General features: G+C 42.4%; 1 protein-coding gene and 1 pseudogene across 1 annotated transcript; one reads left to right on the plus strand and one right to left on the minus strand.

The window, feature by feature from the left end:
• Positions 1–5,725: 5,725 nt before the first annotated feature.
• Positions 5,726–116,242, minus strand: FOXO1 (forkhead box O1). The gene is made up of 3 exons (XM_522749.9): positions 115,184–116,242; positions 9,441–10,792; positions 5,726–8,966 (listed from the first exon to the last, which is right to left on the minus strand). The coding sequence occupies exons 1-2, from the start codon at positions 115,811–115,813 to the stop codon at positions 9,455–9,457; spliced, it is 1,968 nt and encodes a 655-aa protein (XP_522749.3). The 5' UTR covers positions 115,814–116,242; the 3' UTR covers positions 5,726–8,966; positions 9,441–9,454.
• On the plus strand, positions 68,289–70,951 carry LOC100614734 (E3 ubiquitin-protein ligase RNF6-like; annotated as a pseudogene).
• Positions 116,243–144,179: the final 27,937 nt, after the last annotated feature.

Genomic DNA, 144,179 nt, shown 5'->3' on the forward strand with positions numbered 1-144,179 from the left:
AAGGCAAAGGTTGGTTGGGAAGGACCTTGCATGCTGTCTGAGTACCTTCAGGCTGCTATAATAAAATACCATAATCCAGGTGGCTTAGAAACCACAGAAATTTATTTCCCTGTTTTAGAGGCTGGGAAATCCAAGACCAAGGCCTCTCCCTTTCCTGGTTCACAGATGGCACTTTCTAGGAAGAGGTACCTAGAGCTAGGTACCTCTTTTGGGTTTCTTTTGTGAGGGCACTAATCCTATTCATGAGGGCTCCACTCTCATGACCGAATTACCTCCCAAAGGCCCCACCTCCTAACCCCATCACCACAGGGGTCAGGATTTCAACATTTGCAACATTTAAATGGGGCGGTGGAGGTACACAAACATTCAGATGGTAGTATGTGTCATAGATTCAAGTTTATGCTGAGACACCAGGCTAACATTCCTTCAGAAGAATAACCCTCCAGCCTGTGAAAGATTCTTCCAGGGGGCCTCTGAGTCCTCTCACCCACTGGGTGCTCTTGGTATGTCCATTGTGAGATGAGGGTTCCAGGGAGTAATTAAAAAGCAGTCATTTGTTAATAGGGTGAACATATAATTAATCACCCAAACCTGAACACTTTGAGTAACAAGAGGAACTTAACCATAACTGTGCTGGGACAACATCTTTACCTAAGCAAATCAGAACATTTGATTGCTCTCATTTTGTGAGCCCTTTCTATATGCCAAGCACTACCATAGGGGGTTAACTCAGGTTATTTAATTTCCACAGTAACCCCAGTATGCAGGTATAATTCCTCCCATCAAAAATGAGTCTAAAAAGCAGAACTGGCATCCTTTGCATTCCTTTTCCAGTTCCAGAATCTTCCTCTTGTACCCTCATGTTAAAAGCTGTATCCATGCTTACAGCATCAGCCTAACCTTCTGTGTGCCCTTCCCAGTCACTGACATCTAGCAGCTACTGGCTCTGCATTTCTCCCCCAAATTAAAGGCACTGGCACTTAAATGTGACTCCTCTCCGCCCCAAGTCCCTTGGTTAGCTCTGAAATCTAATTTGCATGCTACATTCAATCTTGAGGCCCTATCATCCCCTAACCTCTTCTACTCTAGGGCCCTGGACTTCACAGCTTCTCAGACACCTGCTGCCATGACCTCACCCCAGACCCTCCCTCAACCTCCTATTCTATCTTTCCCTTACTCCCATTCTGCCTGTTACTGTCACCAAAATCATTAGTCCTTTAATGCCTTCATACACCCAGTTGGTGATGTGTTGGCCAATGTTTAACAACCTGCTCTGTGGGGAAATAACGTCTGCCTGTATTTACGTACATAAATTAAGAATTTACTGATATAAAAGATGAGTAACAATTTACAAATAATAAAACATACAATACTCTCTACTGTAAATTATATTAGGTCAATTGATTCTCACAGAATTCTTTCATTGATTTTTATGGTCAACTTTTATCCGTAGCCAACATATGGTGGCGATCCAACCAGGACTTGACAAATGGACTTGCATCCCAATCCATTTTTTTTCTCAGATTAGGGGACTTTCTCAATCAACTGATGTGATTTAACTGTTAAACCATTTCTCACTCTCACCCAAATTATATTAGTGAAGCTGAAACTCTGCTTAGCGTCAGCACAGCAGCAATGTAACAGTGAAACAGCACAAGAGCTAACATAACTAACTCCATTTTGGTTTAAGTGGCCCTTACCCATTTCTGCACATAGGCAAGGATAATTTTAGAGTACTATTAATATGCAAAAACAGCAATCATGTAGTTTTAAAAACTAACTCTGGGATTAAAGGAGAAGTATGTAAACAACTATGTTTTTGTTAAAGATTTATAGGAGCGTTGTGACCTGACCAAGGACAAAGAAGTTCCTTGAACGCTTGCTGGCACCCAGATGTCGGTGGTTATCTGTTACCTCTTGATCTCAATCCCCTCCCCTTCCTTCTGCCCTTAACATAAAAAGAGCCTAAAATTTGTACTGTCTGAAGATGGTACTTTAGAAGGCTAGTTCCCCATCTTCTCGGTTTGCTGGCTTTCCAATTAATCCTGCTTTTCCTCCCACCAACACTTGTCTCTTGAATCTGGCTTTCAAGCAGTGAGCAGACACACCTGGGGTCAGTTATGGTAGCACACCATTACACAGCATCCTCACCATGCAACACAGTCGCTGCCAACAACCTCGATGGTGGACAAGACTAACATGAATACAATAATTACAAAGTGAAGAGTTTTGAGGACTTACTATCTTTGTTTTTAAATATAATAGTTTATCTGACTTGTTGATAATGAAGGTATTTAAAATTGGCTCACAAAACTTCTGCAAGTTTAACCATTCATTTTTGTGGACCAGGTGACTGGGCTGCAACACACACTACTGTGGCCCCATCGACCTCAGGCTTTTCCTCTCCTCTCCTCTCTCCCTATCTTACAGATGGAGTCCCACAGAGTCTATTCTAGACTGAGATGAGGTCAAGGTCAAGAAAGCTTAAATGTCTGTAAATTTCCTTAGTACGGGTCCATGTTGGGGAACTTCTTGGGGAATAAATATCAATACTAGTTTTTATTGGGCAGATATAGGTTTACAGTTTTACTACTGATAATACTTTAGAGTTGCTGAAGAAAAACAGGCCTACTCACTCTTGGAAATGGCCCTGTAAACTGTCTACACTCTCCTGCTTAAGAAACGAAACACAGCAAATATGAAAGCAGAAAAACACTGGCGGCCGGGCACGGAGGCTCATGCCTGTAATCCCAGCACTTTGGGAGGCCAAGGCAGGCAGATCACTTGGGAGGCCAAGGCAGGCAGGAGTTTGAGACCATCCTGGCCAACATGGTGAAACACCATCACTACTAAAAATACAAAAATTAGCCAGACGTGGTGGTGCATGCCTGTAGTCCCAGCTACTCGGGAGGCTGGAGCATGACAATCAACCAAACCATGGAGGTGGAGGTTGCAGTGAGTGGAGATTGCACCACTGCATTCCAGCCCGGGCGACAGAGTGAGACTTTGTCTCAAACAAAACAAAACAAACAAAAAACAGAAAAACATTGGGGATGAACCAAATAGTTCTCTCACTTATCCTGCAGGGAGATGCTGTCAGAAGCCCCACTACGGAAACATCCCAAGGCCTACTATTACCTAAGGTGACACCACTCAGCTGTGCAGGCTTTCTCCCTGACACAGGAAACCATTCGCAGACATTACCTCATCGCTCTAATCTCCTATCAAACCTGTGAGGCAGGTAACAGAAGGTATCCTCAATTTACCTGTGGGGAAATTGCTGCCCAAGCATCAGAGCTTCCCACTCTGCAAACACTGCAAGTGTCCCTGACACCAGCACAGACTAAGAAGTGGGCATCTCTGGCTTATTCTGGGACCAAGTGCTAAACTGCAAATGGACCTCCTCTCTATCCCAATTCATCAGGGGAGAAAAATTTGGTTTAAAATGTGAGCCTTATTCTAAGCAGCTGTCTCATCTAAGGTCATCCGACTTGGGCAGCAATTTTAGTACAAGCCAAGTATGTTTGCAGAAACTCTAGCAACTATAAGAACACAGCAGGGCTCCTATGCTGCCATCTGCAATACGTTTTTGTAGGAATTCTTTCTCAAAGTTGCTTGTTTGGGGATTTAAGCTCACAGATGTTAATATGTAAAGGACAAATAACAAGCGACCTTCTTCCTGAAGGATGTAAATCTCTACTTTCCACCAGTGGCTTCCAAGAAAACAAGAGTCACTTTGGGGAGATATGGCGTAAGTAAGGTACTAAAGGCAAGAAATTTCCTTCAGCCTTGGAGTTCGTGGAAATATGGGGGCCAGGGCCTAGGGGTGGAAAAGTGTCCTGCCACCAGTCAAGGAAGAAAAGCTGGCCCCAACTGTTTTACTCTGCTTCTTCTAACAGGTGAATGCCTTCTCAGTACAGAGTTCCCTCCTCTCACAGCCACATCACCAAAGCCAAGCACTTGAACAGAAAGCCCCCTCTCCCCGTTGGCTTCAAAAGCTCTCTAGCTTTCGGATGCCCCCACGACACTCCATAGCTTCCTCCCAAGGCCTACGGCTCCACTTCACGTCTGGTTTCCTGATGTACTACCCACCACCACCCAGGACTACTTGTTCTTCTCCTTTATCCCTGCATATAGTTACCTCCCTTTCCAGTCCACTGGAAATTCCATTTTTTTCTAGTTACTTAAACTAAAAAACACCCCAGAGTCTATGATTTGAAAAGTGGACTTGTACCCCAATCCGCTTTTTCCCAATAATTTTCTCAATAAATGTAACGGGTGTAATTTAAGTGTTAAACTATTTCTCACCAAAGCAACTTTTATACCAAAACAACAAACTGTAATAAGGAAACCTACCAGGAATATACCTTCATACACCTGGGCCCAGAATGAGCACCACTAGATGATACAAGGTTTGATGTGTACGTGATGATGTCTGCTTCAGAGACTGCCACTTTTAAACATGGTATATCCAGCGGAACAGCCCTCCACCTACCTTACCTAACCCACCAACCAGTGTAGTGTCATTGGTATAGGTCACCTGAAACATGGAGAAACAATAGCCAAGGCAAAGGTCTTCCAGTGTGGCCGATTCACAGATCAAGAAACAAGCCTAGGTACACATCCTGATTCTACTATCAGCTCTGGTCACATCAAGGGCCTAGATAACTGTCCAAGAAGGAAGCCTGTCCGGCTACAAAGTCTAACACTGAGCTCCTCCTATGAGGTCTCCCAGGGAAACCTTCCTGCTATATGTTGCTTATCAATTAATGTAAAACTTGGAAACTGGCCTCAAGTAATGACATTGGATGTGCAGTTTTGTATATATGTGCAGAGTTATGAAAGGCTAGCTGGTTAGAGTTCCAGGGTATAAGCAAGGGGTTTTTCCTCATTTGGACTACATCTACAGTTTTCACACTGAACTGTGCATGAGCCCCAGGGGATGGGGGTAGATACTTTCATCTCTTCTATACACTGGGCTTCTGGCTATCACGTCTTTTAAAGAAAGGGTTTCCACTTCCAAAAGTGGGTAAATTTTAAAATACTCTGAAAGTGGGATGGACCCTCAGTGTCTACACAGATAAACAGAATAATCTTTTTCCTTGCTTCTCCAGCTCCTTTACTTGTCTGGTCAGAAAGTCAGAAGTTAGGAGAAAGTGGGCTTCACAATGATTTTAAAATGCATCTTAACCATCTTAATCTAATCCTGGCTCATTCCTCAGACATCTTCTGAAAAGAGCAAACATAAACTTCCCACCTACAGCCACTTAAAGGAGGGCTGATCCTCCCCCTTCAGCAAGGTGTGCAGTAGTGACTGGAGGAGGACTTATGACCTTAGCCATGGGGTTCTGCCACTCCATCCACCGCATCTGCTCTGTGACCTCCTAGCCAGACCCTCCTAACTTGCCCTCAAGGTGTTTTTATCTTTAGCAGAGTCTGTTCTAACATAAGACTTAATATGCCTAGTAATTACTGAACCGGATGTACTTTCAGACATTCCAAAGATGAAGTATTCCAGGATTGTTATCAAGGATTGTACTTGTTCCCCATCTCAGGGGACTATGGTTTGGTCCCAGAGGGGCTGTTCCCCTTTTCCTCCAAAGGAAATACCAGATTTGAACCAATGACAACATTGTGGCTGACAAGACTTAAGTATTTAATAGCTTCACAAAAAAATTCCTAATAAAGAGCTTATTCTGCATAATTAGAAAAGAAAGACACCAAGCCATTTAAACATAATTTATGTACATTTATGGCTTTATACAATTATAGCAAAGATTGTTCTTGTGTCTGTAAGTACATCAACATCATCAGGCACTTCTCAGAGTATCGGAACAAGAACGTGGAATCTGCACTGTTACTAAACTCGGGTAGCGAAATGCAGGAGGCATGACTACGTCCTGATGGGACTTACATGGCCACCCCTGGCCACACTGCCAGGCTGTGCCCACCTCAAGGAGAGGCCAACTGTAATGCCAGGCTGGTCTGTTCGCATAAACCACAATACATTTTTTTAAATGAATGATTATTCCCAAACTAAAACCAGAAAAGAAACTTCTCTTTTAAAATTAGTTATAAATTAAGAACTCTTAGGAGCTTGAATGTAAGAATTTTAAGTTGGGGCTGGGGTTATTGGTAGCATATATCCAGCAGTTGAACAAGTCCAATTTGTATATCGTTGGAGAATGATTTCCATTTTAAGCGTCCTTATCCTCTTCTTGGGATGTTCCATTGATTTACTGCTCACTGGGATACATGTGCTCATTTAGACTTTGTCAGTTTGTCAAAGCAGAACTTTCCAAGTAATACATCTATTACCTAAATATATTCCATACGTCTATATTACGGAAACAATACATCTTTATATTTAAAATATCTGAATAGCTCTATAATACAATATGCTTTTAATAACAGTACAAACCAGAGAAAATAAATCAAACAAGGCTGCATAGGTGATATCATTTGCACATTTCACAAAGCAATCATGTACAATAACTGATATATACTCATTACTCCAGAAAGTCAGTATTCTTACAGGAAAAAAACTACCAGAGGCCACATAATGTTTGCTTTCCAGACAGACCAGATGCCTTTCCCTGGACTTCACTGTTCTCAGAGAGCTACCAAGGATTCATGACAGGATTTCAACACACAATGGGGGCTTGGGGGAGGTATAATTACCCAGACTCAGGAGGAAGATACATTTTCCTAAGAGCTACTCTATGAAGTAGTCAGATTTTAACAGTGATTTTGGCTGTAGTTGCCTCTTTAATGAACAAATGGGGGCTCTGAGGTTCCTTGTATTATGATGCAGTAATGGCATGGGAGGAAAGTGACAGTACGTAGTAATAGAAATGAGTACACAAGTACTTTGGCACCAAGTTCAGTTACATACCCGGGAGGCTGTGCTTAGAGGAACTTGGGTTTCTAAAACCAGCTATGTCTTGGACTGCCCCAAAATGAGGATGATAGAGTGGTGGCTGTTCAATGAATCTTCAAAAAAATGATCATCACAGTGGGAAGCTTACAATAGAGCTGGCTTACTGTAGGAAATCTTATCAGGAACACTTGTGTTCTTGTTAAACATTTAGGAAATACACCAAGCCAATGAAGATGCAATTAACATACAAGACAAAGCAAGTGTGATGTGGGCTATATACAGAAAAATTAGATCCTTCTCAAGAACACAAGAGGAACAGTGCTGTGCACCTGTTCTCTTCATTGTGATGACTTTGGGCTTTCCACATGACTTGAAAATACTGATGGACTAAATAGGACACAAAGCCAATTAATTTGGTCTGTCAGTTACAGGTAATTGGAAAGTAATAAAACATAATGATAGGAATTACAGTTTAGGTTGCTACAGGCTAAAGAAATTTTCAAATTCTTAAGCCAAGGCTTTTAACATAATCTCAATGCACAACTTACAGCTGGTTTTCAAATAAATCTCCCCAATTTTTAAGTAAGTTCTATTCCATTTGCTACCCATCTGAACTTATGAACACAAATTCTACAAACCACTCAAGTCCCATTTTTAAATTCCCTCCTTCCACTTAAACTTCCACAGTGTGCTAAGTAATCTAATCTGCAGGGCAGAAGGGAGAATGGGATGAAGTATGAGTGTTGACATAATTCCTCAAGGCAGAACTACAAAACCAACCTCCACCTGGACTGAAACAAGAGCAAAGAATTATGAGGGGAAACTTTTGCTAAAGCTCAACTCAAAATGGTGAAGTGGATCAAAATCCCTCATTTGACAAAGGACCATTGCTTTAGATGCAGATCTCCCTTTTCTGATCTACAAACATTATGAGGCCTCCCAGGACTACAGAGGTCTCTAGAGAAGACTTGATGCTATGCAGTACGCATAGTTCAGTAGAAGCAGATGAAATTTCTTTAAAATACGCAAAGTGTCCATAACTATACATCACTTTCCTGCCCAAACAGGGCCTGAAACGTTGAATATGCAAGTACTAATTACAATGATTTAAGATTAGTCAGAAACATCACTAAGTAGCATCCCAAAGTGTACAAACCAGTTAAGCATGTATAAAATTAGTACTAATCCAGTTAGAATACAAAATGAAAATTATGAATGCTGCCCCAAATACCTGTGGTTCCACAAAATTTACAAGCCGACTATGTAACAAAGTAGACTCTAGTTTTAAGAAAACATTATTACAGTTCAATATCTATTCCAAAAATGTTCTTAAGTCCCAACAATAACATCAAAAATCATTTATCTGGAAATTAGAACCATTTAAATGTTTGTACAAATTTGCAAATAACAAAATAAACAAAAAAAAAATAGAAAAGACCTGTACAAAGCTGGCATTTAATCTTTTTTTTCCAAAAGTTTAACAAGTCCATTAATTTAGCAGATTGATAACAGACTACTTGGTTCTCATGTGAATTCTGTGGCAACGTGAACAGGTCCAAGGCTGTTCAATGGAGATGCAGAATGGAGATTCAGTTCTTTGTGATCTGTCAGTTCCGCAGAAAACAGGTAGTACAAACAAAAGTTTAACTTATCAAGACATGAGACCCATCACAGTATTACAAAAAGAGTATAAACTTTCCTTGGACCAATTGGATATTTAGAAAAACCAAAAACACACACAAATACAATCTGTATCTACTGCTTATATACAAAACTTGAAAGCACACCAGGATCTGAAAATCTTTTCTGCAATTATATGGTGTAGTGAGTTTGGCACTTCATTGTAATGAAATTTCCAATGGCACAGTCCTTATCTACAGCAGCACATAACCTGCACACATTGGGCAAACATCCTGTACAGGAAAAATGTCTTTGCTGCCAAGTCTGACGAAAGGAAAAAAGGAGGGTTTCTTTTTTTGTTTTTTTTTTTAACCAAGAAAACTAAAAGGGAGTTGGTGAAAGACATCTTTGGACTGCTTCTCTCAGTTCCTGCTGTCAGACAATCTGAAGTACTTTTAAGTGTAACCTAGGAAAAAACACATACATACGCACACACACATACACACACAATGAAAATATAGCCAAATTAAAATCAATTCAACTTAACATGTTAAGAGTGACAGACATACTTAGGGGCAAAAAGCTAGAGCTTTCTCAAACAGCTCTAAAATCATTCAATGGGGAAAATTCTACTTTACAAAAAACCCTTCAGCATTTGATTTATATCAAATGTATTCATTTATTGAAGAGCTACTAAAAAGATGCAGCCATCGAACTGTCAAAAAGAAATCTTTAAAGCAGTTAAAGGAAGCCTCCTTCTGTGTAAGCTCAGAAGGAAAACTGTAAGCTGCAAAAAGGACAGAGAATGAATGATAAAAGATCCCTCTCTGCAAGGGGCAGTCAGTTGACATCAAAGATGTGCTAACCATGGCAAGTTACTGTGTTCCTCGCTTTTAAGTTCTATTTTTCAAAAGGTCTTTTGATATTGGGGTGAACTTACCTGCTCACTAACCCTCAGCCTGACACCCAGCTATGTGTCGTTGTCTTGACACTGTGCGGGAAGCTTTGGTTGGGCAACACATTGTCAAAGTTAAAATCCAATGTATCTCCATCCATGAGGTCATTCCGAATGATGGATTCCATGTCACAGTCTAAGCGCTCAATGAACATGCCATCCAAGTCACTTGGGAGCTTCTCCTGGTGGAGAAGGCCCATTCTGCCATAGCCATTGCAGCTGCTCACGGAGGAGTAGCCCCCCAGGGCACTCATCTGCATGGGGTGGGGCAGAGGCACTTGTACAGGTGTCTTCACTTGGGTCAGGCGGTTCATACCCGAGGTGTGGGGCATGGTGCTTACCGTGTGGGGCAGGGGACGCCCGTTAACTGCAGATGTCTGCTGAGCATGTCCAGGGTGGGTATGGGAGCTGGGATTCATCATTTTGTTATGAGATGCCTGGCTGCCATAGGTTGACATGACCGAATTAGGGCCCATCATGACATTCTGGCCCAGAACCCGGCTGTTGGGCTGGGCTACCCCAGGATCAACTGGTGTCATAATGTCATTATGGGGAGGAGAGTCAGAAGTCAGCAACTCCTTCAAGAGTCCAGGCGCACAGTTATACTGACTCATACCTCCATAACTCGACTTATTGTCCTGAAGTGTTTGTATAGGCATCTGGGGCAAAGGGCTCATGCTGGATTGGCCATATGTATATTTTTGGTAGTTTGGGCTGGGTGAATTCAAACTGGTGTTTGGTGGCGCAAACGAGTAGCACGGCGTCTGCTGCATCATGGTGCCAGGTGAGGACTGGGTCGAAACAGTTAATGATGTTGGTGATGAGAGAAGGTTGAGATTATCCAAAAGATTTTCCATGTTTTCGGGATTGCTTATCTCAGACAGACTGGGTAAAGTAGAGGCCATCTTTGCGGCAGATGGCGGGTACACCATAGAATGCACATCCCCTTCTCCAAGATCATCCTGTTCGGTCATAATGGGTGAGAGTCTCCCACTAATAGTACTAGCATTTGAGCTAGTTCGAGGGCGAAATGTACTCCAGTTATCAAAGTCATCATTGCTGTGAGAGCCAGGGCTTGCAGGCCATTTGGAAAACTGTGATCCAGGGCTGTCCCCAGCACCCTCCTGGCCAGACTGGAGAGATGCTTTCTTCTTGGCAGCTCGGCTTCGGCTCTTAGCAAATTTACTGTTGTTGTCCATGGATGCAGCTCTTCTCCTAGGAGATTTCCCGCTCTTGCCACCCTCTGGATTGAGCATCCACCAAGAACTTTTTCCAGTTCCTTCATTCTGCACACGAATGAACTTGCTGTGTAGGGACAGATTATGACGAATTGAATTCTGTAAGGCAAAACATCTTATTAGAAGTACAATACTTCTCTGCTTGCAAAACTTCCTATTCTACATGTATTACATGGAAAACAAGTAAAAAATCTTAAGTGTGTGCGCTACAGATTTCCATCTGAACAGTCCTAATGGCTCTGAAGCCACTACAAAAGATCTCAAATAGCACAGGAATAAATAGTATCTTATCTTAAAAACAGTATCTGTGGCTGGGTGCCGTGGCTCACGCCTGTAATCCTAGCACTTTGCGAGGCCCAGGCAAGCGGATCATGAGATCAGGAGATCAAGAGCATCCTGGCTAACACAGTGAAACCCCATCTCTACTAAAAATACAAAAAATTAGCCAGGCGTGGTGGTGCAAACCTGTAGTCCCAGCTACTCAGGAGGCTGGGGCAGGAGAATGGCGTGAACCTGGGAGGCGGAGCTTGCAGTGAGGCGAGATCGTGCCACTGTACTCCAGCCTGGGAGACAGAGTGAGACTCGATCTCAAAAAAAAAAAAAAAAAAAAAAAAAAAAAAAAAATTCTATATCTTAATTTAATGAAGGGACAAAATTTAATAAAAAGTATTGTAAATACCTTCTTTTATACAGCTACATTTTATGGAAAAATCAAAGGAATTGGTTTTAATAACCGCTTAAATTTTGCTTAGCTACAATAGTACTCTGTATCAAAGTGCTATGAAAAACCCCTTCCATTCTACTATCCTTAAAACTACTGCCAATTCTCTTCAGTTTGAACCTGTGCCATTTACATAAAGAAGTTTTATATTACTGGGCCCACATACTTACAGAAACAAAAAAGACAAAAGAATATAGAATATATAGAATAAAGAATATAGGCCAGGCATGGTGGTTCACACCTATAATCCCAGCACTGTAGGAGGCCAAGGCAGGCAGATCACCTGAGGTCAGGAGTTCAAGACCAGCCTAGCCAACATGGTGAAACCCCATCTCTACTAAAAATACAAAAATTAGTCGGGTGTGGTGGCAGGCGCCAGTAATCCCAGCTACTTGGCAGGCTGAGGCAGGAGAAGGAGACTGCGGTGAGCTGAGATCACTCCAGCCTGGGCGACAAGAGTTAAACACTCTGTCGCCAAAAAAAAAAAAAAAAAGAATATAGAAATATAGAGCTGATCAAGAATTAAAGGCCCCCAAATTAATAAGACTTGGATTCATTCACACCTTTAAAGCCCATTAAGCAAATACAAGTGAATGTAAGGAAAACAGAGTCATTGCTTTTGTATTTGAGAAAGCTGACCTGCCAAAAGAAATTTTTTTTTAATTCAAGTAGTGCCCCTACCCTCCAGTTCTACCAATGACCAGTAGTATGAGCAGGATGCACCAACTAACTCCATGACACACCTCCACGTAGCCAGGGGCTACACTGTCCAAACAGACAACCTGGGATGGGAAGAAATGACAGAGAACGCAAAGAGCTCTAACACTCAAGCTACCGCAGCTTCATAACTAATCATGCCATGTTTATCATCCCTAGGCCAACTAGGGAAGAAAAACCAACAATTTTTCTTTTGAGTACTTCCTGGGTGGCTCTGCTACTTACTTACCTAGGTGACCTTGGGAAGCTGCCTAGCCCCTAATGTGTCTTAAGTTTCCTCACCTGTAAAGCAGGGATAAATTACAGAGCCTTATCAGGGTTGTTACATGTACTAAATGAGATACATAAAAATGCTCAGCGGTGCCTGGCATGTAAGCAGTCACCATGAAGGGAATATTAGATCCCAACTTAGAATAGTGGTATCCTGCGCCCCAAAGTCCTGCTTCTCTATTCCTATTCAGTGTGGTATGTATAGGAGCTTAGAAGTAGTACAGATACAAACCCACAACTGCAAATATATGGTGAAAGGGGCCAGAGGTGGTCTCTCCAAGTTTCAGCAGAAACACCAGAGCCAGGCTGCAGATGAGAAAGCCATGGTTTGATTCACCTCCTCTACAACACATGGTAAGATGGCGTTCAGGGGAGTCCGTGGGACACGTGGAAAAGGAGACGAGGGAAACGCTGTGAGCTCCCCAGGAGGAAGGGCCTTGTCTTATAGCTTCTGGCCCCCAGCACAGTACAGGGCACACAGCCACTACACCTTGTTCATTCAGCAGCCTCTTTCCTCAGAGGTCTGCTCCCAAGGAGTGGGATTCTGGGTGCCCTAAGACCCTGGAATGTGCACAGTCTCCCAGCTTTCTTGGCCTCCTCTGCCAACTGGATGCAAGGCTCAGCTGACCATGCCCCCTGCATCTCTGCGGCCCCTCTTCTCAACCACAAAAAGGCTCTGGCTGGATTTGTGGTCACCCAGGGGTGCAGCCACAGCGCCCACATCCTCATGCCATTGACACGGGACGCCCGGGCCCGAGTGCCAACCACTGCGCCTGAGCAGAGCCTCTGCACAGCAGGATGAGGCCTGGCTCCAACACAAACTGGGAGAGAAGTCTTCTCTCATTAAAAGGTGGTAGAAGAGAGAAAATGGAGGGGTCTCACTTTCTAAAGGGAGATGCAAAAGTCAGGGTAAGGCCCAGCAGTCAGGGCTGAGAAATCCACATTTCAAAACGCCCTCTGACTCTCTGTACTGCATTCCGCCTAAAGATTTCAACACAGCAGCTACGTGACAAGCCCTCCTGCCAGAGCATACAGTGAAGTGTGAGAGCGGGGAAGACACCACCGGAGCCCCAGATTCCCGGCTGGAGCGGAGCAGGTGTGTGGTGATGGCAGTGACTGTCTCCTGTTCCCAAGAATCCCCACCTTCCTCCACACCCAAGATCTACCCTCACCTCGAGACACGCTGTGAGGAGGGCCAGGGGCTTAGAGTCGGTACAAGAATCCCTAAAAGAGGCCAGGGAGTACATTTCCCTCCCATCCTATTGCATTCCCCTAAGATCCCCAAATTCCTATGGGAAGGCGCCACACAAACACATGTATGCTCACAGAGCCACAGCCTTGTCTGCTGTACCCACCAACCCCAGCCGAACCGAGTTCTTAATTCCTCCTTAAGATCAGCAGGCCCGCACTTGGGGTAGCACTGGAATGCAGCCCTGCAGTCTGACCCTGACATTTTCTATACACTGGAAGTCCAGGCATTTGCACAATATTCCATCATGACAGTTTTGTTCTTTGAACACAATAGACACACAGATAAGCTCCGATGAAATCTCTGGAGGAGAGGAAGCTTGACTCCTGTCCCTGTCACATTTAGTTAATGATAAAGGGGGAAGAAAGATCTTCCCAGATAGAAGCTTCCTGGTTGTTGCATTGACTTGGGGAGAGGGGGTGAAGCTCTCTAACATTCATGATAAGCCTGTCAGATCACTGGCAAGCCCAGCTGGGGGTCATTTTTAAAAAGACTGCAGGAGACATAATAAGGAAATCTTTAAAACATTCAAGAAGCGTTCACTAACTCAGGTGGGACATATACTAATTTAGACTTTAAAAAAAAAAAAAAAGCCACAGCAGTCTCCTACTTATCAAAACATCATATTACATATTTTTCTAAGAGGACATTTCAGGTCGCTCTTTGAGTAACAGAGCTGTCTCCTAACTTTGCCAACAATTAAAATTTTTTCCGAACAGGAAAAGGTTTGCTGTGCAGGACTTGTTACATAAATTCCTGTTTTTCACACAGCCAGCGGGACATTAAAGAAGCTACGGTTTCTAGGGGGTGGGGTTTGAAAAGGTAAATTTTGTAAAAATGTGTTGCTATTAACGACGTTGTGTCTGCACTCCCCTACTGGCCACAGGAGAGGCTGGATGGAAGAGCAGTTCACCAGAAGGACTTCGCAGCAGAGCCGCGTGGGGCTGCTGGGCTCTGAAATATTATGCCCTTGAACTCTCAACAAATATTACCTGAGGACAGAGGCAGGATGTCAGGACAGAGGTTCATGCCCTGTCAATCACTTGCCCAAATCCAGCGTTTCTACATGACGGCACTAGAGAAACACAAGCCAGCCAATCTCCTCTCCACTAGCTTGTTTCTCTGCAGCCCCACTCACAAGCCTCTGCACACACCCCATCTGCCATCTGCATGCCTGGCCACCCCAAGCAGTGCAGCATGTGCTTCCTGGGAAGCCTGACCCAATGAGCTCCACAGATGGGGGAGTCGGGGAACCCCGACATGGTATACTTGCTTGTTCAACCTGCTCTGCTGGCTGTTCTATGTTCAGATTCTGAGTTCCTTAAAGAGCAAATGGGCTAAAGCTTGTCTTTAATTTCTAATATCATAGCCTCAATAACTGTTTGTTGCTTGACCCCCAAAAAAATTACAAGGAAGATATGGTGTCTTACACACTACACATCTTTTAACCATCCATTTGAGTACCAGTTCATGTCAACTAACATTTACTGGAAACTATTTTGTGGAAGGAGTAGTGAAAGACATGAAGGAATGAGACACAGAACATGCCCTCCAGAAGCTTCTGATCTACCTGGGGAGAAAATAAGTACACGTAAAGAGCCACTTAATAGGACGACACAACCCACAGACTGTCCAGGAACACGGACCTTTTCTCTCCAAAGGCTGCCACCCTGCCCTCCATGCCCCCAGCTTCTGTCTCAGCCCAACTGTCCCCTCCAGAAGCATTTCTTGATGACCTCATCCCATCCTGCAGCTCTAACATGGGACCTTACTTACTCACCCCTCTTTATGATTCCACTATGTCTGATCCCTGGGGCGGTGGGGGGGCATGCCTGACTTCCCACTACACTGTGAGCTGCTCAAGTGAGCACAGGGACCTTTGTCTGTCTTCTTGTACACTGTATCCTCACAGCACCAACACCATATGGGCACTCAAGTATCTGTTGAACAGATTAGTATTTCCTACATTTACAAAGTTGGTGCAAAGATTAAATGAGATAGTATGCGTGGAAAGGCTTACCTTAATCTCTATTAGCTAATGTTACTGTTATCACTACTGGCATAATAGCATCCATAAAATAACATATGTCTGTGTTTTACAGACCTATGTATGACAGCCTCACCTTAGTATCTGAATCAGTTCTGAGGCAATATCTAGTGTCAAGAGAAAAATGAACTGTTTTTCCCAAACCAGTCAATCTTTCCAGTAATTAACATACAAAAAAGCCTCATGTTAAGTGAGAGCAGTGCAGCATGTGGTTATAAAGAAATAAGACTAATGTTTATGACATACATAAACAGAGACCCCTGAGGACACATGCCCTCCCCAGGATGCTCCCAGACCCACTGTCTAAGGCAATCATCAGCCACTGAAATGCAGGATGAAATCTTTACAACTTTCATTGACTTTAATTTTTTTTTTTTTTTAAAAGACAGAGTCTCACTCTGTTGCCCAGGCTGGAGTGCAGTGGCTTGATCTTGGCTCACTGCAACCTCTGCCTCCCAGGTTCAAGCGATTCTCCTGCCTCAGCCTCCTGAGTAGCTGGGATTACAGGCACCTGTCACCACGCCTGGCTAATTATTTGTATTTTTAGTACAGGCGGGGTTTCACCATGTTGGCCAGGCTGGTCTCGAACTCCTGACCTTGTGATCTGCCTGCCTCAGTCTCCACAAAGCGCTGGGATTACAGGCGTGAGCCACCGCGCCTGGCCTACTTTAAATTTTTTATCTCATTCTTTTAAAATTCTTATTTGTGAATGTATTATATAATTACACAATATATTTAAAGTGTATAAACAAATACATGTTTTATCAAAAAGGGTATGTGATTTTTTTAATAAAAACCATTTACAGACCACTAGTCAGTCTATCACGGTAGCCTTCTAGGAGCCTGAAGGCCCAATAAAGATGATCAAGTGAACAGAACTAGCTCTAAATCAAGTCTAGGTTGACTTTGCCCCCATCCCTCAAGACTGGGTTGAAAAAAGAGACCTGGTCCCACCCTCTGCTTGCAGCTCTCTGCCTCCTAAGAGCTGAGCCTGGCTGCCTTCCCAGCCACTTCTCTTCACCCTGGCCTGGACTCTCACATCCCCAACTCCTGTCTTCCAACCTGAGCTGCCACTTGACATGCATCTAGCCTGTCCCTCAGCCTATATGAAGACCACCACCTGTCAGCCAGGGGTCTCCACACCACTGCTACATTCTACATTTCTTTCTGCTTGGCAGTTCTATGATTACCCTGGTCTTTATATTTAACCAAAAATAATGCAAAACCTCAACTTAAGGCTGAATACACCTTGCTCATGAAACCCTTAGATGGCCTTCATACCCCGTGTTTTATATTTTTATATTTATTTCATAGTTTATTATATAAACTATGTATTTTATAGTTTACTGCTGTCAATACATCTCATTCCATCCTTGCAACAGCCCTATAAGGCAGGTATTACTGGCTTCACTTTAGAAATGGAAAAGGAAAAATTAAGACTCAGGAAATGATCTGTCCAGTTAGGGTTCAAAGCAAAGCTCTGTGATTCTACCTGCAACCCCACTGCTGGCTGAAAAAACTATCCCCTTGCCTTCACCACTGTTAAGAAGAATCAAAGGAACATACTTAAGGCTGAGGTTACTTGTGTGCACCTTGAGGGAGCAGAAATAATTCTGCTTACTAGTTTACAAAGCTCATTTTCTGCCTTAACAGGTGATAAATTTACACAATGTGGGCGGGCGTGGTGGCTCACACCTGTAATCCTGGCACTTTGGGAGGCTGAGGAGGGCAGATCACAAGATCAGGAGTTCGAGACCAGCCTGGGCAATATGGTGAAACCCCATCTCTACTAAAGATACAAAAATTAGCTGGGCATGGTGGTGGGCACCTGTAGTCCCAGGTACTCGGGAGACTGAGGCAGGAGAATCACTTGAACCTGGGAGGCAGAGGTTGCAGTGAGCCGAGATCGCGCCACTGCACTCTAGCCTGGGCAACAGAGCGAGACTCCGTCTTAAAAAAAAAAAAATTTACACAATGTGATTTGCTCTTATTCTAGTGGGTTCTTCTTTATGGCAGGAATCCATAGCAGCTGAAGCGTGCATTTCAGATGTGAGCATCATCCTAGGGAAAACCTGTGGGGACTCACAGGGAAAGCGGAAAGGTCCCCAGAGACCCCCAGCTACCTGGAACTGCCCACCACCCTGCGTGAAGGTGTGAGCAACAGCCACCAAATCCAACAAAAAGAACTTCACACTCAGAAACTGGAACATATGATTAAATGAACTCATTGTCCCAGAAATTCTAGAAATTCTTTCAAAATGCTAGGCAAACTAGATTTTTCCAAAGCATTTAATCTAATTTCTGTGAACTTTCTCAATGTGTGCGATTGTTATGCAGGCTCCCGGCATGGCCTTTATTCCCTCCTCCTCCTTCCTCTCTTTTACACCAGCTCTTCCTGCACTTCCACAAGTGAAAACAAACTGAAGTAGGAAAATCTATTCAACAGAGTTCCCATTAAGAGTTACTAATAAAACAACAACTTTTAAAAATAATCCATTTTGTTTGCAAACAGAAGGAAAACATGACCTTTTGCCAACCCTTTTTTTACAAGAGTTGTCAGTAGACACACGTTAGCAATAGACAGTATGTAGATCAATGTTAGAAAGTGTTTAACACAAGATCTGCTGAGAATAGCTAATCTACACGCTTACACCCTAGATCCTTCCATAAGGCTGGTTCATTTCCCAGAATCGTTTCCTTCTTGCCTGAATATCCTCAAAGACCACTATACCCCCCACTGCTACCTCCACTGTGCAGAGGTCTTAAAGCATCTCCACTGATCCCAGGGCTGTGGACAGAGACTGGTGGCCTGGTAAAACCGGAAGGTACTTCGAAGGTCATCTGGTCTAACACTCTTGTTTTATGTTAGGGAAGCAAAGTTCAGAGAGATTACAACGCAGATGGGAAACTTATGGGTGTTCATTTACAAAAAATTGAACCACATGGAGCTTTAGTACTGGAAGAAATGTAAAACAAGTACCAAGAACATGCAATATTCCTCCCTTAGCCAAGCCAATCCTTACCTATGGTCTCAAACCGCTATAGACACAAATTTAGTTACACAGCTTTATCTCTAACTCTAGTCAGTCATTCCAAAGGAAGGAAAAATGTGACTATCCACTGCAAAAGGAATGTAGGAGATTATGCTTGCATGTCAAATAGTACTAAAAAGACAAATGGAAGAACTCATAGGTGTCAGGAGAAGCTTCATGGACTTGCGAAGTACACTGTGAGGCAGAACCAGAGGTGCCGGCTCTGGAGGCAGAGTTACTGCTGGGCCCTTCTGAGTAGGTCCTGGATCTCATCACTAAGCCTGTTTTCACATCTGTAAAACAGTTACATGTACGGATGGCATGATATACATGATATACATGAAGTTGCCTGGTGCATCACCTGACACAATGACAATAAACACTGGCTATTTTGTTTTAGGAAGTGAAAGAATACATAAACAACAATTTTTTAAGCCATTATGAATGGTTGTAACTTCATTAAAAGTCACTCATCACAAACTTCCTGTTTAAAGGCAACCAGCCTTCCTCAGGCTTATTTCCAATGTCCTCACAACTGAGCTGCAATCCTTCATTTACAGAAAAATTGTGTTTTCTCCCTGTTAAGAAAATTTTAAATGAAAGAATTTGAGCATTTAACTAGCATATTCTGTCGGTTTTTGAGGTGACCTATGTCAGAACACGTGTGTCCAGGATGTTGTTCAAGTTAAGGGAGATACAGCAGTCGTCTGATAATAGATTAATTTTTAATTTTAAACAATTTTTTAAATAGATTGGGTTTTGCTATGCTGCCCATGCTGGTCTCCAACTCCTGGCCTCAACTGATCCTCCCACCTCAGCCTCCCAAAGCGCTGGGATTACAGGCCTGCACCACTGCACCTGGACTGATGACAAATTATATCCAGGATGGTGATTATTAGAATGATGTTCTTTCTCATCTCTTCACAAACACTAGTCACCCATGACTATTTACTTTATGGAAAACAAACTCTAAAAGAGCCCCTAGGCCAGGCGCAGTGGCTCATGCCTGTAATCACAGCACTTTGGGAGGCCGAGGCAGGCAGATCACGAGGGTGAAGAGATGGAGACCATCCTGGCCAACATGGTGAAACCCCGCCTCTACTAAAAATACAAAAATTGGCCAGGTGTGGTGGCACGTGCCTGTAATCCCAGCTACTTGGGAGGCTGAGGCAAGAAAATTGCTTGAACTCGGGAGGCGGAGGTTGCAGTAAGCCAAGATCGCGCCACTGCACTCCAGCCCGGCAACAGAGCAAGACTCTGTCTCCAAAAATAAAATAAAATAAAGACCCCTAAGAGGTCAGGAGGTCAAGGAGTATAAGAATGTACTACAGGACAAAAGAGGTGCGTTACAAGTAAATGGGACTATGGTATTGAGGAACAAAGAAGGAAGAAGGGGGCCGCCACTAGCCCACAAGACCGGGGGCAGAAAGCTTTACAACGGAGGATGTTCTCTGGTTTGTCTGATCTTTATTAGCCAAAGGTCTAAATATTTCAGAGTAACATTTCAGCCAATAACCTCATACATTTAGGATTGAAGAAAACCCCTTCAGGGACAGAACAGAAAATGTACTTAATGATATTACACCACACCAAAGCTTTTGCATTTCAGAAGGTAGTAATTAAAAAGCAGCACTACAAAATTTCACTGTGTCCCACATGAGAACCCTGTATTAAAGGAATCTACAGTTTTGTGAAAGGAAGGGCAAAGCCCTTTAATTTTCAGGAAGTGAAATGGAAGTCTCCTGTACCATTCAATACTATGGGCTCTATGCACTATCAGAAACAAACTACCCCAGAAAGACAAATCCCAAAACAATCCAGGTGAGGCAGAAACGAGCAATCCCCTTAGACACCAGCTCCAGATCACAAGGCATTCATCTTAATCACTTTCCTTCTATAACCCCTCTGTATCAGGTGCTAATGTGGACCCCTGTTTAAGCAAAGCCTGGAAAACAGAAACTATCTCATACTGTCATACGCTTGGGTTTAATGATACCACACAACCCAAACAAGGCCAGCTCTCAAATGAATGTCATCAACCCTAGCTAATAAGGTCCCTGTGGTGGATATCCAGAGACTAAATTTCATCTAGCTAAAATTCTTCTAAATGCCTTGTTTGAAGAGATCTGTAGGCGGATGGGGAACATCACACACCGGGGCCTGTCATGGGGTGGGGGGAAGGGGGAGGGATAGCATTAGGAGATATACCTAATGTAAATGACGAGTAAATGGGTGCAGCACACTAACATGGCACATGTATACCTATGTAACAAACCTGCACATTGTGCACATGTACCCTAGAACTTGAAGTACAATAAAAAAATAAATAAAAAAAGAGATCTGTAGGCTACCAAGGATTTCAAAGTGGAGCTTGTTTCCCCTAGGATTGATTTAGTTTTGATGCAGCCTGCAGTTACCCCTGGGGACCCTTTAACCCACTCACCAGCTCCTCCCCAGGGAGGCACAGAGGCCAGGTACTGCCAAATCCACAGCAGACAGCCACAACTCCCCCATCTTGCCCATCAGTGACCTAAAGGGGCCTTCCTGAAACTTCGACTGAATTAACTACTGGAATACCCATGCTTTTTGCTGCTTCCGCCTAATGGCTGTCTCAGATGCAAAAGGCCCCACCATAGGAGAGTATTAAGAGGAAACTCATTTGACGCTGAAGTAATTCTGCTGTTCCTAATGAAAATCTTTGTCTGTTTTATAGGCCATACAATTTTTCTAATCTGCAGTGGTCCTATAAACGCACAGCATTATAACGCAATTAACTACCTTATCTATTTGGCTACCAGAAGACTAAGGCACAACAAAGTTAAAACCAAAAACAGAGAACGCATTAGGATCTACTCTCTTCTGATGAAGAATTTAAATTAGGCATAAAATAAAGCATAGCCATACCAATACTTTGATCCATTTTAAAGCTTTCTAAAATTTTAAAGGACTAAAGTGAATTTTAAAGTATTTTGTCAGCGTTACATTGATGAGCCTGTTAATCCTGTTCATGCTAGGTAAATGTATATTCAAGGTATGTTCCCGAATTGTTTACAGAAGCCAGTGAAAAACTTTATGGATATAAATTCAGAAGCAAGAACACTGAAACTTTGACAGATTAAAATCCCTAGGACAATATCCCACCCATAGCATGTACTATGTAGAACTGTTTTTATCCTAAATATGTTTGCTATCTGGAAAATCTAGGGAAGAATTTATCTATTGGATACATAGTCTGTTTACTAAGAATTCTTAGTAAACAGAGTACAAAGTCTAGATTTATGTGTTTTTTCGCATAGTCTGTTTACTAAGAATCCTTAGTAAACAGAGTACCAAGTCTAGATTTATGTGTTTTTTCTCCTATTTTGGGACCTAGATATGATAATCCAGATTACAAAAACAACAGCAAACTGCAATAAAGTGTAACACTCTGAATTATACTACCTGCAATGTTGGGTTTTCCTGTAGGGTTTACGTAGAATCTTGACACCAGCTTGCCCATTACTCTTTCTAGGAAGCCTAATGCAACAACGACTCGAGACTGCCAAATATATATGTTTGTTTATATACCACCCAAATATTATTCAAAGGTTGTCTCAAATCAAATAGCTTCCCAAATGGGTTGACCCAATAATAGCAAAACTATTTGGGCCCAGGTTTATGCTAAAGAGAAACTCCCACCACCACAGAGATTGAGCCCAAGTCAGGGCTGTGGCCCAGCTTCCCACAGACATCAGGGATCCACCTGAGGAGGCAGAGCACAATTACACTCTAAGACACAGTAGGTCTGCTGCGCAACAGCCCTGCTGTCCACACCTTCCTTCTAAATAATACAAAAGACATGGTCCCCCTCACAAACTGCTGCTCCCTCAGCATCACCAGAAGCCCAGGCGTGTTTGGGGACTCCAAAAGCAGCTCACATATATGTTTCAGTAATGCTGCTTTCATTAACATACCTAAAAAGCCTCCACGACTCCTCCTGGCCCTCTTCAATGGGCCCACACTAAAGCCACACATCCCCATCAGCACACACCTAACATGAATGAAGCCTACATTTTGCTTATTTGTAAGGCCAAATTTCCACCCCAGTGGGCATGTTCATGTCTGTTTGAAAACTTAGCACCCGCTGAGCAGAAAAGAAGCCTGCAGAGCAGCTTTCACCACTGCGCAGTCACTGGCACTCCACCAGATGTGGGCACATCTGTGTCAGAGGTGCCCACCAGGACTTTCAGCTTAAATGCAGTCTCAGGTCAAAGCAAGCCAGCCCAGGAAGAATGTGCTTCCCCAAGATTACTCCTGGGCTAAAGGAATTCTGGAAGGCTCCAAGTTGAGTCTGCCCTGGAACCACATTTAGATGACTTGAGGACATCCCACTAGGAATTCTTTGGGCTCCAGAGAGAAGGGAGAATGTCAGGTAGGAAAAAAGGGATCCCTGAACCACCTGAGGGTCCCCACTTGAATGACTAAGCAAACCTTACCATATGGACAGTGTTCCTTGTATTAAATATTAAATGTTTTATTCTAATGCTGCAGTTCGAATCATGTCTTTTTTGGAAACATGGATAATATTGTTGTCATACATTAAGACAAGACTATCTTTATAAACCTCCAAAGACCAAAACAAAAGAAAACGACAAACAAACAAACAAAACAAAAAAACCTCACAGTTGCCTTTGGAAGTTATCGACATCATTTTAAGAAAAGTCTTGATCTTTTAAAACACACTGGCTATGCGCAATACACATTTGTGTTTGAGGATGAAAACACAAAGATAATTATATACAGTTTATCTTAATAACTTCGGGCAAACGAGCAAAGGCAGAAGGAATGAATGATTAAATGAACCATTTTTTAGGATGATTCAAACCAACAGAAAATTAGAATCTCCCACACAAGCCAATAATTTGCGATGGTACACCTTAAACTCCTCTTTGGAATTTTAGTCCTCATTGTTCCAGCGTTTTCACTTTCAATTTCCTCCAAAAGGGAACTGAATATCAACTATTGTGGCTAGAATCTTGCACACAAGTACAAATGGTTTTTTATCTCTTCCAAGCTACTATTCAAGGATACTCTGCACATGTATCCCAGGACTTAAAGTAAAATAAAAAATTTTTAAAAAGGATACTCTGACCTGCTGCTAGTTTTCCACCACAATGTATGTATTAGCACATTTGGAGATGCCTTTTCTCTACTTCTCTTAAAACTACGAAGTTGCCAATATGGTCCAGTAGGAAGAGTACTAGAAGTCAGGGCGTGTATGTCTGTGTCCAAGTTAGATCATTACTGCGCGTGTGAATCTGAGCTGTATGATGCCCTGGTGTCTCCGTACCAAATAACTCAATGGTGCATTGTGAAGATTAAATGAGAACATGTTTGGAAAACATAAAACAGATTATACATGTGAAGAATGCTACCAATTTCAAGCATATTCGAGAATTATTCTATAAACTCATGATATTCTAGAACAAAATGCAAGGTTTTTATTAGAAATTATTGGCTCTACTGTCACAGATACTTATATAACAAAGAGATGAGCAGTAAGGTCAGTCTAACAGATTACTTCAGCATTTCAACTCTCAAAGATCACTTTTCTCTGAACCAACATGTAGTCTCTGGTATTTCAATTTATTTTCATTTTGATTACTGAGAAAACTAATTTAGCTAAATTCTGACAGCCTAGTTAAGATTGCAATGGATGACTTAGAACTGCTGTTGACTGAACAAAGTGTAAAACAATCATTCTTCAGTGGTACCCTACCACCCCCAAAAAGAAAAGTTTCACATTTTAATCATTTAAAAAATCTATCACACATAATAAATAGCCAAACCTAGAAAACTCTTTTAAAGAAATATTTTGTTCGAAAATTGCTTGCTATTCCTAGCTTAATTTATGGCTACTTTGAAGACTAAAATGGTTATCCAATATATTGAGGTCTATCTTCATGAAGTCTCTGACAGAAATATATGACAGACTTTAAAAGGACCATTTGGGCCAGGCATGTTGGCTCACACCGGTAATCCCAGCACTTTCGGAGGCAAAGGAGGGAGGATTGCTTGAGCACAGGAGTTTAAGACCAGCCTGGGCAACACAATGAGACCATCCTGTCTCTACATTAAAAAAAAAAAAAATCAAAAAGTTAGGTGTGGTGATGCACATTTGTAGTCCCAGCAACACAGAAGGCAGAGGCAGGAGGATAGCTTGAGCCCAGGAAGTTGAGCCTGGAATGAGCCAAGTTCACAACAATGCACTCTAGCCTGGGTGACAAAAATAAATAAATAAGGGACCATTCAGAGAATCAGGACTGGAACAGAACATGTCCAGTTCATCCTGCCCAAGTCAGTGTTAGAGCACTTGCCAGGGGTGGGGGTAGGTGGAGTGAAGGGCACCAAGGAGGAAGGGTCTCAAAGGACCTTGTGTCAGTTATTTTTATTGGGAATACAAACCAAAGATCAATTTTTATCTTCATTTTTGTCACTGGAAAATCTGTGGGCCTACCTAATGTAAAGTATTTCAATCAACTGACAATTTCAGAAGTTAATTTATTTCCATTCACATTTCAATAACATAAATTAGGATCTTTTGATTTGGTCAAATCAATACCGATCAATGTAATTTTCAATGAACAATTATTTACTAAGCCCCTACTGTATACTGTGGAAATAACAAGTAGGCATTAAGGCTCAAGGCTCTCCCTGCCTCCCATGGTCTTACACATATGTACGGAAGGCTGACAACACAGAAACATTAAGGTGCAGCACACGCAAAACAAGAAAGGAAAGGCCCTACGCTGGAATTGGGACGTGAAGCAAAGGACGACTTGGATTGCTAGATAAAACGGGATGGGAATTCTTGAGGTAGGGCAGAGCATGAACCAATGTTGACAGACAAACTATGTGGTGGTGCAGAACATGTGTGCTAGAACCAGACTGGCCCAGTTCAAACCCAGTTACGGCCTGAGTGCTCTTGGATAAATGAGTGCTCTTGTGATCTTTGGGCTTGGTTCCCTTGTCTGCAAGAAGGAAATACTAACAGTACTTACTGACCACTGTGCAGAACGTCCGATAAATATGAGCTATTAGTGTTTGTGAGGAAACTTTTTTAAAAACACTAGTAAGGTATGTCTGGAGAAAAGAGAAGAGGTCAGTATGGCCATGTATGAGTTTAGACACAGAAAGGGAGGAGAGAGAGAGAGGAGGTACGGTGGGTGGGGCCTTAACACAGCAGCATGTTTTTTACCCTACATGCAACTCACAGGACAGCCAGTGGAAGATCAGAGGACAACAGAGTAAAGTTATAATGCAGAACCTAGAGCAAAGCGCCAAACCTGTCTTCCCACCTGGATGATAGGAGGAGAGTTTGGGCTCTGCTGGGAAAGCAGAAAGATATTTCTGATTATCCACAAATGTAACTGTGTGTGGGTGTCTGTATTTTTGCATACATCTACATTGTTCTTGATAAGTAAAAGCATCTCCAGGAGCTGCTGTCCTTGGCTGTGGTACTTCTCCCACCTAACAGGAAGCTGCTGCAGCTAGTGCTGAGAGAAGGGCCTCTAGAAACAAGTCTCCCTCGCTGTCTCCCTCACTGAAAATGACAGGGTTTTCGATTCAAGCTTTGGCTTCTGTCTCATGACTTGAAGGATACTTGATTGTTTTCAAACTTACGGCATAATCTGATATTTTCATAGCCAAAGGAGGGCAGGATGCTGGGGCCAGGACCATTTGTTTTGAAAACAGATTTTAAAAGTCTCCCTCCATGAAGCTGACTGCTTTCATACATTTTATCCATCATTCACAAGATTTGGCATAAAAATTTGGTTCTTACGTTTTGAAGGTTTATTTTTGTTCCTTGATGTCATTGTCTAGGCTCAACTATAACATCTTTCAGGTTGTTTTGAACAGCTAAAAGGAAATTAAAGGAAATAATGGCCTACAATGTAACCATGGATTGTTCCACACAAACATGGATAAAGCTGCAACAAAATACTCATGCATTAGTCAGTACCCTGGTGGATGCACAGGAGATTCAGGGCCAAGGCCGTGGGGTACTGCAGGGGCATGAGGATAAGCTGCAGTGGCATCAGACTCCCCCCACCCACCCACCCCTCCTCCTCAATGTGAAAGGCATGATTACCCCCCACCCACACGCATACTAGAAGACAAGTGGTCCAATTCTTGAAAACTTTTAAAAGGTTGAGCACTCCCCACAACAGAATTCGATTATAAACATTTTATGTGATGTTAACCTTACCCTCAACAGATCCCATCCTCCTTTCTTCTTCCACCAGCCAGATGCCCTGACCTCTAACTGCTTCCTTTCCTTCCTGTTACAAACCAAGTGTGTGCCATGCAACTTAAGACAGGGTCTAAAACTCACAGTTACTAGCAAACAAAGAAACCTTAGCAGACAGTTCAAATATTTTGTAGAATGGGTCACAGAGTCTAATACTCTGTCCACTTTAGAAGAACATAAAACCACTTTATGGAGGATATAGCTAACAGATACTGCAGACAGGAACACCACACCTTAGGTTATTAACTTTTCCTATTTCATAGCACTTCTTCCAGCCACTCCTCCTACTAGGATCATTTTATTCTCCTCACCAGCCCAAACTAAGTAAACTAATCACCTCCATTAATCTAAAGTTTTTGTCGTCGGGGTTTAAAAATATTATACATGAACTTTTTGATCTATACTCAATACCTAGAACAGAACAGAGCCAAGCAGAACATAACAGAATGAAACAGAATGAACAGAAGAGGAGAAAAGATAGATCAAGGGTGATATCCATGACCAGTTCTTAGGAGGTTAGACTTGCTTCCTTAGTTTCAGGTATCAATGCAAAATAATTTATCCTTTCTGCTTGGCTGGAACAAACTTACTTCAAAATAAAAGAGTTTTATCAAGTTTTATTTCTGCTAAAAGACAGAAGAGCTGATTAAGAACATGGATGCAGAATGTGCCCACTGACTGGCACCTTTACCACCAACTTCTCTTCCACCCTTTCCTCAACTGCCATCTAGTAAAAGCAAAATTGCACGCAAAGTTGAACATTAAGTACTAAAGAAAGGGCAGTGGAGCGGGGGTTGATGCAGATGGCCTCACTCAGGGAATGTGCCTTGTCAAACTTCAGGCCAAGATGCAGCAGCATGCTGGCTGTACTGGGTCCAAATTTCTTAAGACCATCCCTAAGCCAATAAACTCTGCAGCTGTCACTCAGGCTACAGTTCATGGAGCTTTACCTAACAAAGCTGACAACTGGTCCTAGAATGCTGATCCTGTAGATTGAGAACTTTTGTGCATTCTGGTTAAATTCCTACTCGGTATGAAATCGAGGCATGGTGCTTATAGTGACATTATGACAAAGATTCCCTGCAGCCAGCCTCCCATCCCACTCCACCTTTGGGACAGTCTTTATTCCCAAAGCATCCCCAGCCACTGACTGTGCATCAGCATCCTCTGGACTCTTCCCTGCAAGTTCCCTGAAGATCAGATTTTCCTCTAACCATTGAGGTCTCCTGTAGCACCTCCAAAGTAGCTTCAGGACAAAGCAGCACACTATGGCCTACTAAAGCATTCTTCGGCATGTGCTCTACAAAATAATGGTTCCTTTTAGGGTGATTTGAATTCACTGAAAAAATACCTTTGGGACACTCTGGCCACACAGAATTAAACAGGATTCCTAACTGCACAGTTTTTTAGAGCCTTGAGTACACAAAACAAACAAACAAGAGCAAAACTGTTCCCTTAGACTTTGTTTTGTTTTGTTGGTGGGATCACATGCATGCACATGCACACCCCTCCACACACATACACATTTCTTTGCCCGCGCTTCTTGACAGACTATACCATGAAACTGATGTTCAGCAGCACACATTTTGGAAAATGCTGATCTAATGGCAAGACGGTGGTAATGAGGAAGAAAATCTAAGTCTGGCTCTATCTTTCTGACTGGACACATTTTACATCCTTTATGTCTAAGCTTTCTTGTCTATAAAGTAGGAAAACAATGTTTGTCCTAAATGCCCCACAGAATTGTAATGGGTATAAGTGCTTCAAAAAGCATAAAGGGCTACGTATTGGTGAGATTTTATGATTATGCCAAGGTAGAAGGAGGGGCTCTCACTGAAAGCTCCAGTGCTGCCCAAACTTCCTACCAAATAACACACCTGCCCTAGGTAGCTCAGAAAGCCCAGGTGTTCTGTGGGACTTGCTGCTAGAAGTAATTGAACCATGCCTTACTCTTTGATGGATGAAGGAGGAGCCCAGACAATCCACGCCAGGTCAGATTACCCCGTGCGAAGCAAGAGCCACAGTAGACCTCTTTCTCCTACATCCCATTCCCCAACAGTCAACATCATCTTCAGAAATACACAGGCAGAGTTATGACAGGAGAAGAATGGGCCAAATCTTTTCCATCTCCTTAAATGCTTCTGTAAAAAGACAAGCAAGGTATAGGAAGGAACAAGCAAAGAAGAGGGAAAGAAGACAGGAGAAGAGTGATTCTGAAGTTGACTGCTGAGAAGGCAGCAGAATGAAAAAAAAAGGGGGCGGGGGCGGTACAATCCTAAGACTTCTCCCAGGCCAGGAAAACACTCTAGCCTTGGCTGTGACACTCCTCCTCATGCTGTTAGGAGCCATGATGTGAGCACATAGGCAGTTTCTAGGGTCACCACAATAGAGCTTGGAAGATGAGGAGCCTGTACACAAGGTTTCCCCATTAGTGTAATATGTGGTGGGATCAGTGTAGAACCTAACTAGGCAAAAACACCATCTGGGATTGGAAAGTTTATTTACAACACCTGACAATGAACATCAATCATGACACCCCTGAAACCTATTGCACACTATTTGCAACTAAAATACAGGGTGCTCTTTATTACCAATTATACGAGCTCTGTATGGTCAATTACTTCTTTTACAAGACAATTTTGATGAATATAATAATGTTGCTTCCAGGTGGTGAATATAATGGGGCTTTTTACTTTGTAGATTACCTTTGCATGTTGTCTTTTTTGCTGCTGCTGTTAGAGCATTTTACCTTTCATAATGTTGCTACATTGGGGTAACAAACAAAAACCCAGGCATTTTCCTTTCTCATATATTCATTCAAAAACAAAGCAGTTCCTATCAAGTGGAATATATCCAAGTGAAATATATATAATGTTTATACAACACACACACACCTGCATAACCAAATAAGTTGTAGTTTGCAAACTATATGCTAACATTTTTGTTTTTCCAGGAAACAATATATCTTTCCTTAAGCAGGAGACGGGGAAAGAGAACAACAATTTTACACAAAACTAGTGGCTGAGGAGCGTGGGCTTGTTGTCACACAAACCTGGAATCTACATCCAGTACTGGCACTTAGCAAATGTGAGACCTTGGCTGAGTCACTTTACCTCTCCAGGCTTCAATCTCCTCATCTACAAAATGGGGATAAACAACTTCCATTCCAAAGCATTTTTGTAAGGACTAAAATGAGATAATCCTACAAAGCACTTATAAATATTAGATATTATGGGCACAAAATCTCAAGCAAATGTCTAGCCCCTGGCTCCAAGCAAGGCACACCTCATCTGACCTCATGTCACCTCCCTGCACACATTCAAAGAAAACCCAGTGCTGGCATGTTCCTTAAGCAAAACACATAGAGGACACTTGTCCTTAATGTTTACGCAATCACTATTAGCAGTAGCAACAAAAGATGCTGTCATTTGAAGGTGAAAGTCATCCAGGACACAATCAAGCAAAATAAGTTCAAGTCCCTAACATCTCATGGCCAGAAGCTCAAAGACCCTGAAGAACAAGGTGAGGCTCCAGGAAAGTATCTACAGCACTGCTTAGCCTTCGCCTACACACTTAAATACCCGGCGCTTCCGCTAGCTAGATGGGGGCCTTCTTGGGTTATGGTCAGGGCAACAACATTGGAAAGCCTGCCAAGAGACGGAGTTGAGATAAGTAAGAAAAACTACAAAAGGAAATGAAATGCTTGGGCATTTTTCTTGGAGACAGAAAGAGCTTTAGACTTTTCTGGGACACAACAGGTGTCCAGAGAGCATCACTGAAAATCTGGCCAGGTTTTGTGATCCCTTAACCCCCTTTTTCGGAAAAACCTGAAGTGACACTGCTTGAAGGCAAAAAAGGGGAGCGAGCACAAACAGGGCCACAACAGCCTTCACACTTGTTGCTGGAACACATGCCTTCACCTTTGAAAGATACTCATGAGAACTTGCAGAGGGCTGTCTTCATACAATAGTACAAATTGTGTTTAAATTGAGAAACCAGCTGCTCGCTCCTTGATCAGTCATCCTTTTATCATCAACAGAACTTTAATTAGCCCCCATCTGCTTCCTGTTTTATGCTACAAATCTTAACTTTCACCTGTTTGAACCAAACTGCAGTAACTACACCCATAGTAAATTAAAACAATTAACTTTCCATACAACATGCAATTAATCCTCATTAAGCTGTTATTAGGCTATTCAAAATAACACAGAATTCAAATCAACTAGTTTCCCACAAATGACAATGTTCTATACAAAAATTCAACAGAAACTCTATCCCACCCACTTCTTGCATTTTTTTCCATTAAGAAGGTTTTCAAGCTGTCTGGCTTCAATTTCCTGATTTAACTATTAAGTATGGGGCCATATCTGGTCATGTAAGAACAATACATCTCAAAAATATCATGCTGACTTTTATTAAAGAAAATCAAGTTACAGAATGGTGTTTACCTTAAATGATAACATTTATGTAAAGCTTTTTTTAAAAAGGGGATCCTACAAAGAATTTGTGGACCCCACCTATCAGCACAGCCAGGGTACGGGCTTCTGGCAGGAAAGGTGCCCTTCAACACACAAACTCTGGAATTAGTGGCTACCTCTGGGACAAGGAGGGGAGGAATTATATTTATAGCTAAAACAGAGAGGTAAAATATGGGTACTAATTATATTGGTCTCTATGCCTTTCTTCATGTATGAAATACAGGCCCACCTTAGAGATACCTCAAGTTCACTTCCAGAATACCGCAATAAAGCAAATATCACAATAAAGTAAAAACAAATTTTTGTTTCCCTGTGCATAAAAGGTATGCATTATATTGTAGCCTATTAAGTGTGCAATAGCCATATTTTAAAAAAATAATGTACACATCTTAATTAAAAACTTTTATTGTTAAAATATGCTAATAATCATCTGAGCCTTCAACGAGTTGTGATCGGTTGCTGGAGGGCCTTGCCTCGATGTTAATTACTGCAGTCTGATCAGGGTGGTGGTAGCTAAAAGCTGGGATCGCTTTGGTAATTTCTTAAAACAACACAATTCAATTTGCCTCATTGATTGACTCTTTCTTTCACGAAAAATTTCTCTGTAGCATGTGATGCTGTTTGATAGCATTTTACCCACAGCAGAACTTCTTTCAAAATTAGAGTCAATCCTCTCAAACCCTGCCACCGCTTCATGTAATATTCTAAAGCCTTTATTGTCATTTCAACCATGTTCATTCACAGCATCTTCACCAGAAGTAGATTCCATCTCAAGAAACCACTCTCTTTGCTCATCCATAAGAAGCAAGTCCTCATGAGTTCAAGTTTTATCATGAGATTGCTGCAATTCAATCACATCTTCAGGCTCCACTTCTAATTCTAGTTCTTTTGATGTTTTCACCACATCTGCATCTACTTCCTCTTCTGAAATCTTGAACCCCTCCCAAGTCATCCATGAAGACTGGAATCAGCTTCTTCCAAATTTCTATTAATATTGCTATTATGACCTCCTCCCATGAACCACAAATTTCTTAATGGCATCTACAATGCTAAATCCTTTCTTGAAGATTTTTAATTTTACTTTGCCCAGATCCATCAGAGGAATCACTATGGCAACTTGGGCCTTAATAAAATATATTTCTTAAATAATAAGACTTGAAAGTCAAAATTATTTCTTGACCCATGGGCTGCAGAACAGATGTTGTGTTAGCAGACAAGAAAACACCACTAATCTGCTTGTACATCTCCATCAAAGCTCTTGTGTGAGGAGGTACATTATCATTGAGCAGTTTAATATTTTGAATCTTTCATCCTGAGCAGTAGGTCTCAACTGTGGGCTTAAAATATTCAGTAAGCCATGCTGTAAACAGATGTGCTGTCGCTCAGGCTTTGTTGTTCCATTTACAGAGCACGGATAGAGTTGATTTAGCATACTTCTTAAGGGCACTAGAATTTTCTGAATGGTCCATGAGCATTGGCTTCAACTTCAAGCCACCAGCTGCATTACCCCCCTAATAAGAGAATCACAACCTGTTCTTTGAAGCTTGGCATTAACTTCTCCTCTCTAGCTATGAAAGTCCTAGATGGCATCTTCTTCCAATAGAATGCCACTTCATCTACATTGAAAATCTGTTGTTTAGTGTGGCCACCTTCATCAATGGTCTTATCTACATCTTCTGGATAACTTGCTGCTCCTTCACTTTGTACTTTCATGTTATGGAGATGGCTTCTTTCCTTACACCTCATGAACCAACAACCTCTGCTAGTTTCAAACTTTTCTTCTGCAGCTTCCTCACCTCTCTCAACCTTCACAGAATTATGGCCTTGCTCTGGACATGGCTTTGGCTTAAAGGAATGTTGTGACTGTTTTGATCTTCTATACAAACCACTAAAACTTTCTCCAGATCAGCAATAAGGCTGTTTTGCTTTCTTATAATTTGTGTTCACTGGAATGGCATTTTTAATTTCCTTCAAGAACTTTCCCTTTGCATTCACAACTTGGCTGACTGGCATAAGAGGCCTAGCTTTTGGACAATCAGGGCTTTATACATGCCTTCCTCACTAAGCTGAATCATTTCTAGCCTTTGATTTACAGTGAGTGAGATCAGATGGTGTGACTCCTCCTTTTATTTGAACATGTAGAAGCCATTGTGGGGGGTTTTAATGGCCTAATCTCAATATTGTTTTGTCTCAGGGATAGGGAACCCTGAAGAGGGGGAGACAGATGGGGAATGGCAGGTTGGTGGAGCAGTGAGAACAAACATTTATCAGTTAAGTTTGCAGTCTTATATGGGTATTAGAATTTTTTTTAATAAAAAGCTCCCCAAGTGAGTCTAATTCCACTCTCTAAAACTCATCCCTTGAGAAAGGCTGAATAACAATCCACATATACCTCCAAGGCAGAGAGACCTTGCTCACCCATCTCAAAACTGCCCCTGCTCACCTACCTAGTCAGTACCTGAAATGTAAATATTATTTGGGGCTGGGCATGGTGGCTCACACCTGTAATCCTAGCACTTTGGGAGGTCAAGGTAGGCGGATGGCTTGAGCCCAGGAGTTCAAGACCAGCCTGGGCAACATGGAGAAATTCTATCTCTACAAAAAATGCAAAAAAAAAAAAAAAAAAAAAAAAAAGCCAGATGCAGTGGCACGTGTCTATAGTCCTAGCTATTCAGGAGGCTGAGGTAGGAGGATCACCTGAGCCCGGGTAGGTTGAGGCTGCAGTGAGCTGTGATTGTGCCACTGCACTCCAGCCAGGGGGGCAAAGTGAGACCCCATCTCAAACAAACATTATATATATATTTGGATATTATTTGGATGAATCTACAGAGACAATAAGATTTCTTGTCCTGCTATTAATCAGCGCAATAACCAAGCACATAAATTCCCCTTTCCTGAAGGCAACCGAATAAGTGAGTAGTTATCACTCCAGTCTAATGGTCCGACTCTTCTAGGAAGCTTCGGATGTTATGATTCACTAGGTATGAAGCGCAGCTTGGCAATCTATTAAAACAGTCATGGTACTGGAGCCAGGTTTGGGAACACCTGAACTACTTTCATGTGTAAGATTCTTTTCAGTTCTACTATTCTAAGAAAATAAGGTAACTATGTTATTCCAGGTAGATTCTGATTTAACAAGAGGAAGATGAAGTCCCAGAATATTCTTAACAAGTATCTTATATGACAGGCAAGTATGAGAAACACTATGTTAGTGGTACTTTTGGTCATTAACACCAAATAATAAAAGGCAATTCATTAGATATTTATGAAAGGATGTCTAAAAAACACAATTGTAATCTTATGGATAAAAAGCCAGTTGGTTCTGGGATCAAATTTTAAGTCATCATTGTTTTTCAGAAAGAAAAACAAAAGCAAGAGTTAAGAGAATAAGGAATGTCAACCTCACCTTGCAATTTCCTGGAATTTTCCTCCCCCGCTTTCCCCTTTAGTATGTAAGTATTTCCTCTGCACGCACACACACACACACACACACACACACACACACACACACAGCCAACTTCACAATGGAGTTTTGAAAAGATTGCTGCTCCATATGCCAACAGGCAAGTCAGGGACTCAGTGGAAAGGACACTATTCCAGAGCACAGCCTTCTCCCAGCCAGATCACACCAGCTTCAGCTGTTCCAGCTCTGCAGAGAAAGGGTAATCACTTCTTATCGAACATTGATAACACCTAAAATTCCTTTACAGTTCTGACTTCAGGGTGGAAGTGCAATTCATATTTGCCCTGAAGACATGAAAAGTGGAATGCGCTTTCATGAGATGAAAGCTTCTGCGGAAATAATTGATTCAGGTGAGCCCTACTCAGGTTAATCTCAAAAGAAAGAAGCAAGAAACCTCATCCAGGAAAGTGGACCCAGCAGCTGCCCATTTTCAAGGGTTGTATACAAAAGCTAAATGACAAGATGTCCAGATGGATGAAAAACCCTATCCTAGCTAGTCTGTGCCAGCAAGACTTAAAAAACAAACGGTGTCTTTTGGGTCTGTTTGATTTAGTACGTAAGTTTAACTAGTTCCATGTTTGAGACCAATCCAGAGAGGGGCTACTTAAAAACTGGCTCAGCCCAAATCATTGTGTGTTCAAGTGACTGACCTGTGAACTCCCTCCTCATTTCCCATATATGGCCAATTCTCCATATATGGATTCATCTACCTGTTTCCCCTAACTTCAAGGCTGCTGCCATGACACAAAGGTCTTGAAAGAATGTGGGAAAGCCCTCAGGCTAAAACTCTGGATCACAATCCATAAAATAGTGAAACCAATTGAGAGGATTGTGGCTAGCATTTCTGTAAAGAATAACAAAACAGTCTTACATAAATGGCTAAGCACAGTACTATTTTGTAAAACTCTTCTATCATTGTGTGCATATGTGCACTGAGTCATACTGTAAAATGGACTTCTCACTATGCATCAAGATGGGAAGAAACTGAGAAAGCCACAGAAACAGAAGGAAACATACTACTTCCTACAGGATATGCTTTCTCTCTCTAAGAAGGGCTTAATAACAAAAGCCCAATAAAATGGTGGCACAGTCCCATCCCCGGGTTTCCAGGGAGACCCCAATCCCATCAAGAACACCTACTCCTCACAGGCAACAGAGGCACCCCCTTGTGAAGCTGTTCAGCAGCCTGCACAGAAGATATGACTCTTGCAGTCTGGGATAAAAGGCACCAAATGGGAAATAGCGTGTAGGGATAAAAGGTACCAAATGGGAAATAGTGTGTAGTATCAGTTTTGACAATTTTTGTAACCAAGTAACTTTTGAGCAAGTTACTCATTTCTCATTTGCTTATCAACAGAATGATCATGGAATGCTAAACCTCTACAGGGTGCAATCTTAAGGAAATGTTACTACTTAAACCTTTTACCTGCACAAGACTGCCCCTCTGTCTTTCCTCTCTGATGGGTACGGAAGTTACTGACATGCAAAGTCAGCACAAGGGAACCATGGCTCAGGCAAACGAGGAAAAATGAATTTAGATTATGTTTACAGCCAAGGAAAGGAGACACGTTGAACAATCCTCTACTGGAAACATTGCTAAAGTGTTTTTAAACTGAAGATTATACCACCACTTAAGATATTTTTTGTCTGCTATTTTACCCAGCATATTACAAAACTGCATCTAGGACTGAAATAGCAGATTGCCTCAAGAGCAAATGACAATATTTGTACCAGAAATGTTGGCAACCAGCAGCACAGATGGGTTTCTGCACAGCAATCTTCAAACTGGGACTCCAAGAATAACTCCACCTACTGCACCAATGTTAAATTGCTGAATCCAAAGTCAGAAGGGCTCATTATTCCATATTTTTCCACCACCTTCTTCCCAAAGGCACGTGTACCTGCCTGACCTCCTCTGCCTAAGAAGGGCTCAGAACAAAGTTAAAAAAAAAAAAAAAAAAGTGGGAGTGGGCAGGGCGGAGCAGGAGACCACAATAAGAAGCAAATACGAACAGAGAGTGAAAGATCGATTATCCGTGAAAGGAAGGAAAACAAAAATGACTGGAAAGTCCAGATAAGCCAAACAGCTATTTACATGACTAGTTTTAAACTTCCCCTTCAAATACAAATAAGAAAAAATAAAGATTTATCTTAATTTCATCTCCTCTCCAAGGCTGGGTACCCTTGCTTGAGGAGTCAAATAAAAACTTATTTTTGCTAAAAGACTCAAGGACAGAGAGAGAAGCTGCCATTAACCATGATGATTACTAGGATGGCCCCAAAGACAGTCCATCTATACCTAAAGCACAGCTCAAGTGCTTGGAGAAAATCTTTGTTGCTTCTTCCACATCTGCTCTTCCTGCCTGCCAACTGAGATGCACTGTTCTCCCTCCATTCCTCTGCATTTCTACCGAATGGTCTGGAAAGCCAAATGAAACGGGAGTCTTCACTTAATGAGACATTAATTATGAAGTCCATCCAACTAAAGTGCTGTCTTCAGTGTTCACAGTAGCCTCTCCCCACCTTTTAAAAGGGCCAGAGGGTTGATGGTGGTAATGGGTCTCTGCCTCTGTGCCACCCTAGGTTGACTTCCAGGGGTAAACTTTAAGGCCTTTCATGTGAAAGAGAGTCAATGCACTAACATTTTCGGGCTAGAACGGCACTTTTCAAATTGCATAACACAGAGTACAGAGCACTACTGCATTATGCTCCATATCGTCACATCTGCTATGGTGCGGGAGGAAGCCCAGGATAGAAAGGATTCAATTCAATTAACAGAACCTTGGGAGTTCAGGCAAGCAGAATCCTACATTTAAATAAATGCCCATTTAACCCTAAAGAAACTGAGTAGAGGAGGATTAGGGAGTGCTCATCTTCCACCTTTCCTCTCCAACAATCAAGGTGTTCCTTGCTCAGGCTCTACTTACAATTCCCTGAACTGCACAGTCAGGAAGTTTGAGTGTATCTGCACAAGACTTCTCTAGCTTCATTACCAAACCCTGAGTCACCTGAATCCGAACAGGCCAACTGATGTTTTAAGTGGAACAAAATTCCCTGCCTACCTTTTCTTTTTCCATTTATTGGGCTAAAAAGGTAGTGAAAATGTGGGCGGTTAAACCCTCCATAACCATCACTAACAACAGAAGCAAACAAATGTTCACAGAATCCCAAAGTCCAGGAACAAATTATATTTAAGTTTTCACCCTTAAACTGAGTTTAAGATTTTGGGGGGGACATTTACTCCAAGCCAAAAAGTTATCCTAAGAAGACCCCTCGCTTACAGGGGCTGGGAAGCACTATGATTATTTTCCTGTTATCCATCTAATCTCAACCCACCCCGGCAGAGGCCCCAGCCTAATGAACAACCCTCAACCAAATCTTCCTGAAAGAATTCAGAATGAGCAACTATGGAGGTCTCCTTGGTAGAATAAAGGGCCTGTCCCTCATAAAGACAACATAAAAAGAGTCAAGGACACAAGTGATTTAAAAGTGCCACTGATTGACCGGGAGTGATGACTCACTCCTGTAATCCCAGCACTTTGGGAGGCCGAGGTGGGCAGATTGCTGGAAGTCAGGAGTTCAAGACCAGCCTGGCCAACATGGTAAAACCCCATCTCTATTAAAAATGCAAAAATTAGCCAGGCATAGTGGTGCATGCCTGTAATCCCGGCTACTTTGGAGGCTGAGGCACAAGAATCACTTGAATCCAGCAGGCAGAGGTTGCAGTGAGCCTGAGATCGAACGACTGCATTCCAGCCTGGGCGACAGAGCGAGACTCTGTCTAAAAAATAAATAAATAAGTAAATAAATGAAAGTGTCACTGATGCCAACTGTCCATAAGACAGTCAAGGTAGACCATCAAGAAATGGCTGCAAGAATATTCTACATTCAAAGACATCTCAAAAGTAACTATCTATTCACATAAACAGTTTAATACAACTCAATCCAATTCTTGCCAATTCTAAACAAGAAAAGACTGGCATAAAATATAAATCTTCTCCCCAATCAAGGCCAACAATGAAATTAAAGAAAAAAAACTCTCACATGAGTACAGTCTGTATTATTTATAGAAACAACTTCATATCCATTTCAAGTTACTTAAATTCAAAACTTGCTAATAATAGAAACAGTATGTAAGTGTCACTAAAACCGGAAACTGCTGCAAAATAACAGAATATTTCAGAGTCAAATTCAAGGATCTGTGTTGTAAAATATTTCGTCTTTGTTACTCTATCAGCATTTAATTTATAAAAAGTGAACATGTTCTACTTTGGTTAATTAACCACTAACATAAGTCAAATAATGAATGCTGCTGCCTCCTAAATTAATCAGAATAGATTAACAGAATCCTTTGAGCTTATTGTTTCAGAACAAATTTCAAAGCCACCACAGTAACTTTCTGGAAGTTAAGAAAGAGGAAATGTGCTTCTCATGTCAACAGCAGAGCAGTTTTCAGGAGTCCCATTGTTTCAGTGCAGGGAGCTCAGCTGTCCTGGACTGGCCTGAGTCAAGACAGGAAGAGCTGTCAGACTTCTGGGGCTGATCACTCAAGCATGACCGGACAAGACCAGAAGCAGCAGATGTTTAAAGGGTGATGGGAAACAACTATGCAAAGAAGGAAACACTAGTAACTTGAAGAGTTACCAAAGCCTCACTCTGCTGACATAATTTGCAATCAATAAATACATTTTAATAAAAGTCTGCAAGTTTGTACGATGGGAGCCTCTCTCTCCCTGCTGCTGTGGCCCCTACCCAACTCCTCCCAATAACAGCAGTACTATTTTACAACCCCTAGAGCAGGTCTTAAAATGTAAGAGAGATTTTAAAACCATCATTTCTGTCCAAGAATGACTATTCTGGCATAGTGACGCAAAGAAAAGCCATTCAGATAAACAAGAAACCTATTCTCCAAGAACAAGGAATTGGATTAGACTAGTAATATCTAATAACATCCAAGCCCAATGATGCAAACAAAACAACACAACAGGAATGTGTACTATACTATGGGCCAAATGCCGCAAACAGAAACCTTCTCCTTGCTAAGACTCTTCGGTCTCTTCTTACATAAAGACTCCAGGCAATTACTGTCCCCAAAATAGCTTTCTTTCCAAAATGACCATTAACCAAATGCCCCTCTTGCAGAGTTGCAGAAGAGGATAGATGTCAAGTGTTCCATCAAGTGGAACAAGAACTAAAATATGGAACCTTGAAACCACAGCTGCTGATATACCAAGGATGAATCCCAATAAACCAGAAAACTCACTCAAGATAAAAGTTTAGTTTTCCATCTCCACAGCATGGGTTATCCCAGCAGTCTCAAAGGCTCACACCTGTTTCACTGGCTCAGCTTTGCCGTCAATGGGAGATGTGGAGATATGCTGCAATATCGTTCCAGTTTCAATAACATACCACACTGGACTAATGCCTTCTGTGTGGCTTTTTTTTTCTTTTTTAAGAATATCAAAATGCTAGGGGCTTGAGAGAGATTTAAACATTTCACCTGGTACAAGTAGCATTAGGACTTTCAAAAATACCAAATTGTTCACATCACAATGTTTCACTTAATGCTCCACTTTACGAGCTGGCCATCAAAATCCTCTTCTACTTCATACCTACTCTCCTCATTTATCACTTTCTGGTTTCTAAGGTACTAAAGTATTGAAAAAGAAAAACACAATGCTCAGGTTCTGAAAGGCCTCTCGGAGGATGGGGCCTGGGGACAGATGGAGGACCCCTTTATACCAAAGGCAAGAGGACTAGCAGTCCCAAGTGGAGAGGGAGGACTGCTTCAGAGTTCAACAGAAGTCCATCGTTTCTGATCTGCAAATCAGCTCAGAAATAAAAGAGACTCTTCCTGCCAAAAAAATACAAAGCAAGAAGGGGAGCAATGAGAAATCCAACAGGGTCAAACACCTTGAAAGGGGGCAAGCTGTAGCTTGCTGCTACTGCTAGGAGGGCAGCAGTGTTGAGTTTCCTAGCCGGGTGGCTCCCACCTTCTGGACACGGCACCATGAGGAGGTCTAGGCAGAAAGTAGCTCATAGGGAAGAGGCAAGGCTCACAAAGAGAAGGATCATCAGCAGTGCACTTCAGTCAAAGTTGGTGCAATTGAATTTTGAGCAGCTGAAGGTCCAGAGACCTCCAGGAATGGAGAAGTACAAAGCAGCCAGAGGCCCAGAACAGGAATCCTGGTGCCGTACTTACTGGGCAGGCCAGCCAGGTAGGGCGCCCAAGAGGGATGATGGAAAGGACAGACAGCAGAGTGGAGACTAGCAGATGATACATTCTGGGTGGCTATAAATAAGAATGCTTTAGACCATAAAGGCCAATTGCTTTATAATTTTACTAGTCTTGTTACTTTCATAAAACTATAGCAAAAACTACTAAAAATATATATATTTTTTGAGACAGAGTCTCACTCTATCGCCCAGGCTAGAGTGAGGTGGCTCGATCTTGGCTCACTGCAACCACCACCTCCCAGGTCCAAGCAATTCTCATACCTCAGCCTCCTGAGTAGCTGAGATATTTTTACAGCTGTGTGCCACCACGCCAGGCTAATTTTTGCATTCTTAGTAGAGACAGGGTCTCATGATGTTGGTCAGGCTGGCCTCGAGTTCCGGGCCTCAAGTGATCCACCCGCCTTGACCTCCCAAAGTGCTGAGATTACAGACGTGAGCCACCGCACTCAGCCCTACTAGAAATTTTTTGTTTCTACAGCTCCGTAAGTAAATTAGAGCTCTGCCAGTAGATTAAATGAAATAAATCACTACACTTGAATTCTCACAAACTGTGACATCTGTATCCTCACCCATCAACACAACCTGTATATTACCTATGCATTACTCTTCCAAACTGGGTAAACCAGAATGTGCAATCCCCATCTTATTCAATCTTCATGCTACTCTGATCTCCAATCTCCAGCACTCCGCTTACTAAATTCCAGACAAACTAATTGAGGACCTGTATCCTGATCATGATTTAAAAAAAACAACTTCATCAAAACTCAGGACAGAGAAAGTTGCTCTCAGCTCACTGTACAATTTGTTTTGTGAACTAGACCTGCAATATCTTTGAAGGAGTTACCTTAAATTATTAAAAGCAAAAGACCCATCTATATCTCAAAGTTCCAGAACAAAGCTTTTCACTTTCTGAATAGCAGCGAAGCAGAAAAGACAACTTAAACCAGAAGGGTGCCCTGATTACTACATTCCTCCCAAACATTTTCTGAATATCTCCAATTCTCCTCTCCTGCCTCTTGGAGGAACACAACCAGAACTACAGCATCAGGTTAACCTTGTCTTGAATGTAAGCTCCTGAAGATCTAAATATTTTGTCTCACACTTTGTCTTTCTGCAATACTTAGCACAGTCAGGAAACCAGACTTTTAATAACTAAAACAGAATTTAAATTACTCCCTCACTTTTTCCAGTTTCAATAATCCCAATCCCTATTTTCCAATCCTTTACACTTTATTGCTTCACAGTGATGGCAGGCCCCTATTGTCTTCCCAAGAAATGGTAAAGGCGTGTACAGGAGGCATTTCTGGGTCTCACATGATCAAACATAATTAAAGGTATATGGTTTCTAGTACCAAACCAATAAGTAATCACTTCACAGCCTATATAAGATAATAATTATGTTTATAACACCATTAAAACATCAACTATGCCTCAAGAATAAAGGGAAGCATTTTGTTTTGGGGGCTTTTTTGTTTTGTTTCTGAGACAGGGTCTCACTCTGTCACCCACATTGGAGTGCAGTGGCGTGATCATTGCTTACTGCAGCCTCAAACTCCCAGGCTCAGGTGATGGCCCCACCTCAGCCTCCCGAAGAGCTGGGACCACAGGCACATGTCACCACGCCTGGCTAATTTTTGTTGGTTTTTTTTATAGAGACAGGGTCTCCCTATGTTGCCCAGGCTGGTCTCGAACTCCTGGGATCAAGTGATCCGCCCACAATGGCCTCCCAAAGTGCTAGAATTACAGGCATGAGCCACCGTGTCCAGCCTAAGGAAATATTTTGGAATTAGACTATTTAAAATCTAAGACTCAAAGGGGAGAAGTATTGAACCTCACATCATCCTGCCACTGGAAAACAGTTCACTTCCAGGGTTTCAAGCACCAATTTACAATCATTCCAGGATGTCACTGTTTTCTTCCTAGGTAATCTAAAACTGCAGCAAAGAAAAGTTCTTACCACTGTAGACTGTGCTTTAAAAATATTTCAAGTTCACACTTCAACTATGGTAAAATGTAAGTAATACATATTACTTACTTAATACCTATTACTTACTAAACATACCAACCTATGGCTTAGTTCTATTTAAACCAAAGGTAAAGGGAAAAAAAAATAGTTTTATTGTTTGCTATTTTTTCAAATGGGAGTTAATTACGTAAAGAATCCTCTGGCTTGCAGTAAATCTACCCCAATATAATGTAACAAAAAAATCAGGACTTTGGATCCTTCTCTGACATCCTTCTGTGCTCCTTAAATAGATATTTCATTGGCTTTCAAGTGCTCAACTTTTGGCTCTGAGATAATTTGCATTTAGTTAAGACATTTTAAGCCACCCTGTCACCATTATAGAGAACTGCCTAATGAGGTCCCCTTAGACAAGGTCTGATTTGACAACCACCCACAATTTTAAGACTAAATTTAATACTAAAATGATCCAAGGTTTCCTAATTTCTCTGAATTTGAAAGGATTTGGTGAATGCCATTCCCTAAAGATGGGGCAGTGGGGAGGTCATACTTCATTAAGGAATATCTTCAGTTTGAAACACTTCCAAGTCAACTATATAATTATCAAGTGAACAGAAAATCAGATAAACTCACAATTCCACCTCTGACTCCTTGAACACAGCATCTCCCTCCTTGAAAAGTTAATGGATAGTGAACAAAAAGACCCACCTGATCACCTCTATGCTCTTCTGGAGTTTAAGGGGGCCAATGGGGGCAGCGGGAGCCAAGCAAAAGTCAGCCAGGATGGAGGAATAACTGAAGAGCAGGAAGGAGTCGCAGGTGCTCAAGAGCTGGCCAGAGAATGTAAAGCGCTGGAATCTAACCCCTTCATTTCAGGGTTAAGGAAACTGAGGCCCAGGGAGACAAAGTTATTTGCCCAGTCACAAGGCCAGGAAGTGATGGGAAACAGGCCCAGGTTACCTAAATCTAGTTACTGAAAGAGCAGACTGCATGGACATTAATTAACAAAAACAAACGTTCAACCTGCCACAGTGGGGAGCACCTTTCTGTGGGTTCACCTCACACTTTTCTCCAATAAAGAGCACAAGATGAAGGCAGGGGAGAAGGCGTCAGGGAGCGAGGGTTCTGAATAATACACACGGGCTTCTCTCCTCCATGCCATCTACAGGAGATTCTGTTTTAGAGACAGGGTCTTGCTCTGACACCCAGGCTGGAATGCAGTGGTACAATCACGGCTCACTTGCAGCTTCCAACTCCTAGGCTCAAGCTATCCTCTTGCCTCAGCCTCCCAAGTAGCTAGGACTGCAGGTGCAAGCCACCAAGCCAGCTAATTTCTTTTATTTTTTCTAGAGACAAGGTCTCACTATGTTGCCCAGACTAGTCTCAAACTTCTGGGCTCAAGCGACCCTCCTACTTTGACCTCCCAAAGTGCTGAGATTATAGGTATGAGCCACCGCACCAGCATACAGTAGACTTTATATATGCTTATTTGGTTTTGATTTTTATACTTTTATGAGAACTAAGATGGAATCTACCCCCCCTTTTCCCTCAGAAAAGGAACATCCTAATAGCTTCACATTGCAAATGAAATACAACGTAAACAGAAAAAACTGAGATGGAGCGATTAGGAGGTTTAATAAGTCAGACTTTGCTAGAAATGGCAAAACAGCCCTGATGCTAAACAGGTACACTTGGACTTTTGTTCTCTAAAGCCTAGCTTTAAAAGAGCTTGACACACTTTGTAAAGAATAAAGCCTCCATTCTATAAGCCTAACCAGTAAGTTGGAGGGGGACTGAGTACCATAAAAATCAGTGCTTCTCATACTTGAACATACAAGGGATCATCAGGGATCTATCTATCCTGTCAAAATGCAGATCCTCGTTCAGTATTGTCTGGGAGTAGGCCTGAGATTTCCTGGTGATACTGATGTCAATGGTCCATGCTACAATTTTATCTAAACTGACACATGATAATTAAACATAATTATGGAGTACTGAATAACACTATGATACATGTATACAGTGTATAATGATCAAATCAGGGTAAAACGGGGCAGGGGTGGTAATATTTCATAAAGGGGCATATTCTGTTAGAAGGGCCACTAAGACAACTATAAAATTATCAAGTGAACAGTAACAGAAATTCAAATAAATTCACAATTTCCTCTGATTCCTTGAACACAGAATCTCCATCCTTGAACAGTTAACAAAATGACCCACCCTGATCACTTCTATGCTCTTCTGAGCATATCACCTCAAACATTTGTCATTTCTCTGTGGGCCATAAAATACAGGAGGTATTTTATGACCACATTTCAAAGTATGTTTATTTCACAATTTGGACTGCTGGCTACAAACAGTGACATGTGAGTCTCTTTCCCTCTGGTTAGTGGTAGGCCCTGTAGAAATGTCAGCTAATTTTTTTTTTTTTTTTTTTTTTTTTGCGGGAAGGAGGTAGGAGTCAAGTCCAATAAATAAGTGTAAAAACATTCAGTACATGGCATGGTTATTTAATACAACAGAATTTGCTCTGAGTTGGAAGGACAGGGGTTTCAGCCTATGTGTTTATGATACAACAAAGGGACTTTTAGGCTGATAAAGTTATGGAACATGAGACTTCAGTCTTCTTATTAAATGGCCAAATGGACCAAGTGTTTGCATGAAAGCTAATCTTTCCTTTCATGAAAAGGAAAATAAACCCACTTGCTCCCGAATGGGATGATTTTCAGGAGTCCTGAGCCATGTTCTGGCAGAAAGCTGGGGTCTGTGACCATAGAGCAGGACTGCTGTCATCCAGGCAGATAATTATTATCAGGAACGCCTAACATTGCGGCTTTCTGCAGTTTCATGTGCCTTGGTGAAGATGTAAGCTTTCTGAAGACTACCTTACATACAGCCTTTGTGGGCTACTCCATATATGAGAAATGAAATTTTAAAACTAGCTTTAGGAAGAGATGTAGCTTTGGAGATCCTGACTCAAATCCCTGCCAGTTATTAGTTACATGATCTTGGGCAAATTACTTAAGCTTTCTGTTTCTCAACTATAAAAGGAGGACAACAGATACCTAGTGAGGTTCCAGTGAGATCCTGTACTTGTGCCCAGCCAGTGAGCATCTAGGGTTAGGATTATCACTGTCACCATCAGGGCCATCCTTCTGCAACTGTCTTACTGTACTAAATATACATGTCACTAAGCACGCTCTGTTCTCAATGAAAACGGAAGTTCCATGCCAGCAACATCTAATTTTCAAACATCACTGATAACTCTTGATTTCTGCATACACATCTAAGCACTGTAGTATACTGAAAAGAAAGACCGTAAATCATATGCACAACCATTCTCTCCACTGTCCCCAGTGCCATCTCATCACTGATCCTCCCCCGCCTTCCTACCACCTCCTCTCATCCTCATTCTGTCAAAAGACAGCAAGGTACCCTACCCCAAAGGGGAGGAAGACAGCGCCTAAATCCTCATTCCACCTCCCTACATCAAGAAGAATGTGTCCTTCATGAGCCAGCAGCAACTCATCTCCCCAAGCATGGTCTAATAAGAATGGACTGCTCTTTAGCTGTCAGTTTAGTATTGATCACACGGGGGAGCCTATTTACTAAAAGCAAAAAACTACAAAACCGCTGTTTACAGACAGTTACACGTGATTAATGCTTTAATATCTAGTCTTTCCTTATACATTCTCAATCAATCACCACCATAACCCCAGAATGTATTAGGACTATTATAATTATTATTACCACAGATAAAGACAAAGGCTATTGGAGTTTGTTGCCAGAGATGAGTTCCTGGTCACCCAGCCTTGGAGCCTGTTCTCTTATTTTCTAAGGCAGACATCTTCCCAATAAGAGGGTAGTGGGAACACAAAAACATCTTTATTATCAGAATCACCTATGTAATTCAACTACACACATTTCTGACAGAGCCCAAGGCCCTTTTTTATCAGTCCGAGCTGCATCCCTAACTGTGATCAGGACCTGTAAAGGACAGCCCACCACCTGGAGGCCCTTAGTCATGGCTTCAACAAGGTCCTGTGCCAAAATGGTAAATGGCAATGCTGAGTCAAGGTTGGAGCCTAAACCCTACATCTTCCCTCGGTGAAGGGTCCTGCCCTAGAAAGAACTTTCCCCTAAGTCTCTTCTGCCAATTCAGGGCAGAAAGTAATGGTCAGCCTTGGAACGCTGCTGACTCGCACCCTGGGAGCTTCTAAGGGGCCCTGTTCACCAGGGTGAAGGCGCCTCTCTCTCACTGCCCACACACCCTTCTCCAGCTCAAAGGGCCTTTTCAAAGGGATTAGAGGTGTGCTTCAAAATCTTCATTAAGTAATTTAATAATGCGTGTGTCCAGTACTTCAGTCCCCAAACAGAAAGGAATGTGCCCAGGAGCCGGCAGGCAGAGCCACATTCTTCCTGTTAACCTGTTATGGTGGCGGGCGGTGCTCGGGCCAAGTCCTCAGAGGCTTTCCCAGCCTCAGAGAATCGGGCTCTCATTTTCAATTTCCAACTTGGACTTTTCTCAGTTTCAAATCATAGGCTAACAGAGGTTGAAGACTGACAGGGAATAAAATCCTCTACCAAGTCAAGACTGGGATAGGCAAAAGGGAACAAGCGAATGAAAGAGGCCCCAGTTCAGAGGAGGGAAATGGAAATCTACTCATGGTTAAGTGAGCAGACAGAACACCGGCGAAACTGGCTCTTCAGGTGGAATATGGCACAGGGTAGCAACTTTGTCAAGTATGATGCATTAAATACAGTAACAAATGGGCAGGATGGTACTTTTTAGTTCAGTTTTTGGGGCTTTTTTGTTGATGTTGTTACTATTTCTTTAAAGAAGGGGTATTCACACAAATAAATTTCTTTCCCTAAAATTCTGATTGAATTCATGACCATTTCTGATATATTATTTGCAAGAGGGAACAAAAACAAACGAATGAACAAAAACAAACTAATGAAATCAACCAGTCTTTTCCACTAGCATAAAAAAAAAAAATCACACAACATCAAAACTTTAAAAGACAAGTTGATACTTTCTTGAATAGATTCTTTCAGGAATATTTACATATATGTGGTTCACAAGGTCACTACCCACCCAAATTTGTGGGGTGGTTTTTATGAGCTAAGTTCTTGTTTTGCCCTTCCTAATGTCCCATCTCTGAACCTGAATACACCCCCAGCTCTGCTCTACTCCCAGTGTGGTTCTGAGGCCAGCAGCACTGGCATCACTAGGAGCTGGTTACAAATGCAGGACCTTGGGCTTCAGCCCAGACCTACTAAATCAGAACTGACAAGATCCCCAGGTGATTAATATATACACTAAAGTTTGCCATCTCGCAAAATGGTTTATTATTTCATTTTCACAGCTCAATTAAGAAAGTCTTCCTTAGTCATATGTCTTCCTACTAAGTACCATTTATGGATGCTTCTCTGGTAACTAGATGACTTGGGAAAATAAATCTTGTTTGTTGTATGAAACACTTTTAAGATAAAGTTCTTTTTGATATGTACAATGTTTTGGGGGAAGGGAGAATTGCTTATTCCATTAAGAGCTTTCTACAACACACCCTACTGCCATTATTTCTATTGATCAAAAATTTACACTATAAACAAGAAAAAAAACCAAGTATATCCACATTAAACCAAAGATACCAACTGAACAAAACATGGCAATAAAAGTCAAGTGAAAAACACGCTGAAAAAAAAAAAAAGCTTCCAAGGTCTGTTTGCAGTTAGTCTTGTCAGGGAAGAATTTATCTACTATACAATTCAGAGTGAGAGCGACTGCTTCTGTCTAAAAGAGATGGGATTTCCCCCACATGCCAGGCCTTGCCCTCAGCATTTTATATACTACACTATATAATTTAAGCCTCACCACAGCCTTACACGATTGGCACTGTTTTACTGAGGTCTAATTTACACACAGCCAAATGCTCAAATGGGCTGTGTACAGCTGGACGAAGTTTTGTACGTGTACCCTGTGAAACCACCACTCACAGGTACTGTCACTTACTAGCACTTATGTTCGTTTTGTTTATTGAAATTTATACAAATGGAATTGTGTGGCATGTGTCTTTGTGAGCCTGGCTTTTTTCATTGAGTGGTTCTAGATAGGGTGGGTACGGAAAAGGGATGCCCTGCTAGAAGCACAGAAAAGTGTAAAATACCTCAAAGGGAGGGAGTGCCCCTCCTCCGGCCTCGGAGGGGTGGTAGAGGAATCTGTAGGAAAGGAAGCTGGAAAGATGGGCCTTTCAGATGGTGAGTGGTCTTGATGCCCAGCAAAAGGATTTAGATTTTATCCTCAAAGTAGCAGAGTGTCTGAAGATGCTTCAGGAGGTGAAATGTTATAATTAAAGTGATGTGTCATCTTGCCCACAGCAGAGTGAAGGAGGAAACTGGAGGCAGCAAGCCGATGAAAAGACCAGTGTAGTGACCCAAGTATGAAATGATGAAATGGTTCCAGCCAACTAGGGGAAGAGAAAGAGGAAAACTCCAAGAAGCTTCAACTCCATGCTCTACTGTGGAGGCAACAGAGTTGAACTGGAGTTTTTCCCACTGACCCAGCACTGAAAGCTATCCTCACCTAAAAAATGATGGTAAGTGCTATTCAAAACCTGATGACTTCAGGAGGAGAAACCCATTTCAAAGAGGAAGACAAGTTCAAGGCAACAGCCAGCCAACTGGTCCCCACTGAGTTGACAAATTAGACCAAAGCTCAGGAGAAAAGATGGAGAGAAATGGACACGAGAGGTGAAGAACAAGATAGCTGGAATTAAATCGGCCTCCAGAAACCATCTGTGTGTGTGTCAAGGTGACAGGCTGAGCCAGTCAGAAGGCATCACCACGGAAGTGCACAGGGGCTTTACCTTGGGGGGCACTCACATAGATTAGTAAAAGGAGTCTGCAACATGACAGGAAGAGGGTAGGAGTATGATAAAAATCAAAGACTGTAGCATTAGCAACAATTCCTGCCAATTAGGCATCCAAAATTTAAAGACGCCCTTTCTCAACTCCAACTACTGCAAATGCTGAGTCAGATTCTCCCAAAAAACACAATATTTCAGAAGCTTCATTAACTCCTTCCAGCATCTTCAAAGTATTACTTTGCAAATTACTGTCTGGGTATGCTAAACTTAGTAAATTACTGTTTGGGTAGACTAAATAGTAGTTCAGTACTCTGAAAGAGTTAATGGAGCTTCCAAACTGTCTAATTTAGTCCTAAGGTGATTTTGATAGTCAAGACTCTAACTCGATTTGCATATTACCAATTACAATTTCAAGGCAATCCAATAAACTGGGCATTCAAATTTATGTCCAAATTGGATCTAACAGACTTTTATTTAGACTTCCTAATCATCATAAATCTTAGATGATTACAACCAATCAACAGGGGTCTTTCCTCAAGCAATCTACTACAAATTAAAGCTAAAAAGTGATGGAAAAACATAAAACCTGAGATCAGGGTTTGCAGTTAATGTATGTTTGGAAACATGAGTCTGGGCTATGACTGGTCTGTCGAAAACCATCCCACAGCCACAGATTATTATACCTCAATGCCCCCCACCACCCGTTTTCTCTTCTTTGCAGCCATCTTCCCTTTCATCAGACTACAGTAACTTCTGCCACATGACAAATTTGTTCATTAAAGCCCAGTCTTTGAAGGATATTAAATGAGAATTCCTAAGATGAGGCACGTATCTCTTCTCTAAATAAAAACAATAAATAACATAAAAACAAGAATTTAACTTTGGACTTAAAGGTGATTTTTATGTGCTCAAGTCACTTTCCAGTTATGCTGTTAATAGTATTTTACATTATTCACTGACTGAACTTTGTTAATCAAAAACAAGCTGGCAAGCTTTATACATACATTAACCAGTGGCTTCAAAAAGGTAACGCATAGAAAACAAAGTGGAAGCACTGCTAAAACAGTAGCGGTCATTTTGTTTAATTAAAACAATATGGCTGACTCTTCCCTATTTTTCAAATTTTCTCTAATATTTTTAAATTATACATACAGATTTAAACACGTATTTGTTCTCAATCCCCAAGCAAACCTGAATAAATCTTCTGAATTGTCCAATATACTAAATATTGATCCTGCAATATAATACTTTAAAAAATTTGTTAAAATTCTCAGTGATTAAATGGGTTTTTTGGTCACATTGGCACCTTTTTAGACACATGTTTCTAAAAGATGTTGTTCTTGCTTTGTTATTCTTTTGAAAAATATAGAGCAATACCTAAGCATCTTTGTACTAGTACTGTTTTACCACTAATGTCTTGATTTGATAAATACTTTGAAATGGAAATATCACCAAAGATCCCAGTTCAGACCTATTAATTTTAAAAAATAGAATTGTATCTACATTTTCAAATGTTTGCATTTTAAAAATACAGTAACTAGAACTCTCTAGAGAGGTACCTATGTTATCAATAATAATGAAATTACATATGCATAGCTTTCAGAGCCAAGAGGCACTAGCTGAAACTACATGACATAGAAAGATTCATGTAAACCTTAGTCCCATCACTAAAGCAAAAGACAAGCATTCTGGTTTTCTTAATTTATTAATATTTTGAGTTCCACCACAGTAGTTTTTTACTAACTACAAATTAAGTAGCCAATCTATGCCTTAATTGCAGGAATAATATGCTTAATATGCTTTCCCCCTCCCTCACTTTCTGAAGATGAATCTGAGCAAAAGAAATGTAGCAAGAACAACCATGTGACAGTGAATCTAAACATGTTCTATGGCATTTAAATTAGTCATTTGCAAGAAACTAAGCTGGCTATCCACAGAGAAATTTTCAAAAGGAATAGGTATATGAGATAACTAAAAGCTTTCAAAGAAAATGTTTAAAGTCTTTTCTCTTTTTCCCCAGTCTCACTTTTGAGGACAAGAAAATTTTAAAATTCAAAGCATAAAACTCATTAATACCAATCCCTTAGGGGATTAAATGCGGAGGGTGGGGGAAGATGCATAATCAATGTACCCGAAAAAAAGAAAGAAATTCACGTAAACAATGTAAAAGATTATTTCAAACATGAAGGGGGAGAGATTTATCTTCACCTGCTAATACAGCTTAATGCTCGTGTTTTTCTACCCAAGGTCATTTACATTTTTTTAAATGGTTGTTTTAATTTCATTCCAACACAATGCATTCTATCTAGATGGCATGATTTACAAAACCCTGATACAGCACCTTTCAACACTACCTGCCAATCATTTAAGGCTTTTCCAGGATTTGTGTCAGAGATTTAGGTATAGGTTAGCAGCAAATCCTTCTTAGTTGACACATGTGAAGATGGTCCCAAATGCAAAACAAAACAAAACATACTACCAAGCTCACCTACCTGGTAAGTCTTCTGCAAGTTACACTACCATAAAATTAGTAGAGTTCAAGGTCCCAATCCAGAGGCAACTTCATGTAGGATGAGTGATGGATGGATGAGAATGAACACCACACATGCTCTGCTCATACACTCACTGCCTACGTCACTCCACAACTAGGCCACTAATGCAGATCTCAATCTGACAGAGCCATTTCCTCAGTTACAATTCAGGGAGCTGGCAATGGTCCTTCAGGTCTCTCCCAGCTTACGATGCCTGTACCGTGTATTTCCATTTTAGGCTTCTCTCAGGACATGCTTAAGATAAATCTTATTTTATTACAGGGTAATGAGGAGAAACAATATGTATCCTAAAGAAAGTAGGTTAGCTATGGCTTTTGGCAGTCAATGCTCTTAATGCTGCTATTAGGTGGAAAGGTGTTATCCAATCTCAATCCAATCCAAACCAGATGGAGACCCTAGTTGGCAGATGAATCCAAAAAAAAAAAAAAAGTTTGAGTTAAAGCACAGGATTTTAAATATATACATATATTATAAATAAAAAGTATGTATACCTTATATATGTGTGTGTGTCTGTACATGTGTGTGTGTACATATATATGTATTCCTTAAACATCTGCCTTAAAAATATACAGGAAACTGTGCTTGAGGTACAGCAAACCTTTGAACCAAGATACTCTGGCTAGGCTTCCATTCTTTCTTATAAACCCTAAACCCACAGTATATTGTCACCACAGATTTACAATTTGGGTTTCTTTCAAGTGTAAGAGGAATCCAACTGAACCCCTTTCATATCAATCCAACTACAGAGTTCTTCATGGTTTCCCCTAATCTTACAGGGTCTGACTGCAACTAATTTATCAGCAGCTTAAGTCTTTCAAGGGGTTCAACCTAGTTTTTCCTAAAGATAATTATTTTCACATTCATATTTAATAACTAACTTTTTCTTAGGAAAACAAGTACTACTGCACAAACACATCTGAAAAAGCACAACTGAGTTTCAAGGAAACTATAACTCAACTACTGTACTAGAGCTTAGCTTTAGCAGTCAGAGTGCCATATACAATCATGAAGTGTGTTTTGTCAAGGGAATTAAGAACTGGGGTTGATGTGGTGTGCTGGGGAAGCAAAGATCACGTGAGAAAGCTAGAGCAGATGATGGTGGTCGCCACAGAAATTTATCCCGAACAATTATGTGCCAAAATGGGGCAAAGACTGGGAAAACTACAGAGTGGCTTTTTAACTGTGTGATTTATATTGAATGTGACAGAATTAGCCTAAATTTTGCAATTTCCACTAAGGAAAAAAAAAAAGAAGACAAGACATGCCACCTAGAAGCACTATTAACACTTTAAATGTGTGTCACTTGTTCTTACAAGTCAATCTTTTGAAAAATCTAGATAGTGATACTGTATATGTATGTGCATGTACCTACATGTTATTTAAAGCATACATATGACTGAGTGCACTCAACTATCTCATAATTAGTCTGGTGTCAGATCTTTTTTTTTTATTATTCTTGCCTCTGGAATAAACCATATGATCTGTATGTGGTTCTCTTGGTAGGTTTATCTTCCCGTGTGCTATTTACACTTATATTAGAATGGATTCATATGAATTCAGCCCAGAATCATATTGGCATCAGGCAAGGACACCTAGCTACCAGCATCTATGACCAGGCAGACACATACACATAATCTATACTACAGAGAACTAACTGAAAGGTGATGCTACTTCATCACAAGCCTTTCTCTGCTGGAAGCTTTCTTCTTTAAACATGCCATGACAACAGGAGTCTAAACCAGACAACTCTATATTTTTTTACCTATTTGTAAATATTACTGTCATCCCTAAAAAGTCTTATGTATAAGAATCACACACTAGATTAAGATGTTATTTTTTTCTAGACAGAGGCCAAAAGTGTATTCATTTAACATTATAGACAGTAAAACAGCTATAGGTTAACATCCTTTCTAAAATTCAATTGGTTCCTATTAGACACAAACCCTTTCCTCTAGTTCCCAGCCTCAGGAATGCAGATTTTGCTATGAATAATAATTTGTTAAACGCTATAGAAACCTGGAATCTTTGTTTCCAGAATTTAAAAACTGGTACATATTTGATTTACTGATTTACTAAAAATAAAATAAAATTAGTGATGTTCTTTATCATTTATTTTTAAAAACCTGAATATATCATATATATGTATATGTTGATATATATAAAATACATATAAATATATATTTTTAGTCAATGGTCATCCAATCCTCATTTTTAGTCACCAAAACCACACACTGTGTGGGCAACTCTATAATAAAACACAGTTACTAACAAATGTTTATAGGAGTAAATAAATAGAAAAATAAAATTCTTAAAATTCACTGCTCGACCATATCATTTTTTTTCCTGATCAAGGAAAATTCCAGGATATTTTGAGAGAATTCCAGAGTACCTGGAGATGCTCTGTTACAATACTAAGCACTCCAGCGCTCACAGTTGGTGCTTAAAACTTTAACCTAACAGTATTACTGTCAGCATTACACACACACATTTCCTACTCGATAGCTCCCTACTCTCAAAAAGAAACGATGGGGACATGGCTCCCACTTCTCCAGCCTTAACTCCAATCACACGAATCCAACCACACTGTACTTCTCCATTCCTCCCCTTTGTCCAGGCTGCTCCTCCCCCTGAATCTCCTCTCAATCTGGCCCAAAAATACAGCCTCAGCCTGTTGAAATTCTACCTAAACTACAGAGCTCATCATAGGTGTGCGCTCTGTTTTTTCCTGGTTCCAACCCAATGGTGACCTTTTCTAGCCCCTAAACCCCCAAGGTACTCCCTTTTCCACCTCTCTAGTCAGTTGCCAGCAGTACGTATGAATCAGTAGCTACGTAAGCCCTGAACCTGCTTGGAGGTGTGGAAAACTAGTGTGTGAAAGAAGGCCACAAAGTATACCAGTAATGCTGCTGACACTAACCACTAAGAGATACCTCTTATCAGCTGACAAGTATTGAAAAGTAGTAGGTATGAGCCTAATAATCTAGAAAACGTACATCGATACAAATATCAACAAATCTGGGATGACAAAAAAAATTATAACAATAATGTAGTGGAATTTACTGAAAGGCTTGTTCTACTTAACCAAAATACTGTAGAATAACAATTTTTCCAAATGTTATCTAGCAAGATAAAGCAAATGTAAAAATTGAAGCTCAAAATAACCTCCACCACTTTAGTGACCAAGGTGGTTTTAAACCTATCAAGTTGACAGTTTTCCAAACTGAGTTTCTATCACTCTTCAAAACAGACTACACCATATCTCTCTCATCACCCAGAGCTATATAGCCTAAAACGGACTATTTCAGGGACCAGCAACATGGTTGGTTGGTTTCTTTCTTTCTTCCTTTCTTCCTTTCTTTAGAGATGGAGTCTCACTCTGTCACCCAGGCTGGAGTGCAGTGGCGCAATCTTAGCTCACTGCAACCTCTGCCTCCTGGATTCAAGTGATTCTCCTGTCTCAGCCTCCTGAGTAGCTGGGATTACAGGCACGTGCCACCACCACACCTGGCTAATTTTTGTATTTTTAGTAGAGATGGGGTTTCACCATGTTGGCCAGGCTGGCCTCAAACTCCTGACCTCAAGTGATCCGCCCGCCTCGGCCTCCCAAAATGCCAGGATTCCAGGTGTAAGCCACCGTGCCCGGCCATGAAAAGGGGGTTTTAAGTGACAGCACAGCATGTTATTTTCTATGGTGGGGCTGAGGGAGAGGCAGGGTGCCAAAAGCGACTGAGGAGGGCTATAAGAGTGATTGTCCATACTAGACACTACTTGCCAGATGTCAGCCCATCTCATGCCCCTCTGCTGTCCCTCCATCCTCCCCAAGTCATAGTGCAGCCTGCAGGTCCCTGCAACTCCCACATCCAACTTCCTCACTGCCATTCCTATCTCATCACATCCCTGACCCTGCTTTAAATTCCTCAGTAACTTCCTTTTTCTATCAGGTAAAGACCAAAGTCATATCATGCAATGCTCTCAGATCTAACCCTGTCTGCCTCTGAAGCTTTGTCTCACCCTGCCTTTCCCTTCAGACTTTGTAGTTAGGCCCCCAAAAAATATTTTGCCACTTCACCCTTCCCAGAAAGCTCTCTATAAACCCGCACATCTGCCCAACTTCTCCCCACTCCTCAATCAAGACCAGACCCAGGTTTCTTCCAAGTGAGATCTCCCTACGTCTCCCACGTGGCTCTTCTATGCCTTGGTTGGGCCTCTGGTACAGAAGGCACAGTGCAACTCTGTTTACACATCTGTCTTCCAGACAAAAATCGGAGGGCGTTGCAACCATGCTTCCTCGTGCTACACCCGGAGCGCCTAGCAAAATGCTGGGGACACAGCAAGGGGTCAAATGTCTATGTCAATCTTGCTTGGATGAACACTCCCAATCCTCTGAAGCAGAAAGCTGTCCATCCTAGGCAATAAATATAAGCACCAGAAAAACATCATTCTTCTTGGATACACTTTCAGGCTAGGGAATTGTTCCCCTACTAATTTCCCACTTGGGGTTTCTTCCTTCAACCATTTGTTCCTAGAGTGCTTTACTATAAGTCAGGCACTGTACTAGGTGGGTGGGAGGGAGGGAGGGAAATAAAGTTATCAGGGAGCTTAAAGCCTATAGGGGAGATTCTATAACCCCAAACACAGCATTCGACAGTCATTACTCCACACTATTTAGTATTGTACACATAGGTAATACATCTCTATACACTCAATGTTTTTACTTAACCCCATTTGCCTACTAAAGTCATTCTTTTGCCTTGAGCCTACACCAACACAAAGGTGAGGATGGAGGTGCCAATAAATCAAACCTGTTACCTACAGATAAGAAATCAAACCTCAATTCTAGTGGTAGAAAGAACTAAGGAGACGGGCTAGCCCGGTATCTTCATTTTACAGAACAAGGGGCCCATGACAGAAACAGGTTACATGAATTGCCTGGGGTTCCCCCAGTTGGTACACTGCTGAAACAGATTTTGAACCCAGATCTCTTAAGTCTTACCTCAATTCACGTACCCTCTTTCTTGTCCCTTACCCAGCTGTTAGTAACATGTCTCTCATGGTGTGTTACATTCAGTCCACATCCATATGAAAAACTGAACTAGTGTTTCTTGGGGCAGAGGAAATGACAAAAGCCAAAGGCAATAAGACACCACCATATAATCTCATAACCAAAAGCTACCCTCAGCTGCTAACATTTTTAGCATTTGTGGTAGGACAGAATTATTGGTCCCAATTCTTCACTCCCTGGTAATTGTATTTCTATGGCCTCTTGTCGGTAAAGTACACTTTCCTCCTTCTTGATTCAAGAGATGCTATGGCTAATGGGATGCTAGGTAATCTGATTCTGGCAGAGACTTGAAACATACTCATACAGTCAGGCTTGCCCTCTTGCACATGACACTACCATGAGAAGAACTTACCCTAGTCGCTCACCTTCCAGCCAAGGCCTCAAAGTGAGACACATGGAGTAGGCTGCTGCAGGGAATCTCATACATGTGAGCAAGAAATAAATACATACAGTTGCATGCCACTGAGACTTTTGGGGTTATTTGTTATGGAGCAAAAGCTAACTGATACAATGTGTTATCCTTCAAGTCAAAAATGCATATTTCTCCTTGTCTGTCACTAATGTAACCCCCTCAGAGTATTAGCTTGTTGTTAAAGTAGCAATCACCTTATTCTTTTTCTATTTTACATTTTATTGATTTCTCCAGGCTATCTTTTTTTCAGATTCTCTTCAGAAAAGAACATTGTCTACAAATTGGAGTGTCATCTCCAAGGCTTTTCCTGATTCTTAAGGTAGGTATTATATAAGAGGGTGGCAACAAATGTTATCCTTTCAGTGTCACGTCACAAAATGCCTCCTTTTTCCTTCAAAGCAGTAAAGTAAGATTTGTCATGATCATGGTTAATTTATTAAAGATAATTTTCAGCTCACATGATGGATCCTAGAGATGGGTGGGAAGGGGGTACGTGTATCTTCACTGCAGGTACTAAAGATTTTTAAAAGCTGTTTTAAAACCTTCAGCTGAAATAAATGTTAAAATACAATGACTTTTGGTATTTTTAATGGGCCTCCAAATCAGGGTAACTTTAAACAATGACATTCAATGTAAATGTCCTTCAATTGTGCCATTTTCCCATTCCAGCACACAGCTCAATGTCATTAAGACTACTCAAATTTAATTAATTATCGTTATCATTTGTAATTTTTGAAGCTCAGTAGACCTGAAATAAAATTACGTTTGGATGACAAAACATATTATGCAATAAAGTCATCTGGAGGGTAGAATACCAAACTGGGAGCCTACTGCTTCTTTTTTCTTCTGCTTGCCATGACAAGGTTAATTTGTTTGCTTTCTTTATTCTTCCTTCTGTTTTACAAAGGAGAGGCATACACTTACTTTGGAAAGGATGTAATTTTTTTATATCAGTCTACACTGTATTAATATGCCTAGAATGTGTATAGAATTATGCATGAGTATTTGTAAATGTAAGTCTGTTTACTCAAAACCATAGAAAATACAGGTTTCAGTGCACCCTTCTTTTGATGTCAAAGGAGTATGTGATTTTCTCAGGAAAATGAAGGCTAATTTCTTCAATTCTGGACTGTAGATAATTAGAATTTACTATAAAAACAAGAGTTAAACATGTCTTCCTATTTTTGAACCAAGGCCAGTAGAATAGCACTGTCTTCAAGGAAAACTTTATTTGCATATATTCAAACTCACGCCTAAAGAAATTCTTCAGGGTGGGGGGGGAAAAAATTCCTCAAGGCCCAGGATTTTAACCTGGAGCCCATGGACAGAACTCAAGGGATTCATGACCTTGGATAGGAAAAAACACATTTTTATGAGCCGCTCATTAAAATTCAGCATTTCTTCCAATTACGAATGTAGGCAACACATCACAGTATTGGCAGTACCTGTGACTTTGACACCAATAGAAATCGGATGCCTTCACATTACAGTTGCTGTCAAAAACTCAAAATATTGTTTATTCATCTCCACCTCAAAATTATGGTGACCCGCCACTAATTATTTAATGTATTGATAAAGAAGCACATCTATTACCCTATGACAATTTTCACAACTGTATTTGACGTAACTGCTTTCCTTTGCAATCACATGTAATTTAATATTATGTACCTGCGACACTGAGGACACGCTGCATCCACCTGCCACACCCTCACTCCTCAGCTGCCCGTTTTTATTAACTAAGGACATCCGGGGTGCTTTTTGTGGAAGCATGAGCATACTGTACTGAGGGAAGGGAGAGGAGATAACAACCTATTTATATATGTCTATAACAGTGAAATTTTAAAAAATGGTAATTATGATGAGGCATCTGTCTATTTGGCACCATCTAAAACCAGCAAGCAATAATTGTACAACAAGGGGGTGTTTAGTGTGTGAGGTTTAGGACATTGTGCCAGAAAACCTAAAGCATCCAAGTTGTAAAACATTGTAATAAGCAGGTAATCCTAGGCCCAGCGTCCAAGTTTCTGCCCTAACCTGTTCTTTATGATTATGATTTTAAAACATCCCAGTGTCAGCAGGTTCACTGTGAGTCAGACCTGAAATAATAAATGGCTTATTTTCCATCCTGATGGAGGAAATACATCATGGCTCATTGTGGCTCACTTAACTGAGGCTGTTTTTACAGGAAAATATAAAAATAACTAAGTCATTCTGCCTTACCATTTTTATTTTAAATTTTTTTTTATTAACAAAGCTCTATACTACAATCCATTTTAAAAAGAAAAAGCATGTTTTCAATATAGGCTATAAAAACAATAGCTCACAAATATCTAGAAGGAAAAATAATATAAACTCAGAAAATTATGCTTGTAACCAACGAATACCCTGCTTTGCCAAGATAACCAATTAAATGCATTCACTACATCAAAATAAACTGCTGCTTATTTAAATGGTCAACCACATGGTAATGCTGTTAAAAGACAGCCAAAATCTTCTAACAGTATTCATTAAGGTTGCCAGGCCTTAAAAACCACATGTATCTATACACATACATCTACATAAATTCCAGAATGCAAAGTCTTACTTGTTGCAAACTCTCAACTGAACGTGAGGAGAAAAGTTGTATCTTCATCAAAAATAAATGCTTATTCAGTGGCATCAATACTGCACATAGGCTGTAAAACTCATCGTGACTGAGGATAAAATGAGTGAGCAATATATTCTCAGAACAATGAGTTTTGTTCTACCCTGTTACATAAACAAGTTCTATGTGACCTCACGGCTTTTAGATATGATTTATGACACCATGTCAGAATGCAATCTTATTTGTTACCCAAAACTGTGCTAGAGTGCTACCCCTATGGTGGGTTCAGACATTATTTAAAACAAACAAACAAATAAACAAACTTAACACAGCACCACTGTAACCAATACAAGGTTACTAGGTACACACAGTGTATATTTCAGGATATGACCAATAAATTTAGAATCATATATAAGGTCCTCAGTGTGTAATACAAATTTGAAGATAAAAATATTCATCGCTTCTGCTGATTTCGTACATTAAAACAGTTACGCCATAATTCTATCCCATCTCCTTGAAACAGTGATGCAGAGGGGAACCCTGCTAGAGGGGTTCACGTGGACTTAAATGCCCATTCCCTCCTCACCTGACTCTTCTTGTGCCCCTAAACATGGATGGCATGATAGGGAAAGAACACATCTAAAACACACGGAAGCTGTGTTTGGGAGAGAGGACGGTGCTCAGCACTCTCTCACGAGCCCTGTTATTTCCCTCCTCCCATCACAGCTACAGCACTGTCAACAGTAAAATGTAAAAACCCTAAAACCTAGGCTGGGCACAGTGGCTCACGCCTGTAAATCCCAGCACAGTGGGAGGCCAAGTTGAGTGGATCACTTGAGCCCAGGAGTTCAAAACTACCCTGGGCAACATGGCAAAACCCCGTCTCTACTGAAAATACAAAAAATGAGCCATGTGTGGTGGTGCATGCCTTTAGTCTCAGCCACTGAGGAGGCTGAGGTGGGAGGTTTGTTTGAGCCCAGGAGGCGGGGGTTGAGCCAAGATCACGCCACTGCACTCCAGCGTGGGAGACACAGTGAGACCCTGTCTCAATAAATAAATAAACAAACAAACAAAAATAAAAATAAAAACTCTACTAGAGGGCTAGGTTTTGCCCTGCCTTTTTACAGGCCTACTGAAAACAAGGTCAGTAGACTGAAAGGGCCAGCAGAAAACACAATGACTCAAGGGTTACAGTTATCCATCTTCCATTTATCAGCTGTCATGCCATAGAGACCTTGGATCTCCCCAACAAAATCCAGGCTTCCCCACCTCTCCTACAGGGTTCTAGAAAGCTCAAATGGACAGAGCACAGCAGGCAGACAGTATATCACAGACACAGCTACGAAGATAAAGTGCCATGTATGATGGAAAAAATGTTACAGGGTCTCCATGAAATTATCAGGATGACACCTCAGGTTTTTAACCTAAGAAAACAGAACAGACTTGTGTGTGTGTTACACATATGTACGTATACACACACGTGCGTGCGCAAGCATGCCTAAGGAGATTTCTTTCAAAAAAAAGGCTGGCCCAACAATTTCAGTGGCCAAGAAATTTTATCATCCCAGGCACAACATTTCTTGTTTGCTTGATGTCAATTCCATGTACAGTAGTCCTTCCCTGAGCTTTCACTTTCCACCTTTTTGAGTTACCTGCAGTACAACACAGTAAGATATTTTGAGAGAGAGAGAAACCACATTCATCTATCTTTTATTACAGTATACTGTTATTATTGGTCTGTTTTATTATTAGTTATTGTTGTTAATCTCTTACTCTGCCTAATGTAGGTATGTAGGTATAGGGAAAAACGTAGTATACACAGGGTCTGATACTATCCAGTTTCAGGCACTCAATGTGGGTCCTGGAACTATCTCCCTCCTATAAAGGAGGACTACTGTGTATCGGTTTATCTACAATTTTAATGGCAACGTTTTAAGAGGAATGACCCACAAACTCCACTTTCCCTGCCCTCGTATTCCTTTCACCAGCAAGACAGAGGTGAAGAATTAAACTTTAATCAGCCACAATTTGAAGAAGGCTGTAAGATGATCTCCAGTATTTGAACCTTGAAATCTGGGTAAAAAAGAACACCTCATGCCTGTAAACCCCATCTCTCCATCAGGATTATCACTTGGTCAATAAGAGATAGCAAAGTCAAAAGTGTCCTCTTTTTGGAGGTGGTGTGTGTGTTGGAGGGCAGGGTCTCTGTAAGAACGGCTATAAGTAAAAGAGATATGGTGAAAGGTCACTAGTCTGTCATCTCTCTCTTCCTGAGGCACATAAGGATGTGACATAGTTACATGTGGTTTGCAAGAGGGCTCCTCCCTTTACAATCTGCTTCTCCGACACCCCTAATCAATTTTTATTTTCAGTTTGGTGTTTAAAAAAAAAAAAAAGTTACCACACAGAAAGGACTTTAAGTCTGAAATGTTAATCACATCAAAGTCTGGAACTTCAAAGTTGCAGTTCCCACACCAAGAGCAGCTCCGGTCCCCATCTGCAGTTTGAGTGTTAATCTAGATGGTAGTCTCTCTGATTTAAGACCTTGTTTTATGTGTACAGGGAGTGTGGCCAAGTCACAGGCACTACGAATTTCAATTTCCTGACTCTCACTTGGTTTAGTGGATGATTACGGCGTCAGCATGTGCATTTGAAACAGGTCCCCAAAGAGGAAGCACATTCAGGTCACTTGAACAAACACAAGCGTGAGCCACACCAGAGCCCTCCAGCTGACTGCCTAGCAGCAGTTACACGGTCTCCCATCAGGACCCTGTGACCAGAACTACCAGGCAGCTTTCATGGAACTGAAGTTGGATCCTCACGGCTGGTACCATTAAATGGCTTGTTTTTCTAAGAGCCTGTGAAGAGCTTTAACAGACAGAAGAAAGTAAATCAGACCTCTCTTTAAAGAGAAAAAATAAAGGGTGAAAAAACTAGCACTCAACCCGGTATTTTAACTACTGGCAGTTGCCTTTCTTCTACCATGCAACACAGTGGTTTCCAAAGGTATTTTCCAGAAGTTCTGGTTCCTGATTTCAGTGGCTACTCTATTTCAGGAATAAGGACAAAACTCAATACAGAGACAAATGTTGGAAAAGTCCCAGGGAACTAACCTGGCACCAGCAGTTCTGTGCAAGTCCACCCGGCCAGGCCAGGATGCATCTAAAAGCCAGTTTGCTGTGTGCTTGCTTCTCATCGTCTTCGTCTCCTCCAGCAGCTGGAAATTTTAAAGCTAGATATGTTTAACCACCAGGAAACATGCTGACCATGAGCTCAGTCCTCTTCAGAAAGTCAAGAACACTGCAGGGAATAGGACCTCTTTTCGAAGTGTGATTCTGCAACACAATGGCACCATATTTAATTCATCTGAACATTCTACTTAGCAAGAGGGACCTACAGGACTCAAGGTCACTGGAGTTGCAAGCAGCCTGAAAACATGGTCAATGATGTTTCATTTTGTAAAGAGGAAAACTAAGGAACTGAGGGGACAGCAAATCTTCACGTAGAAGATTTTGTTACTGAGAACAACGCCAGCAACTTTCTCACAGTGCACAGTGGAAGATCTCTTGGCCCTGCAGAGAAGAAAGCACAAGGATAGTGATGCTCCCCTTATCTGGTGGCCAGCCTTCCAACCCCTCAGCCTCTGAAACACTTAGACTATTTAAACAAATGTGAACCAGAAAGTCAGGGCTAAAAGAAAACAATGAAAGCCAAGTGCTAATCCACAGAACTACAGAGCACAGAGATCCTCTCAAATCCTCATCCAGGGCCCGCTGGATTTAAACTGTGTATAAAATAAGGCCAGTTACTTAACACACTTTGTTATAAAGTTTCTCCTGAAAGGCTCATCCCTTCCTAGCTTGAAAACCATGCTGAAGTAGCTAGGAGGCAAATCAATGTACACAGTAAGAGGAGGTCTTTGCCAAGCTCCAGAAGACATGGCATAGGTGGGTATGCAAAAAACCAGAAGTTCCCAATGATCACTCCCATCACTCCAGTAAGGCAGAAAAGCACACAGTGAATGCAGAGGTAGATAAAATGCACATTCATGCAGCAAACAACCGCTGAGCACCTACCACCGTGTGGGTTCAAGATAATGAACAAAACAGAGGATGCTTGTCCTTGTGGAGCCTCTGCTCTATGGTGGGGGAGATGGACAAGAATACACACTGGGGGTAGGTGGCAACAAGTGCTACGAGAAATAAAGCAGAGGGGGCCAGACGCAGTGGCTCACGCCTGTAACCCTAGCACTTTGGGAGGCCGAGGCAGGCGGATCACCTGAGGTCAGGAGTTGGAGACCAGACTGGCCAACATGGTGAAACCCCATCTCTACTAAAAATACAATTTAACCGGGCATGGTGGTGCGCGCCTATAATCCCAGCTACTTGGGAAGCTGAGGCAGAACTGCTTGAACCCAGGAGGTGGAGGTTGCAGTGAGCCAAGATCGCACCACTGCACTCTGGGCGACAGAGTGAGACTCCATCTCAAATACATACATACATACATACATACATACATACATACATACATACATACAGCAGAAGGGATGGTGCATGGCATATACTGGGCATGTGGGGAGGCTGTGATTATCAACAATGAGGTCAAGGAAGATTGCTTTGAAAAGGTGACATCTGAGTGAGCGAGGTGAGGTGAAGGAAGTAGCCAGACAGACATCTGGGGAAGAGTGTTCCAAAGAGAGGCAAGGGATGGTGCCAAAGCCCCGAGGCAGAAGGATGCATGGCGTGAAAGGAGGCCAAGTGACCAGAGAGACATGAAAGAGAGGAAAATGATGTCAGGAGGGCTGGGCTGTAATAAAGAGCCTTGCAGGCTGCTGCGAGAACCTCAGCTTTCATGCTGAGGGAGGTAGGCAGCCAGGGCAAGTTTGGAGCAGAGGATCCGTCTGGCCTTGCTGAGTACAGGCTGCAAGAGAAGAAAGGACAGAAGCAAGAAAAGCAGTTAGGAGACAGAGTAACCAACCTGCAGAGAAACTACAGGGGCTTGAACCAGACACAGAAGTGGAAGGGGTAAGAAGTAAAGGAACCTGGATATATTTTGAAGATAAAGATGACAGCACTGCTGATAAACCGGATGTGGGATAGGAAGGGAAAGGAAAAACGCCTTCTTCCTAAATCTGAAAGAGCTTTAGTTACTTGGAATATTTATTCAAAATGAAAAACAAGTATCTTTAGCTGAGACAAGAATATCTGGGAATGATAGTAAGGAGGATTTTTTTTAAATGAAAAAAAAAATTAAAACGCAAAAAAAGAACATTGCACACCCTGGCACACAACAAAAAATTAAGTCAGAGAGCGCTGCAAAGGGACTAATGTTTAAAGATGTATGAAGGACAGAGAAAAAATTTGAAAGACAAGAACTAAAACAGGTACTCTGAAAAGTTCTGTAAAGGAAATGAGTCTGAAGGATGAGACGATGCTCATCTAATGAACAAGACAGGAAAAAGGATTTCAGAAGAAGAGGGACCATGGAGGGCCAAACGCATGTGGAGAAGAATGAGAAGCCCATCGGTAAACTCACAGGTAGCAGCAGCGGGAGTGGCCTGAAAAGGCCATGATGAGAGATTTTATTTATTGCTGGAGGTATCAGAAGCTACTATAGGGCAGAATAAGACTGAAATACAAGAGGGAGACGAAGTTGTGTTTCTCTGCTTAGGACAGAGTTGATCTGTGAGGCTGCATGCAAGGGGTGTGGAGGGAAGAAGGCAGAATAAAATTAAGACCTGAAGCAGACCAAGGAATGAAAAGAAAAACTGACACTACATGGCAGTCTAGATCCGGAGCCAGAGCAAAAGGGACAGATGGAGAAAGGAGCAAGGAACCAGGAAACAACGCTCTATTGCAACTCACTTCCAGTGAGCTTCTCGGGGCTCCTTTTTCAATGGAAAGCCCTCATGCTTTAGAATCTTTATGCTAACATGTGAATACATACAAAACCTGCCCACACCCGCCCTACTGGATCCAAGTCACTCGAAATAGAAATAACTGAACAGATATGTTTAAATACGATACCAAAGTATTAATTTCTGCATGAATTTCTAATGGGATAACAGAAGAGAAATGACAGTTTAGGGAACAATCTATCCTTGACCAATAACAAAGGTGAAAGGCCAGGCACGGTGGCTCACGCCTGTAATCCCAGCACTTTGGGAGGCCAAGGCAGACAGATCACCCGAGGTCAGGAGTTCGAGACCAGCCTGACCAACATGGAGAAGACTCGCCTCTACTAAAAATACAAAATTAGCCGGACGTGGTGGCACATGCCTGTAATCCCAGCTACTTGGGAGGCTGAGGCAGGAGAATCGCTTGAACCCAGGAGGCGGAGGTTGTGGTCACGCCACTGCACTCCAGCCTGGGCAACAAGAGCAAAACTCCGTCTCAAAAAAAAAAAAGAAAGGTGAAAGGTTACTAAGAATGTTTACTACTAAAAGAGAGAAGGGTGGGAAATCATATCAGAACCCACATTCTTGTGACCAGGTAATACGTCCCCAGCATCTAGGAGCCAGAAAAGGAACTCAGTCTCATCTAATAGAGACACAGAGCCACAGTACACACGTCTTAATAGGTCAGCACTCCTCTCCTAACTATATTTGGGTGAAGGAACAGGTGGATAGAAGGAATACCAAACATGTTGGGGGGGGGGGGGGGGAATGACCTGAAAATAGGAAAAAAGATGTAAGTAACAATGTTGAACAATAAATAAGAAGGCAAAAACTAACATGATATTTCCTTTTTAATTTCCGAGATTCCTAACCAATGAAAGCATTAAGTGTTCTGTCCATTGTTTGTAATACAACAAATGAGATGTATCACACTGGAAATTCTCTGAAGACAAGGAAGGAAAAGCTCCAGAGTGCAAGCCTCAGGTGATCAGAAACAAGAAATGGAGAAGTCCAGATCCCACACATACCTCAGGCCTGATGCATTCACCGGCAAAACAGAAATCAACATGTGACACGCTTGCCAAAATCACATCATCTGCCATTCTAGATATTTCTTCCAGCGTACTGCAAGACCTGAAAACTTTTTATTTTTTTTTGGTGAGACACGGTCCCAGCTCTGTCACCCAGGCTGGAGTGCAGTGGCGCAATCTCAGCTCACTGCAACCCCGCCTCCCAGGCTCAAGTGATCCTCCCACCTCAGCATCCAGAGTAGCTGGGACAACAGGCATACGCCACACACCCTGCTAACTTTTGTAGAGAAGGGGTTTCACCATGTTGCCCAGGCTGGTTTCAAACTCCTGGACTCAAGAGATCCACCCATCTCACCCTACACTCCCCTCCAAGAGCTGGGATTATAGGCATGAGCCATGACACCTGGCCCTGAAAACTTTAAATATACATGTAGAATACCACCAATTCATACTAAAATACCCACTCATCTTTCTTCTTCCAAGTTCCCAAGAGCTGTTCCACAGAACGGGATTGTATTCTGGTGGATGATTTGGCTAAGCCGAGTGATGAGGGCAGAGGGACAATAATTGTTATTTTACTGAACAGCAGAGTTATGAAACCAAGAACAGTACAGTAGTTAAAACTAAGAACCCTGAAGACCAACAGGCCTGGATTTGAGTTGGGAAGAGATGGACAGCTCTCCAAAAAGGCACAAACAATTGAAGGATGGAAACCATGGCATATGTTAAAAGCATGTTGAAAGGAAAATAAGAAAGCCAGGAATCTCAGGATGAATCAGTCTAGATCTAGATCAGATGGTGGTGGTGAAGAAACCTTATCTCAAGACCGTAATCATTGTGAAAATGGGAGAAGATGGCAGCAAGAGCATCTCCACAGAGAAGAGGCCTGAGAACTCGATGAAGATTATCGGCTTATGAGAGGACCATAATCTTTTAGGCTCCCCTAGAGAAATAACATCAGAAGAACTGCAACAGTGGTTAGATGGGGTCAACAAACAACTAGCATCTCAGCCTGACTCGAGAAATGGAACAAACTGGCCGGACACCGTGACTCATGCCTGTAATCCCAGCACTTTGGGAGGCTGAGTGGGTGGATCACGAGGTCTGGAGTTCAAGACCAGCCTGGCCAACATGGTGAAACCCCATCTCTACTAAACAGATATAAAAAATTAGCCGGGTGTGGTGGCGCATGCCTGTAATCCCTAATCCCAGCTACTCGGGAGGCTGAGGCAGGAGAATCGCTTGAATCTGGGAGGCGGAGTTTGCAGTGAGCCGAGATAGTGCCATTGCACTCCAGCCTAGGCAACAAGAGTGAAACTCCATCTCAAAAAAATAAATAAAATAAAGAAATGGAACAAATTACAGAGACTCAGAAGTCCCCAAAGAAAGTTCAAATGAATATTCTCTTCTAGCATAGTTGAACACCTTTCGGGGCACAGGAAATGCAACTCAAAGTGGACAAAATGGGAATCAAAATTGGAGAGCTGTGACTCGAACAAACTCGAACAGTGGAGAGTTTCGGTTTAGTTTGGAAATCCACATAAATCATGAAAATAGAGGATCTGAAATTCATGGAGATTATACAAACATTCCACTTTCAGATAGTAACAGAGATCATATTACAAATAGGCAACAAAGGTCATCTAGTCCTGTGGCTAGGCGAACAAGAAGCCAAACCTCAGTGAATTTCAGTGGTGGTAGTTCCAACATTCTAAGGACCAGGCTTGCTTCAAGGGGGGAAAATTCAGCTGAAGGATCTTTCTCAACAGTAGGAAGATTAAAAAATGGAACTGGGGGATCAGCTGGCATTCCCAGAGCTAGTGCTTCACGCACTAATTTCAGTAGTCACACAAACCAGTCGGGTGGCAGCTAACTCAGGCAAACGGAGGCACAACAGTTTAAAGCAGCACATGTTTGGGAAAATGGGGCTAGATATAATGTTACAGTGAGAAATACAAACCAAAGATTAGGGCCAATAAGATCTACTATAAGTAGCCGAAGCTGTTCACCAATTCAGAGACACAGTGGCACTGTTTGTCATAATTCACAAAGGGAAAGTAGACCAGTACAGCAAACCACTAGAAGATCTGTCAGGAGGAGAGGTATAACTCAAGTCTTTTTAGAGCAAGATAGAGAACACAGAGGTACTGCATATACCCCATTCTCTAATTCAAGACTTATGTCAAGAATAACAGTAGAAGAAGAATCCAGCAGATCCTCAACTGCTGTACTACGACATCCAACAATCACACTGGACCTTCAAGTGAGAAGGATCCATCCCGGAGAAAATAGAGATCAGGACAGTATTGCAAACAGAACTCATCCAGAGTAGGGCTAACAGAACATACAGTCACTATTCAAAGCAATAGTGGGGGCTTCTAACGAATCATTTCTCGTTTAGAGCAGTCACGTATTCAAACCTATGTTAGTACCATAATTCTTCCTAGGATTTCTGAGAATGAGCTTGTTGAGCCATCATCAGTGGTTCTTCGGTCAATCTTAAGGCAGATTATGACTGGGTCTGGAGAATCTAGTACTCTAAGGGAGGGTTCAACCACTAGAGAGAAGCTCTGGTTCTCCAAGTCAGAGCTTCAGAGAAATGGTCAGCATTTACCAGAGATGCATTGAGAACTGAGTAACTTAGGTACAGTTACTGACAGCAGCCAGCACAGGGAAGGTTCCTCTCGGGACAGGCAGGCCCAAGGAGACAGCACTGAAATGCATGGTGTAAATGAGACCACCCAGCCTCATACCTGAAACAGTGACAATAGGGGTAGCATGTAGTTGCAAAATTCAAATGATTTAGTCAAACTGGAACACTACCTATTCTTCCCCTTGCTTTTTTTTTTTTGAGATGGAGTCTCACTCAGCCACCCAGGCTGGAGTGCAGTGGTGCGATCTTGGCTCACTACAATCACCGTCTCCCGGGTTCAAGCTATTCTCCCATCTCAGCCTCCCGAGTAGCTGGGATTACAGGAACCCGCCATCATGCCTGGCTGATTTTTGTATTTTAGTAGACATGGGGTTTCACCATGTTGACCAGGCTGGTCTTCAACTCCTGACCTCAGGTGATCCGCCTGCCTCGGCCTCCCAAAATGCTAGGATTACAGGCAAGAGCCACCACGCCCGCCTGAATACATGATTTAACCAAAGAGCAGACTGACAATCTTTCCACCCAGCGCTAGAGCATAACAGTATTGATAGTGAACCAGGTAAAATCTGTAGTGTTTGTATCAGTGACCACATAACTGGAAACAAGCTCAGGCAATTACCTTGCAGGCATGAATTTCATATTCATTGTACTGACCGATGGCTCTCAGAGAATTTCACTTGTCCGATCTGTCAGCAGCCTGTTTTAGGGTCCAACATAGCAAACAATGGGTAAAAGTGATGGGATCTACTCACATATTGTATTTTAGTAGAACTGAATGTTCAAGCATTGTTTTGCTGAGTTACTTGTGATGAGCTAACTAGGATGAAAAATAACATTATATATAGTTTGAACTATTTTTGCGTGCTTTTTAAAACTTGTTATAAAGAGGAAATTTATATAACATTTAAAATACAAACATTAAATTATCCAGAAACACAAAATAATTAACATTGCTAGAACCAAATAACCTCTAAAATGTTTTTATTTTGGTAATTTTGTCATGCTAAGCACTTTTGTATCTGCACAATTCAATAGGTTAAAAACCAATCTTCTTTTCCTTAATAGCACAGCAGACTTTACTTTCAAGTTTCATAGGCTTAGTATTTATGTCTAGACATTTCTATCTAAATAAGCTTTTCATTAACTTTTTACGAATAATACCTTTTCATGAAAGAGTATTTGGCTGAATGTGTGCTATACATGTTATTTGAAATGTTAAATTTAATATACAGCATACCATATATGTATAGGTATATAATTTTGAGGTTAAAATATTCAGTGTACAAGTTTGGTTCTTATTTAAGCTTTTGAGCTAATACTGCGTATGGCACAATGTTTAATACTGGCAAGATCATCTCAGAGAGAAAAGGGATTTGGATATAATTTTAATATAGAGATAATTTACTGAAACATCTCTGACAATCTGACTTATTAGAAAGCAAGCAATATATAATACTGAACAAGTATTTATTCAGTAATGGAAAATTTAGGATACACAGGTTATTTAACTTGTGTTCAGCCTTTCTGTAACTTTTTTGAAAGTGCAAACAATTCTTTGGATTATTAAATAAGGTATACAATATGCATGGTTTCTCAAATTTAGTGTTAAAATCTAAAAAAAGTCTATAAAGAATCGATTGCATAGATAATATTTTAAGTTCACTTGGAGGCTAAATATTTCCAATGAAAACAAAAACCTTTAAGAGAATGCAGTTTATATAAATACAAAGTATGCATTGATGATCTATTTCTACCAATAAACATTAAAACAAACAAACAAAAAAATCTCAGATTTCACAACTGTAGGAAGAGCTAGACTTACAGAGATGTTTATTTAACCACCACCACTACCTTCAGGTGAACTGGCTGCATCTCCACAACATTCTGAGACATCAACTTTGAAATGATAGCTCACTGAAGGAGTTTCTTTTCTAGCAAAAGGCAAATCTGTCTTTCCCAAGCCAAAGAAAATCCAAACAAAAATCACCAAGCCTCCTGCCTGCTTGACATAATTCCACCATTGCCTGAGCCTGTGCAAAATGGGGCCAATAATGACTTGCTTCAGGCTTGTCATGATGAGATAGTACACAGAAAACACACAGCTCTATGCCTGGCATAACATGGTTTTTCAAAGTTAAACTATTTTTTATCATTATTCCTCAGATTCCAATCCCCTAAAAATTATTTTCCAAGTTTACTCCTATTTTGCTCATTCCCTAAGGATCACTATAAGTAAGCGTGGAAGAAGAAGAGTGTCCTGCTCTGTAAGTAAGAAACAACTCCAGACAAGAGATTCCTTAAGGTATTATCTGCTTCCAGGGTGTGATTCAAAGGTTTAAGCCCATGCCAATCATTTTATGACTGCAAGTCTGCTATGGCAACACACTTATACAGCCAAATTCTCAGCAGAATCAATTCTTTTTATCAAAGGTACTATTAAATCAAAACAAAACCACCTGATTTGCATTTATTCACCTTTCTCTAAGTTATCCAATGGGAATGTTAAAAAAAAAAAAAAAAGGAATACAGTTAAAGGGGAAAGAAAAACAAAACTGGCTTCTAAAAAATAACACAGCCATTATATTGAGATGCATTTCGCTCCAGGCCATAAAACATTTATCCCTTGGTAAGGCTGCTCTATGAACAAAGGCTTTTTTTTTTCAAAAGTGACACGGGGGTCCGTGTGGGGCATTATTTATTACTGTTGCTGACTATTATGAAAATCAACTTTTTTCCTCTGCATTTACGTCTGTGTGTATCACACGACAACCCAGAAGACAGATCGGTAAACTTGCCAACAACAAGAAATAAAATAAGCAATAAAATCAACAACAGAATTAAATTACACTGACAAGTTAGAATGCTGGGTTTGAAAATCAACATAAAATTGGAAGTTCAACAGTTTTTTTTCTTTTTAATGGGGAAATGTGTTTGGAGGCAGGCACAGAAATGTTTGCTGACTGTGTCATATGAACCACTGTAAGTGACAAAAAGGTGTGGTAGTCTTAGGCTGCATTAACAAATGTACAATTTCCAGATCACAGGAAATTAAAGTCTCACTACACTCAAAACTGGCCACACTATATCTGGAGAACTAGATGAGTTCTTTATTAACACACTTTAAGAAGGACATTGATAAATCAGAGCGCATCCCATAATGAGAAAGGGGTCCAGTTCTGGGGACCATGGTCAAGAAGTTCCCCAGGCCAGGCATGGTGGCTCACGCCTGTAATCCCAACACTTTGGGAAGCTGAGGCAGGAGGAGTTTGAGACCAGCCTGGGCAACAAAGTGAGACACCATCTCTTAAAAAAAAAATATATATATATATATATATATTTTTTTTTTTTTTTTTTTTTTTTTTTTTTTTTTAATTAGCCAGGCACGGTGGCGCACGCCTGTAGTCCCAGCTACTTGGGAAGCTGAGGTGGGAGGATGGCTTGAGCCCAGGAGTTTGAGGCTGTAATGAGCTGTGATCAAACCACTGCTCTTCAGCCTGGGTGACAGCATGAGATTGTCTCAATAAATAAAAATAAGAAATAAAAGACTCCTAATCTCTGGAGATAAACAAAGCCTAGATGACCCTCTGCAGAAGAAGCCAAAAGGAGATATGTGGCCTAATCCCAATTCTAAGATTTCATGCACCTGGGGACTATTATCATCTCATAGCCTGATAGTACCACCAACAGAAAACAGGCCAGGAATGTGATCAAAGCTGTTAAAAACTAATACCGCTTAAAAAAAAAAAAAAAAATCACTCAGGACATTCCTAAGAGCAAAGAGAAATATGTTACTACAGGAGTTTCATGAAAACTTACCCAGAAATTGCAGCAATGCTTTGCTTTATAACATCTAAAAATTGTGCTTGCCTATCTCATCCAATCACTTATAACATGCGTTGTAAGTGATCAGTTCTGATTCATACCACATGATAAGAACAGCACTCTGACTAAAGGGGGTGGGTGGGAACCCCAGGGCCAGAGCACTCATCTCATCATAAATTAAATGGTGGCTAGCCAGGCAACTTGGCGGGGGGAGGTGACAGATGACACTGCATAGGAATTTAATACTTTTTAAAGTTTATCAAGTCCACTCAAATTATTTTTTTGGAAATTTTGAGAGTATATGGAATCAACCACTCCCCCAACCTGGAATCATTTTTGGTAAGCATGTAATGGAACACGGAATTACAATTTTCAAGGAGAGTATTTCGAGTAATGAAAATAACTGTCTCACTGGGAATTATGCATATAGTTTTTTATGTATATAACACAGAATATTTCTGGAAATCCATCAGATAGAAAATTTAACAATATACACTGCAATATTAAAATCTGTTTTCTACAGCTCTTTGCCAACCAATCATAAAACATGGTTTTGGATGCTAGGTAAAAGTAACAAAAAGTCTAGTAATATATAAAGTTTTGATTGGATAAATGTAAGTCAGTAGAAATGAAAGTACTTCTTATTGTGAGAGATTAAGTGGATTATTAGTGAAGACAAAAGTGCCTAACACTTTTTAATGCAATGGAATTACCACACTCAGTTGAGAAAAACACAAATTAACATATTATGTTAATCTGGATTCAACGTGGGGAAAAAAGAGGAAATAAAAGCATTATCTAACTACCACAAATGTGGCATGTTGATAATTTATTGTGACCTAGAATATGACATGCACAAATATACTAATGATTAAGTACTAAATTCATCATCCAAAAACTCTAACTCAAGGGTCTCTTTCTCCACCTAAAGAAAATAAACATAAATATGGGTATCAACAATTTTATACTGCTTGTGGTCTCCAATGCTGATGGATTACTTTTCAGCATATCCAGCAAATTCTAAGTACTGCTCAGTTTAAGTGTCCACAATTTCCCACTGTTAACACTCAAGACAGCAAGAGCAGAAAATTCGTATGTGGCCCGGTAGAAAATTCTGCTATAAAACAGAGGTTTTTTTTACAATAATCCGTTATTAGCTTAGACTCAATTACAAAGACAGTCTAGGCTGCTCTGCCTTTGGAGTAGTCATTCTTTATTCCTTTATTTTAATAAACTTGCTTTCACTTAAAAAAAAAAAGTTTAATTTTCCACAGGGTGGGAATGTGATTATATGATCTTGTAATTTTACATAAGGCAATAAGCACTCTAAAATATTTTAGGTATAAGTCAGAGGAAAACATGGCATATGATAGGTAATGACTTTCCTCTTACCATGTGAAAGCAGGCCTTGGCACACACATTTTCAAAAGCCAAGGCAGTACAGTTTATCAATCCTACTTCATAGATTCTTAAATTCAAACAATAGAGTTTTAAATTATGAACCAGGTCCCTGACCAGGGACCAGGATAAAGTCGTCTTTGTCTTCACTACATTTTATTTTATCTTATTTTATTTATTTTTTGAGTCAAGGTCTTGCTATGTTGCCCAGGCTGGTCATGAACTCCTGGATCAAGCCAACCTCCCACCTCAGCCTCCCAAAGTGCTGGGATTACAGGTGTGAACCACCATGCCCAGCCTTACTTTTTATTTAAAACCTAAGGCTATTTAAGAAAACATCTAATATATGACATATTCTATTTAAATAGAACAACAGAATAACAAATCCTAGCCAGCAGACATTCTGATAACAGGATATATTTTTAACTAATTCCACTTCTCAAAACATTGTAAAAGCTTAAAAGGATTCAATATTCACAAGTCTCCTGACAAAGCAACCAAGTAAGGCACTGGTCTCAGGCAGTTGTGATGTTTTAAAATAAGTGATAAACAGTTTACAACACTGAAAGCCTAATGACTTCTAAAGCTGTCCTGCTGGTGAGACAGCTCATGCCCCACACTGAAATGTTCTCTACTCAGACTTCATAAAAGAAAGTATAGATGCATTTTTGCATTCCAGAGGTTACTGCATGTTACTAAACATGCCTAAATTTTCTTTCCTATATAGAAGATTCAGAGGTAACTCCTTGCACTTGATAAACTGTTACACACCTACAGAAATGATAACTAGGCTACATAACAAAGTTGGTAAGTTCCACCAATACCTCCCCTTTCAAAACCCGTCCTTAAAGTGAACGTCTCCATATGCTCTCTCATTGGGGAAAGATGCCTAGTTTCACTTGCAAAGACACTGGCCCATGAACTTCCCTAAACTAGGTCCATCAGACACTGCCCCGATGATACCAGTCTCAATTCCTTAAAGCTAGAGAACAAACATTCCTCCATCTAAAGCTATGAACAAGTACCCAAGGGTGACTTTATTGGCAACTGCCCTACATGCACTGAATTTCAATCTGGCCACTGGGTCCCAAACTCCTAAAATTTCACAACCTTTTTCTAAGTAGTTACCATCAGGGCTATCACAGTGTGCAGAAAGAAGAAATGTATGCATAACAATTCCTGGACATACAACAGCCCTTTCCCAGTTTTATCTTTAAACCTCCCTGCTCTTTATTTAATTTTCCAGAACACAAGCATTAGAACACTGCAATCACCTTTGCTTCTTTTCCAGGTCCATCCCTATCCAAGCAATTTTACCAACAATTCCCCCAACCACGGCTTCCACCAACCTAAGCCTGTGGGAATCAGAGCACAAAGGCCACTGCCTCCAACTTCCTCCCCACCACCTGTATCCACCTCACTCACAACTGTTCATTTTTCCCAAACCCAGATAGATCACATTCACACACCTGCTAAAACCTCAAAACCCTTAGACACTTTAAAAATAGTTGGTCTGGCTTCTTCCAAGGTGTCAATGGCATGAAAGACTGAGAAATGCTGAGGAAATGTTCAAAGCAAAGGTAACTCAAGAAAGGTAATGCTCAAATGCACTGTATAACCCTGTACTCGATTCTGTATGAGGAGAAAAATGTCCTTGCTATTAAGGAGATTATTAGGAAACTGACAAAACTGGAACATGAAATAAAAAATACTGTATTAACAATAACTTTCCTGGCCAAGCGTGGTGGCTCATGCCTGTAATCCCAGCACTTTGGGAGGCCAAGGTGGGCAGGTCATCTGAGGTCGGGAGTTCGAGACCAACCCGGCCAGCATGGTGAAACCCCATCTCTACTAAAAATACAAAAATTAGCCAGGCGTGGTGGCAGGCGCCTGTAATCCCAGCTACTCGGGAAGCTGAGACAGGAGAATCGCTTGAACCCGGGAGGCAGAGGTTGCAGTGAGCCAAGATCGTGCCATTGCACTCCAGCCTGGGCAACAGAGTGATACTCCGGCTAAAAAAAAAACAAACCAACAAACAACAGTAACTTTCCTGAATGTGAATGCTGTACTACAGATCCATAATAGACTATTCTTGTTCTCTGGAAATACACATTGAAGCATTAAGGAATACAGCAGCACCACTCATAAAAGCTACCCTTGACTGGGTTGGCAGGGGAACCGTGTGTGTGTGCACAAATCTATGTACCTACAAATACAGACATATACACATGTATACATATATACATACATAAAGGATGCAAGCAAATTATCAAAATGTCAAAAACTGGTGAATCTGGGTAACAGGTACATAAACGTTTTTTTTTATTCTTCAAACTTACCACTTGAAAAAATTTCAAAATAAAAAATTTTTTTTAAAAAGCCCTTCTTGGGGGCAGGAGTAAACTTTTCAGGGTGATGAATAATGTTCATTCTCGAGCGTGGTGATGTTTCACAAGCATACCCATGTCAAAACTTACCAAACTGTACATTCTAAATATGTGCAGATTATACATCAGCTATTCCTCAAAAGAGCTGTTCACACACACACACACACACACACACACACACACACAAACACACACACACCCCGTGAGGGTTTCAGTCTTCCCGGGCACTCTCGCAACTTGTCTGGACAAACCTTGTCACTGTACAACCCCCTCATCCCTTTCTGCACTTTTCACCCTTCCCCTCCCCAGTCCCAAAGAACTCACCATGCTATCTGAGTCCGTCCTCTTCAGCTTTTTTGTTCATGCTACTACCACTTCCTAGAAAATGTATAGTGGAATCGACTCATACGATCTAGACCCAAATCTCAGTTGCACCAAGCCACACTCTCAAAGCCAAGTTTCCTCATCTGTGAAATGGGGACATGGCCAACCTACTGACAGAAGCAGATGAGACCTGGCGGGAGGTAACAATGGTATAGAAGTACTTTGAAATAATACAAAACACTACTGGGAATCATTACCTTCACACATCCAAAGCCCTGCAGGCTCAACCTTCCTCCCCAGGTTGTCCCCCAGGCACCTGCTCTGAAACAGACTCACCTCTCACTCCCCTGAATCAAACAGTAACTGTACTACTACAGACAAACTGTGAGACCACCTATGGCCTACCATGTATATTTTTACAAGTGCATCTCGGGAATAAAATACACTTACCCAAACTCCCCAAGAGCAGGACCTGTGGGTGTCCCACCTTTATGTGCCAGCCCAAAGCCTTGTTCATTCATCCTAAGACCTCAATACTTGAATTCAACAATGGATTGAACTAGGATTAGATCACAATGGTTGAAGAGGCCCAACCAACAAATGGCAATGAATAGTTAAAACAACATGACTTTTTTTTTTTTTAAGACAGAGTTTCACTCTTGTTGCCCAGGCTGGAGTGCAGTGGTGCCATCTCGGCCCACTGCAACCTCCGCCTCCTGGGTTCAAGCTATTCTCCTGCCTCAGCCTCCCGAGTAGCTGGGATTACAGGCATGCGCCACCACGCCCAGCTAATTTTGTATTTTTAGTAGAGATGGGGTTTCTCCATGTTGGTCAGGCTGGTCTCGAACTCCCAACCTCAGGTGATCTGCCCGCCTCGGCCTCCCAAGGTGCTGGGATTACAGGCGTGAGCCACTGCACCCAGCCAAACAACATGACTTTTGAACTGCCTAAGATTTCACAACCTCTAGAGATATATCAAGTGCAGACTGACTATCCCTTATCCAAAATGATTGGAACCAGAAGCATTTTGGACTTTGGATTTTTTCAGATTTTGGAACATTTGCATTAAACTTACCAGTTAAGCATCCCTAATCCAAAAATCCAAAACCCTCCACTGAGCATTTCCTTTGAGCATCATGTTGCCACTCAAGAAGTTTCAGATTTTGGAGCATTTAGGATTTTAGATTTTCAGATTAGGAATATTCAACCTGCATATGGACATAAGACCCATCCACCAATGGCCCTTGCTTCACATGCTCGGTGGGTTGTGGGCTTCGGCTAAAACCTGGGAGGAGATCACAGATTCAAAGTCTCCTTGTGAGGCACTGTGTTCTGTAAGAGGAAGCTACAGTTGAGAAGGTTCAAGGCAACTAAATATGTGCTAGTAAAGTGAGCATAAATCATTCTGAAACCAGAAGACCTACAACAAGTAGCCTGGTTTGTGCTTTTCTTGTGCTCAGCAGTCAAGTGATAAGAACCTTTAACTACATTACATCTAACATTTTTAATTTACAAAATAATGCCCACCACTTCAAAAAAATTGATAGTATTATATCTTCTACCTTTCTATGTCCAAAAAATAAGGGAAAGAGGTTTAAAATATAAGTAGCTAAACCAGGAACTCCAGTCCTGCCACAATGCTAGGCATTTTGTTCTAGGAATTCAAGTCCTGCTAATTTAAACAGCAAGGGGAACTGAAACTCTTGAGAATCTCTGATTATACAGAAAATCTCGGTGTCGTTTACACACAGGGCAAGCCAAGGGGATCCTTCTAAACAGTCTGGGGCTGTTTGCTTTTGTTCTTCTTTTTGTTCCCACTGAAAAGCAAAAATCATTTGTCAACATGGAAAAACCAGCCTGGTGCAGTAGCTCACGCCTGTAATCCTAGCATGCTGGGAGGCCAAGGTGGCAGATTACCTGAGGTCAGGAGTTGAAGACCAGCCTGGCCAACATGGTGAAACCCCGTGTCCACTAAAAATACAAAAATGTAGCCAGGTGCAGTGGCGCGCGCCTGTAATCCCAGCTACTCGGAAGGCTGAGGCAGGATAATTGCTTGAACCCAGGAGGTGGAGGTTGGGGTGGGCCGAGATCGCGCCACTGCACTCCAGACTGGGCGAGGGAGCAAAACTTCTCAAAAAAAAAAAAAAAAGGAAAAACCAGGAAAAGCTTGTCACTTAATGACTGGCCTGGCAAATAGGGAAAGAGCCTAAAACTATTTTTCCCTTCCCATACTGTGAAGACTACAAGCTTTGCCAACACCACTCCTCAACACCACTCTGTCATTTTTCTTTGTTTAAATCTTTTTAATTTCTTAAATGGGAAGGAAGTTGCCTTAAAGTATAATACCAAGATTCCCGCAGGGCACCACTCTGCAGGAATGTGGTTCAGAAACCAAGAATCAAGGGGCAATGCCTCCATACAGGTGAGGATTTTCCCACCCCAAAGAGGCTTACTAAAGTTAGGGGCAATTTTCCACCTAACATAAATTATGTTGTGGGGCAGATAAGTGAGAAAGAATAAAGCCGTTACGACCAATGAGGAAAAATGAAATGGATATAAAAACATTATTGCTAAGGTCTTTGTTCCAGAGTTCTCAATCATTCAGGGCCAAGAGAGGCTGGACTTAGAGTCCTGCAGGGTGGAGTGGCAGCATTGTGGAGGAGGGATCCCTGCGAAAAGTATTTATGCTGCAACTTTTCAGCATAACCAAAGCAGACCAACAACTAGAGCTTAAGTTTAGGGCCGCATTCCATAAACTATGACTGTGACCTCATGGCATATACCAAAATCAACTCAAAAGAATCAAAGACCTAAATGTAAGAACTAACACATTTAACTCTTAGAAGAAAACATAGGGATAAATCTTTCCGATCTTGGATTAGGCAATGGTTTCTTAGACATGGCACCAAAAGCACAAGCTACAAAAGAAAAAAAAATAGATACTTTGGACTTCATCAAAATTAAGAACATTTTTGCTTCAAAGGACACCACCGTTTGTACATCCATATTCACAGCAGTACTATTCACAACACCCAAAAGGTGTCCATTGAGGGATGAATGGATAAACAAAATGTGATATATACATAGAATAGAGTAGGACACAAGTTACAACATGGATGGACCTTGAAGACATTGTGCTAAGTGAAATAAACCAGTCACAAAATATGATTCCACTCCTATAAAGGACCTAAAGTAGTCAAATTCATAGAGACAGAAAGTAGAATGGTGGCTGTCAAAAGCCTGAAGAAGGAGGAAATGTGAAGTTATTGTTTAACAGACACAAAGTTACAGTTTTGCAAGATGAAAAGAGTTCTGAAGATGGATGGTGATTACAATGGGTTGGCATAACAAAATGAAAGTACTTAATGTCACGGAACAGTACGTTTTAAAATGGTTAAGATAGTGTATTTTATGTATATTTTACCACAAATTTTTAAAAAATAGGACACTACCTCCAAAAAAAATGAAAAAACCCAGCAGGGCATGGTGGCTCATGACTGTAATCCCAGCACTTTGGGAGGCCATGGCAGGTGGATCACGAGGTCAGGAGATGGAGACCATCCTGGCTAACACAGTGAAACCCCATCTCTACTAAAAATACAAAAAATTAGCCAGGTGTGGTGGCACATGCCTGTAGTCCCAGCTACTCAGGAGGCTGAGACAGGAGAATAGCTTGAACCTGGGAGGCAGAGGTGGCAGTGAGCCACTATCACGCCACTGCACTCCAGCCTGGGTGACACAGCGAGACTCCGTCTCAAAAACAAAACACAAAAACCCCACAGAATGGGAGCAATTATTTGTAAATCATATATATAAGGGATTAGTACCTAGAATATATGAAGAATTCTTAAAACTCAGTACTAAAAGGACAAATAACACAATTTAACAATGGGCAAAGGGACCACTTGAGCCCTGGAGTTCGAGACCAGCCTGGACAACATGGCAAAACCCCATCTCCACTAAAAACACAAAAATTAGCCAGGGGTGGTGGTGGGCACCCGTAATCCTAGCTACTTGGGAGGCTGAGGCACGAATATCTCTTGAGCCCGGGAGGCGGAGGTTGCAGTGAGCTGAGATAGTGCCATTGTACTACAGCCTGAGCGACAGAGCAAGACTCCATTTCAAAAAAAGAAAAGAAAAAAAAAGAGCCGGGCACAGTGGCTCATGCCTGTAATCCCAGCACTGTGGGAGGCTGAGGCAGGCAGACTACCTGATGTCAGGAGTTCAAGACCAGCCTGGCCAACATGGTGAAACCCTGTCTCTACTAAAAATAAAAAAAAATTAGCTGGGCATAGTGGTGCATGCCTGTAATCCCAGCTACTTGGGAGGCTGAGGCAGGAGAATCACTTGAATCCGAGCTGAAGTTGTGCCATTGCAAAAGAGTGAAACTCCATCTCAAAAAAAAAAAAAAAAGGAAAAGAAAAAAAAAAGGGCGAAGGATCTGACTAGATATCTCTCCAAAGAAGATATACAAATAGCCAATAAGCATATAAAAAGATGCTTAACATTATTTAGCATCAGAAAAATGGAAAACAAAATTACAGTGATACCACTTCACACCCACTAGAACGGCTAAAATAAACAAGACAATAACAAGTGTCATCAAGGTTGTAGAGAGATGAGAATACTCATACCTTTCATGGTAGGAATGTAAAATGGTGCAGCCACTTTTCAGCAGTTTGACAGTTCCTCAAAAGGTCGAACATACAGTTCTTATGGCCCAAGCCATTTCATTCCTAGGTATATACCCAAACCAAGAGAAATGAAACATACATATATGCACATAAAAAAACTATACATGAATAATCAAAACATTATTAATAACAGCAATAATTTTGAAATGTGGGGAGGTTTTGAAATTATTTAAAATCAACTGATAAATGGATAAAATATACTATTTCCATACAATGGCATATTAATTGGTAATAAAAAGGAATGATACTGATACATGCTACCACGGGAATAAACCTCGAAAATGTTATGCTAAGTCAAAGAAGCCAGTCAAAGGAGATCACATATTGTAACATGATACCATTTATACAAAATGTTCAGAACAGGCAAATCCATAAACACAGAGAGTAAATGCAGGTTAGGGAGATATGGGAAGAATGGGGAGTGACTGGTAGTAGATTTCTTTAGGGATGATAAAAATGAAAATTGTGGTGATAGTTGCCCAAACTCTTGCAAATACACTAAAAACTATTGAATTGTACTCTTTAAGTGGGTAAACTGTTATGTGAATTAGATCTCAATAAAGCTATTATTAAAAATAGAATGTAGATTTCTTTATCCATTTCATACTAAAAGATACATAGTCACAGTAACTTTATAAATGGCCAAGGAAAGAATTCCCAAGACTCCTTATGCTCAAGTATAGAAACTCAACTTTCCTCACCAAAGGCACACATCAGTAGAAATGCATGCTATTCCTATTTTGCCAAGCACCCAGGTTCATCAAAATAAACTTATGAATTACTGTACCTAGTAAAGCACTCACTATCAGGGTTGGAAACTGAATTATGGGAAGTTTCATACCTATTCTCTGGATGAGGCACTTTACAATCTAGTAACTGACAATAGTTCTTCAACATCAAACTGTTAGCCCACATGACAGGTATATGACAGGGTACCAAGACTGTGTGATTTTACAGTAAAATGTAAAGAAGTTTCCCTTTGCTAATAAAACTGCCCACGACAAATTCCCTTTAGTTTTTCCCAATGATACCAAAAAGCCTTGCTTTGTGTTGGACTAATCTGCAACAGAGAACTCAACAATTTAACTGGTTCATATCCACACAACTACATACAAGAAAATGTAATTATTACACCTTGCTGTATAGACAGTATCAAATCTCACTTAGGCATTAACAAATGAACACTCCCACATTCAATAAACTAAACACAAACCTAAGAAGCTGCAGAATACACACAATTTAAGTCACTCCAAGTGTATTAGTAAGAAAAGTGAGCCAGGGCAACACAGACCCCATTTCTACAAAAAAAATTTAAAAATAAGCACCTGGGAGGCTTAAGGCAGGGCAATCACTTCAGCCTGGGAGGCCAAGGCTGTAGTGAGCCATCATCATGCCACTGCATTCCAGCCTGGGCAGCAGGGCAAGACCCTGTCTCGACAACAACAAAAAAAGAAAGCAACAAAGGTGGCTTTAGTACTATTTTTTTTTTTTTTTTAGACGGAGTCTTGCTCTGTCACCCAGGCTGGAGCGCAGTGGCGCAATCTCAGCTTACTGCAACCTCCACCTCCTGGGCTCAAGCAATTCTCCTTCCTCAGCCCCGAGTAGCTGGGATTACAGGTGCCCACCACCCCGCCCAGCTAATTTTTGTATTTTTAGTAGAGACAGGGTTTCACCATGTTGGCCCGGCTGGTCTCGAACTCCTGACCTCATGGATCCACCCACCTCAGCCTCCCAAAGTGCTGGGATTACAGACATGAACCACCGTGTCCAGCCCCAATTTTTAAAAACAAAACAAACAACCCTCTACAATTTCAACATCAATTTAGCATCATTCATTAAAATCTAAACCTCTAAACCCAACTCATATCATTTACAATTCATAAGCAATCATTTATATAGAAATCTACCTGGTAAGGCATATGGCATTGTTCTTTATTGCCTGAAACAAAGTATTAGATATCAGACAAAGAAATCATAATACCTAGTTCTTCATTAACCAAAAAAAATTTTTGAAAAATACTGGTTCCCATTCACTGTTTATTCCTCCTACGAAGAAACACAGGAGTAAATTTAAGATAAATTTTTTGCTATATGCTACTAAGTCTACAAGTAATGCTGTAATTCTGCAGCATCACAGAATCATTACAAGCTTAACATTTAGGAAAAAAAAAAAAACTGTTCCTGATAAAGAACACTTTAACCCACGAAGGTTAAGGACTTTTAAGGACTTAATTTCCAGTTTAATACTGCATCCATGGGGACCAGGTAGAAGCACTGTTTACATCACTGAGTCAGTTTTCAAAATATCATCATCCTGGTCAGTTTTGCTTTTACTCAGCTTTATAATCTGCTTGTCAAACAAATAACCTGCTAAGACTACAATGAAAATATTTTCATTACCACGAGTCTGGAAGAGTATTTTTACAGAGGAAAATTGAGATGTCATGTCTGGGCAATCCCTTAAGCTAAATTTCTCACCTCTAATCACTGCCCTCTACAGTCAATAAGGCTGATGCCTTGTGCAGGAAAGGCCTCTGGACGGTCAGGCACACCACTGAGGAGAGTGAGTCCTCTCCCCTCCACTGAGGGCCTGCCCTGCCCACTTCTGGGGACGTGACAGAGGTCCCAGCCATCAGGATGAGCTGTACTCGACCTGCTGCCCCTCCCTGGGGACCAGATGCATGCATGTGACAGACCCACAGTAGCGCACATCTGTAAAAACCAGTGGGAGCCAGCACTGTGGCTCACCCTGTAATCCCAGCCCTTTGGGAGGCTGAGGCAGGCAGATCACCTGAGGTCGGGAGTTCGAAACTAGCCTGGCCAACATGATGAAACCCTGTCTGTACTAAAAATACAAATATTAGCCAGGCGTGGCGTGGTGCGGTACACCTGTAGTCCCAACTACTTGGGAGGCGGAGGCAGGAGAATCGCTTGAACCTGGGAGGCGGAGGTTGCAGTGAACTCAGATCTCACCACCCTATTCCAACCTGGGCCACAGAGCGAGATTCCATCAAAAAAAAAACAAAAAACAAAAAACAAAATGGTAGGGTCTGTTAAACATTTGCCACACAAGCTGTACAACCTCAAACAAGGTAGGGTCCTCTACCTCTCTGGGTCTCCATTTCCTGACCTGTAAAATGTTGATGATACTTACACCATGAAAGGCTACTGTAAGAATAAAATAATGGGCTGGGCCCAGTGGCTCATGCCTGTAATCTCAGCACTCTGGGAGGCCAAGATGAGAGGATTGCTTGAGGCCAGGAGTTCAATACCAGCCTGGTCGATATAGCAAGATCCCATTTCTATTTTTCAAAAACTTTTTTTTTTTTTTTTTTTTTTTTTTTTGAGACAGAGTTTCACTCTTTGTTGCCCAGGCTGGAGTGCAGTGGCACAATCCCGGCTCACTGCAACCTCCACCTCCTGGGTTCAAATGATTCTCCCGTCTCAGCCTCCCAAGTAGCTGAGATTACAGGCATGCACCACCACACCCAGCTGACTTTTGTATTTTTAGTAGAGATGGGGTTTCACCACGTTGGCCAGGCTGGTCTCAAACTCCTGACCTCAGGTGATTCACCCGCCTTGGACTCCCAAAGTGCTGGGATTACAGGCATGAGCCACCACACCTGGCCAAAAAATAATAATAATATTTTTTTAAAAGAAGGAAATAACAAGAAGCCTAGCACAATACCTGGTGGAGTACAAGTGCTAGGCTGAATAAACTACTGTAATTATAAACAGCGACTTTTCCTGAATACTATGTGCTAGGTACTGTTCTTTAGGCACCTTACCATGTATTATTAATTTATGTAGCTCTCACAACAACCCTTGATCATTATTGCACCAAATTACAAATGAGGAAACTGAGGCATGAAGATTAAGAACTTCATTCACAAGTGGAGGAAGGTTGGATTCAAACTTGACAGAAAGATACCCCAACTCAACACTGTGACAGCCTTTCTGGTGGCAGTGGCAACTGATCCCATGTAAAAAGCTTATGGCCGAGCGCGGTGGCTCACGTCTGTAATCTCAGCACTTTGGGAGTGCCAAGGCAGACGGATCAGGAGGTCAGGAGATCGAGGCCATCCTGGCTAACACGGTGAAACCCCGTCTCTACTAAAAATACAAAAAATTAGCCGGGCATGGTGACACGTGCCTGTAGTCCCAGCTACTCAGGAGGCTGAGGCAGGAGAATAGCTTGAACCCGGGAGGCGGAGGTTGCAGTGAGCCAAGATCGTGCCACTGCACTCCAGCCTGGGCAACAGAGTGAGACTCCGTCACAAAAAAAAAAAAAAAAAAAAAAAAAAAAAGGTCACAATAGGTCCTGCTGGGATTTCACCCTCAACCTTACGTCTTCCTAGCTATCAAATTTTAACCAACTCAAAAAATGTCAGCCTTCTATTTTCTGCTTTCTATATATAATCTGTACTTCACCAAAGTAATGATAATAATAGCTACCATTTATAAAACACTTCCTACACAGCAAACGCTACTCTAGAACACATTTTATGTTTTGTTCAATTCTCACAACAACCTATAAGAGTTACTATTTACATTCTTCACACGAGTAAAGAGCAGCACAGTGAGGTCAACTGCCCAAGTGATACAGTTGGTAAGCACTGAAGGCAGAACTCCACCCAGGCAGTGTGACTGGCAAACTGAAGCACTTACTCACTCTACTATACTGACTTCCTCAGCAACTACTCACTTTATGGGAATAACTGGTTATTTAGATAAGCAATACTATACAGAACTGCAGAAAAAGTTCATGTTTATCTGTATTACAGATGAGACTAAGATACTGGAGGCACCACACTTAGCGTCATTTGCAAGCTGTAGTACACATTTTACTGCCAACAGTCCACTACTGAGTTAACAGTCATATGTCTACCCACTTAAAAGTTTTTGTATTTTAAAAAATTCTTGAAATTTGGTTTTTCTGTCAGTAGACTTCAGTGGCAGAAAGGCTGGAATGTTGTGAAGGTTCTTTCCATTTCTAAATTTAGGAACAGCAAGGATTGGTTTAGGGTCAGTTTAGTACAATGACAGCAGTGAACCAGATCATTTAATTTAAGGACCTAGTAATTTAAAAGGATGCACTAGAAAAACATGTCAAGCCAGATGAGAACCTCTGGCATCACCATCATCACCATAAGGAGATAACTTATAGAGGAACGTTGAAGTGATGTAAGGAAGACATTATATGAAAGAATACATTTTTGCTTCTCCAACAAAAAAAAAAGCTAAAATTTGTCATTTTTAAATGTCTGTTTCATTCCCATTGTGTGTGAGAAACTAAATATTAAGATGTTTCCTGGGACCAGAAAGGAAAAGTAAATAGAATTCTGCCCTTAAAAGCTTACAATCCAATGAGATTTGGGGGCGAGAGACTAACTCACAAAAAGTTCCAAGAGAGAGCACACCTGTTAAGGGGGGAATCAAAGGAAACAGAGAAATCCCATTCAATTGGGGAGGAAATCAAGACAACAAGCTTCACAAAAAAGGCAGCAAAATAGGCAGTCTGGGAGGAGGAGGAGGGGGCCTAAGGTTTCAGAAGGTGGCAATGGTCCTAGGAAAATACATGCCCACTTACGACACTGGTGAGAAGTGGTCATCAGAAGGATGGGCACTGTATTCATACTGTGATGAGGCACTGAAGGCAGTAGAAACTTCAGACCATCACTGGAAGTTCTGAAATGGAAGGAAGGGGGGCAGGGCAGCGCACCACCTCTGTAACTCCAGAACAGTCACTAAGGCCAGGCACGGTGGCTCACGCCTATAATCCAAGCACTTTGGGAGGCCAAGGCGGGTGGATCACCTGACGTCAGGAGTTCGAGACCAGCCTGACCAACATGGTAAAACCCCGTCTCTACTAAAAATACAAAAATTAGCCAGGTGTGGTGGTGCGTGCCTGTAATCCCAGCTACTTGGGAGGCTGAGGCAGGAGAATCGCTTGAACCCGGGAGCAGGGGGTTGCAGTGAGCTGAGATCAGATAGTGCCACTGCACTCCAGCCTGGGCAACAAGAGGGAAACTCTGTCTTTAAAAAAAAAAAAAAAAACAACAACAATAGTTACTAAGACAATGAAAAGGGAAGCAGGGATATGGAGAAGGTTCAAGAGCCAGCAGAGTGACTCATCTTTTCAGAAGTCACAAGCCTCAGGGCTGATGGAATAGGAGGTCAGACCCTCTGACAGTCTAACCCTGCTTGGCCCTACCACAGGGTCACCTGTCAGTAGTCCAGAGCCCTACACGTCATTCTTCTAGTTTTAGGTGCAGTAAATAAAAACACTAGTAACTAAGTTAGGAATTCTCTCAGTTTTTTATTCCAATAGTTCAAAATCACTCACTAAGCAACAAAGGCATTTTCATGCAGGAAAAAAATAAACAATAATTTTGTCTAGAGCAGGGAGGGTTTCACAACTTCAGCACTACTGACACACATAGTGGCCAGCACTACTGGTCAGATAATTCTCTGTTATGGGAGGTCGGTCCTGTGCTTTGCACGGTGTTTAGCAGCATCCCTGATCTCTAATCACTAGATGCCAGTAGCAACACATCCCCACCCAAGTTGTGACAACAAAAGATGTTTCTTGAATTGCCAAATGTCAGAGGGACCAGCTGAGAACCACTAGCCCAGTCTTTAGCAGAGGAAGAATTTAGACCTAATTAGAAGTTTTTTCCTTTCTCCCTTCTATCTGAAAAATCTTCGAAAATAAAACGACTGAGGACGGGAGAGAGCAACCTTTGCCTTATGTGGCAAACCCAATCCCTCAATCCTCACGACAATCTTAGCAAGTACTATCCTCATTATACATGTGAGAAAACCTATCCTTAAATGTTAACTTGTCCAAGGTTAAGTTAAACAAGCTTGAACGGATTTGTGACAATACTCAAGGTTCTAAACACTACAGAACCTCTGCCGCCACAGGGCCATAGATTCCACTCCTTGAATAAAACAAACATTAATAACTCTAGATAATCCTACACTAAAATAGCACAAATCCTGTCCATCTATTAGGAACCAATTACTCAAGAAAAAGCTAAAGGGCCACACTTCATGCAAGCATCATATGTAAAGGGAATTAAAAGAATTGCTTTAGGTCACTGTGATTTCTTTTAAAGGATAAGGAAAGGGAAAGGGAGGGACGATGAACATTATTTGGAAGCAGAGTCCTAAGCCAAGCAATGTCTGGCTCTGAAGGTAGCCCTGGTTACCACTGCCTCTGAACTACACTACACTCTCTCTCTCTCTAAGTATCGTCCAAAGCAAAACCAAAAGACTTTCTCAATGAGGGCGCTCCTGGGCGCTATTCTGCTCATCTGATGATCCAGTTAGAAGGGCGGCTTTAGCATCCCCCAAGCCCTGAGTCTCAGGACCTCAGTCTGGAGCAGGTCACTTCGCTTCTCTTCGCCTCAGTTTCCTGTGCATGCAATAGAGACAGTACCTAATGGGAAGGACTGACCTGTTCTTAGTAAAATGTGGATGAAAGCTTAAGGATTTCTTTTTGTCCTCGTCCCTTAACTAAAGTATCAGTAGCCTTCCTGAAGCTTAAGCTCACCCCAAGAACAAAGTATTTTCTGTTCAAACAGGTCAGTGTTTGTTATTTCTTTTGTTGTTGTTGTTGTTGTTTGAGACAGAGTTTTTGCTCTGTTTCCCAGGCTGGAGTGCAATGGCACAATCTCGGCTTACTGCAACCTCTGCCTCCTGGGTTCAAGCCATTCTCCTGCCTCAGCCTCCCAAGTAGCTGCGATTACAGGCACCTGCCACCATACCCGGCTGATTTTTGTATTTTTAGTAGAGACAAGATTTCACCATGTTGGCCAGGCTGGTCTCAAACTCTTGACCTCAAGTGATCCACCCGCCTTGGCCTCCCAAAGTGCTAGGATTACAGGCGTGAGCCATCGTGCCCGGCCAGTGTTTGTTATTTCTATGTGCCAACCCCACAGCATCAACAAGGACAAGTTTCCATTCCCCGTAAAAGGAGGTTCTTTTCCTCCGTCTTCTAGGCAGTATGTGTAGGGGGTGACAGAGCCAACAGTGAAGCCAACTAAATAGAGCCTTCCTATCCATCTGGTGAGGAAACCACAGGCAACTCCTCTTCACCACACCCTGAGCCACGACAGGGTTACTTGGTCAACTCCTCCCAACCGCTCATTAATCATCACCACAAACACACCTGAATTATTCTCCTTAGAGAACAATTCACTAATACTTTGACATAAATCTCATTATATCTCATTATATATATCATATATATATATATCATTATATATTTTTCATCTTTAAGAGTCTAGTTAACTAGCTGGATGAGCCAGTAAGACTTCTACCATAGGATTGTCAGTATGTGCATTAATTGTTTAGATTCTGTTAATTAACTGATTATTTAGCTGTTAATTTTATTTTACTTTAGTATTTCCAGTTTCAAATTTAAGTCCTAGTTTTTTTCTCCAAAATTCCAAAGATAATTATTCTCTTTGCTGTAGCAAACTGAAGTGATTAAGAGTCACAGACCTAGGTTAAAAACCCACTGACAGCTGGGTGCGGTGGCTCACACCTGTAATCCCAGCAACTTTGGGAGGCCGAAGCAGGCAGATCACTTGAGGTCAGGAGTTCAAGACCAGCCTGGCCAACATGGTAAAACCCTATCTCCACTAAAAATGTAAAAATTAGCCGGGCATGGTGGCGCATATTTGTAATCCCAGCTACTTGGGAGGCTGAGGTGAGAGGACCACTTGAACCTAGGAGGCGGAGGTTGCAGTGAACCAAGATCACACCATTGCACTCCAGCCTGGGAGACAGAGCAATACTCCATCTCAAAAAATAAATAAATAAATAAATACACATTGGCATCTTGAGTCCATTTACTGTGTAACATTCAAGAAATTACTCAACTTCGTGTCTCAGTTTCCTCATATACAAATTGGGGATAGTGGGAATATCTACATTATATGTTTATGAGACTAAAATAAAAGGCATTTATAGCAGTGCCTGCCACAGTAAGCACACAACAAATATCAGCTTCTTTTTTGTAGCTAGTGTAACTTCACTGCTTTGAAAAACAGGTCTAATTCTATAGATTTTTTTCACATTCTTAAGAAGTGCTAGGATATGTAGCAGGTGCAACCAAACCCCAATCTAGACATACAGTCAGCGAATGTCCTCTCAAAATGGACATTCCCTCAACCAGTGTACTTCCCTCAATCAGTCTGTCTTCACTTTTGCACTGGCAACTATACTCCAAAAAGGTATCTCTCATGCCTGTCACCACATATAAATGTAAATTTCAGTTTCAGTGGAAATTTACATCTATACATCCAGACTATCAGATGACAGATATAAGCTTGGCAAACTTACCCTTTGGAATCCTAACATGATCAGCTCAGTCCTGTCTCACTGCCTATCCCATAAAAGACCCTCTAAAGTTTAATTCCAGCTCTCTGTTCTTCCCTTTAACAGCATAAATAGGCTGGGCAGGGTGGCTCATGCCTGTAATCCCAGGACTCTGGAAGGCCAAGGCAGGTGGATTGCCTGAGCTCAGGAGTTCGAAACCAGCCTGGGCAACATGGCAAAACACCGTCTCTACCAAAAATACAAAAAAGTAGTCTACCATGGTGGCGTGCACCTGTGTCCGAGCTACTTCGGAGGCTGAAGTGGGAGGACTGCTTGAGCCTAGAAGGTGAAGCCGAGACTGTGCCACTACACTTCAACCTGGGTGAGACAGAGTGAGATCCTCTCCCAAAAATAAAAAATATAAATAATCTCAAGTTTGACTTGCTTGAATCCAAAATTCTCTCAAGGAGGAGAGCCTGAAAACCACAAACAGCATTTTCATTTCAAAATTGTTAATGTTTCTATTAAAAGTGTTTGTTACTTAAAATGTAATACAGGACCGGGCGTGGTGGCTCATGCCTATAATCCTAGCACTTTGGGAGGCCAAGGCAGGTGGATCATTTGAGGTCAGGAGTTTGAGACCAGCCTGGCCAACATGGTGAAACCCCGTCTCTACTAAAAATACAAAAATTAGCCAGGTGTGGTGGCAGGTGCCTGTAATCCCAGCTACTCAGGACACTGAGGTGGGAGAATTGTTTGAACCCGGGAGGCAGATGATGCAGTGAGCCAAGATCGCTCCACTGTACTCCAGCCTGGGTGACAAAGTGAGACTCTGTCTCAAAAAGAAAAAAAAAAAAAAAAGAAAAGAAAAGAAGATACATATGTATAACTTACCCGTATTTATACACTCCAAATACAACCCACTGCAAACTTTGGGTGTATTTCCTCCCGAGTACAGCTATACAGTAGAGCCTAAGATACTTCACACAATTGAAATCAGTTGATATACAATTTTATATTCCACTTTCTCATGCTGCCAGGTTATTTCCCCATCCCATCAGAAGTTCTTCCAAAGCACAAAAACAATATAAGTCTGCCAGAGCACCCTTATCAAACTTGCTACACAATTACTAGGAATGCTAGGAAAGATAGGTCTAAAGGTTTTGATTCTTTCTTTGGTTCTGATCTTATGTTTTTATGTAAAAATATTCCATATAATCCTAATGTCCGTAATTTAAAAAAAAAAAGAAAAAGAAAACCCCAGAATCTCAGGTGTGCTAAGCTTTAAGTCCAAGTATTTTGGCTAATGCTATTGCTGTATAATACAGCATAATTACACAGCTCCTTCCTTTGAGCACCTCAACTTGTCCTACAAGTACTTCCCAGCAGTATCATTATCCCCATTTTACAGATGACGATGCTAGTACCGCAGTGATGTGACTTGTCTAAATAGGAATTATCTGGTTACCAATGCAGAAACAGAACCAAAAACTCCTAATATTTACTGCAAAATTACAGATCTAAGTTAGGCTCATGAGTGCATTATAAAGAGCAAATGCTAGAGGGAATTCTGATCGTTCTGACGTGACCCCAACGTGAGTTTTGGAATACTGTAGTGATCTAAAGACATCCTCCCAGGGCATGCCAGTAAATGTATCTAACCAGCACCTTTTGTCCAGTGATCTCGAAGCAAGTTTTGCAGACACTAGCACTGGATGGCCCATTATCATGCTCCAAAATTACAGGTGGGAAAACTGAGACAAAGGAAATTGAAACACACGTCCCCAACAATCTGCGATTAGCACAGGACTAGACTCTTCCTCTCACCTCACCGCACCCCAAGGGGAGCCAAGTAGGCAAAGCTTCCATGTGGACTGACAAGGAGAGTGAGGACTTTACTGCCTCTAACAGAAAGGAAAAATTTACTAGGAGAGAAAAGTAGGGTGGGAAAATGAAAGGAGGACCGATTAGAAGCCAGAGATAGAGTAAAAGCCAAATCTAACCAGAGCCAGAGAAAAAAAATCACAATGTAAGATCTGCACGTGAGTCCGGTGGGATATACCAGGTCACACATACAATGATGGCTCAGGAACTTCTAAAGTGTTTTTCAGGAGCTTAGAGGCCTTGGTATTGGACATCCCAGTTATACAATTCCCGGTTTGATTGGGTCAAACCTCTAAACTCTCAACATATAAAATGTCTTTGGGATTATTCACCCAAAACACAGAGAATGGCAGTATTCTCTCCCATCCTCATTCAAGCACAAAAGCGAAACCACCCTGAGAATTTAACTCCTTTTACTAATGTTAAGAGACTTCTCCATCCAGTCCATGGTCTCATATTCTCTAAGCCAGAAGTTAAAATTAAGAACTTCAGAATGTGAAGGCAGCCAACACTACTCATCTCAAAGTTACTAATCTTAGCATTCAACACAGATGAGGCAGGAAGGCTGTAGAATTTGCTAAACCAGACTAAACCAGACTACTGCTGGCGACAGAGTCGAGACAACACTGAAAACACAAAGGCATTTAGCTCAATGACAACAGCTGGTGACATGCACATCTAGAATACTGAAATGGCTATGACTTCTTACCTCACACCTTGGTATTTCTGCATGAGTTTGTAGTTCTCTCCTCCCAAAAGTCAAATATGAGTTAATGACATGTCACAGTAGGAAAAGGATTGGGTAGGTGCAGTTTCAGTGGAAATTTACATCTATATATCCAGACTATCAGATGCCAGAAAAACTGTTTCCCTCCCCTTCCCTGCTCATTTTAAAGGTCCTATTTACCAGAACACAATGAAGGTAGTAAAACTATGGTAAGACAAACACATACTTACATATTTTCAGTTTAAAAGGTGAAAGTACACAGAGGTAACTTCCATTTAGCTCACTCCCCTAAGTCATTCTCCTTGTGGATTTCCTCTTTACAGGCCTTAAGGTGACTTGCATCATGTTCACGCCCAGGGTGAAGTGTATCATCACCACCTGCAAATATTTCTAAATGGGATCAGTTCTATTAATAACAATGACTATTTCTAAAGGCAGTAATAAGTAAAATAGGGTTGTTGTAGCAAACTTAAAACTCACACCAGCAACCAGCAATGACCTTTAAAGAAACTTTTCATCTAATTAGAGAAATTTATTCAAGTCAAATATTTTAAATGAGGGGGCCGAAAATGAGAAGGAAAGCAAAGAAGAGATGAAAAACTAGGGAAGGGGAGTAGGAGGTGATCAAAAAGTACTCATTTTTAATATCAGCCATTTAGATGTGCACCCTCAAAAGTCATGGCACTGGCCGGGTGCAGTGGCTGACACCTGTAATCCCAGCACTTTGGGAGGCCAAGGCAGCTAGAGTTTGAGACCAGCCTGACAAACATGGAGAAATCCTGTCTCTACTAAAAATACAAAACTAGCCAGGCATGGTGGCGCCTGCTGTAATCCCAGCTACTCCAGTGAGGCTGAGGCAGGAGAATTGCTTGAACCCAAGAGGCAGAGGTTGTGATGAGCCTAGATCACGCCACTGCACTCTAGCCTGGGCAACAAGAGGGAAACTCCGTCTCAAAAAAAAAAAAAAAAAGTCATGGCACTCTTCATTTAGTGAATAATTGAGAACAGAACAGATAGACTCCCCACAATCTACAATTTTAATTAGTCTATGATGGATATCAGCCTTAGATGGGAAATGAAAAAATTAATGAACAAAAAGCAAGCCTATTAATTGATTATTTGAGGGGTGTGAAGGAATTGTGGTTTTCTTTTTTAAAGCAAAAGTTGACTTCTGTGACCTTTTTTTTTTTTTTGAGACGGAGTCTCGCTCTGTCATCCAGGCTGGAGTGCTAATTTTTGTATTTTTACTAGAGATGGAGTTTCACCATATTGGCCAGGCTGGTCTCAAACTCCTGACTTTGTGATCTGCCCACCTCAGCCTCCCAAAGTGCTGGGATTACAAGTGTTGGTGCCGTGAGCTGCGCCCAGCCAACTACTGTGACTTCTAAAAGGTGAATATTATAAAATTCTAGCTTAACCAATTTCCCTCTGCTTCATCGAATTTTGGACATTTGAACTTCATAACAATTCATTTTTGTTTTGTTTCGTTTTGTTTTGAGACGGAGTCTGGCTCTGTCTCCAGGCTGGAGTGCAGTGGCGCAATCTCAGCTCACTACAACCACCGCCTCCTGGGTTAATGAGATTCCCCTGCTTCAGCCTCCCGAGTAGCCGGGATTACAGACATGTGCCACCACGCCCAGCTAATTTTTTGTATTTTAGTAAAGACAGGGTTTCACCATGTCGGCCAGGGTGGTCTCGATCTCCTGACCTCAAGTGATCCACCTGCCTCAGCCTCCCAAAATGCTGGGATTACAGGCGTGAGCCACCGCGCCCGGCCTGAACTTCGTAACAATTCAAAAGGGATGTTGGGGCCCAGGACACACTACCCCAAAATATGACTGTAGGAGATCAGAATATGCCACCCCAAAATATACTTCCTTGGCATATTTTGAGCTGGGTATTCTGTGAAACTGCAGACACCAGAGTAGACAAGAAAAGCTGTCCTTTTGTAAAAGAAATTTGCATCCATAAAGGAAGTCTACATTAGTAAAGTATCTGTACTAGGATTAGGACTGCTCCAGACAACTTTTATTACCTGAGAGACTTTATCCCCAAGAGCAAGACAATCTTTATTCACCATATAATTCTTCCCCTCATCCTCCTTTAACTTGTGTGGCCACCACCCCACCAAAAACCTCAAACCCTAATTCTTTTCTTAGCTCAGTATACAATATAAGCTTCAATCATGCAACCTGCATTACATTTTGTGGGACTCTTGTGCAAACATAAGTATAAATAAAATGACATTTTCTCCTGTTAGAGTCTACCATGTGTCAATTTATTTATTTCTTCCCCTCCCCTGCCCAGAGATGGAATCTTGCTCTGTCACCTAGGCTGGAGTGCAGTGGCGTGATCTCAGCTCACTGCAGCCTCCACTTCCTGGGTTCAAGCAATTCTCATGCCTTAGCCTCCCAAATAGCTGGGATTACAGCCGTGCACCACCACATCTGGCTAGTTTTTGTATTTTTAGTGGAGATGGAGTTTCACCATGTTGGTCAGGCTGCACTCCAACTCCTGAGCTCAAGTGATCCACCAGCCTCAGCGTCCCAAAGTGCTAGGATCACAGGCATGAGCCACCGCGCCCAGCTATCTAGTGTCAATTTAAATCATGGCCCAGCCCAAAGAACCCAGAAGAATGGGGGGAAGCCATTTTTCCCTGCTATATAGCTTCTGGTGCCCAGTGTGGAGCATCCTTCACTGGCTGGGACACTACTAGCTCCAGGACTGTTCCAGCTGCAGGATCCTGAGACCCTGACAAAACGCCAGCTGCAGCTAAGACTTTTTACCACATTGGGCTCCCACATCTATGCCTGCAGAGTCTGGTCAAAGCAAGAGTGGTAAGAGTCTCTTTGTCTTTTTCCCTTTATCTGTATAATCCCCATTAACTTATAGCTGAGGATGCTCTATAAGCTTCAATCATCTGACTCTTCTTCGAGTCACCAGTGCATAAGAAAATACAATTTTTTTTTATCTTGTTAGTCTGCCTTATGTCAATTTAATTATTGGCTCAGTCAAAGAACCTACAGTAGAGGAAAGCCATGTTGTGTTCCCCTACAGGGATAATTATTGATGGAGGTGCTGATTACATTCAGGAAACAGAAGCACACTCATAAACTTTTAGTTGGTAGCAACAGAACACTCCCTTCCTCAGGTCAAAATACACACCCGCTAAGAGTTCCCTTTTGTAGCTCTTCCCAACTGTTGATACTTTGTACTGACAATACTAGTAAAGGCATCACAAAAAGTTCTTTCCACCATGTATACTTAGATGCAAAACAGTTCAAAAACCCAAAAATGTCAAACTAGTCAAAAAAAAATCCAAATTAAAAAATGCAAAAACTAAATATGATTGTTAGCATTTTCTTATTATTGTGCACTATTTTCATAGGCTCAGGCTTCCATAAAAAGCATGTGCATTCAACTATACACATCAGAAATAAAATCATTAATACTTTCTTAGTGCATTCCAATTTTACTTTTTTCCTGTCTTCCTCTGCCGAAGGAGCCAAAATGTGTATTTCCCCACACTATCACAGGAAACAAAACAAGGGAATTCCACCTAAATTGAAGGATGTCAAATTCCCAGGCATAGCCAAGCAGGATGTCAAAGGTCATGCCCCATATCTGACCAGCCCAAAATATTATTAATATATTTATAGCTAGAATGAATAACCATAAATCCAAAAGCTTTAGCCTGAGGAAAGATAGAAGGGGCATTAAAAATTAAGTTTTCTAAGCCTACATGGATATGCTGTCCTAGTAACATTCAGGTTCATTTGCACAATAAACATGATCTAACAAGTCATTATGCTCTAATCAACAGCCGTTGATGTGATGTGCCTTGTGCAGGTCTGCGGGAAAGTGGCTGCTAACTTGTTTCAGGCCAGAGTAACAAGATAGCAACCTGAGAGAGCAGGGACGTCCCCTGGAGAAGTAGGCTTTTGTGCAAAAAGCCCATCACAAACCTTAAGGTTTAATAAAAGTCAATGTCATTTTAAGTGAGTCTCAGCAAGCCACACAGAAACAAGCCTCATAGGGCACATGACTAAGTGGAAAGGGGTTGTCTTCATTTCAAATCCGAGGAGTGTATTCACACAGTTAAGGATCACAGACAATTCTGTCTTGAAAAGAATCCTTCTGATGCATTACTCTAGAATCTGAAGTGTTTTAAGTTCTCATTTTATCTCTCTGACTTAATTACTTCTTCCTCCCAATACCCTTTAAAATGAATTCTCTAAGAAAATGGGGGGTGGGGAGTATAAATGAGGCTTAATTGGAGGCCCCCAAGTTGTCAATCATGACAGAATTGATGACTTCTGTGGATGAAAGTGTTTTCCTTTTCCCTTCTTGCCATAAACACAGGCGGAAGTCATGGTTAGTCTAAGAAACATAACCATCAACAGTTTGTCTTTGATTAAAATGTGTCCCTATTTTCATCGCAAAGGAAATTATTAAGTAGGGTCCTCCTATATGTTCAGCATTTTACATGACCCAAGATCATTTACATCGTTCAATGAGATCACAGAGCACAATAATTATTTTAATTTTTTTCTTAAAAATATAATGTATAAGGCATACAATCAAATTAGGTAATAAATTCAGAAATTGACTCACTTCAAACATATACCCTCCAATTGTGAGGAAGGAGAAATTCACCATAAATTATGAGCTCCATCTGTACTGATATATTCCCTTCATTTTATTCCACATTCCCCATATTCTCCACCTCTAGTTCAGAATAAAGCAATCACACCAAAGAATGCAATGGCACAAACTTTAACATTCAAACTATTACAGGAAAGGGGTCCCAATCCAGACCTCAAATGACAGTTCTTGGATCTCCCACAAGGAAGAATTCTGGACGAGTCCCTAGAGTAAAGTGAAAGCAAGTTTATTAGGAAAGTAAAGTAATAAAAGAATGGCTACTCCGTAGACAAAGCAGCCCCGAGGGCTGCTGATTGCCCATTTTTATGGCTATTTCTTGATGATATGCTAAACGAGGGGTGGATTATTCATGCCTCCCCTTTTTAGACTATATAGAGTAACTTCCTGACTTTGCCACAGCACTTGTAAACTGTCATGGGGCTTGTGGGAGTGTGGCAGTGAGAACAACCAGAGGTCACTCTCGTGGCCATCTTTGTTTTGGTGGGTTTTAGCCGGCTTCTTTACTGCAACCTGTTTTATCAGCAAGGTCTTTATGACCTGTATCTTGTGCTGACCAACTATCTCATCCAGTGAGTTAGAATGCCTTAACCGTCTGGGAATGCAGCCCAGTAGGTCTCAGCCTCATTTTACCCAGCTCCTATTCAAAATGGAGTTGCTCTGGTTCACACGCCTCTTGACAAAACTACTTTTTAAGAGGTTTGAATCTCAATTAAGCTGAACAGATTAAGAATGTTTATTTCTGAGTTAGGCACCAAAGGAAGGACAGTAGGCTAAAAAGAGATCACAAAGAAGGGCAGTGACACCCTGAGGGTCCACTCCTCAAGCACAGAGACAGGCCGATTCCAAGACCAACCTAAACACTCAAGAGCAGGCAGGTAATTATTGAAGCCTGTGACAATCATGCTTTTTAAATTGTTATTTTAATAATCTGGATTCTGCTCTTGTTTAGCTTTGGTTTTTGTTGTTGTTAATTGTTGTTGTTTTTTGAGATGGAGTCTCACTCTGTTACCCAGGCTGGAGTGCAGTGGCGCAATCTTGGCTCACTGCAACCTCTGCCTCCTGGATTCAAGCAATTGTCCTGCCTCAGCCTCCCGAGTAGCTGGGACTACAGGCATGCACCACCATGCCCAGCTAATTTGTGTATTTTTAGTAGAGACTGGGTTTCACCACGTTGGCCAGGCTGATCTCAAACTCCTAACCTCAAGTGATCTGCTGACTTCAAGTGATCCGCCAACCTCAGCCTCCCAAAGTGTTGGGGTTACAGGTGTGAGCCACCACGCACTGCCTAGATTTTTTTTTTTTTTTTTTTTTTTTTTAAGAAACATGGTCCCAGTGTGTTGCCCAGCCTGGACTTGAACTCCTGGGCTCAAGGGATCCTCTGGCCTCAGCCTTGCGAATAGACAAGACTACAGGCACACACTACTCTCTCTGCCTGGATGGACTCTGCTTCCTTTTTATAAAAAGTACGTTATAGGTACAGTTCAGAACACTGAAAGTATCAAAATGGCACTTAAAGAAATACAAAGCACCTTAAAGAAATACCCAGAATTACTGGAATATAATTCCCTAGGAGAACCACTACAGAGCACAGAGGTCACAGCAGGGAAAGTATCCACTCCAAAACCAGAAAAGAGGATATCAATAACATCAAAACATGCCTAATTACAGGAATCTTTAACCCTGATAAATTTCCTTAGCATGAATTTTTTTAATTATACCAAATAACTTCAAAAGAGGAAAAAATAAAAAAAAACATTTTGATGACCTCTGAAATGTAGTCATCAACTGCTAAATGTTTAAAAATAGTGTTTTATCATCATCAGAAAGACTTCATGTTAATACAAATACATGACATACAAATATACATCTAAATATACATTATATTTATAACATAAATATACATCTAAATATACATCATATTTATAATATAAATATAACATTATAAATAAATTCAGGTCCTACAAAATTCATTCTATCTCAAAATTTCACAAATTCAACAAACTGCTCCAGGCACACCGGTAACAGAAGAGACTGGGAGTATGGGAATCTTTCAAATTCAACCTATGTAAATGTCATAATGGGCCACTGAAGAGAAAATTAAATCCTAAAAGGTTTAAGGGGAGAGACCAATTCAGTCATACAGATTGAAGAACTCTCAGGGTAGGATGATCCACAGGAAGCTTTCCCATTCACCACATGTAAATTTCATGATGGCCTACATACCTACCCATCCAGAGAGAAAAGTTTCCAATGCAACCAGCTTGGTGCCAAGTACACAAACAACCCCAATTGATATTTACAAGTTTTGCAAGTTCCCCTCTCCTCCCTCCCCACTCCCCGTTTAGGAGGTAGCCCTGCAGAGAGAGAGTTCTGCTGCAAACAGATGAGGTAACTGTAATTCAAGAGAGCCCACTTTCTCCTGTATTCAAATCACAGTATAGTATGAATGATGGCAGGCTGAAACCTACTGGTGTAACAAACTGGTGATTCTTTTTTTTTTTTTTTTTTTGAGTAGGAGTCTCTGTCACCCAGGCTGGAGTGTAGCGGCACGATCTCGGCTCACTGCAACCTCTGGCTCCCCAGGGTCCGCCAACACGCCTGGCTAATTTTTGTATTTTTAGTAAAGACGAGGTTTCGCCATGTGGCCCAGGCTGGTATCGAACTCCTAACCTCAGGTTATCCACCCGCCTAGGCCTCCCAAAGTACTGGGATTACAGGCGTGAGCCACCGTGCCGGCCCAAACTGATGATTCTGCAAATTAAACCTCACAGCTCATGAAGGCACATCATCTCTGATACAAAATTATGGTGACTGAACATACCTATCTTGATGTTACTTATGCAACTCTATCCTGAAGGTTAGAGAAGAGAAAAAACCTTTTTCATGTCAAAATAGAACAATAAAATCCACATTGCGACCGTTACTACCTCAAGAATCTGCCAAAATAAGAGCTTCTAGCTAAACCATATGCAAACCATTTCCTTTGACCTTGCTTCCAAGCAACCAAAATGTCTCAAGTATTTGACGTTTACTTGTATGAACCACTCCCAAATATTTATGTGGTTATTTTGCTTTCAAGCTTTGAAGGACACAACATTTACAAGCCTGGGAATTAGGTGATTCAATTACAATTTCTCTCTCCAAACTAAATTTGAAATCTAAGTGCATCTCTCTTTTTTTTTTTCTTCAAGACAAGAGTATTGCTCTGTCGCCCAGGCTGGAGTGCAGTGGCACAATCTCGGCTCACTGTAACCTCCACCTCCTGGGTTCAAGCCATTCTCCTGCCTCAGCCTCCCGAGTAGCTGGGATTACAGGCACGCACCACCACGCCTGGCTAATTTTTGTGTTTTTAGTAGAGGCAGGGTTTCACCATGTTGCCAGGCTTGTCTCGAACTCCTAACCTCATGATCCATCCGCTTCAGCCTCCCAAATTGCTGACATTACAGGCACGAGCCACCACGCCCAGCCTCTAAATGCATTTCTTTTCAGGTACAGAATGCAGGGTGCCTTTTCACTCTCACCCTTGCCACTGCTGCAAGATGAAGACCCTCTCATTCTGTGCTGGGGATTCCTCACTCAAAGAGGGGTTTTCGCTCAGCCACTTGCATGGCAGGCTTCTGAGCCTGGTACCCGCAGAGGAAATGCACTAATTTTTTAATTAAAAAAGGAAAACCAATATGAAAGGAGAGGGCCGAAACACTGAGGAGACAAAGCCCAGTGCCTCCCGGCCTCAGCTAACTCTTCAGAATACCAAACCATTGAAGAAATCTTTATCTTCCCACATAATGCAAACTGGTTTCCCTCTTCCTCCTTTCCTCATTAGGCCCAAATAAGACTTAGGAGGATTAATCATGCGCATTGGCTTTTTTACTGCAGTTACAAAATACAACCACAGAGGTTCCCTCCCTTTCCTGATGCCAGGTTCACGTAGCTACTTTCAGATTTTTAACTGAGCAAAAACCCAGCCCCTCACCAGTAAGTACTTTGTAAGTACTCACCAGTACTTACAAAGGCAGTACTATAACACCTTCAAGATGGGGAAACCACGGTTTTAAACAGAAACACATATTTTCCCTCAACATGGATGCTTTATCATATCTCTAACATAGTAAGAGTAGAGAGTCACAAAACCATGACCTATATTTTCCAGACTGTTAGAACAGCAATTGAGAAAAACTGTTTATCCAAGAAATATCTTTAATGAAACAAAAAAGAAAAAAAGCATACAAGGGAAGCCCTCTCTTCCACCCTCTTTCTCATCACAGTTTTGCCTTAATCAGATAAGACAGGTAGGGGTTCCAGGGCTGTTAAGCTCATGGGGTATATCATTAGGACCAGCTCTGTAACTGGAACTGCTCAAAGAATGAATGACATCTTTATTAAGACAAACATCATCTGACCAGGCTCGGTGGCTCATGCCTGTAATCTCAGCACTTTGGGAGGCTGAGGTGGGCGGATCACAAGGTCAGGAGTTCAAGACCAGCCTAGCCAAGACAGTGAAACCTCATCTCTACTAAAAATACTAAAAAAAAAAAAAAAATTAGCCAGGCGTGGTGGTGGGCGCCTGTAATCCCAGCTACTCAGGAGGCTGAGACGGAGAACTACTTGAACTCTGGAGGCGGAGGTTGCAGCGAACCGAGATGGTGTCACTGCACTCCAGCCTGGGCGACAGAGCGAGACTCTGTCACAAAAAAAAAAAAAAAAGAAAAAGAAAAAGACAAACATCATCTAGGGAGAAAAATACATCAACGCAGAAAAAAGATTTTCTTTTTAGGTCTCAAAGATCTGTATACAAGATGCTGGAACCAAGTCACACTGAAAAAGTTGACAGCCTGGAAATTTCTATATGTGGCTGGCCAGAGATGTATAAAGGATACAGTGGGGCTTACTGGAGATAATAGCACTTCCCAGATGAGGGGTGCTGCAGTGTAGACCAAGGGGCCACGACACTTTAGAGGTGGTACTGGCCTCTGAGAAGGCAGAGGTCTCTAAGAATTAAAGAACTCCTATGACTTAAGGTCAGTAGAGATAGGCTATCTTGAAAGAAATGATCTACCTCCCTTCCCTGAGGGAGATAAGAACCCTCAGGGAACCCTCCCTTCAAAATTAGAACAAAGATGAGAATGGAGTTGAAGGATGAAGATGTTTTATATAATATCTTTACTTACAAAAATTAAAAGACCAAAGATGTGCTGTAATTCTGAACTTCACTGGATCTACAAACATCAATAGTGGTCGGCAGGGTGTGGGGGCTCATGCCAGTGATCCCAGCACTTTGGGAGGCCAAGGTGGGTGGATCACTTGAGGTCAGGAGTTCGAGACCAGTCTGGCCAACATGGTGAAACCCCGTCCCTACTAAAAATACAAAAATTAGCTAGGTGTGGTGGTCTCTACTATTACAGGTGTGCCTGTAATCCCAGCTATTTGGGAGGGTGAGGCAGGAGAATCGCTTGAACCTGGGAGGCAGAGGTTGCAGTGAGCCAAGATTGGGCCACCGCACTCCAGCTTGGTGACAGAGTTAGACCCCATCTCAAAAAAAAAAAAAAATTAGACTGGCCAGTTCCATATTATTTCCTAGTTGGTTTTGACTAGTTTTGCCTGACATCATTAACAATCATGCAAGTGTGAGATCCTGGTGCGTCTGAAAGCTATTTTCTCCACGTGGAAGGTAACTTAGACATTTAATAAAACCTCATGGTAGTGGGCTTTTTCATTTACTTTTATTTAACTGTCCCCCACCCCTCATCAGCAGTGTACCTTTTAAATAAAATGTCTGCTTCTATAGGGATAAATATATTAGTAAAATAGTTTTCTACATTTCTTTTTTTTTTTTTTTTTTTTTCGCAGAGTCTTGCTGTCGCCCAGGCTCAGGCCGGAGTGTCGTGGCATAATCTCAGCTCACTACAGCCTCCACCTCACAGGTCTGAGGCATTTTCGTGCCTCAGTCTCCCGAGTAGCAGGGACCACAGGCATGCACCACCACCACTGGCTAATTTTTTGTATTTTTAGTAGAGATGGGATTTCACTATATTGGCCAGGCCAACTCCTGGCTTCCAGTGATCTACCCACCTCAACCTCCCAAAGTGCTGGGATTACAGGTATGAGCCACCGCGCCCGGACAGCTCTCCTCAACACTTGCCATTTCTAAATGGCTGATGAGTGTTATCTAATCTACAACTGTGCCTTCTGATGTGCCACAATGCCATTTTTACTGCATAAACCTTTTGGTTCAACATGAGCTAGTCAGACTCACTCCAAGTACACTTAACAGTTAATACATTCAGTCCTATTGGACTGTAATGGTGTCAATTTTGCATTTGGCCTATCCAAATTTAACCTCCTCTGGATCTACTGAAATATCCCATTATAATCTTCATTCTTGCATTTGGGTTAGTGGGAAGATAATTATTGCAATAAGAAAGCCATCAAGGATATCTAATATTTAGCTAAGGCAATATTAGAACTGACATTTACATTTTGAAGTATCTTTTCAAGCCAATATAACCTTCCCTCATAATTGCCTTAAGTATATTTTGAAATTGCTGACTTCAATTCAGAATTTCTCATTTTTCAAAAAAGCAAGACTTAATTTAATAGTAATCTTTCTTTCTTTGAATCACTCTGCTACCAGGACACTGGGCCTCACTGAAGTTAATTTTAAAGAACAGATCAAGCAAAAAGCTAAATACATTGTAAATGCCAACTATTCACATTAAGTCAATTACATAATCTGTTCTATGTATTGCCAAATTCCGTATGTCAGTTTCAAAATCAACTGCAGTACACTGGCTATAAATTGCATTCCATAGGTCTCCATATTTACACAAGTGTGTTCCTAAGTAGTTGCATTTTAAAATTGTTTAATGTAATCATATTTTCATAATTTCTTATTTGGCAAAAACAAAGATATCATTTGATAAATTTGGTCTATAACACAGCATTATTTTCATAATATGTCCTTCCTACCTACACTTTTCAAACTGTGTGTGTATTTCACATGCCTATCACTCTGAGAAATTTTTTTTTTTTTTTGAGACCGAGTCTCTCTCTGTCGCCCAGGCTGGAGTGCAGTGGCACGATCCAGGCTCACTGTAAGCTCCGCCTCCTGGATTCCCGCCATTCTCCCGCCTCGGCCTCCCGAGTAGCTGTGACTACAGGCACCCGCCACCACACTTGGCTAATTTTTTTCTGTCTTTTTAGTAGAGACGGGATTTCACCGTGTTAGCCAGGATGGTCTCAATCTCCTGACTTCGCACTCAGAGAAACTGATGCTTCCCATATTTTCAGGCCTTTATGAATGCCAGTCCACCATCCCAAAAATATATCTTGAAAATAAGATGAACTAATGAACAGAAAGATGTGCATTTACACAGATATATGATCAAGCAAGCATAATGAAATGTTATTAGTAGAAAAGGTAGTAGAAATTCTTCCAATTTTGCTGAATGCTTGAAAATTTTCATAGCGAAATCGTAAGGGAACAATCTCCCATCCTTTTTTTTTTTTTTTTTTGAGATGGGAGTCTTGCTGTGTCGCCCAGGCTGGACTACAGTGGCGTGATCTTGGCTAACCGCAACCTCCGCCCCTCCAACCCCCTGCCCCAAGTTCAAGCAATTCTCCTGCCTCAGCCTCACAAGTAGCTGGGACTACAGATGCACGCCACCACACTCACTTAATCTCTTCTATTTTTAGCAGTGACAGGGTGTTGCCATGTTGGCCAAGCTGGTTTCTAACTCCTGACCTCAAATGATCTGCCCACCTTGGCCTCCCAAAGTGCTAGGATTACAGGCATGACCCACTGTGCCAGGCCCAATCTCCCATTTTCAATGCCTGGTTCAACGGCCAATACAGAACTTCATTTTTCTCTAAGACACTTAACTCTTCCCACTGTATATCATAGTTACTTACACATTGCATCTAGTCTTCCTACTGGATCTATGTTTTGAGTCATTGCTACCACTCAAAAACACCTAGCACATCTTGTACACAGTAATTATTCAACAAATAAATGGGAAAAAAAGGACTCTGACAATCTGTTGAAAATAATCACTGTTCTTTAGTTATACTACTTCTTAAATTATTCTCACGATACAGACTGTGATATTCTCAACACACAGGAAGCTGAAATATAAAAGACCCATGTTTCAAGAAAGAATTTTTTTCCTAACAACATATTTACAATGTAACTGAGAAGCCAAGACATACAGACATTAAAGTTAAATTATATATAATACACAGCAGCATGAATTAAAAGATTACCAGATATTCACTCAGAGGACAAAAATTCCTCTGGGTAGGAGCCAAGATTGGAAGTTGGTGAACTGACTTGAACCTTGCACACTGAGCAAGATCTGCTGAATTTCGGGGCTCAAGATGATCTAAGCTCTGGGGACAGGAGCGTCTAGGCCTGAAATACTAAAAGCTAAACGAGGGGAATGGTTAGCGGGTAGGAACGGAAAGTCTCAACAGACCCTGAGAAAGAAGAGTTAACAGACTTGGGAACACTAAACACCAGGAGAGTGCTCAAGAAGACACCAAGGTTTGAAAACTAGGGAAAGAACTAACTAGACCATTAACCCAACTGGGGACCTTGAAATGAGCCATCTGAGGGCAGGCGGAAATACAGTATGTTCAGTTTTAGACATGCTGGATTTGAGATAAAAGTGGGACCTCCAGAGCCTTTAGGTAACTGGATACACAAGGCAACAGAGAGTAAGTTACCTAAGAAAATACCAGAGAAAAAGTCCACAACTAGTCCTGAGGTATACTTATGAATGAGGATAGGAGAAGGAAAAATAAGCGAACCAACTGGAGAAGCCAGATGGCAGGAGGACCATTGTAATGGAATCCAAGAAAAGAAACGATTTCTCAAAGCAAAGCTAAGAAAAGGAAGACGTGGCCGGGCGCAGTGGCTTACGCCTGTAATCCTAGCACTTTGGGAGGCCGAGGCGGGTGGATCACAAGGTCAGGAGATGGAGACCATCCTGGCTAACACGGTGAAATCCCGTCTCTACTAAAAATACAAAAAAAAAATTAGCTGGGCGTGGTCGTGGGCGCCTGTAGTCTCAGCTACTCAGGAGGCTGAGGCAGGAGAATAGCGTGAACCCGGGAGGCGGAGCTTGCAGTGAGCCAAGATTGCACCACTGCACTCCAGCCTGGGTGACTGAGCAAGACTCTATCTCAAAAAAGAAAAAGAAAAGAAAAGAAAGACTTAGGCTGGGCCCAGTGGCTCACGCCTGTAATCCCAGCACTTTAGGTGGGCGGATCACGAGGTTAGGAGTTCGAGACCAGCCTGACCAACATGGTGAAACCATGTCTCTACTAAAAATACAAAAATTATCCAGGTGTGGTGGCACGTGCCTGTAATCCCAGCTACTCGGGAGGCTGAGGCAGGAGAATCACCTGAACCTGGGAGGCAGAGGTTGCAGGGGGCCGAGATCACGCCACTGCACTCCAGCCTGGGTGACAGAGCAAGAGCAAGACTCCGTCTCAAAAAAAAAAAAAAGAAAAGAAAAGAAAAGGAAGACTTAGACACACACCCCCAACTCTCATAAAGAGTGCAGCTTCAGGGATCATCAGAACAAAAACCAGAATTGGGGGCTACATAGGCTAATTCCCTAAACAGCTCTCCCTTGATTTTTTTTTTTCCTGTAATGAATATGGCTTGAAATAAAGGACACATTTTGAACTTATGTCCTTATTAAAGTAATAAGTGAGGGTAAAAATTCACTAAATTGTATGATGAGGAGCTGCAGATTTACCTTTTTAGTAGTATTCGACTTAATATCAAAACTAACTTGCTTTTTTGTTTTCCTTTTTCGTTTTTATCAAAACTATACAAAAATGGATGAAAGAAAAAAAAAGTAGCCCAAATGCCTGCCAAGTAGCAAGAATAAGTCAACCCTAGATTCAACTATTGGCGGTGCTTAACCTACAAGTTGATAAACCACAGGGAGAAGACGGAGTAGAGTAAACCGGGATGCTAATGAATAAAGCAAGTTTTTAAAAAGGCTGAACCATATAAAATAGCCAACATGCAAAAATGTGTTTTTCATGTTTCCTATGTTCCTTAGAAGACTACAAATAACAAGTAGTAATACCTACAAAAGAATTTCTGTGCCACTGACTTGATTTTTGTTCATCCTCATCAGCAACTGGCAAAGAGGAAGATGTCTTCCACACTTTAAGTATTTGTACACAGCATATCCCTTAGGCATCAAAATACATACTTTTTCAAGTACATGTGGTCTTCTGTTTCACAGCTGAGGAACACCACCAGAAGCATCAGAATTCTTTATGTACCAAGAAAAGGTGGTTGGTTATATGACCCCAGGGAGATCCTGGGGGGGCTGGGCAAGTCTCTGCAAGTTGTTGCTACAAAGGCAAAGGCAAATCTTGAACTGCAGGGAAGCAGACCAACTCCCACACAATTGAAAATTCTGCCTTCCCCAATCACTGTGTGGTATTTACACTGCCTTTCCAAGAGGATCCCCAAAAAGCCCCAAAGCTACAGCACATATAGGCCAAAAAAATGGCTGGGTAAATTCCCATGATGCCAGGGAACTGGGTAGTTTCCAAGGGCAGAGTGTTCCAGAAAAATGCAAATCATTCAGGCTTCCCCAGAGAAATTCCAGCCAAATACAGCTGCTATCTTAGAAAGCCTAATACAAAATTGCAGTTTAGATGCTTGGATGAAGGGGCTAGAAGCACAAGGACAGGCAACATGTTTACAGTCTGCAAGGCATTCTAACTTGCCACTGAATATTCTTCCCCCTCATCCCATTTCGTATCGCCTCGGAGAAGATTCCTTGTGTGTGCGGAGCATGAAATCTATGTGTCTGCTGCTAATGTGATACCTTTTCAGCAATTTTGGGATCTTGAAGACCTTTAACTTTTTTCAAGTTTACATGAGAATTAAAATGCCTTATTTTCAATAGTCAAGTGTTTGTCACTTTAAAAAAAACTAGTCCATGAGCAGTGGCTCGTGCCGATAATCCCAACTATTCGGGAGGCTGAGGTGGGAGGATCACTTGAGCCAGGGGCAGGCAGAGGTTGCAGTGAGCTGAGATCAAGCCACTACACTCCAGCCTGGGCAACAGAGTGAGACCCTGGCTCAGAAAAACAACAACAACAACAACAACAAAAATGAGAATCATTCAAAAAGAGGCCACTCTTCTCGCCATCCCCTCAACCAAGGACATGCCACAAAACCATGCGTAAAAAGTAAAGTTCTTGGGAGTCTGAAATGAAGTATTCCAATTTGGCATCTATTTTGGAATTTCTGAACAAAATGTTTTAGCTCTCAAATAGATTCAGGTAACTTTCAGCCTTTAATAAGATGCTACATTTAGCTGCATAACCCCCTCATCCATTTTAAATTATTTCTTCATTATCGCTTCCCCAAGTACATATACAGGATTATCAAGGCTTTCTTCTTTTTTTTTTTTGGAGACAGGGTCTCCCTCTGTTGCCCAGGTTGGAGGTCAGTAACGTGATCTCGGCTCACTGCAACCTCCGCCTTCTAGGTTCAAGTGATTCTCCTGCCTCAGCCTCCCGAGTAGTTGGGATTATTGGCACGATAGCTGGGACTACAGGCACCTGCCACCACACCCGGCTAATTTTTTGTATTTTAGGAGAGATGAGGTTTCACCATGTTGCCCAGGGTGGTCTTGAACTCCTGAGCTCAGGCAATCCGCCCACCTTAGCCTCCCAAAGTGCTGGGATTACAGGTGTGCGCCACCACGCCCAGCCTATCAAGGCTTTCTTTAAGGTAATTTCAGTGACAATCCAGAAGTAGGGAAGATGTCTCAGATCCTCTAACCACTCGGTCTCACCAGGATTCTCTAAATCAAATGTGACCATGCAACAAAAAAGCAGCCATCTTTCTAACGGGATCTCTGGAGCTGGTTCAATTACTCACCTATAGATTATACCCAAATTACAGAATATTTATTTCAAAACATAAGGAAATCCACTGTCAGTTCATAGGCCAAATAAGAAACATCACTCCCAATTAAAGATTTATCTTAAAAATAAAAAGCTTTGGGGCCAGGCACGGTGGCTTACGCATGTAATCTCTGCACTTTAGGAGATCAAGGCAGGCAGATCACGAGGTCAGGAGTTCGAGGCCAGCCAAGCCAATATGTGAAACCCCCTCTCTACTAAAAATACAAAAATTAGCCAGGCGTGGTGGCACGTGCCAGTAGTCCCAGCTACTCGGGAGGCTGAGGCAGAAGAACTGCTTGAACCTGGGAGGCGGAGGTTGCAGTAAGCCGAGATTGCGCCACTGCACTCCAGCCTGGGCAACAGAGTGAGACTCTGACTCAAAAAAAAAAAAAAAAAAAAAAAAAAAAAAGATATTTATCTTTAAATCAAAGAGGATACCTCTAATAAAACAATCTAAAAATTTATTTAACAAGAGTTAAGTGGTATAGTCAAAGTCATTCTTTTAACCTAAAGTGTTCCTAATAATATCAAAAGAGTCAACTCAAAACTGCCATTTATTAAAAAAAATCGGAGTTCAAACTACCACTTCCCAAGCTTTAGAAGGCTTTCTATGTGAGAAAACAGGTCATGGAAATGAAGTTTCATTATTTATAAATACTGCACTAGATTTAGAAGATCCCGGGTTTTCCAAAAGTCTTAGGTTCCACTTTGTGTGTGACCTTATAGCAATTCTAGCCAATATTAAAACAAGTGTAAGACATTTAACATACCATCCCCACAAACACAAAATGCATATCCTTCAAATATAACCAGCACTTAACTATCTAAAGAATGACATTAAAAGTTTTTGAATTCATTAACAGTTTTCCAACTAGTTTGTCCTATGCAAATGACTCAAACTTTCAGGCAGGCCCCAGGAAGCGGCACACAAGAAACTATTTAATTAAAGATTCAGCCTAATTCCCAGTAGTAAATCACAGGAAATATTTTGTGCCAAAGCAACTTCTCCTCAGTCCTAAAACAGTTAAGTTTTGGTTGCTTTGCATTTAAAAACTGGATTTAAGTTAAAATTCATAGTAAAATTTCTCTTTTATGACTCTTAGAACAGGAGTCTTTCAGATCTGAGAGTGAAACTTGGTTTTAACAAGTAACTCATTTTTATGAAACTAACCAAAAGACTAGTTATGAGTTAGAACAGCTCAGGTTGTTTCTTTTCTTCTTAAAATACCCTTTTACTCAAACTGAAAATGTACTTGCTGCAATCAGACTTAAACCAACTGACATTACACCTGAAACATTTACTCATTTGAGAAAGGCAGCCTACTCCAAAGCAAAGCCCCATTAGGCTCCCACTGGGAGCTGCCCAAGGGCCTCCAATTCCAGACAGATAACAGGTCTCCTAGCTCTGGCAAATAAATTTTAAAAAAAAACTAAATTATTCTTGCATTTTTTAAAAAATCAGAACAAGAACCTGATAAAAATGGTTGTAAAGATGATTTAACATCAGAATCTATTTTTTAAAAACCTAAATCTTAAAAAGTGTAAGCATATTCCTAGTTTAAGACTAACACTCTGACAATGCCATTTGAGACGCAAAACTAAAAATATCCCAAAACACTGCCTTTATCTTTAAAGAAAGGCACTCCAGCAAGTTGAAGTAGGTTGTATCCATTTCCAAGGACTAAAGAATGGTGTAAGTACACACTGTACTTTGAATGCAAAAAAAAGGGGGGAGGATTTTTTTTTTTAAATGGCTAATACTCTGTAACAGCTGAAGTGGAATTGATAGATGAGCAAGTAAGTCAAGTACTTAAATTCAAATGTTAAGTAAAACAAGATTTGGCAGACAATTTCGATTTTGTGACTTAATAGAATATATGCTGAACTTAACGGTAAGAAGGCACTTTACTTTTTTGAAACACTTGGTAAAATTGCATGTAATGCCTGGTAATGAAGCGATAAGTGATACCTTTACTCTAAAACACACTTTGGAAAAAATAAAATGAATCTTGAATTCCTTCTAAAGGAACTTCAATATGGTGTGAGTAACTTAACCCTTTTGACACGCATTAACCACAGGGATGACATTGTGTGTAAAATAACCTTGGTATTAACAACTGCGCAGCAAAGACCAATCTTTATTATGCCGTGGAGTCCAATATGAGAGGCGAAGAAAGGTATGTTTTAAAAAGGTGTTTAGCTCGGCCGGGCACGGTGGCTCACGCCTGTAATCCCAGCACTTTGGGAGGCCGAGGCGGGCCGATCACGAGGTCAGGAGATCCAGAACATCCTGGCCAACATGGTGAAACCCGGTCTCTACTAAAAACACAAAAATTAGCTGGACGTGGTGGCTCGTGCCTGTAATCCCAGCTACTCGGGAGGCTGAGACAGGAGAATCGCTTGAACCAGAGAGTCGGAGGTTGCAGTGAGCCGAGATCGCGCCACGGTACTCCAGCCTGGCGACAGAGCGAGACTCCGTCTCGGAGGAGGGGAGGGAGGTGTTTAGCTCAACTAGACAGCCTTTACAGCAATTCCGCCACCGGTGACAGTGAGAAACTGTCAGCTTGGGGAGGCCGCGCCACGACTGGACCCCGCCCCCGGGAAGCCTCCCCGGAGCCGAGGGCCCCCGGGCCTTCTCCTCGGAGTCGGGAAGTGCCTGCCCCCACGCTAAGTCTCTCCTGGCCACGCTCTGAAAGGCAAAAATGGCAAAAATCCTCCTTCAAGGCACCGCTCCCTCGACGCGCACCGCCACTCCGACTCCCTCAAAACATTGGTCGCAAAGCCCCCCCGCCTGGTCCTCCATGCTCAAGAATAGGGTGGCAAGGCAGGAAAAGACTCACACATCCCAGCCCCCGGCCCCTCAGGGCAGCCTCTGTGTTTCTAACTAAAAGCCTCCTACCAGGGGCAAGACCAAGTTCGGGCGCTTCCCCGCATGGAGAAACGCTGGCCCCACGGCGCCCGGCCCCGACGCGCTGGCCCTTTAAAGGCGCGGGCTTCCTGCGCCCGGGGCCCCTCCCACGCCACCGCCACCGCCACCGCCCGCGCCCGCCCCCGCCGAGGGTCACACTTGAACTTTAGCTCGCCCCGCGCGGCCAGGCGCCGGCGCTCCGCAGGCGGTGGCCGCCCCTTCGCACGTGTCGGAGGCACCACCTCGGGCTCGGGACGCCGGGCCCCCGGCACTCCAGGCCACTCCGGAGAAAACCAAAACAAAGCAAAATGCGCACCGCCTCCAGAAACTGCCCGACCGGCCCTGCACCGTCCCCGGCCGGTCGCGCCCTGCCTGTCCCCTCCACCTGCAGCCCGGTCCCGGGGCAGCGAGGCTCCGGGGCCCCTCGCCGCGCCCTCCCCCGCCGCGCCCGGCGGAAACAGCTCCGCGGCGCGGCCGGAGAGAACCCGCCCTCCCCCCGCGGAGGTCCGGGAGGGAAGGGGCAGCCGAAGCAGTCGGCGCGGGCCGGGGGTTGCCGCTCCCAGCGAACCCCTTTCTCCTTTCACTGGCAAACTTTTCGGCCTAGCTCTGACGTCCACTTCTTGGCGCACTTTCTTTACTTAGTTCCCCAACGAGCCCCTTTCCGCGTCCCACGCGAACTCCTGACTGGCGCGCACGCACACCTACTGCCGTCCCCGACCGGACCCAGGCGAGGCCACTGCGACCACCGCTTCTCGCCCGCCCTCCTGGGAACGCGCTGCCCTCCTGCTCCGCACCTTCAGGCCGAGCAAACCTGCACAGCTGCGCCCTCGCCTGACCCACCGCGCCCCTAAGGTCCGGCCGCGCGCCGAGTCCACTCACCTTCCAGCCCGCCGAGCTGTTGCTGTCACCCTTATCCTTGAAGTAGGGCACGCTCTTGACCATCCACTCGTAGATCTGCGACAGCGTGAGCCGCTTCTCCGCCGAGCTCTCGATGGCCTTGGTGATGAGGTCGGCGTAGGACAGGTTGCCCCACGCGTTGCGGCGGGACGAGCTGCTCTTGCGCGGCTGCCCCGCGAGCGGCCCAGCGGCGGCGGGGGGCACTGGCGGGTGCTGCGACAGCGGCCCGGGCGGCGGGGGCTGCGGTGGCGCTGGGTGCAGGCAGCCCGCCTCCGGGCCCTGGAAGTCCCCGCACAGCCCCCCGGTGGCGGCCGCGGCGGCCGCCGCCGCCACCGCCGCCGCCACGGAGCCGGGCGCCTGCGGGAAGTCTTCGCTCTCCTCCAGCAAGCTCAGGTTGCTCATGAAGTCGGCGCTGACAGCGGCAGCCGAGGCCGAGGGCAGGCCCGCCGCGGCGTCGGGGTTGGCAGCCGCGCTGCCCGACGGTGCCGGGCTGGAGGTGGCCGAGTTGGACTGGCTAAACTCCGGCCTGGGCAGCGGCCAGGTGCACGAGCGCGGCCGGGGCAGCGGCTCGAAGTCCGGGTCGATCTCCACCACCTGAGGCGCCTCGGCCATGGTGACCCCCGCCCCTCCCCCAGCCGCAGGAGAGCCAAGAGGGGGAGAACGCAGCACTGGGGGCGGACGGGGAGGGGGCGCGAAGGGACGGTCCGAGATTTGGGGGAACGAAGCCGGTGCGGCGAGCGGACGGAAACTGGGAGGAAGGCGCGGCGGAGTGGAAGCGCGAGCCCAGAACTTAACTTCGCGGGGCCATCCACATCGAGGCTCCTCGGGGTCCGCCGCACGGACTGGACGGCTGGCCAGAGCCGCCGGGCCGGGGCAGAGCCTGCGCCGCGCTGCAGCTGACAGGGCCGCGGACGGAAGGACGGACGGACGCCGCGGGCCGCTTGCTCTCCCCAGCGGCGCGCCCGCTGCGCTGCTGCCTGTTGAATGTGGCGGCTGCGGCAGCAGCTGCTGCGACTACCAGGCCGCCCGACTTACGGGATCTGCCGCCGCCCCCCGCCCGCGGCGGCGCGCGCGCCGGCCCGCCCCTGACCGACAGCCCGCGCGGCCAATGGGCATGCGGCACCGCCGCCCGGGCAGCCAGTGGGCGCCGGGCTGGGTGGGGCCCGGTTTTCCACGGGGAGGCGGCGGTGGGCTGGTGGGGGGTAGTGGGGTGTTTTTCTCTTTCACACACTCACCTCCTTTTTTTTTTTGGATCTCTATTATTTTCTGGTAATTCTCGAGTGTTTCTGTGATTCTCTCGCCGTCTCAGTGTTTTGATTGCTAGGAAGCAAACCAGCGTGGAGGCGGCGGCGACACTTTGTTTACTACGGAGCAGCAGAGCCGAGTACTCGGGAAGCCCGGGTGGGAGGAGGCGCTCGCTGCTCCCTGACCTCCGCTGCGGGCCGAGCCCGGCGGGCTGGCAGGGCAGGGGGCCGAGGGCCGGGGGCGCGGGGTGGGCGGGCGGAGGCGGCCGCGCGGAATTCTACTCAATCACTCCCTCCTGGCTCCACCCACGATGTCTTTGCTGAACGACGTGGGGAATCGGTGGGTTTTGTTTTGATTTAATGTTTTCTTTCGCTGCGATCTGTCAAGTCCTCCGGCCCCCTCGCGAGCGGCACACGCCCCCCACCCCCGGCGCCGCGGCTCCTGCAGTCGAGTCCGCGCCGAGGGACCCTTCTCCGTGCCCACCGGTCCGCACCCCCGGGCTCAGCCTGTGCCATTCGGTCTAGCCAGAGGCGCGTCACCCAGCCGGCAGCCCCCAGCCGGATTCACTGTATTCTTGACCTTTTTTAAAATGCTAGAAATGAGGAACAGGGGCTCCGGCGCGGGGAGGAGATTCTCTGGCCTCCCTGAACACACGAATCCAAAGGCACCCGCGACCGCATGCCCTCCGTGGGAACCACTTCCCCTGGGCGGGAATCTCCCGCTCCGTCCACTAAGTCCAGGGCCGGCAGCGAAGGGCTCAGGAGCGCAGTTAGCGAGAACCAGGTCATTTTATTACTTATCCCTAATTAAATTTAGCTGTTTGTTATTTCTTTTTTATTTGCAACGGAAGTGATCGGGTGTTAAGTAAAAACGCAAGGGGGGCGGGAGATAGGACCAAAGCCTTGGGGCGCAGCCTGCCCCACCCCCAAGTTCCTTGAGGCTACTTGCTGTGTGTGTCAGTCAACCCCCCACCCACACCCCACCTTTCCTCATCTGGGCTGCAGGTCCAGGACATCCTGTCAAGGATCAGTGGGGCCAAAGGTGGGAAGATAATGGCCCTTGTGTCTCAAGCAGAAGAAACAGTTTTCCAGTTTTGTTTTGTTATGCTTTTGCTTTTTTAGGAAGAATATGGAAGGCATTTCCTTTTAGAAAGATGGGACCACTTGGGATGGAAGATGGACAGTAGGGTTTTAAATATCTTGTCCAAAAGGACAGCTTCCAACTCTTTTGTTTTTTAATCCCTTTCTTTCTTACAAGTAATTCTGCAATGGAAAAAGTGGCATCTAGAGAAAATTAGTCAGTTGGACAAGAGGTTGTTGAAAAAATAAAAGAGAAAAGAGGGGGAAAAAGGAAAAATTAGGCCTCTTACAAAAGTTAAAAAGATTGAGAGAGATTATCTTTCTTCTTTTATATTCTCACTATCGTCTCTCTAGTCCGGGCTGTTTCTTCATAATCTATTTATCACAACAGCTTCTTGCTGATACTAGGCATGGGTGGGGTGGGGAGCGTGAGCCGGATGGATTGGGGACGGGCGGGGACTGGTTCCCACCCTGGTCTTGTGGTCTCTTCACGTTTACTATCAAATTTGGACAGTCTGGGCCTCCTCTGACAGCCGCTAGGGGACCTCAGTAACTCAGATGATGAGCTCAAAGGCAGGCCCCCAAAGTACAGCTGTTGCTTCCCCCCACCTTTCCAATTACACTCTGCAGAAGCAGCCCCCGATCCAGACAGCCGCACCCTAAAAATAGGCGGTGCCCTACTGGATCATTCTTGGCAAAGGAAGCCAGCTTCAAATTTGGCCTTGCCTTCATTTCTATTCCGGTTTTTCAGGGCGTCAGAGAATATTTATTTGGTTAAAGGAGTCTTCCTACAGACTTTCCCCAAATCCTTGAAATCTTTGAGGCTCTCCTGCCCAATTGTTTCTTCAAATGTCATAGTTTACTTTTATTTGGTCTTTCTTTAAAAAAATTGATGAGGCAGGCACAGAGAACCTATAACACCAATGTCCCTGACACATAGGTCCAAAAAATTAAAAATATATATTGAAGGGTTTTTACAGCTAACCACCACACTGTTGTATCTAAATATCAATTTACTGAACCCCAGGATGTTGGTGAATATTTCACTTGTTTCCAGTCTTTAGCTATCATAGACTATTCTGTAAGAAATAACCTTGCAGGGAGGCCGAGGCGGGCGGATCATGAGGTCAGGAGATCGAGACCATCCTGGCTAACACGGTGAAACCCGTCCCTACTAAAAATACAAAAAATTAGCCGGGCGTGGTGGCGGTCGCCTGTAGTCCCAGCTACTCGGGAGGCTGAGGCAGGAGAATGGCGTGAACCCGGGAAGCGGAGCCAAGATCGCCCCACTGCACTCCAGCCTGAGCAACAGAGCGAGACTCCGCCTCAAAAGAGAAAAAAAAAAAAGAAATAACCTTGCATAACTTAATTTCATATCTGTACAAGTATATATACAGGAGCAATTTCCAGAAATGGGAGTCACTGGGTCAGCAGGTATACCCATTCGTAGTTTTGAAAGGCACAGCCAAATTGCGCTCCACAAGGGTTATATCAAGCTAAACTGTCTTTTCCATTAGACCCACAGAACGTTAAACTTGAAAGTAAACTCGGAGATCACCTTGGTGACCCCCTTTAACTTAGAAAAAGAGAGGTGCAGAGATGCTGATTTGCCCCAGCTCACATAATAAAAGTGGTGATGCCAGGGCTATAGCTCTAATTTTTTGCTTTCCCATTAGTAACCTTCTCAAAACACAGATGGAAAATTATAAATATCCTGTAATCCCACTATGGCAATAACCATTGTAACTTCGTAGTGTATTTCCTTCCAGTCAACCCGCAGATCTTAGTAATCATAGTTAGGTGAACTCCACTGAACCAAATAAAGGTTTGAATTAAAAGAACAAATAGGCCGGGCACAGTGGCTCATGCCTGTAACTCCAACAGCTTGGGAGGCCGAGGCAGGTGGATCACCTGGGGTCAGGAGTTCCAGACCAGCCTGGCCAACATGGTGAAACCCCATCTCTACTAAAAATACAAAAATTAGCTGGGCGTGGTAGCAGGTGCCTGTAATCCCAGCTACTCAGGAGGCTGAGGCAGAAGAATCCCTTGTACCCCGGAGGTGGAGGTTTCAGTGAGTCGAGATCACACCACTGCTCCAGCCTAGGCGACAGAGTGAGACTGTATCTCAAAAAAATTAAAAAATTTTAAAAAAATAAATAAAAAATAAAAGATCAAGAAAACAGACATAAAACAATGATAGTGGTAATAAGATAATGAAAGAAGAGATTACAAAAGAAGTTTTTCTGTTTTTTTTGTTTTTGTTTTTGTTTTAGTCAAAAATGTAAATGTTGCCATCTCTGAAGGGTGACATGGTATTTAGGTCATCTCTGGTTCTGCTTAAGGGAAAAAGTTCTTTTCTCCTTCCTTGTGTTTTGTGGTTGCAGCTTGCTTTGAAGGCATTTTCTACTGATTATCACTTAGTTGCTGCATGTGTCTGAACTGGGAAGAAATAGGGAAGAAAAATGTCTCATGTCAGGTAAGGACAATTAAAATGAAAAAGGAAATTTATCCTTACAAAGCCCATCTCACAAAACTATGTGATGTTCTTTTCTGTGCCTGGTTTTCAGGGTAACTATTGCCTCATCCTTAACAGGAAGACTGAGGGATGGTTCCCTTTGATCAATGCCCAGGCAGAAATTTCTACATTTACCCCTCACCAACACATGATAGATCTCTGGTTTAAATTTAAATTTTTACTTGTCGAAATAGATAATTTAAGTTCCATTTAATGAGTAAGTGAAAAACTTGGATGCTGATTTTTCAGTCAGGGCACTTCACTTCGTATTTCACATTCCCTTTCCCCAACAACTGTCCGTTTCCAAAACTTTGTCTGAATTATTAGGAGGTACTGCTGTCAACCTGAAACAGCCTTTCTTCACTTAGCCCATAGAAAGTAATAATCTGAAAAATATATATATAGCCTCAGGTCTTTAAACCAATGTCCTGAAGGCTGGCATATTAACTGGTAGCTGTAGTAAGATTAGAAGTAACCATTCGTTTCTCTTAAGGGATAATTTCCTTGGGGTTTTGTCACTAATTCCACAAATATCTACAGAGCACCTCCTACATATATGCCAGGTGCTGTGCATCTTAGAGTCCATTGTTTTGATGCTAAATTCCTTGAGCTCCAAAATGGTTTATTTTCCCTGATACGATATTTGCTATCAGAGTTAAGAACGCTGTTCTTTTCTAATCAGCAATGCATAGTGACAATATTTATTTGGAGGAATTACACAAAAATGTTTTTGATAGGTAAAAGAAATGCTAAGGCTGGAAAAATTGAAATATAGTCACCGTTTTGGAGGAAAATAATGATATGAAGTGGAAAAGATTTAAAAATGCACCATCCACAGGCACTGGGAGTATGAGTTCCGACCACTAAGCCTCATGGTTGGGATGATCTTATTACAAATGGACAAAAGACGGAGACTACCTCTGGTTATCTGTCTACTAACCTGTAACAGAAGGGAAGCAGTGAACCACTTCTTTTGTCAATTCTGTTGTGAAGGGCCAGTGTTTGTCAACTTCAATAAACTATTCCCTCACTTTAGGTATTAGTGAGAGACTACTTGTGGGTCTCTGCAGGAATACTAACACATATTTGTAGATAACCTAAATGACCAACTATAGAGAATGGTTAAATAAATAATGGCATATCTATAAGGTGGCATTTCACACAGCCATTTAAAATAAAATCTTTGGGCCGGGCATAGTGGCCCACACCTGTAATCCCAGCACTTTGGGAGGCTGAGGCAGGCAGATCACTTGAAGTCAGGAGTTCCAGACCAGCCTGGCCAACATGGTGAAACCCTGAAACCCTGTTCTACTCAAAATACAAAAATTAGCCAGGCACGGTGGCGCAAGCCTGTAGTCCCAGTTACTAGGGAGGCTGAGGTGGGAGGATCACTTGAACCCAGGAGACAGAGGTTGCAGTGAGCTGAGATCATGCCACTGCACTCCAGCTTGGACGACAATAAAATAAAATAGCTTTCCCAAGCCAAAAGGGGATTCACATTAGAATTAAAATTCTTTCTAACATTGAGAACTCATATAATTGCCATAAAATTAATGATGGTACATGAAATTCCAAATTCTCTGAATGTCACAAATCTGAATCTTACATTCATGTTTGAAACACAATGTGTTTTCACTATTTTATTTCTGTTTCTTGTCATATTAAAGCTCTTAACACACTTCCAAAAAAGGGGGGACATATGCATTAAATAAGAAAATGCTGCCATGTTGAACACAGATGGTACAACATTTCTGGCAGAAAGGAAGTTTAACAAGGCATTTAACTTATTTACTTGGAAAACTAATATGCATGAATGTTCAAGTAAAGCAGTAAGAAATTAATTGCTGTTTTACAATAATCAGTTTTTCCAATCTAATCGCCCTATTTCCATACCATGATAGCAGAGAAAGGGAGTCAAGTGTGATTGTAAACAAACTACTGACTAAGAGAATCCAGGATAGGAATGAAGGAAGAAACTGTTAGCATTTTATAGTAACTAACCAAGTTGCTTGTCATTTGTTGATAAAAATCAATAACAAGAGGTAATAACTGTGTAGTTAGAGTACATGTGTTTTCCATATGATAATACAGTCACTGACTGTCAGCCAGGGTGTAAAAACAGGAGGCAAGAGTTTATCAAATTTCAGGTTTGGCTGACTCACAGGGCCCACCCATATGCAAAGTCTATTCTGGCAGAGAGTCAACACAGATGAATAGTGATTTCCCTGGGATATCAGGTTTCTACTTTGTGGTGAATACAGCCTTTAAAACACACTGAAATATTCTATATTCTAAGGTTTAACATTTAAAAATGGAATTCCTAATTAGCTGATTACTGATATAGTGCTGGAGGAAAGATTAATTTGTCTCGTGTGATGCCATGTGTACTTTAAATAAATTTGTGTTTCAACAACAAACTGAAAACAGAACATTTGATGGCTATGTTGCATGCCTGAGCTCTAGAGCATTCCAACCTGGAAAAATTCTTTCTATAATCCAAGACTAGGCTCCGGAAGCTCTCTTCCTCATTTTTCAGATTTACAGATCATCTGACACAAGATGAGCTGTAAGTCAATAAATATACATATAAGTCTACTTTCAAGATGTTTTCAGTTATAAACTGTAAATCATTTTTTACCCAGAATGAGAATATACACATGAAAGTTTTCTTTATGCTCCAGTGTTAATAAAAACTGCTTTTTTTTTTTCAACGATAACTATGGACCAAGCACTTTACAGCTATTATCTGAATCAGTCCTCCAAGCCACCCAATAATATAAGAGTTATTATGACTCACATTTTACAGAAATTGAAACTAAGGTACAAAGAGCTAAGAATCTTACCTGAGGTCTTATCTTAGAAGTTTATCTAATTACAATCAGACTTGAACCTACTGTTATCCAAATTCAGAGCTCATCTCCTGTTTAACATGACACTTTCTGCCTCTATAAAATGTTGGGTTTTTCTAGAGGACAAGAAATTAATGAGAGGTTAATTTAAGGTTTCAATTTTTTTCCCAGAAAATTGACATTTGGACTTTTTGGGGGGTAATCTATGTCAGCAATCATCTCTGCCTAAAGCCAATTCAGTTTATGTTAATGGTAGAAGCCCAGGGACAGAACATAAATAACAATAATAATGCTGATGTTTGCATGTGTATAAGACAAACCATGTAGGGGATTTCAAGCCATTAGCACTTGCTTATTTAAACAGCCAGCCTAAAACCATATACAATAAGAGCAGCCAGCTCTTCCAGAATGGTTGGTTTATCTGGAACTCTCTCCAAATCTCTCCTTATCCTGAATAAAGGCACATCAAACCAATTTCAACAGCCATATTGAGCTCTACCCCCATCAAGAAAAGGGACTAGCATTGGATATTTATCAAAAAGCCTGTCCTCAGCTGAGTTTCAGAAGCTTGGTGTTAGATTAGAACAAATGAACATGTGTTTTACAGTTCAGACGGTGGGCCTTATTCCGGTAATATGTAACCCACCCCTACTGCCTGGACCTACTGGGGAATTCAGCAGAGCCATAAGGTTTACTTTCATGAGGCGATAAACTAAAGCAAAACAAACAAAGCCCTTGTGTTCCTCTCTATTTTGAAGTTGGCTTCAAAGTTGAATTGCAGCATGTCCCTCTCTCCCACCAAGTGGGCATAAAATATCAGAAATATTTTTAAAGCACCTTTAGAAAAAGTTACTGCATCAGACATGGTAGTGTGCGCCTGTAGTCCCAGCTACTCAGGAGGCTGAGGCAGGAGGATGGCTTGAGTCCATAAGTTCGACATACCAAGACCTTGTCTCAAAAAAGAAAAACTTGGCTGGAGGCTGGGTGAGGTGGCTCATGCCTCTAATCCCAGCCCTTTGGGAGGCCGGGGCAGGAGGATCACTAGAGGTTAGGGGTTCAAGACCAGCCTGGCCAACATGGTGAAACCCAGTCTCTACTAAAAGTACAAAAATTAGCCACGCGCCTAATCCCAACTACTCGGGAGGCTGAGACAGGAGAATTGCTTGAACCTGAGAGGCAGTGAGCCGGGATCGCACCACTGCACTCCAGCCTGGGCAAGAGAGTGAGAATTTGTCTCAAAAGAAATGGGGTGGAATCAGGTGTCAGTGTCCCCAGTTTTCATGAAAAGCATAAATAAAACTTCCTTCAGCTAAGAGTTGAGGTTGTATTCTCTTTCCTTCAGCGTCACATCACAGAGAAGCATGGAAAGCCCCCATCAATCACAGACAAGAGGCTAGCCCTAGTTAGAAGAGCTTATCTACGGCTACTTTCCTTTCAGGTGGGAACAGTTTAAATTGCCACTAAATCACAAAATGAAAATCACTCCTTGGTGTTTTTCCATCTCCAGGAGATGTGCCAGTTTTAATGGTCCATTGGCCATTGGCCTGTGCATCCACTGATGTTGGCATCAGTAGATGCTGAAGATTAATGCCAACCATTGTATGATAACCCAGTAAAACAAAATCAGTTAAGCATCTCAATACATTCTCTCTTTTCTTTAGTATCTATATATTTGACTCATGATTTGATTTTCCCTTTTCATTGTACACACAGTCAAATTAGGAGCCTGGCAGAGGTCTGGGGAAGTAGGGTGGAGAAGGAAAAGAATGCTTCCCCCTCCCCCTCCCTGCTGTCCTCTGGACATGACAGCACACCCAGAGTCCCTTGGTCATCTCCAGCCATGACTGGGGTGAGGAGAAGGCAATGGGAACACAGAGGCTCTTTACAGATCATAACAACCCCTCATCAAGTTTGCCATGATGTTGGTCCTCTATACAAAATATGATAAAGTGAAATCACAAACAGATCTTCCAAGAAAAGCAGAAAATCAACAACGCATGATCAACTAGAACCTCTTTTATTCCCTAAGTAGTGTTCCATTTATTTTGTATTTTGAATTTTTATTTTGGTATGACTTGCCACCTACATACCTCAAAGAGGTATTGTAAGGATTAAAATAATGTCTTAAAGCACTTTGAAACAGGGATAAAATGTTTGTTCTCTGACATTGGTACAACCTCGTGGGTAGGTTTTTGTTAGTATACAAATTACTTTAACTCTGGTAAATACGTGATTTCTAAATCACTGATATTTGTTCTAAATTGTACCATAGCTCCTCCACATTCACGTGTTAGGCACATTGGTTGCCAAATCCAACTGGTCCTTTGTGAATTTAGAGATAATATGTATAATCATGGCACATCATAGCAAGAGTTTAGGAAGGCCTCTAATTTCAGGGATTGTTACTACCTATTCATGCCCTACAGCTTTGAGGGTTTTTGTTATTGTTGTTATGGTTGGTTTTTTGGTTTGTTTTTTTTAGAGACAAGGTCTTGCTCTGTAATCCAGGCTGGAGTTGCAGTGGTGCGATCATAGCTCACTACAGCCTCGAACTCCTGGGCTCAAGTGATCCTCCCACCTCAGCCTCCCTAGGTGTTAAGACTACAGATGCTTGCCACCACGCCCAACTAATTTTTAAATTTTCTGTAGAGATGGGATCTCCCTATGTTGCCCAGGCTGGTCTGGAATTCCTGGCCTTAAGCAATCCTCCCATCTCAGCCTCCCAAAATACTGGGATTACAGGTGTGAGCCATTGCACCTAGCTGCTATGAGTTTTACATGGAAGTAAGTTGAGAATTTTGAATCTTTGATCTATCTTTTTATACGATCTGATATACCAAAATGTTGCTAGAAAAGCTTTAAAAATCCTCATATTATTCTTGATAGTCTCAGCAGGCAATTAAAAAGCAGTTAAAAATAAAATTAGCTGACTCATTTCAGGAGTTTAGCTGACAATGGTACTGGTAGCTTCGGCTTGACAGATAATATTATCATAGAAAGCAGCACAACAACTTTAACAATCATGCAAATTTCTCTAAAATAATTGCAAAAGAGAATTTATACAATGTATCCTTTGGTTTTCTGTGTCTCTTCTTTTGGACAAAATTCTCAAAAACTGAACCCACTCAGACACCCCAACGTATTTTGTAAGAGTTAGATGTTGCTTTAAGAAATACAAAACCTGGGGCCGGGCGTAGTGGCTCATGCCTGTAATCCCAGCACTTTGGGAGGCTGGGGTGGGAGGATTGTTGAAGCTTGGGAGTTCGAGTCCAGCCTGGGCAACATAGTGAGACCCTGTCTCTTTAAAAAAAAAAAAAAGAAGAAGAAGAAGGAGAAAAAGAAACAAAATTTGGAGACAAGTGACTGTCTCATAAAAATTTTAAAATCTTACAAAATTAACTCAAATAAGAAAAGCAAAACATATAGAATGGCAATAACAACAAAAAGTAGATGACTTGAAGGGAATTGGAATATAATGGCTTCTAAGTCTGGGATCTGTTTTTCTGGGTTTGATATCTTTTTTTTGGGGGGGGGGGCGGAGTTTTGCTCTTGTTGCCCAGGCTGGAGTGCAATGGCGCTATCTCGGGTCACTGCAACCTCCGCCTCCCGGGTTCGAGCAGTTCTCCTGCCTTAGCCTCCTGAGTAGCTGGGATTACAGGCACCTGCCACCACGCCCTGTGAATTTTTTGTATGTTTAGTAGAGACAGGGTTTTGCCATGATGGCCAGGCTGGTCTTGAACTCCTAGCCTCAGGTGATCCACCCGCCTCAGCCTCCCAAAGTGCTGGGGATACAGGCGTGAGCCACTGCGCCTAGCTGTGATTTCTTTTTTTAAGACTAGTTAAATTCTTACTTAGGAAGAAGGCAATAGCCTAATTTTAATGTTCACTTTTAAAATTAAAAAGTACTCATGTCTTTTCATGTAGACGAATTATTTCTAACAAGGCAGATTCTGCAGTTATTCCTAGATTAGTTATTCTTGGCAGTTGTACTGTAAAACCACGTGTCAACTGTGTGTACACACGATGATTCTATTAAAAGATATCATAAATGCCACCTTATTTTCACAGCCCAATTAAAATATACAACAAATTTAGTCACAAATAAACAAAAATTGATGAGAACCATGGAAACATCTTAAATTAGAAACCAGGAAAACCTGAAATTTAAAAAAAAAAGAAGCTGCTAAAATTACACAGTCAGGATAAAAATTTATATTGTAAATGTTACCAAAAAACATTTAAAGGTGTGAAAGGGTTTTGGTTTTTTTTCTTAATTAGCAAGGACATTCTTAGTTCTACCTTTGATGATCAATTCTTAAACAGGTCATAATGAAAGCATTATTTTTTATTTTTATTTATTTATTTTTTTGAGACTGAGTTTCACTCTCGTTGCCAAGGCCAGAGTGCAATGGCGTGATCTCCACTCACTGCAACTGCTGCCTCCTGAGTTCAAGCGATTCTCCTGCCTCAGCCTCCGGAGTAGCTGGGATTACAGGCGCCTGCCTCCACGCCCAGCTAATTATTATTATTATTTTTTTTTGAGACGGAGTCTTGCTCTGTCGCCCAGGCTGAAGTGCAGTGGCACGATCTCGGCTCAATGCAAGCTCCGCCTCCCGGGTTCACGCCGTTCTCCTGCCTCAGCCTCCTGAGTAGCTGGGACTACAGGTGCCCGCCACCATGCCTGGCTAATTTTTTGTATTTTTTTCATAGAGACGGGGTTTCACCGTGTTAGCCAGGATGGTCTTGATCTCCTGACCTCATGATCCACCTGCCTCGGCCTCCCAAAGTGCTGGGATTACAGGCGTGAGCCACCACGCCCGGCTATTTTTTTGTATTTTTAGTAGAGACGAGGTTTCACTATGTTGGCCATGCTGGTCTCAAACTCCTGACCTCAAGTGACCCACACACCTCGGCCTCCCAAAGTGCTAGGATTATAGGCACGAGCCACCAAGCCTGGCCTATTTTTTATTTTTTTATTAAAAAAAATTTTTTTGAGATGCATTTCGCTCTGTTGCCCAGGCTGGAGTGCAGTGGTGTGATCTTGCTCACTGCAACCTCTGCCTCCAGGGTTCAAGTGATTGTCCTGCCTCAGTCTCCAGAGTAGCTGGGATTGCAGGCATATACCACTACGCCCGGCTAATTTTTTTTTTTTTTTTTGAGTTGGAGTCTCACTCTGTCGCCCAGGCTGGAGTGTGTGGTGGCGCGATCTCTGCTCACTGCAACCTCCGCCTCTGGGTTCAAGCGATTCTCCTGCCTCAGCCTCCCAAGTAGCTGGGACTATAGGCGCGTGCCACCACAACCAGCTAATTTTTTGTTTTTAGTAGAGATGGGGTTTCACCATGTTGGTCAGGCTGGTCTAGAACTCCTGACCTCAGGTGATCCGCCCGCCTTGGCCTCCCAAAGTGCTGGGATGACAGGCATGAGCCACCACGCCCGGCCATTTTTGTATTGTTAATAGAGACTGGGTTTCGCCATCTAGGCCAGGCTGGTCTCGAGCTCCTTACCTCAAATGATTCTCATGCCTCTGCCTCCCAAAGTCCTGGAATTACAGGCATGAGCCACTGTGCCCAGCCTATTTTTTATTTTATTTATTTTTATTTGTTTGTTTGTTTATTTATTTATTTATTTTGAGACAGAGTCTTGCTCTGTCTCCCAGGCTAGAGTGCAGTGGTGTGATCTCGGCTCACTGCAACCTCCGCCTCCTGGGTTCAAGTGATTCTCCCGCCTCAGCCTCCCGAGTAGCTGGGACTACAGGTGCACGCCACCACACGCAGCTAATTTTTGTGTTTTTAGTAGAGACAGGGTTTCACCATGTTGACCAGGCTGGTCTCGAGCTCCTGATCTCGTGATCTGCCCGCTTTGGACTCCCAAAGTGTTGGGATTACAGGTGTGAGCCACCGCGCCTGGCCACTGGGCTAATTTTTTTATGTTTTTATAGATATGAGGTCTCACTGTACCGCCCAGGCTGGTCTAAAACTCCTAGCCTCAAGTGATCCTCCTACCTTGGCCTTCCAAAATACTGAGATCACAGGCGTGAGCCACTGTGCCTGGATGAAAAATTATTTTTAAATGGGTCGCGATGGAGATTTTATTAAAATGGTCATAATGGATAAAGTACTTTCTTTTGTTTCCTGGAGCTATTCAAGGGCCTTTCTTGGGCTGGATCAGAGTAGACACTTAACTTACCTCCCTCCACGAGCCCTGTGCCACATTCCCTCTTCTCTTAGCTGGCTGAGAAAAAGAACAAGAGAAAAAAGCTAGGGAAATTTTTTAAATAATTATTTCTTACTCAACTGAAAACCCGAAGCATGCTGCGGTTCTCATACATACACATGATCATGAGCTCTGATACCCACCAGTGACCAGGCTGCTCCCAGGCACTCAAATTCTTCCTTTCAATGATACTCGTCATTCTTTGACTGATGTTAGCACATCTAAATTCTTATTTTTTTCCTCAAGGAACCTGATTATTCTGGTCTGAATTGTGTTCTTCCCCCCAACTTCATATGCTAAATGTCTAACCCCCACTATGGCAGAATATGACTATATTTGGAGACAGGCCCTTTAGAAAGGTGACTAAATTAAAATGAGACCGTTAGGCTAGGCCTTAACCCAGTCAAACCTCTGTCCTCATAAGAAAGGGTGATTTGGATGCACAGACACCAAGGATGCCTGCACAGGGGAAAGACCATGTGAGAACAGGGAGAAGGCAGTCGTCTGCAAACCAAGGAGCAAGGCCTCAGGAGAAAGCAAACCTGCTGGCACTTTGATCTTGGACTCCAGACTGTGAGAAAATAAATTTCTGTTGTTTAAGCCACACAGTCTGTAGTATTTTGTTAGGGCAGCCCTCGCAAATTACAATGACTGTATGATCAATTATGTTTTTCCAAACATAGGTTAGGTTTTTAACATTCAAATGAGGAATGAAAGGACCCTAATTCAGGGAGGCAGTTAAGCAAATAAAGCACTAATTTTAGAGGCAGTCTCAACCAAACCCACTCTTCTAATGCGTAGTTGTTTAACAAAGCGGCACAGTCAGCACCATACAGGAAAACTGACTTACTATGTGCCAGGTATTGTTCTAAGCTTATTTATTTATGTATTTATTAATGAGACGGAGTCTTGCTCTGTCGCCCAGTCTGGAGTGCAGTGGCGCGATCTCGACTCACTGCAACCTCCACCTCCCGGGTTCAAGCAATTCTCCTGCCTCAGCCTCCCGAGTAGCTGGGATTACAGGCACATGCCACCACGCCCAGCTAATTTTTGTATTTTTAGTAGAGACAGGGTTTCACCATGTTGGCCGGGCTGGTCTCAAACTCCTGACCTCAAGTGATCTGCCAGCCTTGGCCTCCCAAAGTGCTGAGATTATAGGTGTGAGCTACCGCACCCAGCCTCTAAGCACTTTTCTATATAAACTCATTTAATCTTCACAAGACCCTACTGGGCAGGTGTGATTGGAAATTGAGGCACAGGGAGGTTGGTTACTTGCACAGCTGGGATACAAACCCAGGCAGGCTAGAGCCACGGCTTTGCTTCTAACCAGTAATCCATGCTGCTTCCTTAGTTAATAGCTCTAATGCTTATTACCCCTCCCTCACCAACCACTCAGCAGGACAAAGTGGTAAATTCAAATTTAGGCTCTACTCCTTATTCCTCCAGGCAGTTTCATTATCTGAGTACTTGGCATAATAATATCTTCCTGCTGTGGGGGTCGCCTGAGATAATGATACAGGTGCTTGCCTGTGGAATCAGCCCCAGGCACTGCAGACCTGTTTGCAGTCCCCTCTGTATCTCGGGTCTCAAGTTCCCTCTGATGATATTCAAAGAAACTCCACCAGGGCCTTAGGTTCCATCAGGGGCTTCTTCCAGATCATCTTGTATCGGTAACGCACAATGATTCAGCCACACCCATCCACAAAGGCTCATTACCTCTTGCTTTCAGTAAACCAGGCTGAACACAGGTAAGAATAGGAGAAAAAAGAGGTCCCAACTCATGCTTCCCTGACCCCTGTATCTCTTCCCTAGGCTTCTGGAGAGCCTGCCCGAGACAGCTGGCAGCCCTTAGAACATTAGGAGGAAGTTTTTGGATGCAAAGTATTCGTGAGGAGGGCTCATTGAAAAGAAAAGGCAGCCTATTGAAATACAAGTTAAGCTTAGACCAGATCCTATGGCTAACTCCCATAGGGTATCCTCCCGCTATCTCATGTGGGGATAGCCATAGGATCTGGTCTATGCTTGCAGAGCCATACAACCCTCCTCCCCACACCCAGTTGCCCGTAAGTACAATTTGAGCTCCCCACCCACCACGGTCTGCTGTACATCTTGATACCAGACCTGCCTTTCCTGGAGCTGGCCTCAGATGGATTCAGCTGGATCCAGTCCAACCAGATTGTAAGCTCTGGCCCTCCAGATAACCTCTGTGGCTTCCTCCAGGCCTCCCACAGTTGGGGCCTCTTGGAATCACAGTTGATAATGTTAGTTGCCAGCAATCACCCCGATCTCTAAAACTTCATCTCCGTGCTTTCCGTTCCTTTGCCAACCACCTGTTCAGGCTGATGATGACATTTAATGAATCTCCTTCCTTCCTAGTCTTGATAACAGCACAGGTCCCTCACCACACGAAGAGAAACAGCCTTTCAAGAACCTGCTTTGGAAATTGGCACTCTCGACATACAACTGCATTCCTTTCAGCTCACATTACTGCAGCTGCTCCAATGCCAGCATCTAAACCATCTCATCTTGTGTCCAGTGCAGTGAAATCATCTTGTGGGGAGAGCAGTCAATGTGTTGGTAGGGACCAAGGGCCGAGCCTACCCCACTGGGAACTGGCTGGGCTAGGCCCTGTGTTTGATAGAAATCCTAACATATTCAGAGCCATAGGAATTTTCTTTTTTCTTATGCTGATAGTTTACTTCCATACTACTAAAATTTGCAAAACAAAATGCCACAGGCTAGGCTAAATACAGTGCACATTCTATCTCTCTCTCTTTTTTTTTTTTTACATTTTTTTGAGACAGAGTTTCACTTTTGTCGCCCAGGCTGGAGTGTAGTGGCATGATCTTGGCTCACTGCAACCTCCATCTCCCGAGTTCAAGCAATTCTCCTGCCTCAGTCTCCCAAGTAGCTGGGATTACAGGCACCCGCCCCCAACCATGCCTGGCTAATTTTTTTTTTTTTTGTATTTTTAGTAGAGATGGGGTTTCACCATGTTGGCCAGGCTGGTCTCGAACCCCTGACCTCAGGTGATCCACCTGCCTCGGCCTCCCAAAGTGCTGGGATTACAGGCGTGAGCCACCGCGCCGGCCATAGTGCACATTCTCACATGTGCTGCATGGCCACAGGGAAAGGCATAAGTTTTCTTGTTCCCCTCCATCTGATATAAATAAATAATCCAAGAAACAGAGCATTTACTTTTTCAGGACCAGATTTATTCATGGTATTGGCTGCTCTTCTGGTAAATGAGCTCGGCTTCCAGGAATCAAGCCTGCCCACGTAAACATGGCACCCCGACCCCTGAGAATGTTAGCTGGCCACTCCTCACCATATACTCCTGCCATACCACAAGTGGATGGCTAAATGGTTCACGCCCAAACTGTCATCTATCTAGAAGCTATTACAATCTAGATTTTTAAAGTTACGTATTCTAGATCCACAAAAGGTACAACAGACTAAGTGCACTTAAGTTTTGCAATTTGTTTCAGCTTGAAGGATTTCCATACATAATTGCCCACAGTTGTTATGCAGTGTCAGAGAGCTAGCAAAAAAGGCGGTCTCCCTGAGACATAAACCAATCTAAACAGAGCTGTCACTATAGTTTTTACACAGATGATGATTCTCCCTTCTGCAAATTTAGGTCATGGTAATCTGCCTGTTACTTTTGATCTTCCCATTGAACTATGTTTCTCCATCTTGCTAGTGTCTTCGATCGTTTTCTTTTGTGAAGGGGCAAAAGAAAAGTTATCCAAAAATTCTTTTTCCACTCTGGTAAAAGTAGTTTTAAGATAATACTTAAAAGTGATGTTTTATCGCCCTCTACTGGTATATGACATTAATAGCCATTTGCAAAAAAGTTAACTTTTAGAGAAAAGGTAATAAAACTCAGAAAAGTCAAAAAAAAAAAAAGAGAGAGAAGGGCCTTTTATGTGCCTTTAAAAATTGTCTTATTTTTATTTTTGTTTTTTTGAGATGGAGTCTCACTCTGTAGCCCAGGCTGGAGTGCAGTGGCGTGACCTTGGCTCACTGCAAACTCCACCTCCTAGGTTCAAGCAATTCTGCCTCAGCCTCCCAAGTACCTGGGATCACAGACACGTGCCACCACACCCAGCTAATTTTTGTATTTTTAGTAGAGATGGGGTTTCACCATGTTGGCCGGGCTGGTCTTGAACTTCTGACCTCGTAATCCACCTGCCTCGGCCTCCCAAAGTGGTGGGATTACAGACGTGAGCCACTTCTCCCAGCCAAAAATTTTTTCTTTTTCTTTCTTTTTTTTTTTTTGAGATGGAGTCTCGCTCTGTCGCCCAGGCTGGAGTGCAGTGGCGTGATCTCGTCTCACTGCAACCTCCACCTCCCAGGTTCAAGCAATTGTCTTGCCTCAGCCTCCTGAGTAGCTGGGATTACAGGCGCACACTGCTACGCCTGACTAATTTTTTGTACTTTAGTAGAGATGGGGTTTCACCATGTTGCCCAGGCTGGTCTTGAACTCCTGAGCTCAGGCAGTCCTCCCGCCTCGGCCTCCCAAAGTGCTGGGATTACAGGCGTGAGCCACCGTGCCCTGCAGTTTCATTTTTATAATATCTTAAGAGTAACATAAATACTTTACCTTTTTTTTTTTTTTTTTTTTTGAGACGGGGTCTCTCTGTTGCCCAGGCTGAAGAACAGTGGCGTGATCTTGGCTCACTGCAACCTTTACCTCCCGTGATCAAGCAATTCTCCTGTCTCAGCCTCCCAAGTAGCTGGGACTGTAGGCGCCTGCCATCACACCCAGCTAATTTTAATTTTTGTATTTTTAGTAGAGACGGGGTTTCACCATATTGGTCAGGCTGGTCTCGAACTCTTGGCCTTAGGTGATCCACCCACTTTGGCCTTCCAAAGTCCTGGGATTACAGGCATGAGCCACTGCACCCAGCCATTTGCTTTGTTTTTTAAAATTTTTATTTATTTTAATATTTTTAGTAGAGATGGGGTTTCACCATGTTGGCCAGGCTGGTCTCGAACTCCTGGTCTCAAGTGATCTGCCTGCCTCTGCCTCCCAAGGTGCCAGGATTACAGGAGTGAGCCACTGTGCCTGGCCACTATTTTCATTATTGTTCATTATACAGGCATCTTTTAACATTAGGTATCTGACTTGTCTGCATCTTTTGTTCTAATATTGAGCTTTGCTGGGGGAAAAAAAGTTTATCAGTTGCATAATTTGGGGAAACTTTCTAAAGATACTTATTAAGAGAGAATTTCTCTTAGATATTCTCACTCTCTCTGAAGCATCTTTCTTTTAATTAATTAATTTTTTTTTTTTTTGAGAGAAGGTCTCCCTGTGTTGTCCAGGCTGGAGTGCAGTGGCAAAATCAGGCTAACTGCTACCTTGACCTCCCGGTCTCCAGTGACCCTCCCACCTCCGCCTCCCAAGTAGCTGGGACTACAGGTGTGTTGCACCATGCCGGGCTAATTTTTTTAAAACTTCCTGGGCTGGTTGAAGCTTGCTTGCTTGCTTGCTTTCTTCTTTCCCTCCCTTCCTTCCTTTCTTTCTGTCTTTTCTTTTCTTTTCTTTTCTTTGACAGAATCCCGCCCTGTTGCCCAGAATGGAGTGCAATGGTGTGATCTCGGCTCACTGCAACCTCTGCCTCCCAAGTTCAAATGAGTCTCCTGCCTCAGCCTCCCGAGTAGCTGGGATTACAGGCTCCTGCCACCATGCCCAGCTAATTTTTGTATTTTTAGTAGAGACCGGGTTTCACCATGTTGGCCAGGCTGGTCTCAAACTCCTGACCTCATGATCCACCTGCCTCGGCCTCCCAAAGTGCTGGGATTATAAGCTTGAGCCACCATGCCTGGCCTAAAGCTATCTTTTTTTTTTTCCTCCTGGGTTCAAGCAATTCTTCTGCCTCAGGCACGCGAGTATCTGGGACTACAGGCACGCGCCACCACGCCTGGCTAATTTTTTTTTTTTTTTTTTTGAGACGGAGTCTCACTCTGTTGCCCAGGCTGGAGTGCAGTGTCGCGATCTCAGCTCACTGCAAACCCTGCCATTTGCAATGGTTCAAGCCATTCTCCTGCCTCAGCCTCCCGAGTAGCTGGGACTACAAGCGCCTGCCACCACACCCAGCTAATTTTGTGTGTGTGTGTGTTTTTTTTTTTAGTGGAGACGGGGTTTCACCATGTAGCCAGGATGGTCTCGATCTCCTGATCTCGTGATCCACCCGCCTTGGCCTCCCAAAATGCTGGGATTACAGACGTGAGCCACCATGCCCAGACCTAATTTTTGTATTTTTAGTAGAGACAGGGTTTCACCATGTTGGGCAGGATGGTCTCAATCTCTTGACCTCATGATCCACCTGCCTCAGCCTCCCAAAGTGCTGGGCTTACAGATGTGAGCCACCGCACCTGGAGCATTTTTCTTATTAGTCTAAAACTAGAATCTTTGTTTCACTTGAGAAAAAGGAAAGAAGTAGGCACTGGGAATGGATCAATCTTTAAAGAAATATTATGCTTTGAATTTCCATGAACAATTAGAATAACAATAGAAGGTGACTGATGAATAGCTATTATGATAAAACCCAAGTTTTCTATAAGGATAACAGACAAACATATCATGCCACATGAGATCAGTGGATGGAAGGGAACTAAGGCAAGCAGGGCCAGTGGTAAGGAGGAGTGTAAGAATTGGGACTAGAATGATTATGGATTAAATGGAAACAAAAATTGTCCCAAATAAAGCAACCACTGCTTTAAGCAGCAGTATAATTTTCAACATCAATTTGCACATAGTAACACTTTTTAAATTGTATTTAATTTTTAAATATTTATTTATTTATTTGAGACCAGGTTCTGAGACTGGCTAATTTTTGTATTTTTGGTAGAGATGGGGTTTCACCATGTTAGCCAGGCTGGTCTCAAACTCCTGACCTCAGGTGATCCACCTGCCTTGACTTCCCAAAGTGCTGGGATTACAGGCATGAGCCACCATGCCAGCCTCATCCTTTTTTTTAATCCTAATTTTGCTTTTAAAATTAATTGGAGGAGAAGCATTTGAAGTACACTTGTCATATAACTTTGATTTCTACCATTTATTTCCACCTCTTGCTTTTAAAATCTGTTAAGTGAGAAGTGAACATTTTATCAAGGCATATAGTTAAAATGTCCAAAACCATGGAATGTCTCAGTGTGTTCTGCCAAAATCTTAATTCTAGGTGTTTTAGCTTCAATTTTAAAAACTGCCATTATTAGCCATACTGTAGAAAAAAAAAAAAAAGGATGCCTCAACTGACAGTTCTAGAGCCAAACCTACCCATTATAATTTCACAGGAACTAGACAACTTGAAAACTGAGCTCATCTCCATGGTTTATTTCTCCTGAGGTCAGAAGGACAGTGAAAATTTGACTAACTTCAAATCTCAGCTTGTGTTCTAGGGAAAGGGAAGGCACAGGAAGAAGAACACTTCTTTTCTTTTTCTTTGAGATGGGGTTTCACTCTTGTTGCCCAGGCTGGAGTGCAATGACATGATCTCGGCTCACTGCAACCTCCGCCTCCCAGGTTCAAGCGATTCTACTGCCTCAGACTCCCCAGTAGGCTAGGATTCCTGGCGCATACCATCATGCCCAGCTAATTTTTGTATTTTTAGTAGAGATGGGATTTCACCATGTTGGCCAGGCTAGTCTCGAGCTCCTGACCTCAGGTGATCTGCTCACCTTGGCCTCCCAAAGTTCTGGGATTACAGGCGTGAGCCACCACGCCCAGCCAGAAGAATACTTTTTATGACCAAGCCTATTAAAATGCAAATCATTCCTACTGCATCCCATAGTTTTACTAAAATACCTGTCTCAAAAAAAGAATAACGAGAGCCTGACACCTATAAGCAACCGCATTAGGGCCTTTGCCGTCTTGTTGAACGGAAGGTAGGGTCTCCTTGTGCTAAAAGCACAACTCCTACAGGTGGGAAAAGTTGGAAACCCTGATTTAAAAAGCAGTTGCCCTGGGTTTGTTTCTGTTTTTGTTTTCTGAGTTCCACCACTAACTTACTTAGAGAAAACCTATGATTACACAGTTATTCCCGAATAAATTCACTGACACTTTCTTATCCCATGTTAAAAACTATGGTAGAGATACTCGAATGAGAGCTACCATTTAGTCCATGCTTACCGTGTGCCAGGCACCATTCTAAGTATTTCATTCATATTATCCAACATATCAGAAGTTCTACATCGCTATCAAATAAGGCAACCAAAGCACAGAGGTGTTAAATAATTTATGCACAGTAACACAGCAAGTCAGCCATGGGACCAGACCTGCCATCTTGCTGATCTAACAGTAGGGCCCTGTGGCTGATGCTGTGCCCGCGGGTACAAAAGGAACACCATGGGCTGGGTGCAATGGCTCATACCTGTAATCTCAGCACTTTGGGAGGCTGAAGTGGGTGGATCGTTTGAGCCCAGGAGTTTGAGACCAGCCTGGGCAACATGGTGAGACCCCATCTCAATTAAAAACAGCAACAACAAAAGGAACACCAGGGCCAGTCCTTCCTGGAGAGCCTAGGAGGGAAGCCCAGAACAGCCAGCTTAGTCTTGGAGGACAGGAGGACAGGATGGTAACAAGTTTCCCAGTTAGAGAAGGAAGGTGGTACTCTAGCACGTGGAAAGATACAGAGCTGTGAAGCTTGCCATTTAATCAATGCAGGGCCACCAAAGCCTTTTTTTTTCTTTTTTCTTTTTTTGAAATATGGTTTCCCTCTGTTGCCCAGGCTGGAGTGCAGTGGCATAATCATAGCTCATTGTAACCTTGATGTCCTGCGCTCAAACCATCCTCCTGCATCAGCCTCTCTAAGCGCTGGGATTAGAGGCATGAGCCACTATGCCTGGCCCTGAAAGACTTTGTAAATAAAAGGTTATCATTATCGACACTGTATTTTTGCAGATCACTCTGGAGAAACTGATTTCTGTTGGGTTCTTTCATCCCCACCATTCTTGGGGAAGATATGAAGGTGATGCTTCGGAAGGAGATGCAAAGTGCTCCACATTATCTTCCTGTAGAACCATGCTCCAGTAAGTTATGTTTCCATTAGGGAGCCCACTTACCCCAATTCTGGATTTTGCTGGCTGTAGGCTAATAGATGTAGGATGATTTTACAGACTTGAGTGTGTTGAGCAGGTATGTGCAGGTGTGAGGACAGAGAAGGATCTGGGCTTTGATCCCTTCTGTATCTCTACCTGTGCTGAGGGCAAGATGAGGAAAACGGCCTGGGCAGCCCCGGGCTGAGCTATCAGTTGCCCTCAAGTGTAGAATTAAAGAAAACAGAATGGAAATGAGGAAGATTTTTTCAGAACAAGGAAGCAGACGGAGGTTTTCACCTACTTAGTCTATCATGTTATGATAGATTAATAAAGCCTTATTGTTTTGTTCTGTTTTCATCAAACATTTATTGGCTGTCAGCTCTGCCAGCCAGCATGCTAGCCACTGAAAATGAATAAGATGCATTTTAAGACTTTGGGACCTCTGCTTTAAAAATAAAAGGAAGCAAGCTCTTGGTTCTATTCTTCAGGCCACTGATTTGGGGGAGTCAAAAAGCATCACCCCAAGTATCGTTGATTGGAAACTATAACCATAGGTGATGGGTGAAAAACCCAGAAAAAGAAAAAACAAAGGATGATGAGAAAGAGGTACCGTGACATAATTTATTTATTTATTCATTTCTCTCTCTCTTTTTTTTCTTTTTTTTTGAGACAGAGTCTCGCTCTGTCGCCCAGGCTGGAGTGCAATGGCACAATCTCGGCTCACCGCAACCTCTGCCTCCCAGGCTTAAGTGAGTCTCCTGCCTCAGCCTCCCGAGTTGCTGGGACTATAGGCATGAGCCACCATGCCCGGCTAATTTTTGCATTTTTAGTAGAGGCAAGGATTTGCTATATTGGCCAGGCTGGTCTTGAACTCCTGACCTCAAGTGATCCACCTGCCTCGGCCTCCCAAAGTGCTGGGATTACAGGCGTGAGCCACCACGCCTGGCCCCATGACATAATTTCTGTCTTAAAAAATATATCTTGAACCTGTCTGTCAGGCAGATACAGGACTTTAGACACCAACTTCCCCTTCTACATGAAGCCAACCTGCCCACAGCCCCTGCTCTGGGAAGCTGCCCTGGACTGAGTTGGACATGGTTGACCATAATCAGAGAAGAGGGACCAGAGGATCTGATCCAGGGCAGGACCTTGAGGTGGCCTGAAAGGATGGTTCTGGTCAATAGGGACTATGGTCATTACAAAGCCAGCCAGCCTGGCTCCTTCCATGTTGAAGTTTACAAGGATGAGACAACATTGGGCCAGGCATGGTGGCACATGCCTTTGGTCCCAGATACTTGGGAGGCTGAGATGGGAGGATCACTTGAACCCAGGAGGTCCAGGCTGCAGTGAGCTGTGATTGCACCACGCTCTCCAGCCTCTCCAGTCTCCAAGCAACAGGAGTGAGACTGTTTCAAAAAAAGAAAGAAAGAAAGACAACACTGTCCATTGGGTAAAGGGAGGAGGCCAGGCTACTATAGTGGGAGCATGAAGACCACGAGATCCAGACAGAAGAGCTGGCCCTAGACCAGCCTTAGATCCAGGTCCAGTCCACGTGAACTTGCCACAAACCCTTTTTCTCTTAAAAAGGTTTGAGTGAGTGAGTCTTTGCTTTTGATATAACTAGCACCTAGCAACCATTCCAGAAACAGTGTGGAGGATGGGTTTGCAGAAGGCAGATTTTTGGCAACTCTGCATTTGATAAAAATACTTTATTGAACTCTTTCCAAATTATTACTGATTGCATTAGACACTGTCACATCTCCTGTAAGCTCTAAAATTTCAGGCACTTTCTCTTCACTTTGCACTCTGAGTGGCTAAGGTGATTTTTTTTTTTTTTTTTTGGTCTCGCTCTGTCACCCAGGCTGGAGTGCAGTGGCACAATCTCAGCTCACTGCAACGTCCGTCTCCAAGGTTCAAGCAATTCTCCTGCCTCAGCCTCCCAAGTAGCTGGGATTACAGGCATGCACCACCACATCTGGCTAGTTTTTGTATTTTTGTAGAGATGGGATTTCGCCATGTTGACTAGGCTGGTCTCGAACTCCTGACCTCAGGTGATCCACCGCCTCGGTCTTTCAAAGTGCTGGGATTACAGGCGTGAGCCACCATGCCCGGCCTCATGTTCTTTAAGCTTTGCATGTAGTGGGTCTTCTATAAATGTTTATTGAATTAGAAAGACTGCCAAAAGGCTCCTGGGACTGATAAATGACTTCAGCAATGTTTCAGGACACAAAATCAATGTACAAAAATCAGTAACATTTTTCTACACCAATAATGTTCAAGCTGAAAGCCAAATCAAGCATGCAATTTCATTTACAATAGCCACAAAAAATAAATAAGTAAAATACTTAGGAATACATCTAACCAAGAAGGTGAAAGACTTCTACAAGGAAAACTACAAAACACTGCTGAAAGAAATCATAGATGTCACAAACAAATGGAAAAACATCCCATGTTCATGGATTGGAAGAATCAATGTCGTTAAGATGGCCATATTGCCCAAAGCAATTTACAGATTCAATGCTATTCTTATCAAACTACCAATGCCATTTTTCACAGAATTAGAAAAAAAAACTATCCTAAAAACCGAAAAAGAGCCCAAATAGCCAAAGTAATTCTAAGTAAAAAGAACAAAGTTATAGGCATCACATTACCTGACTTTAAACTATACTATAGGGCTACAGTAACCAAAACAGCATAGTACTGGTACAAAAACAGACATATAGACCAAAGGAACAGAGTGAAGAACCCAGAAATAAAGCTGCACACCTACATCTGGTCTTTGATAAAGTTGACAAAATTAAGCAATGGGGAAAGGACTCCCTATTCAATAAATGGTTCTGGATGTAATAGCTGGCTAGCCATATGCAGAAGAATGAAACTGAACCCCTATATTTCACCACATAAAAAAATTAACTGAAGATGGATTAAAGATCTAAATGTAAGACCTCAAACCATAAGAATCCCAGACCAGGCTGGGTGCAGTAGGTCACGCCTGTAATCCCAGTACTTTGGGAGACTAAAGCATGAGGATAACTTGAGCCCAGGAGGTTGAAACCAGCCTGGGCAACATAAGACCTTGTCTCTACAAAAAAAAAAAAAATTTTTTTTAATTAGCCAGATGTGGTGGCATGCACCTATAGTCTCAGCTGTTTGTGAGGCTGAGATGGGAGGATCACTTGAGCCCAGGAGGTCAAGGCTGCAGTGAGCCCAAATCACACCACTGCACTCCAGCGTAGGTGACAGAGAAAGACCCTGTCTGAAAAAGAGAAGGGAAGGAAAGGGGAGGGGAGGGGAAGGAAGGCTAGGAAACACTATTCTGTACATCACCCTTCGGAAACAATTTATGACTAAGTTCTCAACAGCAATGGCAGCCTGGGTGCAGTGGCTCATGCCTATAATCCCAGCACTTTGGGATGCCAAGGTGGGAGGATTGCTTAAGCTGAGAAGTATAAGCCGGGGCAACATAGGGATACTCCATCTCTATAAAAACATTTTTAAAATTAGCTGGGTATAGTGGCACATGCCTGTGGTCCCGCTACTCAAGAGGCTGAGGTGGGAGGATCACTTGAGCCCAGGAGGTCAAGGCTGCAGTGAGCCATGATCATGCTAGTAGTTTGAGACCAACCTGACCAACATGGAGAAATCCCGTCTCTACTAAAAATACAAAATTAGCCAGACGTGATGGTGCATGCCTGTAATCCCAACTACTCAGGAAGCTGAGGCAGGAGAATCGCTTGAACCTGGGAGGCGGAGGTTGCAGTGAGCCGAGATCGCGCCATTGCACTCCAGCCTGGGCAACAAGAGAGAAATTCCGTCTCAAAAAAAAAAAAACCTATCAAGAGCATGCGGACAACCTATAGAATGGGAGAAAATATTTGCAAAGTATGCATCGGACAAACAACCCCATTAAAAAGTGGACAAAAGGCCAGACACAGTGGATCATGCCTATAATCCCAGCACGCTGGGAGGCCGAGGCGGGTGAATCACAAGGTCAGGAGTTCGAGACCACCCTGGCCAACATGGTGAAACCCCATCTCTACTAAAAATACAAACATTAGTGGGACGTGGTGGCGCATGCCTGTAATCCCAGCTACTTAAGTGGCTGAGACAGGAGAATTGTTTGAACCTGAGAGGCAGAGGTTGCAGTGAGCTGAGATTGTGCCACTGCACTTCAGCCTGGGCAACAAAACAAGACTCCATGTCAAAAAAAAAAAAAGTGGACAAAAGATATGAACAGTCACTTCTCAAAAGAAGACATACAAGTGGCCCAAAAAAATATGAAAAAATGCCTATCATATTAATCATCAGAAAAATGCAAATCAAAACCACAATGAGATACCATCTCACACCAGTCTGAATGGCTATCAATTACAAGTCAAAAAATAACAGATGCTGGCGAGGCTGCAGAGAGCTAATTTACATTCCCACTAACATTTATACACTGTTGATGGGAATGTAAATTAGTTCAACCACTGTAGAAAACAGTCTGCAGATTTCTCAAAGAACTTAGAACTACTGTTCAACTCAGCAATCCCACTACTGGGTATATATTAAAAAAAAAAAAATAGGCCGGGCACAGTGGCTCATGCCTGTAATCCCAGCACTTTGGGAGGCCAAGGCAGGCAGATCACCTGAGTTTGGGAGTTCGAGACCAGCCTGACCAACATGGAGAAACCCTGTCTCTACTAAAAATACCAAATTAGCCGGGCATGGTGGCGCATGCCTGTAATCCCAGCTACTCAAGAGACTGAGGCAGGAGAATCGCTTGAATCTGGGAGGCAGAGGTTGCGGTGAGCTGAGATCACACCATTGCACTCCAGTCTGGGCAACAAGAGTGAAAACTTCATCTCAAAATAAATAAATAAATAAAATAAATTGTTCTACCAAAAAAACACATTCATTCATATGTTCATCGCAGTGCGATTCACAATAGCAAAGTCATAGAATCAACCTAGGTTCCCATCAACAATGGAGCATATAAAGAAAACGTGGTACATATACACCACAGAATACTACACAGCCATTAAAAGGAATGAAATGGCTGAGTGCAGTGTCTCATACTTGTAATCTCACCACTTTGGGAGGCTGAGGAGGGTGGATCATCTGAGGTCAGGAGTTCAAGACCAGCCTGACCAATATGGAGAAACCCTGTCGCTACTGAAAATACAAAAATTAGCCGGGCATGGTGGAGCATGCCTGTAATCCCAGCTACTCAGGAGGCTGAGGCAGGAGAATCGCCTGAACCCAGGAGGCGGAGGTTGCAGTGAGACAAGATTGCACCATTGCACTCCAGCCTGGGCAACGAGAGTGAAACTCTGTCAAAAAAAAAAAAAAAGGAATGAAATCATGTCATTTGCAGCAATGTGGATGCAGCTAGAGACCAGTATCCTAAGCAAATTAATGCAGAAACAGAAAACCAAATACTGCATGTTCTCACTTATAAATGGGAGCTAAATGTTGGGTGCTTATGGACATAAAGATGGCAACAATAGACACTGGAGACTACTGGGGTGGGGCAAGGGTTGAAGAATGAACTATATTAGGCGCTATATTCAGTACCTGGGTAACGAGATAAATCATACCTTAAACCTCAGCATCATGCAATATAGCCAGGTAACAAACCTGCACATGTACCCTCTTAACCTAAAATAAGTTGAGATTATTTTATAAAAATGAGTAAGTATGGTGTATTTAAAGACAAAACTCTACTTCGTTCCTCATATATAAGCTTTTTGATCAACAGGAAACTCAGATTTCAGAAACATAGTGGAACTCTTGCTTGGAGAATTGAGATGATAAAATGTAAATGAAGCACTCAGCTTTATGTCTGAATGTTAACTGTAGTTGCTGTTCTTCACTGAGCACCTGCCATGTGCAGGCTCAATGTTCTGCTCACTCCTTTTCTCCTCACAGCAAACTGCCATGAGGATTTGCACACCCATTTTACAGATAAGGGAACTGAAGATTTTTTTTTTTTTCTGAGACAGAGTCTCGCTCTGTTGCCCAGGCTGAAGTGCATAGACACAATCTCG

This window comes from Pan troglodytes, chromosome 14, assembly GCF_028858775.2.
Source record: "Pan troglodytes isolate AG18354 chromosome 14, NHGRI_mPanTro3-v2.0_pri, whole genome shotgun sequence".
NCBI lineage: Eukaryota > Metazoa > Chordata > Mammalia > Primates > Hominidae > Pan > Pan troglodytes.

What these genes read in the sequence shown, in the direction of transcription:
- FOXO1 (XM_522749.9), bottom strand. Translation starts at nt 115,813, where the DNA reads ATGGCCGAGGCGCCTCAGGTGGTGGAGATCGACCCGGACTTCGAGCCG. An exon ending in ACAGCTCGGCGGGCTGGAAG is followed by an intron (nt 10,793 to 115,183) that starts GTGAGTGGACTC and finishes TTTGCCTTACAG; the next exon opens with AATTCAATTCGTCATAATCT.